At 53.7% G+C, this 137,865-nt stretch overlaps 8 protein-coding genes across 11 annotated transcripts; 1 reads left to right on the plus strand and 7 right to left on the minus strand.

Annotated features, from left to right (window-relative positions):
* Nucleotides 1–14,514: 14,514 nt before the first annotated feature.
* Nucleotides 14,515–15,998, minus strand: TCIM (transcriptional and immune response regulator). Its single transcript, XM_084221901.1, has one exon. It carries the CDS (start codon nt 15,960–15,962, stop codon nt 15,642–15,644), a length of 321 nt encoding a protein of 106 aa, XP_084078027.1. The 5' UTR covers nt 15,963–15,998; the 3' UTR covers nt 14,515–15,641.
* A 15,990-nt stretch (nt 15,999–31,988) lies between these two features.
* Nucleotides 31,989–39,910, minus strand: LOC311163086 (indoleamine 2,3-dioxygenase 2-like; the record flags this gene model as incomplete). The annotated part of the gene is made up of 10 exons (XM_084221792.1): nt 39,780–39,910; nt 38,719–38,814; nt 38,061–38,180; nt 37,737–37,855; nt 37,136–37,150; nt 36,244–36,343; nt 35,935–36,052; nt 35,787–35,838; nt 33,741–33,889; nt 31,989–32,338 (listed from the first exon to the last, which is right to left on the minus strand). Exons 1-10 carry the CDS (start codon nt 39,879–39,881, stop codon nt 31,989–31,991), a joined length of 1,221 nt encoding a protein of 406 aa, XP_084077918.1. The 5' UTR covers nt 39,882–39,910.
* A 433-nt stretch (nt 39,911–40,343) lies between these two features.
* On the minus strand, nt 40,344–51,436 carry LOC311163045 (disintegrin and metalloproteinase domain-containing protein 18-like; the record flags this gene model as incomplete). The annotated part of the gene is made up of 20 exons (XM_084221730.1): nt 40,344–41,496; nt 41,681–41,834; nt 42,273–42,390; nt 42,470–42,550; nt 42,867–43,050; nt 43,850–43,958; nt 44,963–45,161; nt 45,801–45,890; nt 46,807–46,993; nt 47,595–47,731; nt 47,907–47,988; nt 48,318–48,484; nt 49,086–49,157; nt 49,424–49,489; nt 49,668–49,860; nt 49,978–50,054; nt 50,192–50,270; nt 50,389–50,450; nt 50,689–50,757; nt 51,344–51,436. The coding sequence occupies 20 exons, from the start codon at nt 51,434–51,436 to the stop codon at nt 40,770–40,772; spliced, it is 2,946 nt and encodes a 981-aa protein (XP_084077856.1). The 3' UTR covers nt 40,344–40,769.
* Nucleotides 51,031–76,941, minus strand: LOC311163206 (disintegrin and metalloproteinase domain-containing protein 9-like). Its single transcript, XM_084221971.1, has 22 exons — nt 76,762–76,941; nt 69,107–69,204; nt 68,556–68,620; nt 67,443–67,521; nt 66,385–66,461; nt 65,526–65,715; nt 64,724–64,789; nt 64,227–64,298; nt 63,147–63,316; nt 61,763–61,844; nt 60,892–61,025; nt 60,534–60,705; nt 60,319–60,411; nt 59,381–59,576; nt 58,365–58,470; nt 57,763–57,952; nt 57,055–57,135; nt 56,477–56,582; nt 55,372–55,504; nt 54,782–54,884; nt 54,070–54,197; nt 51,031–53,055 (listed from the first exon to the last, which is right to left on the minus strand). The coding sequence occupies exons 1-22, from the start codon at nt 76,862–76,864 to the stop codon at nt 52,941–52,943; spliced, it is 2,559 nt and encodes an 852-aa protein (XP_084078097.1). The 5' UTR covers nt 76,865–76,941; the 3' UTR covers nt 51,031–52,940.
* A 1,341-nt stretch (nt 76,942–78,282) lies between these two features.
* On the plus strand, nt 78,283–79,460 carry TM2D2 (TM2 domain containing 2). Its single transcript, XM_084221671.1, has 4 exons — nt 78,283–78,516; nt 78,587–78,674; nt 78,753–78,868; nt 78,978–79,460. Exons 1-4 carry the CDS (start codon nt 78,329–78,331, stop codon nt 79,189–79,191), a joined length of 606 nt encoding a protein of 201 aa, XP_084077797.1. The 5' UTR covers nt 78,283–78,328; the 3' UTR covers nt 79,192–79,460.
* Nucleotides 79,461–79,656: 196 nt separating this feature from the next.
* On the minus strand, nt 79,657–93,877 carry PLEKHA2 (pleckstrin homology domain containing A2). Its single transcript, XM_084221704.1, has 12 exons — nt 93,773–93,877; nt 90,939–91,102; nt 90,527–90,583; nt 89,143–89,191; nt 88,914–89,011; nt 87,081–87,227; nt 85,222–85,356; nt 85,063–85,131; nt 84,877–84,947; nt 83,864–83,927; nt 82,940–83,017; nt 79,657–82,841 (listed from the first exon to the last, which is right to left on the minus strand). Exons 2-12 carry the CDS (start codon nt 91,077–91,079, stop codon nt 82,503–82,505), a joined length of 1,248 nt encoding a protein of 415 aa, XP_084077830.1. The 5' UTR covers nt 91,080–91,102; nt 93,773–93,877; the 3' UTR covers nt 79,657–82,502.
* Nucleotides 93,878–98,745: 4,868 nt separating this feature from the next.
* On the minus strand, nt 98,746–131,564 carry TACC1 (transforming acidic coiled-coil containing protein 1). Of its 4 annotated transcripts, XM_084221962.1 has the most exons (14): nt 125,956–126,092; nt 120,135–120,247; nt 113,853–114,846; nt 112,827–112,862; nt 111,077–111,137; nt 110,650–110,848; nt 108,678–108,733; nt 106,061–106,183; nt 105,312–105,388; nt 104,243–104,286; nt 103,984–104,144; nt 103,673–103,779; nt 101,856–101,976; nt 98,746–101,415 (listed from the first exon to the last, which is right to left on the minus strand). In XM_084221962.1, exons 1-14 carry the CDS (start codon nt 126,033–126,035, stop codon nt 101,347–101,349), a joined length of 2,241 nt encoding a protein of 746 aa, XP_084078088.1. In that variant the 5' UTR covers nt 126,036–126,092; the 3' UTR covers nt 98,746–101,346. The 4 variants fall into 4 exon arrangements, with proteins under 4 accessions (XP_084078088.1, XP_084078091.1, XP_084078090.1 ...); XM_084221965.1 differs by lacking the exons at nt 120,135–120,247; nt 125,956–126,092 and adding an exon at nt 131,509–131,564; XM_084221964.1 differs by lacking the exons at nt 120,135–120,247; nt 125,956–126,092 and adding an exon at nt 128,351–128,407.
* On the minus strand, nt 120,269–120,945 carry LOC311163202 (uncharacterized protein; the record flags this gene model as incomplete). The annotated part of the gene is made up of 1 exon (XM_084221967.1): nt 120,269–120,945. One exon carries the CDS (start codon nt 120,943–120,945, stop codon nt 120,424–120,426), a length of 522 nt encoding a protein of 173 aa, XP_084078093.1. The 3' UTR covers nt 120,269–120,423.
* Nucleotides 131,565–137,865: the final 6,301 nt, after the last annotated feature.

The following is a 137,865-nucleotide window of genomic DNA, read 5'->3' on the forward strand; positions in this document are numbered from 1 at the left end:
AAGAGCAGAAGTCAGGGAAATTTGCACCTCTTGTGGGACATTCTCTGGTGCACCCAAGCCCCCCCTCTTTGTGGGGAGACCAAGAGCTGCAGCAGGATCTGGCAGATTGGGTGTGGGGAGGGATTTCTGCATGGCTGGAACAAGCATGGCCACGAGCAGGACGGCTGCAGGGGAAGGAAGGGTGGTGGCCAGAGACAGTGCAGCCACAGGGACACCCTGCAGGAACGGGAGCTGCCCTTCCTCACGGCTTTGCTGATTAAGGAGCTCCTTTTCTTGGCACTCTGAGCTGGAATTAAAACATTGCTGGGAGAGAGACACTCAGGGGCAGGCGAACAGCTTGTTCCCAGCTGGCTCAGCACTTTCCTGTTTGCAATTCCACCTCTCAGAGCTCAAAAAATGCTCCCTGAAGGCAGCCGGGTGCTGGGCTGGCAGCCCCACACAGCCCTGGGCAGCCACAGCCCCTGGGGTGTTTGTGAGGTGAGAGATGAGAATCTGCCTCCATGCTCTCAGAAAGCTGATTTATTATTTTATGATATTATGTTATATTAAAGAATGCTATACTAAAGAAAGAGAAAGGATACAGACAGAATGTTTAACAAAAATGAATAACAAAAACTCATGACTGCTTCCAGAGTCCCGACACAGCTGGACAGTGACTGGTCATTAAGTCAAAATAATTCACAAGAAACCAATCAAACATGCACCTCCAATCTCCAGACCACACTCCAAAGCAGCCAAACACAGGAGAAGCAATCAGATAATTATTATTTAGATTTTTCTCTGAGGCTTCTCAGCTTCCCAGGAGAAGAAATCCTGGCGAAGGGATTTTTCAGAGAATATCACAGCGACTGCAGCAGGACAGGGGCATCTCCCTGTGCCTTGGGAAGGGCTCCAGCATGAATCCCAAGGGAGCAGCACTGAAACAGAGGCACCAGAAGGCTGTGCTGGCTTGGAAGCTCATTTTGGCTGCTGGGGGTTGTGGGGTCCTGGAGGCTTTGTCCCCTCTCCAGGGAAGAAAGGGGATTTTCAACCTGACCTCTGTTGGGAAAATTAACCCACAGACACCAGAGGTTTGTGTCCAAACAGGAGACAGAGGAGTCCTTTGCCTTTATTCCAATCAAGGCAGAGGCCATGGGGCATCCCCTGGGGTCTCTCCAATTTTTGGAGGATCCACCCTCCCTTTTTATCCCAATTTCCAGCCACATTTCCCTTCTCTCTTTCCCCATTCCTGAGGTACTTGAGAGGTTCAGACTCCCCAGAACACCTGATCCCAAAGATTCCCCTCTAATGTATAACCCTCCCTTTTCATTTTTAATTCTTACTGAATTTAGGGGGTTTTCCCCATTCCTGAGGTACTTGAGAGGCTCAGACTCCCCAGAACACCTGATCCCAAAGATTCCCCTCTAATGTATAACCCTCCTTTTAATTTTTAATCCTTACTGATTTTAGGGGTTTTTCTTCCCTATTGTCTCTTTCATCTCTCAATGTCTAATTTCATTTATCAGAAACCCTAAAGTTTATTTGTAACAGCAAATCTCTTTTTCCATTCATCCATCAGTGGAATCCTTCCCATTGTTCCTTTTCTCTCCCAGTGCTAGTTTTATCCCCCAGCAGCCCCACAGCTGGTTTGGAAAGACAAATCTGCTGTTCTTCTCACCTCCAAACTGGAGGAGCAGGGGGATGTGGCTGCCCCAGAGGGCCACCACTGCATGGTTTAAGATCCAGTGACTCTTTCTGGCTTCTCCCCAGCGGCAGAGCCCTCTGGCTGCTGGGGCCATGGGCTGCTCTTGCCTCTGGAGCAGGGACAGGCTCAGGTTGGTGATGGTTCACCCCACCCCCCCTGCCAGAAATGTTCTGCCTGGGAAATGGGCTGTGACTTAGCAGGCAACTTTCTAATCACTCCTCAAACTGAGATTTTTATCCCTGTAAATGCAACTAGGTCTCAGTGTCCCTGATTAGTTTCTTGTGACAAATTCCATCTGTCTGCCTGGGAACAACAAAGACCTAAAAAACCTGAGCACCAGCCATGCAGCCAACTGCTCTCATGCTGGGCTTTGTCATCACAGGAAATCACTTACAAAACAGGAAACTCTTCCTTGTTCCACTCAATTTCCTGGGACTATTTGCTGTGAAATGTCACCTTCTCAGATGAAGGAATGGGATTTATCACAATTAAGGGAGGCTTTGACATATCCCTTTAAGTGAATTAAGGGTGCTCTAATTCTGAATTTGCCCAGGGCTTTGTTGGTGCAGTGGGAGTCCTCAGAGCATCAGAAGCATGCACATTTTTGGGCAGTTTTTGGTGTGATTTTGCTGCTCCTGGCAGTGTGGGCTGCCAAGGTTGGTGCAGCACATTGACAAGGAGTGGCTCATTGTCAGAACGTTGGCCCTGAACATTCCTCAGGAATGCAGAGAGAGGACTCTAGTGCTGGGTTGTTGACTGACTGAGCTGTTTCCCATGTGTTTGGGATTTTGAGTCACAGTGCACCTGCGTCACTGCCCTCGTCAGTCACCGCTTTCCTGCTGGGAGATCTTGGCTGTTACACGAGACACAGAGGAGCTGAACCTGTGCAGGGGTTCCATGGCACAGGGGTTCTGTCTCACAGGGGTTCTGTGGCACACAGGTTCTGTCTCCCAGGGTTTCTGTCTCACACAGGGTCTGTGGCACACAGGTTTTGCTCCACAGGTGCTGCTGCAGTGATGGCAGGGCCCTGGCATGGTGAGGGGCAGGTGGAGGTGGGCTGCCAGCTGTGCTCCCCACCGTGGTCTCTCAGTCTCCTCCTGCCCTGGCCCTGCTGTCCCTGCTTCTCCACCTGCATTTCCCGTTCTGCAGCCAGAGCTGCACCTGGCCTTGGTCCCCTGTCTGGGTGTGGCAGCAGCGCTGGCATCTGGCTGGGTCTGCCTGATGCCTCCCAGACCCAGGTGCCAGTCTCAGGTTTCTGTGGTTGAGATGACTCCCAAGGTATTAGAAAGTCTTTTTTTCCCAGCCCTGTGACCAAAGAAGTCAAGATTGGTCAGTTCTGCTTCTCAAGGTTGTTTGTTTTCCCTTTTTTCCATTCTTTCTCTGCCCTGCTGAGATCTGTCCAGCAGGTCGGGTTGTGGCACAGGCCCTGCCCTTGGGGTGCTGTTGGCTTTTTACACTAAGAACTGCCTGTACTTTATTGACAATAATTTCCCAATCCCCATCACCTGTGTCAGACAGTCTGTCTCTGCTCTAAACCAACCCAGAAGTGTCACCATCCCAGCAGAAGGTGAAGGACAAGGAGAAGGAGAAGAAGGACAGGACACACCCAGATTCCTCCACCTTGCCTCTTGAACCCCCATTCTAAATCCCCAAAATTCTACTTTTTCACCCTGTGACAAATTCACTGTCATTTTCCTCAAACCCTTGTGGCTTGTAACTCCTCACACACAGTTGGGAATTGTTTCCATGGGCTAAAATCACAGGCACAGGTGTTTGTGACTCCGTGCCAAGGTCTCTGAGCCCCTGCCAGGGTCTGGAGTCCTCCAGGGCAGCCAGAGAGATGTCCTGGGTCCTGTCATGCCAGCACTGTCCCTGCTGTGTGTGCTGGAGCTGGGCATCAGTGCCAGCCTTGCCAGAGCTGGGTGGGCTCTGCCCATGGCTCCACCAGGGCTGAGGGTGTTCCTGAGTGCTGCTGCCCCAGCAAAGGGGGATCAGCACATGAAGCACCCCACAAAATGTTGTGTTGCATTTGCTGTTGCCATAGCACAACCTGGAACAGGGGGTGGAAGCTGGTGAGTCACTGGGGTGAAGCATTTGTCCCAAACCTCCTGCCTTGGAAAGTTTTTCACATTGTGAGAAACAGCTCCTCACTTTTCATAGTTTAGGGAGGTTTATTAAACATTGTCAAAAATACAACAGGAGACTGAATAAAGAAGAAAGGTTACAGCACTGGGAGCAAAAGATTTTCCCCACCATGTGCTCAGCCCCCTCCCCATGGAGGTTTTCCCTTTTTAACCCTTTAACCCCTCCCAAAGCTCTGTCCATCAGCCCCTTCTTTGCTGTCCAGGGGTGGAGATCTCTTCCTCAAACCCTGACTGGAGCTCAGGTGTTCCAGGGTGACAGCCAGCCCTGCCAGCTGTCCCTTGATAACCACACGAGGGGCACAACAGAACTATAAACCTATAAACTTCACCTATATCCATGAGATTTGGCTGTTAATTGTGAGAGTCACTCATGGCATTACTCATCTGTCACAGCATGGATGAACTTTACAGAGCCAACAGCCCTTGCTGGGAGTTACTGGGACCAGTTAGTGTGTCCAGGCTGCTCAAGCCCACCTTGCTCTGGTGTTATCTGTTTGGTGACATTTCATCAGAATTTTCAGCTGGTTTTGTTCCAACCTGAGCGGCTCTCCAGCCACAGGAGGGCGGCACCAGCACAAACTGCCAAAGTGCTGGTTACAGCCTGGCTTTGTTAGGAAAATAAAACAAAATCAGGAAGCAGATTAGCGTATATTGATGTGTATATTAGGAAATAAAAGACAAACCTTTAACAGGAAGGAAGGAGGGAACCCTCAAGCATCACCCAGCCCCACTGAGCCCTTGTGCAAATCCAGGGGGATTTATCCCTAAATTGTTTTTTAAATATCAAAAGGAGGTGAAGCCCCCATCAAGTGATCTAGCAGAAGCAACCTGTTTCCTCTAAGAGCTGGAGGGGGGGGCTAGAAATCCAGCAGGACTTTTGTTGCACTTTTCCAAGGTCTAAATGTGCTGCAACACACTTGGACAGTGACATAATGCACAATTCATTCACAAATCATTTACCATTTCAAATATCTCTTTTAAAAAGGTAAAGATTTAATTGGGTGGCTGTTTTGATTGTGTTTACAGTGGCTTGGAAAATAATTAAAAGAGAAAATGAGTGGAGAGGTCCCAGGGGCTGAGGTCCCCATGTCTGAGCAGTGGATCTCTCTGGGTACAGCTTTTGTGGGGTCAGGAGGCTCAAGGGTGCCTGGAACCACAGAGATGCCCCCAGGGGTGAGCTTAAAGCTCCTGCTCAATCTCCTGCTTCACTAAATAAGGGAAAAGTTACATAAATGATGTTGAAATGCAGAATTGCTGGCAATGCTGTCAGCACTGGGCTGATGTTTAACCTGAAAGCCGCTCAGGTGATGGGATTTGCCTGTCTGAGGGGTGTGTGAGGCTAAGGCCAGGCCAGGCCAGCCTCCCTGATGTTTTCTGCAGATAATTTCTTGGCCAGAGCTCAGTCTGCAGCCAGGTAAGAGGTTTCTTTGGTTGGTTGAAGTGAGATGTTTCTGGGAAAGGTCCCTGCGACCGCTCCAGGTTAAAGTAAGAATTGGCACACGGTGACAAGGGACAGCAACACCTGAGCTGGCCAAACCCTGAAAAAAGAGTCCAAAATGGAATTCTTTTATTAGCTTTCCCCTGGCACTGGCACCTGCAGACTTTTATCTGCAGCTGTGTGGGAAGACAAACCTAATTCCCCTAGGATGGGACTTTGAGGAATCAGACTGTGTTTGAAGGAGAAGGACCCAAACATGCTGACTAAAAACAGACTGCAGAGAGTAGTGCTGCACCAGACAGCGAGATTAGAGAACTTTGAGGAGCACTTGGTCTCAAACACTCCACAAAAGGATGATTTTTAAATGTTATAGCAGGGAAAACCTTCTCTACACAGGGAGCTGAGCCCCAGCTTCCACAAGGGTCTGATGCAATCCAGCATTGGGAAGTTGCTAAAATATATTGGGGCACTGCTTCAAGTTCAGGCTCTGACTGAGCTTTAATATCTTATAAAAATTAGGTTGCATGATTCAAAATGGAAGGGTTTCAAAGCTGAATTTCACTCAGTAAACAGCAGCCTCAGGTCATTGCTGAGCTTTGTGCCAAAGCACGCCAGGTTCTGTCAGGAGACTCTGAACCCTGCTCTGCCCCGTGATGGGTGTGTGGCTCTGGGCATCAGCTACAGGCAAAGAGCAAAAATTGTTCAGGAGGAGCTTCCTCATCTTCCTCAGCGGGGACTGGGGGTGGTGGGAGGTTTCCCCAGCTGTAGGAATGTGCTCTTTGTTGACAGAGTGACAAAACTGTCCTTTGTCCTCTTGAAAAGGAAAGAAGCTCAGAAGTTTCTCTCTTCAATTAGGTGAAAAAGGCATTTCATAGGTTTGGGGGACTGCACCTCAAACTTAAGGAGAGCTAATTGGACAGGAGCCAAAAATTCTTATCTGACCAATTTACTAGAAAAAGAAGAGAACCAACAAACAAATTGCTTTTGTGAGGTGTTTTACCAGGAGCAAGAGCCTCTTGCACCTGGTTTTTCTCTGCAAAGAGTTTTGTTATTTTGCCTTTTATTAAACTTTTTTTGTTTATAACACTGCAACAGAAGCCATCCTGCTGATTTTATGCCTTCTGAGGTAGCTGAGCTATCTCAGGTGAGAAATAGACCTCCAAGAGCTTGTGAGACCTGGCTGGAGGAGGCTCTTATTTCTCCCAGCCTGTCCAGGCTGCTGAGAATTAATGGGGCTCTTCCTCTTGCTCCATTACTGGGTATCCACCTGTGAAGCTGTAAAGGCTAGAACAGTAAATCTTACAATCAAATATTCAATTATACCTAATTTATTTGCTTCTGGCAAATGGTAAGCTCTGCAATCAAGTGTGTTAGGCTTTATGTCACAAGCTCTCCTGGGAGTCAGGGGATGAGCCTGGCAGTGCATTTTGGGGGGTTTGCTGAGCACAGGGACAGGCACCCCTGTAAATCTGGGGTGTGCCAGGCACAGAGACCCTGGAACAGCATGGGCTTGGCTGTGCCTGCTCCCTGACTTTGGGAAATGCCTCTCCATAACGTGTTTTTGCATGCTTTTATTGTGGCTAAAACATCCAGTGTTTAGGAAGGAGTTTATTGTTTGAATCAGGATAAACCCAGCATGTGTTTGGCAGCATAATATATGAAAGGTTTTTTTACTTCTGTACAAAATCCTTCAAGTCACCTGGAATTTTTCCATGGACTGCACTCTGCTCAAGGTTTCAATTTGCCTTAGAATTGTACATTTGTCCTTGTCCTCTCTGGCAGCCTGTGCTGCCTTCCTGCAAACTGGCTCAGAAAATGGTACCAGGGTGAGGGTGCAAATCAGAGCCTCCCAGAAAGTCTGGGGGAAGGAAGGGTCTGATGGCTCCCAAGCAGATTTCTAAATGAAAAATTGTGTCTTGTACTTTACTGTTCAGGAAGAGGGGGAGAAAAAAACCCTGTCTGGATTGGAATATTTTCAGCATTTGGGAAGGCAGGTGAATTTTAAACAGGTCCCAGCTGGAATACAGCCAGTCTGGGAAGCACAGTGTGGCAGTTCTCTCTTCCCTTTCCATTATGGCCCAGGCAGAAACAACACCAGGTGGAGAAAGTACTTTTAGTCAGATTTTCCCTAATTCCTTGAGGCATGAAAGCATCTCTACACTGCAAAGACCATGGAAATCCACTTTTTCACGTGCCTGAGTGTTTTAAAAACTGAATTTTCTGATGATGTGGAAGATCAGCAGCTTCCACACAGCCACCCCTGGGAATTCCTTCTCCTGCAGTGATGGGTCCCAGCCCCCAGGGCCAGTTCAGGAGGGTTTGGGGAGGATGACAGGGGGTTTTAGGCAGGGGGTTTTGCGATTTTCTGAGCCTTCTGATGTTGACATTCTTGTAACAAACCTTCTCACACACCTTCTGTAAATAACTGATTGTTTTGCATTCTTTTATGGAGGAGGAGAGATTTGATGGGCTGTTGGTTTGTGCAGTGTCGTGGGAGAGATGGCACTGTCACCAACCCACTGTCGCTTTTGGAAATCTATAAATGCTGGAGTCAGAAATTAAACTTCCCTTTTCTTCACCTTGAGAGCAGTGGTGTGTGTGTGAGAATCCCATCTCCACACCAGCCATGTCCTTTTCCTTGCTAACGAGGATTTCCCTCCTGCTGCCACCAGGAGTTTCGCAACTTCTGTGCGCTAACCTCTCTCCGGGCTGCCCGCGGTGTGCGGCCCCTTGGATTTTCATTCCATGCATCATTGATTTGACCATTTTTACTTTACACATTTTCCACCCAAGCAGGAATTACTCTACATCCCATATTCCAACCCCGGGGATGACTCAGTGATTGAGGGGCAGCGCTCAGCGCTGGGATCAGCGGGTTTTCCGCGGAGGAGGCTGCGGGGTGATGCCCCCGATGACTGCGCGGTGATTGTGCCGCTGATGCTCCCTTGGCGTGGGCGCTCCCAGGAGCCGCAGCCCCAGCTCTGATTCACTGCCCGGAGCCCTGAAGCAGAAAATGTCCCGGCTTCCCACGGCACAGCGTGCTCGGGCCGTGCTGATGGGAAAATTAACCCTCAAACACCAGAGGTTTGTGTCCAAACAGGAGACAGAGGAGTCCTTTGACTTCATTCCAATCAAGGCAGAGGCCATGGGGCATCCCCTGGGGTCTCTCTGATTTTTGGAGGATCCACCCTCCCTTCTTATCCCAATTTCCAGCCACATTTCCCTTCTCTCTTTCCCCATTCCTGAGGTACTTGAGAGGTTCAGACTCCCCAGAACACCTGATCCCAAAGATTCCCCTCTAATGCATAACCCTCCCTTTTCATTTTTAATTCTTATGGAATTTAGGGGTTTTTCCCCATTCCTGAGGTACTTGAGAGGCTCAGACTCCGCAGAACACCTCATCCCAAAGATTCCCCTCTAATGCATAACCCTCCCTTTTAATTCTTACTGAATTTAGGGGTTTTTCTTCCCCATTGTTTCTTTCATCTTTCAATGTCCAATTTCATTTATCAGCAACCCTAAAGTTTATTTGTAAAAGCAAATCTCTTTTTCCATTCATCAATCAGTGGAATCATTGCCATTATTTCTTTTATCTCTATTTATATCTGTTATCTGGTTTTATCTCCCAGCAGCCCCACAGCTTGTTTGGAAAGACAAATCCCCCATTCCTCTCAGTGCCATGGGCACCAATTCAGGGTGCAGCTTGCTGGGAATAAGGGGCTTTTTCAGGGTTGTGTATTAAGATTCTGGTCATGGCCCAGCTTTTGGTTTTTAGCAGAGATAAATGGCAACTGTGCCATCTCCTGTTGCCTGCAGTATTTTAGAGGCTTTTCTTCTCATAAATAGCCTTGTCTTGACGCTGGAGCATCATTTTGCTGCACGTGAGGCATTTGAGCTTTGAAACCCCAGCCCAGCACTTTTCTCTGAAAGCCACACCAACACATCCACAAATCTCACTCTTTACAGCTTGTCACTCACACTTAACCTGCTTTAGAGCAGAGGTTTCCCTCGGCAGCTGCAGATGAAATATGCTTCATCTGTGACTGTTTTCACAAGCACGAGGGGGGCACCCAGGGGCACCCAGGCTGTTGCTCTGGTGGCTCGCCAAGCAGAGCCTGTCCCTCTGGGTGCAGCAGGGCAGGAGCTCAGCTCAGCAGTTAATTTTTAACTTGCCTGTTGCCCCATGGTGTAAGGGAAGCTGCCAGGGAGGTGTTGCTGCTGACTGGAGCACCCTGTCCCCCCCACAAACACAAACACGGCTGGCCCAGCTCTGCTTTGGACTCTGCTCCTGCCCTGGGTGCTGGATTTCAGCAGGCACTGAAGGTCACAGAACTGCGTGTTCAGACACTGGGAACATCCTCATCTCCTCCTGGACACTCTGCTCAGGTTGAGCTGGGCTGCTGACTTGTTCCAACCCCACCTTTTCATGGACTTTCCTTGGAGAGATGAGGGGACAGAGGGTGGGACCTGTGTGTGGTCTGCTGGCACTGACACCCCCTTTGCTTTGCTCTGGGCTTTCTCTTTCCAGCACTGTAGCCCCACATTTCTCTTCAAAGAAAAGACCAAGGCACAATTCTTCCCAAGAATATCTCTGGGTTTCACATTCTCTGAACCTCAGAGAAAGGGAAAACACAATTCTTATCACTCACTGTGCCTGTGTTGTGCCAAAGCAGCATGCACTATGGAGATTGTTTCCCCACATTGATGGTGTTTTGTTTCCTTGGTGTGTGTCAGGACTGTCAGGGGACAGTCACGAGCTTCTGTGCAGTGGAGTGCTTGGCAGATTCAGTTTTAGCTATATAGAATAATATAGTGTAATAAAGTAATTAATTAGCCTTCTGATAAGATGGAGTCAGATGCATCATTCCCTCCCCTCGCTGGGATTGCCTGTAAATTCAATACAGCACCTTGAGTTGTTCCCCACCTTCCCCAGTCTGTTAAACCAGAGCTTCTGCCAAAAGTCTTCTCCTTAGCTTGTGTCCTGCCTTTCTGTGGCTTTCTCCTGGTGGGGAACCACCCGCACCCTCCCAGCACGGCTCGAAGCAGGACGTTAGAGCAGCTGGATAAAATTAGCTGTACAGCCGCGCGTTCCTCAGGATGCTGGGACAGGGGACACCCAGTACAGCCAGCCTGACTCACGGAGAAGAATTAATGGAAACGCCCGGCTCCTGCAGGGAGGAAATGCCTGGAGCAGCCTTTTCCTCTGTTTGTTGTGCGGGGGGCTGACAATGGCCCCGGGGCCGGCCCGGAGCGCGGCGTGCGCCCCGCAGGCGCCGGGACCGCGGCCCCGTGCGCGCAGGAAGGGCCGGCACCGCCCGGTGACCTGCCCGGTGACCTGTCCTCCCACTCCCTCCAACCCGAACTATCTCTGCTGTCCTGTCGGAGCCCAGGGCATCCCTCTGGCTGCCCTGGAGGGCTCCAGCTCCTGCCCAGGCGGCTCAGAGAGCTTGGCACACAGCCCCAGACCCCTGTTCCCTTAATCTTGACCCATGGAATAAAACATTACCAACCTCATATGAGGATTTACAAGCCACGAAAGTTTAGGTGGAATGATAGTGAATTCATCACAGGGTGAAAAATAGATTTTTGGGGTTCTTAATGGGGGTCCCAAGATGGAGGAATTTGGGCATTCCCTGTCCTTTCCCCTTCTTCTTCTACCTAGCCTTCATCTTCCGGGTGATGTTGGCACTTTTAGATTGGTTTAGAGTAGAAGCTCACTGTCTAACATCGGTGATAGGTATTGGGAATTCATGGTAAATACTCTACAGGTAGCTTTTAGTATAAAAAGATAACACATCCCTGAGGGTGTCAGTGTCTTACCTGCTGAACGGACCTCGGCAGCCAGAGAAAGAATTTTATAGATAAGAAACAATAAACAACCTTGAGAACGAGAATAGAAGAGTTCTGTCTCCTTCTTCGAGCACTGGGCTGGGAAAAGAGACTTTGTGACACATCTGAGCAGCAGAGATTCCGAGACTCCCACACCCCACAAATCTGAACTAATCTCTGGTGTCCCCATATGCAAGCACAGTTTCAACCAAAACATTAGACTGTGATTCTAAAAATAGAAGTTAAACCCTTCCTACCTGCCCAGGAGCTGCTAATTCTTGCATCTGAGTATAAAACCTCAGTCCCCTTAGTTTCAAAGGGTAACAGGAATTATCCAATGGTTTTAGGAGCCACTCATCTTGGTGCAAATCCCAGGGAAAGTCATGGACCTTTCCCTAGTCCTAAACACACTCATACTCTGAACCCCCCAATAACCCTCTCCACCCCTATCCTATTCCCACTTCCATCTGACAATCTCAAGAATACCCCAAACACCATCACAAGCACAGTCAAAACTTGCTTCCTAATCAGTTTAACTCCCATAACAATCTACATTTAGTCAGGAAAAGAAAGCCTGAGCTCCTTCTGAGAATGAAAATTCATTATAAACTCTGCAGACTGTGGTGGCACAGCCTGGGCACCCCTCCTGGAAGTGCCCTCCTGGCAGTGCCCTCCTATTCTGTGCTGTTTGTGGGTTTGGGGTTTTTTGGATTTATTTTCAGGTTTACTTTTGCAGCAGTTAGATGCTGTTGGGTTCAGTGTCTCCCCAAAAAGTGCCTTTTGCTGCAGCAGGTTAAGAAATGACAGAAATCTTGCGATAAAAATGGAGGTATTAATTCTTTCTAAAACAGTTCAGCTTGGTTTAGAGAGATGCCAGTGCTCAGACTGGCATTCAGGCTGCTTCATATTTGCACTGCAGTGTTGGTTTGGGGTATTGATTAACAGCCAGGTGCACTTGGGCAGAACAGACACCAGGCAGGGAGGTGTGCCTCATGCTGCCCTGTGAAGCTGTAGTGCAAGCAAGAGAGGTTCTTGTTGGGAAAGAGCTGCAGTCTGTACTAGTCAGTGCTGTGGCTGCAAGAAAATGGATTTACATTCTTTAAAAAAAGCATTTTCTTTTCCATTAGTATTCAGTCCTTGACTGTTTATACCACCAAACACCAAGGATGGGTTCAGCTGCTCTGAGCCATCCAGGGGCAGCCCTGGAGATGAGCAGAGGGCCCTGGGATGGTTGGACATTTGTACCTGAAACTCTCTTTGGCACATGAGAATTCATTGCAGGTTTTGTTGAGCCTTTTGAGTAAGGCACATTCCTGGAGCACAAACCTGCCAAAGCAGCAGACAGGCTCCAAGCAAGGAAAAGTGCCTTTTTTCACTGGAAACATCCAATAATCCAATAATCACATAACTTCTTGGTAAGTGGCCTTTATTTATCAGGGAGACAACTTGGGCTAATGATTTCAATGTAATGAGACAAGAGGGACTATAAAATCCCCAAGTCAGCAGATGTTATGAATCATGTTATGCAAATCTTGTGAACAGGACTGTCTGGGCAATCCCAGGACGTGCCAGCAGCAACCACTTCAGAGGGTGTGGATTTCAGTCTGCCACAAGCATGGCTTCTGCCAGATTTCCTTCCTCCTTTCAAGGAAAGGCTGGTGGCAAATGCTGCCCAGGTCATTGGTAGCACCAGGGAGCTGGGTTTGGTTTTGGGGGCTCAGAGAGTGACAAGGTTTTCCCAAATCCAGCACTGGCTGGGTTTGATTTTGGGGGCTCAGAGGGTGACAAGGCTCACCCCAATCCAGCATTGGCTGGGTTTGGTTTTGGGGGCTCAGAGAGGGACAAGGCTCTGCCAAATCCAGCATTGGATAGGTTTGGTTTTGAGGGCTCAGAGATTGACAAAGTTCTCCCAAATCCAGCATTGGCCCTGGCTGGGTTTGGTTTTGGGGGCTCAGAGAGTGACAGGGTTCTGCCAAATCCAACACTGGCACTGGCTGGGTTTGGTTTTGGGGGCTCAGAGATTGACAATGCTCTCCCCAATCCAGCACTGGGTTTGGTTTTGGGGGCTCAGAGAGTGACAAGTCTCTCCCCAATCCAGCACTGGGGGTGCATTGTGGACACCTCAGTGGCCCAGGGGAGCAGGGAGCAAAGCCCCAGCAGCAGGGCCAGGGAAGAGCAGAGGGTGAAGAGCTGATCTGGTCCCTCAGGGTGTTCCCAGAGCATCCTCAGGCTGGTTGGGTCCTGGCAGGTAACACACCCCAGAGGCAGGTGGGCCTGGGGGCTCCCTGCCTGCTGGCTTCTCCAAGAGGTTTGTCACAGGATGCTGCTCTGGGAGGAGCTGTGGCATCCCCAGGCTGGGTGGAGCAGGGCTGGGCTGTGAGCAGGCGCTGGATGGGCCTGTTTGGCCTTTTTTGGGGCAGTTTTTGTGGCTGTGGATGTGTCACCGATGGTGCAGCAGCTGCAGTGAGTGTGGGACACAGCTCTGGCTGAATGCTGGAAAACTGGCAACTCCTCTGCAGCAAACCTGCCCTGAGAGAGATTTTTCTGAGCAAGGACAGTTCTGAAAAGCCTTTGGAAGCTCTTTCAAACAGATTCATCCCAGACCAGTTTACTCTTTGGTCTTCCTGGGAGGGGAAATCACCGTGCATCCCTCTCCAGTTATAAATAATTATAATTGCCCATTCTATTAGGTGACTTAAAAGATTATTTCCAGTCTCCCTGACTTATTGGCAATTTGGAGTTCTTACTGTAGGCAAAAAAAAAAAAAAAAAAAAAAAAAAGTAGCTGGGCTATCACTCTTCCAAGCTGCTTTATCTTTGTTGCTCTAAGCAGAGTCATGGGAATGTTTTTATCTAAACCATCAGGTTATTAGAGGACAGACTTATAAATAACCAGTCTTTGCTATTTTTAAGTACTTTCAGCATCGTCTATCATGATAGTACAGCACAACCTGCAGAAAAACAGTCCAGCTCTGCTGCCAGAGCTTTGTAACTTACTGCTGTTTCTCTGGGGGATGAGGAGCCGAGCCCAGGCTCCTTCTCTGCTCTGCAGAAATGCCAAAGGCTGACGAGCTGTGCTGCCCACCCTGCTCCTGAAGCATCATTTCCTACACCTTTCTCTCCCCGATGCAGGAGATGTTATTCTGCTTTATTTCAGAGGGGAAACTGACACTGGAGTTGATTAGCAGTAAATTTGGCGAGGCCTTTCTGGGGAAATGACAGGGTTGCCATAGCAACCGTGGGCCAACCTGGTGCTGGCAGGTGGGATGGGGGAGCCAGGGGCTGCTCCACATCCTGAGAATGGGCTGCCAAAGCCATCTGTGGGGAATGAGGGAGAGGTGCAGATAGTCTGCTCCTAAACCAGGTCTCTATGAAAGGACAAAAAAAAGTCTAACCCCACCACTCCAGGAGAACTGAGCATTTCAGACAAGATAATTTAGATTTACTTCATAATTTATTAGTTTTCACATCACTGTATGCAATAAATTATAGCCAATATAATATTAACATTGTAATAAAATATTGCCACGAAGTAAGTACTCATCTAATAGTGGCTGTCACCTACACAGAGAAGAACTGTAGTTATTATATTTAGATTTTTAGTGTTAGTGGTAAGTGAACATAATATTAGGGAACTTCACAGTAAATTCAGGGAAATCTGTCATTATTATTGCTTCTGTGCAAACGACTTTTCCTGCACACATAGAGCTTGGCAAGGAAAGGCACAGCTGTGCAGAGTGTCTCTGGAGCATTCCTGGGCTGAACTCCCTGCTCCACACGCTGCCTTGGGGTGCAGAGTGACCCTGACCAGCAGCTGGGAGCTCTCAGAGCCCCCCACACCACAGCACCGGGGCTCTGAAGAGGCAAAGCACCTCGAGTCTGTGAGCACCAAGTCCATCAGGAGGTCCTGGGTGGGGGGGTTTCCCCCCAGCTCAGTCCTGTGGCTGCCCAGAGGAGCTCCCACACCTCCAGCTGGGAGCTGCTCTCTGTCTGTGAGCCTCCAGGCTGCTGTCCACAGCGATGGGCACTGATCCTGCTGGCCACACCAGTTCTGATGTGCCATGGGCACTGATCAGGCTGCTGGTCACACCAGTGTGCCATGGGCAGCAATGCTGCTGGTCACACCGGTGCTGCTGTGCCATGGGCACTGATCCTGCTGGCCACACCAGTTCTGATGTAGGCACTGATGTCCCATGGGCACTGATCCTGCTGGTCACACCAGTGCTGCTGTACCATGGGCACTGATCCTGCTGGCCACACCAGTTCTGATGTGCCATGGGCACTGATCCTGCTGGTCACACCAGTGCTGCTGGTCACACCTGTGTGCCATGGGCACTGATGCTGCTGGTGGCACTGATCAGGCTGCCTGCTGTCCACACCTGTGTGCCATGGGCACCGATGCTGCTGCCGCTGTTGGCTCGTGGTTTGCAGTGGGGCTGAAGCCCCGTGCGTGCATTCTCAGCTCCCCAAGCCCACGAGCATGCTGAGCGTGCTAGGAGCTCTCAAACAGTCCCCAAACGTTCTCCATTCCTGCTCCCTCCGCCAGCTCAGTGAACTTTGATGGAGTATTTCCGAAACGTCAGGAACTGCAGCAGTTTGTCTTTCCTCCTCTGCTTTAGTGCCATCAGCGCTCTCGTTTTTTCCTCCATGTCCTGGTCGGTGGCGAGGATTATCTTGGCTCTCTCCTCCGCCTTCTTGTCGCCGGAGTTTCTGAAGAGTTTCTGCAGGGACGCCTCGTTGATGCTCTCGAAGATGTTGGCCGCGGCTTTCTTGCGCAGCGCGGTGTCGAAGCGGTTCCCGTGCAGCGAGGGGCTCACCCGCAGGGACGTGGACATGGCTGCGGGGCTGGAGCTGGGCTTGGCTTTCATCGACCTGGGCTCGGCCCTGGGCGTGCTGTGCTGTGCCGTGCTGCCTCCAGGACTGGTATTTAAAGGCAGGCTGGAGGAAAAGCTGGAGGGCTCCGGTTACAGCGGTGAGATCACGATGATGTCAACACCCAACAGTCGCAGGCAAGTTTAACATTTGAGTTGCCAACTTTCCTGTCGTGCGGATGAGAGGAAAAGTCCTCTCTGCTTCTGCCACGGAAATGTTGGGGGTTTTTGACCCACCACAGAACAGGCTTCAAGCACGGCTGTGGGACTGAGCCAGCACAGCCCAAACTCCATCCTGCCCTTGCTGTGAGTGAAAAGCGCTGCGTGCACAATGTATCGTATCACAAACAAGTAAAACTCCGGGTGAGAACTGCTGCAATGCTAGCGAGAGGCTGGAGCCTGTGCAAACAGCCACGAACTTGGCTCTGTCTCCATTGCCAACACTGCAAACCTGCTCCTGCCTGGACATGGGCTCCTTTCTGCTGCTCCCCAGCAGATGCAACTCATCTTCAGGGCACACAGAGCTGCAGTTTCTGACTGACAATAAAATCCATAACATCCTCTGAGATGACTTCCCTGGGTGTTACACCCCCAGCTGCACATGGCAATGGTCTCAGGGGCAGCAAGAAAACTCAGTTTGCTGTCCTGCTCCTGCCTCCTGTGTCCTTTTGCTTAAATTTCACGCTCATTAGTACTGGAAAGAAAACTCACCTCTGCTCCAGAAGAGTCTGTGCTTTCCACACCACCCTTGGTCAATGACAAGCCCTTGGGCAGGGAGGACTCTCTCTTAGTCATAGGGGTCAGTTTGGCTCCTGTGAGGAGCGGGGAGCTGCACTCAATGACCCTTTGGGTCCCTTCTCACTGAGGGGCACTGTGCCCAGGGCACAGGGCTCTGCCCACCAGTGCTCCTGCTGGCCTCACACACCTGGACTGTGCTGAGCACCATCAAATCTGGCCCAGAATAGCTGTGGGTTCAAAAGTCACTTAAGGCCAGGAGCCAGAGATAAGTGTATTTTGGTTAATGTTTTAGGGCAGCCGGATGCTGCAGAGGCTCTGTTTGGTAAACTAGGAGTTTGTTTACTGTTGCTGCTGACCCTGTTACTCATCCTTGCTGGTAGGAGCAGCCTCTGTCCCCATCCCACTCAGACCAGGGGTTTCCCTTTCTTACCAGAGAGCTGCAGAAATTACCTCTGACCACGCTGAAGAACAGATCCAAGGAAACATCACCCGGATGCTTTTTATCCCACAATCCCTTTAAAACCTCAGCTCCTTTGGGAGGAGGGAGGGGGTATGTCTGAGCCACACAAGCAGTCAGCAGGAGCAGTGAAGAGCTGACCACACCTGAAGGCCCTGTGGAGATGTTTGTGCTGGCCCAGAATGGAGAAGGGGATTACCTGGGACTTGTTGGTCTCCAGGTGAACAGGTTTCTCCTGAGCTCCAGAATGACTGGCAAGCCCAGCTCCAGCCAGGCTCAGATCAGCTGGCCTGGACTTGCCAGGCTTCTGTCCTTAGGAGAGGGAGTGGCCTCATTTCAGTGTGGGGCCACTTTCCCTCCTGGGACTTGGGACTCACCCGTTGGTGCTGCTGGGCACATCCTGAAACAGCTCTGAGCCCTGCAGTGCCCATATCCTGCCAGGACCTGGGTTTCCCCAGTGCTGCCAGGACTTTGCTCTGGCATGAGCTCTCTCTGCACGTGCCATCGCTTCCTGTGGCTCTCTCATTGTGGGAGTTACTTTTTACAAGTCTTTCACCATTTCTTGTGTATGTGCTGGATGTTTTCCGTGTTTTGGCATGTAAAAAACAGCTTTGCAAATCCCTGGGATTCTTCTTCTCACCTTGCCACGGTCTTGCCAAATTGGTGAGCCCAATTCGTCAGCTGCTTGTTCAACATTTGCAGGGCTGATAAATCCACCCTGAAAATAGAACAGTTTTGGTGTGGCTGGATCTCTGCCCAGGAAAGATCTCATGGTTTATAGACTGTGCTAACATGAAATGTGATGGGGGAGCAGAAGGAAGCAGGGCCACATGTGCTGCCCAACCCTTCCTGCTCAGAGCTGCCCGAGCACTGGGGGTGAATCTGCCAAAAACACGTGCCTGGGTGAAGTGCTGAAAGTGCTTTGCTTCCCAGGACAGATAACACAGTGTCAAGGTACTTGGGGCAAAATTCAGTGCCAGAAGATCAGCCAAGATCTTGTGGGCTGAAGAAAACAAACCCTTTTTTTTATCCCCTGGTCAAAAACAAGAGCTGAGGCAGCTTCACGTGCGCCTTGTTTTCACCACTCCCACTGCACATGGAATCACTCTGCAGGTATTTGCAGAGATGTGGCTGACAGCATAAATTAGCAATATCCGTGGAAGATACAAGCTCAGAAAAGTATCTGCCATGGAAACCGAGACTAAAGCTGATGCTTAAGGAGTAAGACATCAAAAAGCTGCCAAGATCAAGCACGCGTTCCTTGTGAGCTCATCTCGCACAGAGCAGTAACAAATGTCTTTGCCCCTTCAAGCTTCTCTGCCCACTTTGTATAAATTTAGTTGTGCTTGGCTCTGACAGAGCGATGAAGCATGCCTCGTCTGTTTTTTTCCAGTAATTCTTGTTTATATGGGTGTTTTAATACTGCTTTGCCAGTAATGCCTAGGAGGAATTATTCATGTGTTGGATTGGAGAGCAACTTCAGAGAAGATGTGATTTCTATCATCGTTCTCCTGCTATTCTTGTGTAATTGCTTTGTGAGACGCGAACGCTCCATTTCACCCGTTAATGGGAGGATTAATTCCCATCCCCACCGTCTGCAGAGAGGCACAGCCACATCTCTAATTGTGCTCAGCTTCTCCCGGCGTGACGGGCTCGGGGTGCTCTGGGTGGGGGCGGTTCTGCTGCCAGGAAAGCCCCGGGGCTGGCCGGGGAGCTGGAGGGAGCCTGGGGCTGCCCGGGCTGCTGGGGCAGCCACAAACTCCTGCGGAGAGCTGGCTTTGCCTTCATGTAACCTCCAAAACCACTCCAAAGAAGGCAATCCGGGATGCCTGGCAGCTCCCTGGGGCATGTTTTGCATAGTTTTCCCTCCACTGGCTGCTGCCAAAGCCTGCATGGTTTGTAGCACCCATTTGGGGTCAGAGGATGCAGCAGCCCCCGTGAAGCATCCCTGCTGCCCAACCCTTCCCAGAAGCTGAAACTCAGAATATCCAGTGATACCTGTGAGATGTGACAGATAGGGATGATATAGATAGATATAGGTGGTATAGATAGATATAGATTATATAGATAGATATGGATGATATAGATAGATATAGATGATATAGATGATATAGATTATATAGATGATATAGATTATATAGATGATATAGATGATATAGATATAGGTATAGATATAGATATAGATAGATATAGATAGGTAGATGATATAGATAGATATAGATGATATAGATATAGATAAAGATGATATAGATATAGATGATATAGATATATATAGATGATATAGATATAAATGATATAGATAGATAGAGGTAGATATTTGCTTTGTCTTCAGGCCACTCAGTGAAAACCTAAGAATGGGAAATGTCCAGCAGCCTCCAGCCATCTCTGCTCTTGCCATCCGTCACCTGGCTTACATGATCTGGATTCTGGCTCCTCACAGCCTTCACAGCTGCCACCAGCCCTCCTCAGGAGCCAGAAATGCCACTGGGTGCTGGGAAAGGTTTTTGAGATGGAGTGCTCTGCAGACAGCTGTGGGATGGCTCTAAGGTCAAGGAGGAACTGGTTCATTGTGTGGCTCTTGGAATCCAAATTCCTGGGAGGTTGTCAGACACCCAGGTCGTGCAAATGGCAGTGCCTGCTCTGGCTCCAACCTGCCTACAGCCTCTCTCCACTGGGATTTGTGTGCCTCTGGGACTGCACCTGAGATTTCTGTTTGTTTGGCTGTTGCTTGGGTTTTTCTGTGGTTGTTCTTTCTTTAATAGAACATCTGGGAACACTTGTCCCAATCTCACGGCAGGACACCCTACCCTTTGCTCAGAAACCCCAAGAGTTTAACTTGGCCATCTGTGCTCCTTGTGACTCCTCCTGTGGTCCCCATGTCAGAGATATGGGACAGGGCAGGGACTTGTCCCCAGTTCAGAGGTACAGGAAGGAGGGGATGTTTGTCCCCAGGTCAGAGGTTCAGGATAAGGAGGTCTTTTAAGGGCACTTCTGTTGCAGTTCAGTCGCTGGGAAGCACAGACATGCCTCAGTCAATCCTCTCACAGCTCCCTGCCTGAAAACAGGAAAAACATACCGGTTTTCAGACAACAGAAGGCATGATGGCACAATTAAGCCAGTTAAATTCCATCAGAAAATATTTTAATAGGGGAAAAAATAAGGAGAATTTCTTTCTAAGTGAGGGGAATGCAGCCCCAGAATGTGCAGAGCAGCCCTGCCCTGCTCTGGGCCAGGGAACGGCTGGAGCTGGCTGAGCCAAGCATTGCTCTGTGCAGGGAGACCATATAAGAGTAAAGTCTGTGGTGTTACTGATAATGAATGTCTCCTCATTTCTCATAAATTCTCTGCTAAATGTACGATCACCAAGTTAATAATGCAGTGCAGGCCATGACGGATAGGCAGTTACAGTAAGTAAATCATGCCTGGTAAGAAACAGAAGAGAAACAGAAACTTCTGGCACTTTTACCAGGCAGGACCCCTTGGAAGAAGCCCTGAATGCAGCAAAGCAGAGCTGAGGACACATCTGGTGTGGATGCTGCAGTCCCACAGGGTCTGGGGAGGCAAGGGCTTGCTGTGTAAGGAAGCCACAGGTGATTCTCTTGGTGCTTGAGACTTCTGAAATCCATCTTGCAAAGAGAAACTCTGGCTGTGGTGCTCCCCACGTGTCGTGGGAGATGGTGTCTGAAATATGGTGCTGGGTTGCTATGCAGAGCATTGTCACAAAAAGAACAGCCCTGTCTGTGGGGATGCAGGGTGTGCAACGCCCAGGGGTGTGCAGCAGGGTAGGAATGGAAGTGGGAAAACTCTGTCAGGTGTCAGCAGGTTCCAGCAGGACCAACCCCCTGGGATGGCACAAGGACCATGGGATGGCACCAGGACCATGGGATGGCACCAGGACCATGGGATGGCACCAGGACCATGGGATGGCAACAGCACCGTGGGATGGCACCAGGACCATGGGATGGCACCAGTCCCTTAGGATGGCACCAGTCCCTTAGGATGGCACCAGCACCATGGGATGGCACCAGTCCCTTAGGATGGCACTAACCCTCTGGGATGGCACCAGCTCCCTGGGATGGCACCAGTCCCTTAGGATGGCACTAACCCCCTAGAATGGCACCAGTCCCCTAGGATGGCACCAACCCCCTGGGATGGCACCAGCCCTTCATGTCCTGCCATTCCCCCTGGAGCCAGGGAAAGCACTTGAATACCCTGACTTCAGCATCTTCCTGCCGCGCCAGGAATGAAAGTTTGGACTTTGGAGCACGAACAACCTTTTCTTTCTCTGCCCGGTTTCCTGTTTGATCTTCCTGAAGGTCCCGAGGAGCCGTGGCTGCAGAGGGGCGCAGGCAGCGCCGTCTCCAGCTGTCAGACGGTTCATTGTGTCTGCCGAGGGGACGGGCCCGCGGAAATCCTGCGGTGGGGCTGGCCCGGGGCTGGCGCGGGGCTGGCCCGGGTCATTGTCACAGCGCCCCGCACACGCTCGGCGCCGCAGCGCCCGCTCCTCGGGCTCTAATCTCTGCCCAGCCGCTTCCTCTGCCGCAGGAGAGGTGGCAGACAGGATGTGCCTTCGTGCCTTTGTGCTGCTCTGCCTTCTGCGGGTCTGCGGTGCCCCCCAAAGCCCCCGTGGCTATTGTAAATCAAGGGCGACTCCGACGAAGGGGAGAGAATGATGCGTCTGACTCCATGGGTATCAGAATGCTGATGAATTACTTTATTGTACTGTACTATGTACATTGCATCTAAACTGAATCTGCCCTGCACTCACTCTTGCTCACACTGCACAGAATCTCGTGACTGTCCCGACAGTCCCGACACACACACCTGGCCCTGACAGGCCAAGGGAACAAACCATCCTCACTGTGGATAAACAATCTCCATGTTGCATTCTGCTTTGGCACAGCAAGTGAGATAAGAATTGTGTTTTCCTCCTTCTCGTCTTGTCTCACAGCTTCTCTCTGTTCAGAGGGCATGTGAACCACACGTGGCTGCCGGATGGAGGGAGAGGGGTGGGTGCCGAGGGTGGGGCAGGATGGTGGCACTGGGGCAGGAGGGTGGCACTGGGGCAGGGTGGTGGCACTGGGGCAGGACGGTGGCACTGGGGCAGGAGGGTGGCACTGGGGCAGGATGGTGGCACTGGGGCAGGAGGGTGGCACTGGGGCAGCCCGGGGGGCTGGGGGTGTGTTAAGGGTGAGAAACAACTGCTCACTTTGAACATTTAAAGAGGTTTATGAAACTTTGACAAAAATACAGCAAAGGGCTGCATGAGGGAAAAGCTGCAGGGCTGGGAGCTGCCCCTCGTGCACACCACGGGGCTGGTTCATCTTCAAGGGGGATGCTCAGGCTTTTGTACCCCTGGGGGCTGCACCAGCCAGCCCTGGCCCTTCCAGAGTCTGTCAGGCAGCTCTGCTGTGCCATTTATCAGTGCAGACTGCTTTGGCACTGGATTGCAGGTCAGGTGTTGCCGTGCCCACCCCCTGAGCACCCCCAAGCTTTTCCATTCCCACCTGCCCCAGGTAAGGGACACCTGTGCAGCTCCTTTGTACCTGTCCTGGACAGCCCAGGCTGTCTGATGGGCACAACACAGGGGAAAGGGAACTGTGGGGAGAGCAGAGGGCATCTAAACCACAATAACATAACTGCACATCACTAAAGCTTTTCTTGATACTCACACAATGGTTATCTTTTAATTGTCAGAGCCAATCATCTCATTATCCATCTGTAACATTAAGGGTGGTCTGGGGTACCCAGGGAGGGCTGTGGCTGTGCAGAGGAAATCCCAGGCTAGGCAGGGGACACCAAAGGCTCAGGCTGGTGGCTCTGTCTGGGGCCAGGCACAAGGGAAGGCCTGGGTGACCTCTGTGCCATGTTTGAAAGCCTGCAAGCAGCCTGGGCTGGGAAACACTGGCTTCATGTTAAAAGAGCTGAGCCAGGTCCAAGGTCAGAGGGACAGGCTTGTTGAGCAGTGTTTAGTTTTCAGTTCCTTAATTCTGTGTCAAAGCAAAGGGGCATGGGGCAGAGGGAGCTCCTGACCTGGCTGTGTTTTGGAGGGGAATGGCTGAGGGTTGGGGATGTGTAGCTGAGTAACACTGGGAGAAGAATACCAGGAAGGGAAGGGAAGGAGGGGCAGAGCCAAGCTGCATCTGTGGAGATTTATCAGGGACTCAACGCCGTGCTGATCGTCTGGGAGATGAGCTTGGCACTGCAGAGTTATCAGCCTTAAAGCTCATTTCTCCACTAACAAAAGAGTTTCTGGGAGAGAACAGATGGTGTTTGGCTCCTACCACCCTCTCTGGTGGCCCAGCAACTTTGCTTTGTAGCTGCTAGAAAAGCAATTTCTGTGATCCCCTTCCCATCCCTGTGGCAGGGCTGAGCCACAGGGGCTCCTGGCTGCTTTGGGGGATTTTTGGGGCATTTTTTGCTGAGGCCCTGCTGCAGATCCTCCCCAGGTTCAGCCCCTGCTGCTCCAGGGCTGTCATTCAGCTTTGTGCCGAGTCTCTGGCTGTCCCCAAGGCCACTGCAGCTGTTAGGGCAGGGAAGTGAACTTCTGCCAGGGGTTGTTTTCCCCAGGAAGCTGCACACGTCAGCCCGGCTCAAAGAGCAGCAGCAGGGCTGTAAAGCCTATCTCTGGGACAGGCAAGGCTGGCAGCTCCAAGCACCGGAGCAGAGCTGTCTGCCACAGGGCTGAGCTGGGCAGAACTGGAGCAGGGAGGCTCCAAGAGCCCTGAATCATCTGTGGGGCACAGACCTGCTCAGGACAGCTCAGAGTGCTTCCCTGTGTGTGCTGCCACGGAGCAGCAGCAGCCTGCTGACAGCTCTCAGATGTGTTTAACTCTCCCAGCAATGCCTTCTAGATGTTTCCCCACAGTCACAGTCACGGTCTCAGTGAGTGATGCCTTGTTTACACGGGAGCCTTGTCTTTGTTCTCCAGATCTGCCCTTGACTGGCTGTCAGGTGTCAGTGTGCAGGGGCTTCAGGCTGTCTGCTGGGTTATTTATGCAGCAGTTCAGACAAAAATGAACGGGTTTAGAGCTGCCAGTAGATTTTAGTTCTGGGAGGGAGGGGAGGGAAGGCGAGGGGGTGATGCTGTGTGTGTAGCAAGCAGTGTAGTCCCTCTGGCAGGGTCTGGCTGAGCAGGAAATGCTGATGGTGAGCCTGGGCTCTGACAGCTCCCACTGTGGCTCTGAGCCCTCAGTGGTTCAGGGTCGAACCAGAAACCCAGCCAGCAGTTTGTGCTCTGGAGTCGTTGGCATCTGCCTGGGAGAAGCAAATCCTGTTTGACTTGGTGTCTGCCTCGTGGAGAGAATCTGCCCATCACAAGGCTCTGTGCGAGACCGAGGGAGGTTGCAGGGCCAGGGGACACATGGGGAGCCCCCACCACTCTGATGGGAACCAAAAAACGAAAAGAAAAGATGTGGTCTGTCAGTAAACAGTGCTGAGTGTGACGTCAGGTCACTGAGGCCGTGAGCTCATGTCCAGCAGCCTCTGTGCAGAAAGCTGAGTCAGTTCCGGCCACGATGAGCTCTGTGGAAGGAGCATTTTCCATTGCTGTTTAGGGAAATCTTACAGAGAAAGTAAACAGATATCTGACCCCAAAGCCCTGCTCCTCTGCAGGCCTCTGAGATCATGGCAGCAGCTGGGAAGGGGGTGCTGGTGCAGCAAAGGGGATCCTCACCCCTTGGGGCAGTGCAGGGTGCTCCTGGTGCTGTTTGGCAGGCACGTGGTGAACACCAAGCTGCTTGTTTGGCAGATTAATTGGGGAGGAGAAAGGAATAATAGCCTGGCCAAGTGCCCCAGGGCTGGTGGGATGGTGTCCTGACTCTCAGGGGTGGTGTCCTGATGTGCCCCATCTGCTCTGAGCTCTGTCCCACGTCCCCTCAGGCAAATAGTTTCCTTGGGGACTTCTCCCTCCCTCCACTCCCAGGGCTGTGGGGCTTCTCTCTGTTGAGGAAGTATCTTTGATCAGTAGAAATTCAACCAGGAAAATATTTTCCATTTGTGTCAGGATAAAAATGGCTCAAGCCAGGCGTGATTGATAGCTGAAAAAAAAAAAATGGGAGCAGCCCCCGTGCCGTTTCAGAAGGCTTCCCACTGTCCTTGCTTACAGTAAACACTGAATATATTTAGCTGCAGAGCCCAGCATGACACAGCCTCTTGCTGCAATAATAGCAGTGCCTGTCTCTTTTCCTTTTTTTTCCACTTTTCTAAGAAATGGGGTTGACTAGAGCTGCTAGGCTGCCGGGTAGTGATTGCCTCACTGGTTCACTGTGCCTCCTGGACACCAGGATCTGTGTTTGCCCTTGTTTACCCTGAGATAAACTCAGCAGAGAGTGGAGAAAGATGGGGATAGAAATGAGCAATGCTGGCACAGACCAGGAACACAGGGAGAGGTGCCCTTGTTTACCAGGGCTGGCACTGTGGGCTGTGCTGACTAACTTGGCAAACAGGCCCGTGGCACATCCACACCAGTGACGTGCCACCATGCAGCCACTGGTCAAACCTGACTGGGCACCCTGGGCAGCAGAGAAATGATGAGATCCTCATCAGGACCTGCCTGTGTCTTATTCCCACCCTTTGCCCCACATCAAGCTATTTTTATTCTGGTGCCAACGTTTGGGTGTCTGGTTTCTTTATTTACCAACAGCTGTAATAGTGCAATGTTTTGACCACAAACAGTGGCCAGACACCAAGGATTTTAAGGAAATTAAACCCCTTCCCAAAGGTCCCTCTGAGCATCCTTTATCTGATTATGAGGATTTTACCATCTCCCAGCCCCGTGTCACCCTTTTAGCAGCGGTGGCTTCTCAATCTGTTCCCCAATCTTTCTCCATAGTAGGTGTAATTTAGCAGCTCCTCTCTCCTCCCCCTTGCTGTAATTAGCACTTTTTGGCTTGAGTCACGGCCTGTAATCATATCAGGTGAGCCCTTCCCCAGGTGCAGATAAGCCTCTGCTTGTGCCAAGCTGCATGGGACACGGTGCTCCAGGCACAGCCTGAGCTCTGGGGCATGGGCAGCACAGACAGAAGGTGAAGGCAGTTCTTTTCTGTGCTCTCAGATCCCTCCCAATGGGAAATCACAAGGCAAACTTGGTGGTTAGTAATAAATTCCTTAGAGACCTGTGGTCGAGGTGTGCAGGACCAGAGCCTGAGCAGGTGAGAAGGAAGTGTCCCCCCAGCAGAGCCCTGGGACGGTCCCTGATCACAGGGCAGGTGTGGCAGCACTGGGGACTCGCTGCCTTTCCAAGGCACTGCGGCAGGGGAAGGTTTGGGATGCAGCATTTGCAGCCCAGCAGCCCCTGGGTGCCCCCAGGAATGCAGCAGGTCCAAAGCTCTGCTCCAGCAGCACAGGTGAGGCAGGAACTGGGGGAGCTGCTCTGAGATAAACTCGGCAGAGAGTGGAGAAAGATGGGGATAGAAACGAGCAATGCTGGCACCAGGAACACAGGGAGAGGAGCAGCAGCCGTGGCTCAGGCTGGAATTGGCTCCAGTGGGACCTTCACCATGGAACAGCAGCCTGGGGACCCTGAGATGGGGCTGCAAACTCCCAGACACTTTAGGGAGGTTGATCATGAATGAGTTTATGGCTTATGAGGGGTTTGTAAGGGAGCCAGGACCCAGATAATGGGGGATTTTAATTACTTGGATATTGATGGATATAATAAGTGTGCAGCAAACCACAAAGGGAAACCTATGGCTGGAGGGGAGAGTGAGATTGATCTATGCACAGCATGCTAAATCACTTAAATCATTCAGAGCCTCTTCTGGCCCCAGCTCCAGGAGCAGAGCCAAGTATGATAAATAAGGCTGGAATTGGGAAGTGTCTGGAATCCAAATGTTTGTATTCCTGTTCGATTTCAAATATTCATGGGACAAAAAGCAGCAAAGCACTTGGCTGGAGCTGCCTGGGGGCTGTGGGAATTCCAGTGGAGGGGGCTGGCAGCCCAGCAGCAGGAAAGGTGCTCAGGAACTTTTGCCCAGATTTGTCTCAGTGGTCACCTGGGTCACACCTGGGCATGGCAAGGAGGGACCCAGAGACCAAAGAGATTGGGAATGATGGAAAGTGTGAGCCACCAGTGTGGGTGGGATGACAGGCTGGGCATGGCCCAGGGAGCACAGGGAGCCTGGCAGGCAGGGCTGGTCCCAGGGCTGGTGAGGCTCTCTGAGCTTTGGTGCATGGAAGGTGTGCCCAGGTGAGGTCTCCTCCTGCCACCTTGGGCACACAGCCTGACCATCAGATATCATGGGGAAGAGCAAGGAGTCAGGAGTCAGGTGGACACTCCAGGTTGTGGCTGCTGGGCAGCTCTGAGTGGCAGCTCCACAATGGAAACATGTGCCTCAGTGCTGCAGGGACAGGGCTGGCTCCAGAGATAAGGGAGATTTCTGTGTGGGTGGCACTGATTTGGGTCTGGAGCTGCTGCTCTGGATGTGGATGAGGGCTGGGACATCTCTGCTGCTTTTCCCTGGCTGAAATACCATTAATTCTATTACCAAGCTGCAGAAATGGCCTCAACCCTGCCTGTTGCAGGGCTCAGGTTGTCTCAGCTGGGGTCTGACAGAGAGCAGCAGAGCCTGGACATGGCTGCTCCTGTGGCTGGACTCACCCCACACATTCTGGTCCTGCCAAAACAAACCCTTGAGGACAGAGCAGGTGGGCAGCCTGTGGCAGCACAGTTCCCACTGGTGGGATGCAGCATGGTTATCCTCAAACACCTTGTGCCATTTTTAGGCACAGGCATAAATTATTGAAATGCCACGTGCTCCCAGTCAGAATGCACCTGAGAGCTTAGATGTCTGTGTCTTGTGATCAGTGTTAGACAGAAATGTTTGAAAACAGAAAGGAATCAAAGCTCTCTTGGAGCAGCTGTCCCAGCCTGCCAGGAGAGCCCAGGAGAGGCTGTGCCTTACTGTGGCTCAGTGTTTGGTCCTTCCAGAGAGGCAGGATCCTCACTGAACTCCATTCCAAAGGAGCTGCAGCTGATTGTTTGTGAGCTGGCTGTGCCAGAGTGTTTGGGAACCACAGAGCCTGGGAGCACAGTGGGCTGACTCTGTCTCTGCAGGTTTTTTGGCACCTTCCTTGTCCACCAAAAGAAGGGCAGTGTGCTCTCCAGAGCAGGGAAACCCCTTGGCTCTCCAGAACCTTCTGACATGATCAGTGTGGGAATGTGTAAAAACAGAGGGGTTTGGGAAAGCTGCAAAAGGCCTCAGAGACAGCAGAGCTGTGATTGGAGCTAAGCAGAAAAAATATGTAAAATGTAGAAAAGCAAGGACAAACAGAACCATGGTCTGTGTATTAATGCTTGTCTAGAATAACTCCCCAAGCTGCAGGAAAGTTTATCTAGTGAGATATTGGGGAGTTCTGAGCTTCATAACGGAGCTCTGAGCATCGTGTTTGAAGGCTCACAAGCAGGTGTTGTATTTGAAATAAGCAAAAATTGTTTAACCAAAGGTAACTGTGCTTATAGTGGTTGGATGGAACCACTGTCAATATAGAATATATACTGTACAGATATAAATACTGTCAGTGTGCTTCTGCTTTGTGTGATTGGGCAAAAAACTTTTAAAGTGAGTTGTAACATTGAGTTCTTTGTCTGCTGCCTGGGATGTGAGCTGCTGGCATCTTCCCATTGTCATAACCATGGAATGAGAGTGATGCTGGAAAATAAAGCAGCTCAGGGAACGTTCCCAGCAGTCCTGTCCTGTTGGTGATTTGTACCCAGCCCCAGCTGGTGATAATCAGCCTCTCTGATTTCCCATCTCTGCTCTTCTCTTCTGAGGTGACACCAATCCTTGCTCCTGAGGGCCTGCTCCTGGTCTGGGTGGCACAGGGCAGCATGCCTGGGGAAGGGAGTTTGCAGAAGGAAGAAAATCCCCCTGCTGGGGGTCCCGTGGCCCTGCCTGGCACCAGCATTGCAGCTCCCAGCAGGGTTTGGGCATTTCCAGCAGAGCCCCCATCCCTGCAGGGCCAGCCTCCCTCCAGTCCTGGCTGCATTTCTCATTTAGATGGAGTGATTTTTCCCCTGGTCCAAGTTTGCTGTTTTCCTGAAATGGTCTGAAATGTAATAGGCCAAGACAATCATTGGGATGATATATTTCCTACATGAAATATGCAGCAGCTATTCAGAAATGAAGATCAAGTGGAAGGAGCGCTGCCAGGCAGAGATTTAAAGGTGCTGACACGTTCCTGTGGGTTGTTTACTGAAGTCATCTCCAAAGCCCCAGTTTTAGGGCTATATTCAAAAAAAAAGAGCACAAAATACAATTTAGCAAGAGTTTAATAATTCAAGCTACAGTGTGCTGAGCTTGTTTTTGCCCTTATGGGAACATCATCTCATTTCAAAGGACCTTGACTCTCTTCTGGTCGTGCAGAAGGGGCACTGCCAGGGCTATTTTTGCACTGATTGGGTGTGAATCCTGCCTCTGGTGCTGGTGCCAGCAAAACCTGGGGAGACAAAACAGAGCCATATGGCCCAATTTCCCTAAAGATGCAAATTCCAAGGAATCTGGGCGTGCTGACTTGCTAGAAAAGGGCAGCATAGGCACCTGGCATTATAAAAAAAGCTTTAGCACAGCTCTTGGCACAGGCTCTGCCCACTCAGCCCAGCTCAGTGGAGTGAGGTGAGACCATTCCTGCAGCCCTGGGCTGGGCAGGGACACTCAGGAGCAGCCACACCCAGCACAGGGGCTGCTCCAGGGTCTCAGTTCACCTGCAGAGGTGTCACAGGAGCCTCTCTATAGGGCTGGCCCTAGGCTGTGAGTCTATTCTATTCTATTCTATTCTATTCTATTCTATTCTATTCTATTCTATTCTATTCTATTCTATTCTATTCTATTCTATTCTATTCTATTCTATTCCATTCCATTCCATTCCATTCCATTCCATTCCATTCCATTCCATTCCATTCCATTCCATTCCATTCCATTCTCTATTCTGTGAGGATCAGGGCTTTGTCAGGAGTTTTTTCCCCATGCTGGCCCCTTGGGGAAGCCGTGTGTCCCCATGTCCCTACTACAGCACTGTGCTGTCACCGAGACTTTAAATGAAGCCCCTGTGACCCCCAGTGCTGCAGCTTTGCCCCTGTGACATCCTGAGCCCTTACTGAACCAGGAGGGCTGATGGATTTGGGGCATGGAGAGCAAGCCCTGTACCCCTGTACCCCTGTGCAGCCTCCTGGACACCCCGCATTTGTCCCAGCGCTTGGCTCCCTTCTCTCATCTCACTCCTCTCGGGAGTTTGGGGTTGAGCGGCTTCAGCATCACTCCCACGACGGGGAGTTGGTGTTTGTTGGACTCCCCGTGTGGAGTAATCCCGGTCCCTTTGCAGCTGTGGGGGGACAGGAGCCGTGTCCGGGTGCCAGCCGGGGTCACAGTGGCCCTTCGCTGTCCCCCGAGCCCCTCCGCCCGTGCCCACCTCCCATCCCCGGTGCCAAACGCGGCTTTCTGCCGCCACCTGGTGATGGACACGAAAGGGCTGTGACACCTCAGGGCCCGGCCTCACGGCTGGCTCGGCAATCGCTGCTTTATTCGGCCCTGTGACCCACGCGTGTCCATCCGAGCTGCGGCCCCCACGCCGGGGTGGAGCGGGGAACAAGCGGGGCTTGCAGGGGCACAGCTCCTCCCGGGGCCCGGGGATGATGGGCTGGTGTCAGCGCCACAGGAGGATCCTGTGCCCGTGCCAGGGGACTTTAGCTGCTCACAGCGACCCCCAGATGTGTCACAAAGTCTCTTTTCCCAGCCTGGCGCTCGAAAAAGGAGTCAGAGCTCTTCAGTTCTCGGTCTCAAGATTGTTTTTTGTGTCTTATCTATAAAATTTTTTCTCCTGTCCAGCCAAGGTCCGCTCAGCAGGACAGTCAGAGGCACTCTGCCTGCCCCTGGGGTGGTGTTATCTTTTTATACTAAAAGCTACGTGTACAATTTTTACAATTACTTTCCAATACCCATCACCTGTGTCAGAGAGTGAGCTTCTACTCTAAACCAATCCAAAAATGCCACCATCACAACAGAAGATGGAGACCAAGATGAAGGAGAAAGGCTGGACATGCCCAGAATCTTCCATCTTGCCCCCTGAACCCCCATTGTAAAAACCCCAAAAATCTATTTTTCACCCCATGATAAAGTCACTATCATTCTACTCAAACTGTCGTGGCTTGCAAATCTTCATATAAGGTTGGTAATTTTCTCCATGGGTCATCATAATCAAAACCACAGGGGTCTTGGGCTCTGTGCCAGGGTGTCTGAGCCCCTGGCCGGGGTTTGGGCAGTCCAGGACAGCCAGAGGGATGTCCTGAATTCCGACAGGGGAGGATGCTGAGCTCACAGCAGCAGCACTGCTCTCTGTCACCAGCCCTGAGCGTGTCCCTCGTGTCCCAGGTGTGCACAGGTGGGAAGGTGCTGCTGATGGGAGGTTTTGCATCTTGGCTTGTTGCAGATGGAGCCTCCTGTGCCCGCTTTGGGCAGCCCTCAGGGTGGGTCAAGTGTCACTGACCTATTTTCTGATAAATACCTTTCACTAGGATTTTCTCCTGAGAAGCTGAGAGGCCTCAGAAATGAAATGTAAACTCTCTGAGAGCTGTGGAATGTGGTCTGGAGATGGCTTACCAACAGGTGCATCTTTGATTGGTCTCATGTAGATTGTTTTTACCTGATGACCAACCACGGTCCAGCTATGTCGAGGCTCTGAGATTTTATTATCATTCTTTGCTAGCCTTCTGATGTCTCCTCTTTCTCTAGTATAGTTTTAGTATAGCCTTTTTAATATAATAGATATCATAAAATAACAAATCAGCCTTCTCAAACATGGAGTCAAGATTCTCATCACAAACACCGCCACAGTCAGGCACTGATCATCCCCTCCCTGGTGGTGTCCCTGATGCTCTTCAGGAAGCTGAAGATGTGCGACCCGCCCGTTCCTTTATCCTCCAGCGCCGACGGCGGCTTCCCCGCAGCGGGGCCGGCCCTGGCCTTGGCTTTGGCGGCCGCCACGGCGATGTACCTGGTGACGATGGTGATGTGGTAGGACCTGAACTCTGCCAGCGCCCACACGCAGCGGTTGAAGGCGGCGCGGAGCCGCGGGTCCCCCGAGGAGAGCACGAGGAGCCGCGGGGACGCCGCGCCGCGGATGCGCTCCACGAAGGCTCGGTGCGGAGGGGGCATGTACTGCCTCATCCTGCGCAGGAAGGCGGCTGCGAGACACCAGCAAAGGCAGGAATGAGTTGGGGGTGAGTGGATGAAAGAGCCCGAGTGTCTAGGAGAGAAGCTGGCACAGTTTGAGGGACCCCTGGCAGCCTGCACAGCCTCCTCTGCCCTGCCTCCAATTAAGTGAGAAAGAAAACCCATATTAGGTCAGTGCTCCATTAGGGCTGGTGCTAACCCTAAAAGGCAGGGTTTAGCTTGCTCCCAGCCTTTTGGTTTTTTGGGGGTTTTTTTTTGCTAATTTCTGGTAAATATTTCTGTTGTGGGCTGGACTAAAGCAGAGCTCCATGAATGGCCTCTCACTGGCAGGATGCCTGCATGCTCTGCTCCCTCATCTCTGGGCCCATAGAGAACCTCAGCAAAAAGCTGATATGCAAGGCACCAAATGCGTGCTTTTGTGAATTTATCATGGTGAGGAAGCACCTGCCAGAGGCACATTTATAGCCTTCCTCCCTGGAACTGGGCAGAGCCTGGTCCCAGCCAGGATGAGATGGGCACATGTCCTCCTGCCTGCCAGAGCTGGCACACTCATGGGAATCACTCTGGCTCATCTCTTCCCTGGCCCCTCATCTGCTTTGGAGAAGGAAAAGTGTCACTGAAAAATCCCTTCGCCAGGATTTCTTCTCCTGGGAAGATGAGAAGCTCAGAGAAAAATGAAAACAATAATTATCTGATTGCTTCTCCTGTGTTTTGCTGCTTTGGAATGTGGTCTGCAGATTGTTTATCCAACAGGTGGTTGTTTGATTGGTTTCATGTGGATTATTTTTACCTAATGACCAATCACCATCCAGCTGTGTCAGGAACGAGTTTTCATTATTACTCTTTGTAGCCTTCTGTCTGTATTCTTTCTGAATTCTTTAGTACAGTTATAGTCTAGCATTCTTGAATATAATATTGTGGTGGTGTTCTCAGGGGTCCCAGGATGAGGGAAGAGATGAGAATCTTGACTCCATGTTTCAGAAGGCTGAGTTATTATTTTATGATATATATTATATTAAAAGAAGATGATGTATTAAAACTATACTAAAGAATAGAAGAAAGGATTTCATCAGAAGGCTTGAAAGGAAAGGAATGGAGTGGTAATGAAATTTTATGACTGCTCACAGCCTCAACACAGGTGGCTGCCATTGGTCATCAAGTAAAAACAATTTCACATGCTGGGTAAACAATTCTCCAAATCCCATTCCAAAGCAGCAAAACGTGGAGAAGCTGAAGCTTCTCAGCTTCTCAGGAGAAAAGATCCTAAGGAAAGGATTTTTCATAAAATATGTCTTTGACATAATATAATATCATAAAATAGCAAATTAGCCGTCTAAGAACATGGAGTCTGATTCACTCATCTCTCCCCTCGTTGGGGTTGCTGCAAACTGGACAGAGAAGCTGGTGGCTCACCGCAGTCCTGGCGGTGGCAGATGCCCAGGAGCTCGTCGAAGGCGTGCAGGACCGTGCTCTGCGCCGCGCTGCCCCCCGAGAACGCCAGGGGCTCCGGGGACACCCCCTCGTAGATGAGCCCGTGGGCCATGGCAGGGTTGTCCTTCCAGCTGGGCAGGAGACAGACACAGCAGTCAGGGACAGGGGCCTGTGAGAAGGGACCTTGGGCTGGCAAGATTGAGCCCAGATCTGGCCCAGCCCATGGATCTCCTCCTCCAACGCAGCCGTGTCAGCCTCCCTCAAACAGGAGATAAACTTGGAAATCAGATTCTGTGCCAAATCAGATTCTGTGCCAAAGCACACCATGAGACCATGGGGTTAAGGAGAAATCCTTAATTTTTTGCTGGGCCCTGTCAGAAGGGACCTTGAGCTGGCAAGATTGAGCAAAACTTCCCTTGCCCAGCCCATGGATCTCCTCCTCCACTGCAGCCATGTCAGCCTTCCTCAAGCAGGAGATTAACTTGGAAGTCAGATTCTGTGCCAAAGCACACCATGAAGCCAGGGGGTAAGCAGAAATCCTTATTGTCCTTTGCCAGAAGAGCGTTCTCTGGGATCTCCACACCCTGTGGCATGGTGCTGGGACACATTGCCCTGCCTGGCTGCACCTCCTGCTCCAGCTCAGGAAGGTTTCTGCAAGCAGAGAGGGGTCACTTTTCTGGGCAGCAGTGGCACTTTACATCCATTCCTTGAATGTCAGTGGTCGTTTGGGGAAGCAGGTATCACCCAAACACTCCTTTGAGCCCCTGAAGTCTGGATTTTCCTTTGTTCTTGTTACTCAAGGTGATGTCTTTTTTAAAGGCATTTGAAAGAAAAATAGAGGCCAGGCCAGCCTGCCTCTATTTATCCCTGCAGATAACAAGGCAAGGATGGGATTTCCTCCCTCTGGCGCTGCTGGTCCTGGGCAGGTGGGGAGCCAGCACACCCTGAACTCACACCCTGTCAACCCCCTTTGTGCCGAAATGGAGAAGTGCTCACACCCAAATGGAGACAGGAGTTATGATTTCAGGGAGGTAAAGTGCCTGGCCCAAAAATATCTGTTGGCCTTTAGCAGAATGCACCATTCCATGAGGCTTTGGGTGCTGGCTGCAGTGCCTGTTGGGCTACAGGAACAGATTTTACACAAACTGCAGAGAAAATAGATTCATATCAAATACCAGAATATTTTTAGTTCTCCCAGGATTGTATTTATAGTAACCTCTACTAGTGGGAAGTTCTTAGAAGCAGAAGGGAATTTAAAAGGCATGTTTTCCCAAGCTGATGACCATCGAGACGAGGTCAGCTTGGATAAAAAATGAGAGAAAATTAATCACGATGCACGGAGCCTTTTACTTGGGAATGCTGAGATATGATGGAGAGAAATAAAAATAGAATCCCCCTGAGAAGCCTGGGACCTAGTGTCTGCAGATGCTGCAGCCCCACAGGGGTGCTGGGGGATGGTGAAGGCTCCGTGCTGGGCTCCTGGGCTGTGGTTCTGCCTTGCCCAAAGAGCATTTTCAGTATTTGGGGGGGGATTTTCTTGTTTTTGAACTGACAGAATTGTAACAGAGCAGCAGCAAGAGGATTGTTACAGATGTTTGTTTAACACGCAGTGGGAAGAGCCTCTTCTCAGCTTTGCAGCTTTGTGTGCACAGTGTGGAAGGAAAGAGAAATTCCTCTTCTCCTGTCAAAACTGTTCGGCCAAGAGCAGGAAAGATTCATTTGTGCACAATCCTGGCTGTTGGGGCTGTCAGGGCTGAGCTGAAGCGTGGGATGGAGAGAAGCTGGAGGGAGGCAGACCTCAGCCCTTGGCCACAGTCCATACCCAACTGATCCAGTGCCTAGGCATTGCTGAGGGACAGGATCACGATGCTCTGGGGAGCATCACTGCCAGCCACAATGCTGGTCCCTACCCTGCCCTGGGGAACTCCCTATCCCACCTGGGCTGCCCCTTCCCTGCACATCCCCAGCTCCCCCCAGCCCTGGGAGCTGCCAGCACAGCGGCTCTGAAGGGAAACAGGCCCCACTCACCCGGAGAGAAAGATCCGGATCACAGAGTAGAACACTTCTGGATCCACATAGTCTAGGAGGAAGTCAGTCAGATCAGCTCAGAGGTGATGGGCAGCTGCAGCAGAGGGTGTCATGAGCTGCAGCATGCCCAGGCACCAGCTGCTCTCACCGTGCATCCTCCTCAGTGCCTCCCTCATGGCCTCGATGGCCCCTGCCAGCTCCTCCAGGGCTCTGTGCAGGGACTCCTCATCCCCCTGCAGGGTGGCACCGAGGGCCTGGGTGATTGCCTGCGGGAGGAGGAGAGAGAGCACCAGGTCACCAAGGGGGAGGATGCCTGTGGACAGCGGCTCTGGACATTTGCTGCCACCCATGGCACTCTGCCCTTTCCCCAGCCCGGGTTCAGGGGGCAGGAACACCTTGTGGGTGCACCTCAGGTACCTGACAGTGCAGGTAAGACCCAACACAGGGCAGTGCCCACCTTAATGCCAGGCACAGCTGCCTTCTCAACGAGCAGGGTGACAAGGATGAAGCCCCGCAGGCTCTCTCCCCCAGGCAGTGTGATGATCGTGTCCAGGTTCCTGCACAAAAGGGCCAAGAGCAGGGATTAGGGGGTGGTGGCTCAGGATTTCCTTACACACTGTGGGACCCTTGGAACAAAACCATCCCAGACTCCAGAGCCTCTTATCTGCACCCCGTGCAGAGAGGAGCTGGCACAGAGTGAAAGGGGAGTGTGGTATTTTCAGGGTCCCCAGGACAAAGGAGGAATTGAGAATCTGACTCCATGTTCTTAGAAGGCTAATTTATTATTATATCATCTATATTATATTAAATAAAAGAATGCTACACTAAAACTATACTAAAGAATAAAGGAAGGATACTTACAGAAGGCTTAACAAAATACTAATTAAAATCTCATGACTGTCCAGAGTCCTGACACAGTTGGATGGTGATTGGTCATTAAGTAAAAACAATTAATATGAAACCAATCAAACATGCACCTGTTGGATAAACCATCTCCAACCACATTCCAAAGCAGCAAAACACAGGAGAAGCAATCAGATAATTATTGTTTTCATTTTTCTCTGAGCCTTCTCATCATCCCAGGAGAAGGAATCCTGGCAAAAGGATTTTTCCAGAAAATGTGACAGTGACAGGGGAGAAGGACTGCTCTGGTTTGGGGGCCCTGCCATCCTCCCCATGGCCAGTGGGTCTGTGCAGCCAGAGCAGCCCCTTTGCTGTTGTCACAGTGGCACTTGTGTGACAAGTACAACACATATCAAGAGAGGTTCAGCCCAAGCAGTGCTACAGAGCTGAGCCAATCCAAACAATAACCAACACCGTTAGAAAATAAATGAGCAGTAACTACTTACTCAATTTCCAGAGGCCTGAAGGCATTGCAGTTATTGGCCAACAAATGCATAAGAAAAGGGGAGAAAGAGAGAGAGATTATAAATTGTTCTAGTAACAATTGTTCTAGTAACCTTGGCTCTGCACAGGAGAGCTCTTCATCCACTTTCCCTCTTTTCCTCCCTCTGGGCATGGAGGGAGCTCGGTGACTTCAGTGTGTGTCTCGTGTGTGCAAAGTGCAAATCTGGGCAGAATCAGGGCAGGGAGACTTTGGGGAGACCTTGGGATCTGTGCTGGACACAGAAGGTGTTTTCCATTGCTCTCAGACTGTCTGCTGTGGAAAGTAGATTTAATACCCAGGAGAGGAATGACTTTTTTGTTTGATGGAGCTGAAATGGTCCCATGTCCTGCAGGGAATAGAGGAGGGGGCTGCTCCCAGAGACACCCACATCCCCAGAGAGTTCCTGTGTCCACACCCGTGGAGCTGAGCCCAGCAAAGGTGGGATTCAAGGGGCTTTGGCAGAGCAGGAGCAGTTTGGGAACAGTCTGTTCCCAACACCTGCTGATCACTGCTGCCCAGCCTCAGGAAGAACCACGCTCAGCCCACTGCCATTTGCTGTTTACCTGTTGGGGTCCTTCCTCCTCCAGTTGGCCAACACAAAGTCTGCATGGCTGAGGATGGGCGGGAGGCCCAGGGCCTGTGAGACCTCCCAGTAGGGGACAGCGAGGTTTTGGGGCAGGACCTGAGTGTCACAAAGCACAGGGGGAGGTGGGGATGTGGTCAGGCTGCGGGGAGGTGGCTGTCTGCAGGCAGCAGCCAGGCAGGAGGGGGCACGCTCCTGCTGCAGGCGCAGGAAAGGGGCTTTGCTCCCATGGGGCAAGTGCTAAGGGAGCAGCATCAGCTCCCAGAGCCCAGGAGCAGGAGGACCTGCTTTACCTTGCCTTTACCTGCACGGTGCCCTCCTCGCCCTCCTGCCAGACGTAGCCCATGGTGATGAAGCTGAGCACCAGGTGTGCCAAGTGCAGCTCCTCACGTCCTCGGAGCTGCTGGGGGCTCAGCTGCGGCATCTGCCAGGGAAACCCTTGGGAGCAAGGAGCAGAGCCAGCAATGCCAAGGCCCCTGTGGTGGAGGGGCTGCCCTGCCAGCTGGGGGGAACTCTCCTGGTGCTTCTCCCCTGCCTTTATGCCTCCCTTCCCACCCACTCTGCAGGATTTGCTCCTGCTGCACTGTTACTGGTTTGTGAGCAGGGACTGTAATCCATGGGGTTTTTCTCAAAAAGGAGTCCCTCCTCCTGGTGCTGGGATGCCCATGGGGCAGCTGATCCCAAAAGGGTCAAGCCTGACTGGAAGCTGACATCAGGGAGCATGGCTGGGATGAGACATGGTTCTTGTGACACCTAGAGGAGCCCTGCTCCAGCCCTTGCTGCCTGCTGAGCACTTGGATCTGCTGCGGGAGCTATTTCTGTGCCAAAGTGAAGACTTTGCTGTCGCCTGGTGTCAGTCCTGGCTCAGCACACCTCTGGGCTGCTTTGGCAGGTTTTACAGACACTGCTGTGTCAGACCAAGGTTTCAGAGAGCTCTGAGGGCAGGAAGGAGAAGGCCATACCTGGTGCACGCGTGAGCGGAGCTGATGGCTGGTGATCAGCTGGGGCAGCTCACGGGCAATGTCCATCCAGGGGCCGTAGGGCACCGGCAGCTCTGTCTTGGTGGAGAGAGGCAGAGGGAGCCTGTGAACAGGCCCAGGCTCCCAGCACCCACCCAGCCCCACACACCACTGCTGATGGCTTATGCCTGGCTCCCCTCCTGTAAGGTGAGTCTGTGTGGTCACAAATGAATGGATGGGGAACATGATCTGTCTGTCCCACCCTCTCCCACTGTGGAGCCAGATTGAAATATGGGTGTCCTCCAGCCAGCTCTCACAAGCTCTTGCAGGTCTACTTCACACCCAAGATAGCTCAGCTACCTTAGAAGGCATAAAATCAGCACGATGGCTTCTGTGGTAGAGTTGGAAACAAAAAGGTTTTAATAAAAGGCAAAATAACAAAACTCTTTACAGAGAAAAACCGAGCCAGGTGCAAGAGACCCTCTTGCCACTGGTAAAACACCTCACAAAAGCAATTTGTTCTTTCTTCTCTTCTTTTTCCAGTAAATTGCCCAAGGAAAACTTTTTGTTTTGGCTCTTGTCCAATTAGCTATCCTTAAGTTTGAAGTGAAGTCCCCCAAGTCCTATGAGATGCCTTTTCACCTCACTAAAGAGTAAAACTTCTAGGTTTATTTCTTTTTAAAAAAACAGAAGATAGTTTTGTCACTCCATCAACAAGAAACACATTCCTATAAGTGATAAATAGCCCCACTTTGGGCAAGGACACCTGCCCTTCTTGTGCCCCCAAAATCCTGCAGAGCCAAGGCCAGTGTGTAAATGGCAGAGCTCCTTCACCTCTCCTCTGTGCTGCTTGCTGCAGCTGCTTTCATCATTTTAAAGGGTAGGGGTTTGTCCTACCAAACTGCCTGTGCCAGAATAGCACCTGCCTTCCTCATAGTTCTTTGTAAAGTGCTACAGCAAAATGCTAAATCAAAGCTCCCCCAGCAGAAAGCTGCTCACCAGCCCCTCTATTTCCCTGTCTGCCTCCCGTGGCATGCAGATGGGGAGGCACAGCCAGCTCCTACCAGAGGATCGGGAAGCAGGAAGCCAAACTCCTCGGAGATGTGAAACCTGCTCAGTGCCAGAGGCAGCAGCGGGGGCTCCTCCGTGTCAGCGCTGCCCTCCATGGCTGCACCTGGCTGCCAGCACTGCTCTGGCCTGGCCACCCCGCTGGCAGAATGTGCTGAGCCAGCACCTTGGCCGGGGGGTCAGGCCTGGCTGCCCAATGGCCACAGGGTCTGAGCAAACACGGCTAAAGGTTGCTGATAAGGCTTTGTCTGGAGCAAACATCAAACCCTGTTCCTGTGGATGGGAAAGCCTTGGGCCACCTGTCTCTGGGGAAGCAGGGGCTGTGAGCTGACTCCCCCCAGGACTGCCCCAAAGGGCTGCCAGGCTCCCATGGGGTGGGAGGCTCTCAGGATCTCTGCTGGTCACAGTGACTCTGACATAGGTACAAGTCTCCTTTTCCCAGCCTGGCAGTCGAGGAAGGAGTCAGGATTCCTCTGGTCTCATTCTCAAGGTTGTTTATTATTTCTTATTTCTATCATTCTTTCTCTGACCTCCTGAGATCTGTCTGGCAGGTCAGGTTGAGGCACACTGACCACCCTGGGGTGGTGTTATGTCTTTATACTAAAACTATGTGTACTTTATTTACAATAACTTCCCAATACCTATCACCTATGTTAGACAGTGAGCTTCTACCTTAAACCAATCTAAAAGTGCCACCATCACAGCAGAAGAGGGAGGCCAAGAAGAAGAAAGGCTGGACATGCCCAGATTCCTCCATTTTTAGAGGCAGCCCTGCTGAACAGCCCCCAGCATCAGGCAGCTCCACAGCCCTCACAGGCGGGCAAATCCCAACCACCACTGTGTGCCCACAGAGAACAGGAGACAACATCACCCACTGTGGCCCCTGGGCCCCGAGAGCAGAGTTAACTCTGACAAAAAACATAAACTACACAAGCATAAAACCACAGGTCGCTGGCCGTGACAGCAGCTTTGCCCAAGAGCTTTAATTAGTGCCCGTGGTGCTGCCCCAGAGCTGGCTCTGCTGGTGGGTCCATGTCTGTCTTCAGCTCCAGCTCTGGCTCTGGCTCTGCGTCTGTCTGCCACTCTGGGGACAGCTCTGGGTCTGGCTCCTGATGTAGCTCCAGGTCTGGCTCCCATTTGAGCTCCAGGTCTTGATCCCGATTTATCTCCAGGTCTGGCTGCAGATTTAGCTTCAGGTCTGGCTGCAGATTTAGCTCCAGGTCTGGCTGCAGATTTAGCTCCAGGCCTGACTCCAGATGCAGCTTCAGACCTGGCTCCAGATGCAGCTTCAGACCTGGCTCCAGATGCAGCTTCAGACCTGGCTCCTGATGTAGCTCCAGGCCTGGCTCCAGATTCAGCTCCAGATCTGGCTCCAGATTTATCTCCAGGTCTGGCTCCCATTTCAGCTCCAGGTCTGGCTCCAGATTTAGCTCCAGGCCTGGCTTCTGTTTTACTTTCAGGTCTGGCTCCCTATTTAGCTCCAGGCCTGGCTCCTGATGTAGCTCCAGGCCTGGCTCCCATTTTACCTGCAGGCTTGGCTCCTGTTTTACCTTCAGGTCTGGCTCCCGATGTAGCTCCAGGCCTGGCTCCTGTTTGACCTTCAGGTCTGGCTCCCGATGTAGCTCCGGGTCTGGTTCCGGTTTCACCTCCAGGCCTGGCTCCAGATTTCGCTCCAGGTCTGGCTCCAGCTCCCGGCCCGTGTCCCAGCTGGTGCTGTGGGGGATCTGCAGTGGGGCCTTGGCCCTGACTTGGCTCTGCAGGTGCCTCTGCCTGAGGTCACCTCCGCCCAAGGGTCACCTCAGCCCCGGGCAGTGTCCTCATGTCCCCATGGGAATCACCTTATCCCTCCCCTCTGCAGGGATGCCCTCAGCCCTCTCACCCTTCCAGCCGCACTCACCCCTCGGTGCCCGGCGCCTGCTCCCCGTGGCGCTGGCCGGGCACCTGCTGCCGCCACAGGCCGAGCCCCAGGGCCGCCGTGAGGAACAGCAGGACCAGGCTGGAGCCCAGCACCAGCCAGGCCATCTCACCATCCTCCAGAGCTCGATGCAGGCCTGGAGGGAGACAGCCTGGATGGGCACAGGCACTGCCAGTCCTGCTGGGCACTGCCAGCCCTGCACAGGCACTGCCATCCCTACAAGGCACAGGCACTGCCAGCCCTGCAAGGCACAGGCACTGCCAGCCCAGCCTGTCCAGCCCAGCTGGGCACAGGCATTGCCAGCCCTGCCTGTCCAGCCCAGCTGGGCACAGGCACTGCCAGCTGGGCACAGGCACTGCCATCCCTACAAGGCACAGGCACTGCCAGCCCTGCAAGGCACAGGCACTGCCAGCCCTGCACAGGCACTGCCAGCCCTGCCTGTCCAGCCCAGCCGGGCACAGCCCCTGCCAGCCCTGCCTGTCCAGCCCAGCCCTGCACAGCCCTGGCCAGCCCTGCCTGTCCAGCCCAGCCTTGCACAGCCCTGCCCACGCCATCCCCACGCCGCCCCACTCACCGCCCTGTGTCAGCCGCAGGCTGCTCTCCCTGCTGCCGCCCCGGCGCGATCCCCTCCACTGGCAGTCGGGGGGCTGCCAGCCCAAGTTGCAGTGGCAGTTGCCCTGGTTGTTGCACACCTGCAGGGCCAGGGAGGGGTGCAGGTGTGCAGGGGGCTGGTACAGCCTGCCCCCCCAGCCCTGCAGCCCTGGGACTCACGCCGTGGCCGTGGCACTTGGTTTTGCTGTCACAGGTCTGTCGCAGCACCGAGAGTGGGTGGCACGTGTTGTTCATACACACCTGGGAAAAACCATGGCAGCTCCAGCCCAGCACTGCCTCACCCATACAGCGCTCAGCACATCAGGCTATGGCCCAAAGGAAAATGAAAACACACTATTTAAAAAGAAAAAAAAAAAAAAGACAAGCCACAGTTCTGCCCTGAGGCCAGGTCATTCTAGTGCTCACACCCCACCAAACCTTTAATGCAGTATTTGCAAGTTCTTACAGCGTTTTTAAATATCAAGCACACCGCTGCAAGGAACGAGTGTTTCTATGACCTTGTTAATATTTACAGTTTCTATTTGTCATTCCAGATGATTACAGAATATTTCCTTACCCTTCCAGAGCCACACTTTGTCCCTGGAGCAACCTGAAGGGGATCCAGCCAAATGGACACGTTCAGGTAGTTCAGAGTCACACAGATGTGATGCCTCACCCGGGCGTACATCACGGCGGTGGCAGGTGCTAAGAAGGGCTTGTGGGATGGGTATGTGCAGACTAACTTCCCACACCTGAGATCCCTGGAAAGACAATTTGCACAGGATGTGCATCAAACATACACAGACATGTGGGTCTGTTCTTCAGCACAGGCTACAGCCAACGTCTGAGGTCACCATTTGTGGTATTTGCAGGGGTCCCCAGGACAAGGTGAGAGATGAGTGAATCTGACTCCATGTTCTTAGAAGGCTAATTTATTATTTTATGATATTATTAGTTTATTATTTTAATAATTTATCAATTTGTTTATTAATTTATTATTTTATGATATTATTTTATGATATTATTTAGCATAGCATTAAAGAATACTATACTAAAGAATACAGAAAGGATACAAACAGAAGGCTGAACAAGAATGATAAAGAAAAAGTCGTGACTGACTCCTCAGAGTCTGACACAGCTGATGGTCATAGGTCATTATGTAAAAACAATTCACATGGAACCAAACAAACATGCACCTGTTGGTAAACAATCTCCAGCCACATTCCAAAGCAGCAAAACAGGGAGAAGCAAATGAGATAATATTGGGGGTTTTTTTGAGGCTTCTTATCTTCCCAGGAGAAGAAAATGTGGCAGTGACAGACACACACAGATAGTGCCTGATGAGCACTGGGACATTAAACAGCACAGTCTGCTGAGGAAACATCAGCAGGACTGGGAGGTCCAAGGGAGGGTCTGTGACACAAGGAGAGCCACCATACCGAGGAGAACACACAGAGAGGTATTACTGCTCCATAAACTGGAGTCTTGACACTTCTCTCGAGTGTCCAGCCCCAGTGAAACGTGGATTTTGGCAGAGGCAGTGCCCCCTGCCCAGCTTACCTCCAAACACAGCGCCGGTACTTGTGCGCAGGCTCGAACCCGCAGTGCCCGAACCTGTCCCGCTGCCCGTTCACCTCCTCGTAACACATCGTGGGAGCGTTCTTTGAGTCTGCAATTCAGCAGTAATGTGTTACTGGGATAGATGAGATGTGCAAATTCCTGCTGAGGCTACGGTAATCTCACCGAATGAAAATCCTGGCGTACCAAAGGAGGGTTCCAGGAAATTCCCTCTGATGAGATTACAGCACCAAAATCCTATCTTAGCCTGAATATTCGTCTCCAGAAATGTGGATTCCAGAGAATTATTCATCTGACCAAACCCCAGCAATATGCATTCGATATGCATCCTCAGTAAGATAAATATGTGTCTCCCAGAATGTATATTGCAGGAGATTTTCCTCTAACAAAGTGAATTATTTACCATTTTCGGGAAACTCTCAGCAAGAAAGGAAAAACTACATGAATATGCTAAAAAGATAAAATCAGCAATAAGAAAGCAAGAAACCCTTTCCAGCAATCCTCAGAGTTTGGAAATGTATAAAAAAGAGTTTGTGAAAGCTGTCTCTCCATGATGCACAGAGGAGAAGAGCCACAGTGGCCCCCCCTGTCTCACCTGATGCTGTTGGCCTGGTTCAGCACTGATCTCATCTTTGCTTGTGGCCTTTTTTATGACTGTATTTTAATTATTGAATAAATTCTCCTTATTAATCAAATTAGCTAATTCATTTATAACATTACCATTAAAAGGAACACAAAGAAACTTATTCTGGTATCTAATAACTTCATTTCTCATTATTTAATTAGAGAAAACATACCTATCCCTGCCCAAACCCTCAGCAGTCCTGAACCTCAGAAATCAGCAGGGGAAATTCTCTGATTGAGTTTGCCCACAGAAAATAATTTGCTTTTCGTTCTTTCCATTGTTATCTGTGAAGCACTGGAGGCAATTTGTTAACCAGAGCCAAACCAGAGCTTGAAATGTTTCCTAGAGCTGTGCCTTCTCCCCAGGTGCCCCACTCTCACCCGAGCTCGGTGCATTGAAGAGCACAGGTAGGTGATGCTGTGGCCAGCCCTGCCCCTGAGCAGTGCCATGCCACCAGCACAGCCCGTTACCTTGCCCGTAGAGCCGCTTGCACTGCAGGTCTGGGGACTGGCAGCGTCCGTGGTAGCAGTAGCCGGTGCCACGGCCGCACTCCTGCCCGTCCTGCACGTACAGGTCGGGCGGGCAGGCGGCGGAGGAGCCGCTGCAGAACTCGGGCAGGTCGCAACTGGCATCGGCCACCGGGCGGCACAGCGTGTTCCTCCACTTGAACTGGGGAGCAGGAGGAGCTCTGCAGCCTCCCATGTCTGCCAGCCTGGGCAGGAGGAGCCGCTGCAGCCCCCCATGTCTGCCAGCCTGGGCAGGAGGAGCTCTGCAGCCTCCCATGTCTGCCAGCCTGGGCAGGAGGAGCTCTGCAGCCCCTCTCACCCACCAGCCTGGGCAGGAGGAGCTCTGCAGCCCCTCTCACCCACCAGCCTGGGCAGGAGGGGCTCTGCAGCCCCCCATGTCTGCCAGCCTGGGCAGGAGGAGCTCTGCAGCCCCCCATGTCTGCCAGCCTGGGCAGGAGGAGCTCTGCAGCCCCTCTCACCTGCCAGCCTGGGCAGGAGGGGCTCTGCAGCCCCCCTCACCTACCAGCCTGGGCAGGAGGGGCTCTGCATCCCCCCTCACCTGCCAGCCCCTCTGCCCATGGCCTCAGGGTGCCTCCCCTTGAGGTGCTCAGGTGTGACATGTGTGTGACACTGCCTGGGACAGTCCCCAGGTAATATTCCTCCCAGGAGTTCCCAAGAGCTGAGAAGCCCAGCCTCAGGAACCTTTCCCATTGCACAGCAGGAAGTTTGGCTCTATCCCTCAGCATACCACTTCTCCAAAAATAAATAATGATTTTGTCATATTTATAAAAATGTGCCTTACCTGACAATTTCTACAACATAATCCAGAGGCACATCTTGCTCTTGGCCTCAGTCTACATGTTGGAGTGCAACACTTGTCCTTCTGGCATTCCTGTGGACACATGGCACACCCAAGTTATTTTATTTTGTTGTCCCCCCAGGCTTCTCCTCCTCTCCCCATATTACTTGAGCAATAGCCAGCAGAACAAACGGGCAAAGCTGCCACACAGAAACAATCTCCAACTCAACACAGCCCTCCCTGGGCTGCTCCTCATATGGGAATCCATAAAACCAGAAAGTTTTGGGAAAGCTGCAAAAGGCAGGCCTCAGAGACAGCAGAACTGTGATTAGAGCTAAGCAGGAGCCATAAAATAAGATAGCAGAAAAATTATGTAAGAAATAGAAAAGTAAGGACAAATAGAACCATGGTCTGTGTATTAATGCTTGTCCAGAATAACTCCCTGAGCTGCAGGAAAGTTTATCTAGTGAGATATTGGGGAGTTCTAAGCTTCATAATGGAGCTCTGTGCATTGTGTTTGAAGGCTCACAAGCAGGTGTTGTATTTGAAATAAGCAAAAATTGTTTTAACCAAAGGTAACTGTGCTTATAGTGGTTGGATGGAACCACTGTCAATATAGAATATATACTATACAGATATAAATACTGTCAGTGTGCTTCTGCTTTGTGTGATTGGGCAAAAAACTTTTAAAGTGAGTTGTAACATTGAGTTCTTTGTCTGCTGCCTGGGATGTGAGCTGCTGGCATCTTCCCATTGTCATAACCATGGAATGAGAGTGATGCTGGAAAATAAAACAGCTCAGGGAACGTTCCCAGCAGTCCTGTCCTGTTGGTGATTTGTACACAGCCCCCAGCTGGCAATACCCTGCTGAGCTGGGGCTCCTGATCCCAAGGGCTGGTGACTCCACAGGTACTGGGAGCACAAGGCAGGGCTGTGCCCACCTGGGCCGGCTGTGCCCACCTGGGCTGTGCCCACCTGGGCTGTGCCCACCCAGGCATGCTGTGCCCACCTGGGCCGTGCCGCAGTCGCACTGCTCGCCCGCCTCCACCACGCGGTTGCCGCAGACGGCGCCGTTCTGCCGGGACAGGCGGCTCAGCCGGGGGCTGCTGAAAAGGCATTCGCCCCTGCCCTGCTTCAGGAAGGTCTCAAAGTCCCTGATGCTGCAGTTACTGAAGGCTTTCGCCCCGCTGAGATGTCTAAAATAAAGCAATGATTGGGTTATAAGTTACACATTCAGCGCCCCTCTCTCTCTGTGAAGCTCTGGGCAAGTCAAGGGCTCGCCCAGACACTGGCACAGGGTCCAACAGCCCCTTGTGTCTATTAATTCACCTGATCTACAGCTCATCATTAACAGAGACTGAAAAACATCCTGAAGTACCTTCATTTCAGAGAGCAAAGGTCTCTTTTGTCAAATCAAGCACTAAATAGCTATTTAATGAATTCTTTTTTTTTCTTCTTAGAGGAATAAAGGCAGGTATTTCTTCACTGAAGTAATGGTATTGAAACAACTGAAATAACTGGTATTCAGGCATTGGAATTGCTGCCCAGGGAGGTGGTGGAGCCCGCACCCCTGGAGGTGTTTAAGAAATGACTGACGCAGCACTCAGCGCTCTGGTCCAGTTGACAAAGTGGTGATTGGTCAAAGGTTGGACTCCATGGTCCTGGAGGCCTTTTCCAGCCTGAGTGATTCCATTTTTGCAGTGGAATGACAGTGGTGGAGGACACTTCTGACAAGGGGACACCGTGCAGCCATCCCTGTCCCTCCCCTGGCGTGCCCCAGCCCCGCAGCAAACTCACAGGGCCTCGGGGCTCATGGTGCAGACTCGCCCGGGGCAGCTGCAGCCTCGGGGGCTGTCAGGGCTCATGCCCAGGCTGTGGCCCAGCACCTGTGCCAGGAGCACGGAGAAGGACTCCAGGGTGACGTTCCCGTGGTACTGGAGGGAGGAGAGAGGGGAGCTGCCGGAGCTGAGCGCTCCTTGCAGAGATCCCTGCTCCGCACACGGATCCTCCCACGTGCTCCATCCACCCCTGCCCCTGCTCCTGCTGCCCAGGCTGAGTTCACAGCCATGTGGGCTGCTGAGGGACAGGCAGAGGACAGGGGGACCATACCAGGGCCACGGTGGCAGCAGCATCTCTCTGACATGCCTTTCCTGGAGCTGCAGCACCCACGAGGGCTCCTTGCTGCCTGTACCTGGAACAGAGGGGGGGTCACTGCTGCTCCCAGGGACCCCCTCTGGCTGTGGTCAGTGGGGGACACTGGCTCTGTACAGCCCAAGTCCCCTTGGTGCCCCTGACTGGGGAGCTGGGGCAGGGTCTGGTGCCTGGGGCTGGCAGGGGATGGATGGCACCATGGCAGCTGCTGCATCGTAGGAGGAATGGCTTGGAAGAAATACTTTAAGAACATTAAGGATTTAGGAAACATGGATTTTTGAAAAAGCATTTTTTGTCAAAGTTTCAACTTACATTGGTTTGACTGATTGCTACCACGAAACCTTTAACACTAATGAACCTTTATCTTACCCTAAGAGAGAAGCAATGTTGTGTGCCTGTGGCTCCAGAGACAACAGTTTCCACTGTAAAAATCGCTGTAGAAGGTCATCTGTGTCCCCTGCTGTTGATATTTTATCCCCCTCTGCCCACAGCTCCAGGGAGGACAGCACAATGGTGACATTAAGGGGATTAAACATCTGAAAGTATAAGAGAGGAAACATCTGCTCTCACACCTTCCCTTCATGCAGAGTCACACAGTAAACACAGGGGAAAAGTAAATTGCTGCTGTGAGTGCCTCAGTGACATCTGTAGCCAAAAAGAATGAACACACCTAAAGAATAAAGAGATGCTGAGCCAAAGTCCAATAACTTCATAAGTGTTTTGGGGTTCATAAGGGGTTCATAACTTCATAAGGGGTTTTGGGAATAACTGCTCATTCCACAAGTGAAGCATAAGACCACCAGTGGAGTAAAGAACAGGACTGGAAGTTGGTTACAAGCACCTGAGAGTAAGCTGGTTAATTGCATCAGTGAGATCAGGGATCTGCTGGACAGAGAGGGAAGCAACCCAGGCGTTTGTCTGTACATCTGCACGAGACATGGCCATCACACAGGGAAAGATGTTCTTTTGTGGCAGACTGACATGTCCAGGGGAAAAACCTTTCTCAGGAAACATGGAATTTTTTGCATAACATCCTCCTAAACCTACAAGCAGCTAGGAAAGAGGTGGCCACGGCTAACATCAACATCCCCCTCATCCCCCATCTCACTGCAGTACAAACCAGACTTAAGAACTCACATTGTTGATTAAATTGAAGGCCTGGATTACATTCTGTGTCGCAGCATTCGGGTCTGATCCCATATAGTTGTACTGAAAAACAACCCAAGAGGACACAAAGGCAGACAAGGGGCTTACCAGGGTGAAGCATGTCAGTGTTGGAACACTGAAATGATTCCCAACACTGAGCCATGGAGACATGAGCTACAAATTCACATTCCTTATTTCCTACAAAATCCACAGCACATGCAACTTTTCAAAACAGAAAACAAATCCATGTCAAAGCTGGGAAATGTTTCCATTTCCATGCTCAGAGAAGTCAGGCAAAGAAAAGGAAAAAGTGGCTGGCATGGACTTACCAAAGCCTTGTCCAAAACCACGTATACTGTGAGGTATTTGGGAGACTGTGCAGCGGCCGAGAGGGGCTGAAAGAGAAAATGGGCCTCAAAGTACAGATCCTGCATTCTCTGGTTGCCTCACTGCTGCTGCTGGCTGTGCTTCTTCAAAGCTTGTGTCCAAGTGTGGCCAAAGCTTCCAGCAGAATCAGGTCCCTCCTCACAGGACAGGGAGAGCAGCAGCACTGCGAGAACAGGCACCACTCACCTTGTCATCCCTGGGGGCTCTGTCCAGCATGTGCCAGGCTGCCAGCCCACCCTGCCCTGCCTCGGGGGGGCTGTGGGCAGGGGGGGCTGGTGCCATCTGCTCCTCACCCACTCGGTACAGCACGTGCTGGAAGGCAGGGGAGTAGCCCAGGGGCTGGATCCCGTAGCTCACGTTCTCAAACTGCAGCAAACCCCTGCCAGGGCACCAGCACTGCCCACTTGCTCCTGGGCACTGGCACAGCTGTCCAGCTGTTTGTTCTGCAGGACAGGCTGCCAGGGAGGGCAGCACAGGGACAGGGCTGGGGCTTTACCTGAGCCCCGAGCAGGTGTTGAGGGTCACTGCCGAGCTGGGGAAGCCATCGATGTAGCCCCAGTAGTGGCAGCCTCCCTGTGACATGACAGAGGACAGGGAGCCCTTCCATGGCTGGGCAGGCCAGCCCTGTGCCCACCATCCCCTTACCCACCACCCAGACAGCTGGAGCAGCTGCCTCAGGCAGAAACAAACTCAAAGCAAGGCCAGGTTACCTCAGCGTGGGCAGAATCAGAGTGCAAAGATCCCTGCTCACTGGACACATAAGTCTGGAAATCATCAGATAAAAAGGCACTGCAAGAGAGAGGCACAAAGTGAGGTACTTAGAGCAGCATCCATCAAGCAGAGCTTCTCAAGCTTCTTGCAGGTCCTGCAGCCACTGTCAGCCAGGGCAGTGGCAGGGCCAACTCACTGCTGCTGCAGGTGGATGGTGTACAGCCTCCCCTCAATCCTCAGGGTGTAGGACACTGCCTCCTTGTGCAGACAGAAAAGCAGAGAAGGGAAGAAATGGGAACAGGGAGTTGGGAATAGCACAATCCAAGACCTGCTGTGAACAGCAAAGGGGGAGCACAGCGTGGGTGCAGCCACCACGGTGCTGGCAGCTCTGCTGCGGTGCCATTGTTACAGCTGCCACCACATCTGTACTCCCCCAGCCCTCCTCTCCAGCTGAGCCCTCCCTTCCCCCATCCTCCCGAGCCCCCCAGCACCGTGCCTGCTTCTGCCCCTCCACTCCTTTAGTGCTGGCCCCCAGCTGCTGCGGGATTGTGATCTGGGACCAAACCTGCCCACCCAGAGGGGACAGAGACCCCCATGGCTGAGCCCAGTGCTGGTGGGCGAGGGGCTCGGGGGGGCCCTGCCCAGCCTCGTGCAGCAGCTCCAGGAGCAGCAGGAGCAGCAGCGGGGGCATGGCACAAAGTGGCCCCATGGCCAGCCAGTAACTGCCCCGCAGTAACGGCCCCACAGCCCACCAGTAACTGCCCCCCAGCTAACAGCCCCACCAGTAACAGCCCCCCCTCCCCTTAAAGCAGAGGCTGAGGCAGAGATTTGTACAAAACTGGCTTCTTTATTGCTTGTTGGGGCTGTACAAAGGGGTTGGGAACAGCCCTTGGGCCAGAGAGCGGCACGGGGCCGGCTGCAGAGGGGGACACAGCTCCCGACCTGCCCGGGACAGGTATCCCTCCACTTTACAAAAGAAAGTCAGTAGTCATCTTCAGGATTCACCACCAAAAAACTGGAGCCGTTTCCTGTCCCTGGGATCGCTCCTCACACCACACGTCCCTGCACCTGTGGCTATTCCAACGGGCACGCCGGGAGTACAAAAACTCTTTGTCTAGTGAAGGCACCATGTTCAGCATAGTTTAGCTCACACACACAGTTAAGTACATCTCTCTGGATGACTTCATTCCCTGGATCCCCTCCTCTTTCCCCACCCTCTGACCAGGGCTGGAGATGGGCTGCATCCAGCTGCAGAGCTCACTGTGACAGACAGACAGACAGCCCGCTCAGGCAGAGCGGGACACAGCAACACAATTAGGAAGTAATTGATTATCTTGGAACAAAAAGGAGACCCCCACCAGTACAGTTGGTGAAATTCTAGGTGACATTTTACAGATTTTAATGGTGTTATAAATCTTAATCTAAGTTTATGGGGAACCACAGGAGTTCAAGTATTTTATTACTGCACACACTATATATATATTTAGGTAGGTATATACAGAGAAAAAGATTATTTTTTGGCAATATTAGGGGGATTTTACAGATTGAGCTGTGCTTGTGGCGAGCACAGAGCAAAACAGCCCAGCAGGCTCTTCAGCACTTATCTCACTTTTAGCAAGTTTGTGCAATAGAACCTCACTTTTAGCAAGTTGTGCAATAGATTTCTATTTGTGACCACAACATCCAGCTTCTACCCACGGCACCACAGGATCAGGATCTACAGCTCCCTCTCCTAGCACAGTGGATGCTGAGCACCTCTGCTCAGGAGGAGTTCCAAAATCCAGTCTAGCCCATGGTGCAGGAGCAGAGGGCAGCCTGCTCTGACACACAGTAGCCCAGAAGCATCCTGACTGACACTGCAAGGGCTTGGCTGTTAGAGCACGGGGTGCACCAGCCACCAGGCTCCCATTTCAAGTGCTCAGAGAAGCTCTGGTGGTCCAGGCAGAGACACTTCCCACTTCCCAGTGTTCTGCAGGGACTGCTGCTGTCTTTAGACCTGAATTAAAACCTAGCAGCAGCCCATTTTTTAAAACCAGAATATGGCCGTGTCTTCTCGTACCTTTATCTTCACTGCCCATCCATTATTAGTGGGAATTAGTACAGGAGTCTCGTTTAGCCACTCTCTAATTAAAAAGCATTAAACTCAGTGCTCCTATAGCACAGCTTAGTGTCAGTCAGCATGGAGTTAAGAATTTAAGTACATTATTATGCATCTATAAACATATATACATGCATAAACATGTTTAAAATATATCTCTCTTCCTGAAAATGTCCTCTGAGACCTCATTCTATTTATGCCATGAAGGTGTACATGGGAAACACTTTCCAGTCCATGCAGAGTAACTGGAAATTAACTGACAAATCTCCTTGCTTTGCAAACTGGGTTACTCCAATTCCTCACTGCACAGTCAGAGAGACAACAACAAATCAGACAATTTCCTTACCAGGGCTCGTGGCAGGAATGGGGAAACCCAAACCCACGTGCTGGATTTCAGGACTATTTCCCTGCAGGCTGCTGCACTCCTGCTGCCAGCCTGGCTGCAGCGGCAAAGCTTGGACAGAGCGAGGGACGGGCCGGGTGTTTCAGTCCCTGGAGCTTTGGTCGAGGTATTTATTGAGTGTAAAGTTCTACATTCCTGCTTGGGATCTGTCGTTTGCCCTGTCCCAGGCTGCAGAGGGAGGCTGCCGGCACTGCCACGGGATGCCAGGAGGGGAACTGCAATTTCAGCTGTCGCAGCCGCGGCAAAGCTACTTGGGAGGCAAAGGTGCCGGCCGGGAGGGGAAGTACTGTCCCTGAGGTAAACATTTCTGCTGTGCTGCCGGCGCTCCCTGAGGTACAACCTTCTGCTGGGGGGGTGGGGGCCTGCAGGGGACAGAGGAGGAGCAGTCAGTGCCACACACAGCCCACCCTGCCCCAGCCCGGCCTCGTTCCAAACATGCCACGCTCAGACTGTGCCTTCAATGGCCTGGAATCCTCTGGGAACCCCACCTGTTAAAACTCACCTTTAGTATTCACAGGGAACCCCCAACGAGGGGAGAGAATGATGCATCTGACTCCATCTTATCAGAAGGCTAATTAATTATTTTATTATACTATATTATTCTATACTGTATTACATTTCATCTCAACTGAATCTGCCAAGCACTCAACCCTGCTCACAATCTCATGCCTGTCAGCCCACAGTCCTGACACACACAGGCCAAGGAACCAAAACACCATCACTGTGGGTAAATAATCTCCATATTGCATTCTACTTTGGCACAAACACAGGCACAGCAAATGAGAAAAAAATATTCTTGGGAAGAATTGTGCCTTGCTTTTCTCTGTGATGAGAAATATGGCAACACTCACATTTTCTCCAAAATTCTCTGAAGAATTCTCTTTTGGAGAAAAGGGGCCCAAGAGCCCCCCCAACATGAGCTACATTAGGATGCTCCCACTCAGCCACTGGAACTTGCTGAGGCAAAGCACAGCACTGCATCTCACAAGCACAATTCAAAAGGAAGATGAAACATACAGGAAAACTTCCTGCTCAAAGTTAAGAGAAATGGATTTGCACTTTTGGCCATAGCATTCACAAATCAGCACAGTGACAGATTTGTGAGTGATTTGCTTTTAAACTGACTGTTTTAACAGGCCTTTCATCCACCTGCTGGGCTAATCTGCCCTCACAGCAGCGCTCTGAGCCTCGTTCATCACCACACAGCCGTGACGGCGCACGATGGATGCGCTGCCTTCCAGGGCAAAGTGAAGGAGAAACTTCTCCCAGTGAAAAGTCAGCCCCACTCACACACCACACACGATACAACACCCCAGGGCTCTCAGGAGTGACAAGAAATGCCATCAGTGCCCCTGCCAGGGGGGATTTGCACTGACCTGCTGGGCACCCTCGGCGGCTGCTGCACCGGGTACTGCGGTGGGGAGTAGTAGGGCTGGTGGAAAGCCTGCTGGGGGTGCTGGTTAACTGGGTAAGCTGGGACAGGAAAGGAGTTGGGATGCATATCCTACAAAGGAAACACAAAGAGAATGATTCCCTATGGGCAGTTGGTGAGCAAAATAATTACGTCAGGGAATTGAAATATTTGTGTCGCTAAATAAGAGACGTTCAGGAACATTTGTAAAGCAGCCTGGCAATGTCAGAGGTGCTCCTTCCTCTGAGAAACTCAGCAGGAAGAAGCAACAGCAGTCTGGGAACTGCTGGATTTTGAAAAACGCAGCAAGGCTGAGCACAACAGCACTTGGTTTGCTCGGGGAGCGTGCTCTGGCTGGCTGTGGCTTTCAGAGGACAACTGCTCTGACAAGGAGAGGGGCTCTCACATGGGCTGGGTATCTGTCATGAGGAAAAGGGAGCAGCAAAGCAGGCAAACCAAGCACGGCCTGGGACAACACTTAGACTGGGAAACTGAGGAGTCCCCCACAAAAGCCTTAGGAAAAAAATATTCTCTCTGCTTTTTATTGAGGAGAAGCACGATTTTCAGAAGTGAAGAAGTAACTTTAAAGCTTTTATTAGGGCAAAAGTTGGAGCAACTGCCTCCATCTCTTTACTTGAGAGTAACAAATAGAGAAAGGGAAAGTAGCTGATTCCTACCATGGGCACAGCTCTCGGAGGATAAGGCATGCCACGGGAGAAGCCTCTCTGCTGGGAGCCCCTGGGCTCAGTGTCTGGCCGAGGAGGAGGTGATTGAAGTGACCTGAAATCCAATGGATATGGGCTGTGTGAGCACATAACCCAGACACAATCCCTGTGCAGGCTGTGAATCCAGGCACTGTGAACCTGAGCTGGATTTATACTATCTTAGCACATATCAAGTGTGAGAAAGATAATAATTACCACAAACCTAACAAACAACAACAACCCTTTTTCTGTTCAAGACTCTGGCATCTTCCCTTTGCCCCTCTATAAAAAGATGGGACCCAAAAACAAACCCCTATCACCAATGCACAAGAACAAACATAACAGTAAAGAGAAAACTCTCTGCTCTCTCGATTTGGGATGGATTTATCTTTTCTGTCATTGCCAGAGGCAAACTGCATGTGCCATTGGATGCAGGGGCTTTCCCCTGACATCCTGGCACTGGGATACACCTCCACACTTTGGCATGGCTGCTGTAAACAAACATCCACGGATTTTGCCCTGTTCCAGGGCAGAGGAGAAGGCAGAACGGAGGAGGCACTCACGAGTGGCAGCGGGACATCAGCCTCCTGCAGCTCCTCTTCAGCCTGTCCCTCTTGGCAAAGGCCAGAGCAGCAGCCACGAGCAGGGGCAGCACCAGGAAGAAGAACACCAGCAGCCCATTGCGCAGGGAGGTGTCTTTGAGGGCACAAAACCACAGAGAAGAAATAAACCTTACAGCAGAGAAAATGAGCTAGGAATGGTTCTGTAACTGCTTTCCATTTCTCATAGAAAAAACCCCAAGAATCCAATAAGATAGATGCCCAAATAGATCCTTTCTGTTTATCTTTTAGAGCTGACACCCTGGGCTGCAGTAGCACATGAAATTAGGAGATCAATCCTCATTTTTCATGACTGTAATGTTTCATTACTAAAGATTTTATGAGAGAGGAAAACAGAGCTTCTGCCTTTTGGTCTGATGTTAAATCTACCTCTTCTCCAGCCACTGTTTGCTGTAGACAAAGAACTTGGGTTCTTCATTTTGACGTTTTTATATGCAGCAATTTCTCCCCTGCAGGCTGTACTAAAGCAGCCTTTCCCTTTTTCTGTGTGATGATTTGAGGGATCTGCCTGAGCTCCAGTGTGCTTCTCCAGCCTGTTATTGCACCAGAGTCCCTAGCCTTCCCAAACCCACACCAGCTTATGAAAAACAGTCTTCAAGATCATCCTTGCAGCCCACAGAAGTTACACCAATCCCATCTTTATATACTCCACATGGACACAGCAAGTTTTCTCCAGATTAGAGCTTGGCTCTGGCTTCCTATTTCACCTTCAAACCCTCAGTGAGCAAAGCAAGCTTCCAGCTCTGTCAGTTTGCTTTCTCTTGTGCAGGAACCACGCTTCCCTTCACTGGAGCTTCCCTTCCAAGCCTGGATACAGAGAAGTCCAAGAGGATCCTTGTTCTGAGGTGGCAGAAATCACCTGAACTAAAGCAGTCCAGATCCTTACAGATCCCTACCCCAGCATCTCGGGACAGAAGTGCAACACCTTGAGCAGAAAACTGCCAGAATTCTTTGCCAGTGAAACCCAGAGGTGTCTGGTGCATGCAGAGCCATGCACCAAAGTTCAGCAGGAGCACCCAGCCCCAGCCCAGCTCTCACAGCCACTTGCCATTGTAGGGAGGGCCACTGTCCACGCTGCCCCCGTAGCCTTTGGAGTCACAGAAAGGGGGGGCCCAGCCTGCTTCACAGTGGCAGTTCCTGTTGTTGTTGCACACCTGTATTCCAAAACACAAATACTCAGTCACCTCCATTTCTGTGCATTTCAATCTGCTTGCAGCAGCCACGGTCAGTTCTGTCCTTTGTGCTGCTCAGCCTGGAGACTTTTACCCAGTTACTCCATAGCCAATTCCAAACAGACCTTGGCCAGGCATCCCAAGATTTCACATGACTGAGCACACACAGCACTGTTCAGGAAGAGCTTCCAAGGATTAGCTATCCCAACAGCTCACACACCATGGCTTTTACTTGTTTGTTTTTTTCTTTGTGAGATGCAGAGTCAAATTTCATTAGCAATACTGGAATTGGGAATTCTTGCCTGGCAGAGAGTTGTGTCGAAGATTTTTTTTGACACTGCTACAGGTTCTCTTGCCTAGAGGCATTTTATAGAGAGTTTTACAGTTTGACAAAACAGAAAAATAAAGTTACTAGTCACAATTTGAGAACTTGCTGCCTCTCTTCCCTGCTTACCCCGTGCCCGTGGCACTGCTTCTCCACATCACAGTCGTAGTTCAGGACAGAGGCACTCACACACTGGAAGTGCCTGCAGATCTGGGGAGCAGAGATGCACACAGATGAGGGATGATGGCATTTCAGTGTCCCCTTCCCTGCCCAGATCCCTGCTCCTAGCCCACACCACGCTGTGCTTGCTGCCACAAAGCCACACACACTCTCACTGATAATTCCAAACTCTGCAGAAACTCTGTTCCACAAAAGGCCTCTCAGCATGGGGCTGAGCTGGCACTGGAGCCTTTTGTCTCCAGTCTGAATGTAAAGGAACAGCAATTAAATTGTGCCCAGTAAGGACATGTGGAATGCACATTCCTCTACTAGGGCTAAGCTTCTGCACTCTTTAGTTTAGTTGGATTTTAATTGAAAGTTGTCTTCGAGGCATTTGTGTGAGCCTGGCTCTTCCTGCTCATTGACAGAGCAAAGTTTGGCTCTCAATGAACTCAATTTCTTTCACTTCACCTACAAATGAAAGGCTCATTAAAGGTTTGATGCAGCACTGGGCAGTGGGGGAAATCAGTGGACTCATTTAGTTTCACATTAACTACATAACACATTATCCAAAAATAATGGTCAGAACTATTTATGAAACAGTGCAGCTGAAAATTTTATTCCCATGAATACCCCAATATTATTACATTAGGCTATCATTTTAAATTTTTTTATTACCTTTCCATCACCACACTTGGTACCTTCATTCACCATTCCTGGGTCTGGGACATCAGAGCCCAGCTGGAAATCCACCCCCCAGCATGTGGTGGGGGTGCCTCTGATGGGAGTTAGGATAATAGCAGGCTTGATTCCAAACACAGGCATGGCTTTCACATTTTCACACTGCAGCTTCCCACACATGGCATTCCTACAACAGCAACACGGGAATGCTGTAGTGACACTTGAATTTATTCTGAGAACCAGACTACCATGTGCTTGATACCATCTTTCCACTGGAAGATGCTACTTGCAAACAAAATTGAGGCAACTTGACAAATAAAACTGAACTGGGCTTCATTCCAGTGCTGCAAGAGTAGTTTATCCCTTCTTTCTGTAAGCTGCTGGAATCTCTACATTAAGGAAAACATGATGATTTGCTTCTCAGCCTCCCATATGTGAACATTTAGGGAATGCACAATCCTTGACAGGAGATGTGGAACACGCTCTCCTCAGCACAGCCCTGCATCCCTCTACAACATCCCAAACTGGCAGCACAGCACCCAAATACAGATTCCCAACCATGTATTTCAGAACTTCCCAATGCACTGGGCTCAACTCACCAGCTGGAACATTTCTTGTAGTCATGGCCATGGAAACCACAGTTGCCAAATCTGTCTCCCTTGGAATTCACTTCAGCAAAGCAAATGTTGTGGGCTGCTTTGGCTTCTGCAAACAACAGCCCATCCCCAGAGAGAGGAGCCACGTTACCCAGGCACAGAAACATCTCCCACAGGATCTCCTGTACCCAGAGCAACTACCCTGCCACACCAAGTATTTGCCATGCAGCAGCAAGCTTAGGAACTTGGTCAAAACCCTAAAGAGGTCACAATGCCAGAATCACAAGGTTCCAAGCTTAAAAACAGAGAAAAACAGTTACTCAACCAGAGTCAATTCTAGGATTTGATATTTCTTTACAGAGCTGTAGAGCAGAAACCCAACTGTACCAGAAATGATAAATGCAACAAAATTATGACTTGGATCCCCAGCACAAAACTAAGTGTAACACAGGAAGAATGCATGACCATGATGCTAAGCCATCACTACCACTGCTCCAAATGCTCTGCCAAAGCCAGCTGGTCTCTGTTAGTGACATGCAAATAAATATATTTTAAATAAACTTAGTGTATTTATAGGAATGTGCCCCCTGTTGACAGAGTGACAAAACTACCTTGTTTTTTTAAAAAGGAAATAAACCTAGAAGTTTTTCTCTTCAATGAGGTGAAAAGGCATCTCATAAGACTTAGGGGACTTCACTTCAAACTTAAGGATATCTAATTGGATAAGAGCCAAAAAGTTTTGCTTGGGCAATTCACTAGAAAAAGAAGAGAACAAAGAAACTAATTGCTTTTCTGAGATGCTTTACCAGGGGCAAGAGGACCTCTTGCACCTGGCTCGGTTTTTCTCTGTAAAGAGTTTTGATATTTTGCCTTTTACCCTGATGATTTTATGCCTTCTGAGGTAGCTGGGTGTGAAATAAACCTCCAAGAACTAACAACACCTGGCTGGAGGAAACCCATATTTCATGTATTCTTTAGTTACATCCCTTAGAAAGTCTGTCACCCTTGCCCTTCCTTACTGGAGCCAAAGATGTCCTGGCACTGAGCGTCGTAGTACTGGCACACGCCGTTGTAGCAGTAAGCCTCCTGGTTGTGGCAGGGGTGCCCGTTCTGCACCGTGAAGTCTGGCTGGCAGAACTGGGAGCTGCCATTGCAGTACTCTGGGAGGTCACACTCGTTGGAACTGGCACGACACTCCGTGCCTGCGGGGAGGAGCTGAGCAGAAAGGGGAGGGAAAACTGAGTCACAAAAGAGGAAGCTCAGAGCAGAGAGTGCTGCTGCACCTGAGCCATGATACACCCCAAAGCAGGGACTGAGCTGAATTCTGATCTGTGTGTCCTTGTGGGGCAGGTGTGAGAAACAACTGCTCACTTTGAGAAGTTAAAAAGGTTTGTTAAACCTTGATAAAAACACAGCAAAGGGCTGCATGAGGGAAAAGATGCAGGGCTGGGAGCTGTCCCTCGTGCACACCACAGGGCTGGTTCATCTTCAAGATGCCCCTGGGGGCTGCACCAGCCAGCCCTGGCCCTTCCAGAGTCTGTCAGGCAGCTCTGCTGTGCCATTTATCAGTGCAGACTGCTTTGGCACTGGATTGCAGGTCAGGTGTTGCCATGCCCACCCCCTGAGCACCCCCAAGCTTTTCCATTCCCACCTGCCCCAGGTAAGGGACACCTGTGCAGCTCCTTTGTACCTGTCCTGGACAGCCCAGGCTGTCTGATGGGCACAATACAGGGAAAAAGGGAACTGTGGGGGGAACAGAGGGCATCTAAACCACAATAACATAACTGCACATCACTAAAGCTTTTCTTGATATTCACACAACGGTTATCTTTTGTGAGAGCCAATCATCTCATTATCCATCTATAACACAGGACAACTCCCTCTCACAGATGCACTGACTGAAAAGAAGAGCCAACACTCCTTTTCTCAACTTCCTACCACCAGCACAGTCTCCTACCTGGCAGTTCTTGCAGCAGTCACCATAAGCACATACAGCACCAGATCGCAGCCTGCACGTTCCTGGCTCGCAGCACGGATCGCTCTCACATTCCTGAGGACACAAGGGCTGTGAATGTCACAAAATCTCCCCCTCTGTCACAAACAGTCCCCTTTGAAGGGGGGCAGAAGACTGCCCTGGCACTGCTGGGATAAGTTACACACACAGCTACCAACCTTTGGTGAGCCACAGTCACACTCCTCCCCAGCATCCACCAGCTTGTTCCCGCAGTATGGGACGCTGTAGGTCTCATCAGGCTTTGGGACATTGAGCAGGCAGCTCCCACCTTTGTTGAGTGTCAGCTTCTCAAAGTCTTCTGCACTGCAGCTGCTGAAGTTCCTTGATCCCCTGCAATGGAGAAAAGGAGCTGAGCTTTACACTAAACCAAGCAGAACAGGGATATTTGCATCCCTCATTACAAGCACAACAGGACTCTCAGCAAGGGGAATTTGAAGGTGAAAGCAATCCCTAAAAACAAAGCACATGGATGGGGCATTTTGAGCTTTGTTTGCCTTCTCTTGCTCAGCTACTTACGATGCTCCAGAGCTCATAATGCAGCTGCTTGCCCCACAGTGACAGACTCGTTCGTCATCATGGTTCATCCCCAGGTTGTGGCCGAGCTCGTGAGCCATGATGGAGGCAAACATCTGGATACTGATCCTTCCAAACTGCACAGGAGTGACACAGAAGGCAGTGTGTCAGAGCTTATCCTGACAAAGTCAGTGTTTGCTTCTGTGCCGAGGAGACCCTTTTGCCATTTGGCTCTACATTATCAGGATTCTCAGACCAACAGGATTTCCAAGCAAGTACATGGAATTTGCTCAGCAGTAAGAGCCCTCAGAGAAACCTCTCTGGGACACTACCCAATAACCTCCACTTCCCAGAGCAGCTGCAACATTAACACAAAAACCAGAACTCTCCACACCAGCCCAATTCTCCTGAAATGTGCAAATTCCAGCACTTCTGTCACTGGTCCAAAGAAGCCAGATTTCTGGGATTGAGTTATCTGAAACCAGCAGCTTGGTTTATTAAAGCTCTGCTGTTCCATATAAAACATGCAGTGAACCAGCACTGCTCAGGGAGGTCACAGCTGCAGTCAGACAGCACAGGACAGATTTGGGAACACCCATAGCTCCCACAAACTTTCAAGGCAGAGATGCTTAAAACAACACAGAGAAATCCTTTTGCATGAGTACTACACACTGAGCAGAGGAGAAGCTGAGCAAAAGACTACAGAGAAGTTGTGATCTAGATACCCTGGAAGTGTCAGAAATTGTTGGGGACAACATAAGAGCCCCACTAAGCCCCTTCAGCTTTGTTAGGAAAGACACTGTGCTTCCAGGAAGACTTTCAGAGTGCAAACTCTGACCTCAGTCACATTCAGAGATCACTGAAGAAATCTCACCACGTTAATGCCTCCTGCATGGCTCTTGGAGCACACTGTTCCCACATAGGCCATTCCAGCTGTGCCACCAAAACCCTTCTTCCTGCAGTCATGAAGAGAAAGGAAAGGCCATCATCTGTCTGTACAGACACACACAGAATCCCCAGCAGCACACCACTCCTGCCTGTGGGGCACAAATCCTGCTGCTCCAGCTTTCCCAGGGGAGCACTGCTACTGACTGCAAGCACAAATGGCACCAGTTAAGCTTCTGCTGTCTGCTCAAGATTCCTTTGCTCTGTTAATTTAAAACAAGTGTTTACAGAGAAAGTCAGCCTCTTCCATATCATCCCTCTGCATATAAGGAGCACTACAGCTCTGAGGTGATTCTGGTGGTTTTGGCTGCTGTGGGTGCCCAAGACAGAAAAGCCCAAATAAGAACAACCTGTCCTGGCCCTTCAGGCAGGCTCCAGACTTAGCAAGCAGTTCAGCTCTTAATGATTATCAGCTCATTAGTGATTTCAGCCCTTTAGCTTGCTAAGTGCCTTTGGCAGGGCTGGGAGAGAGAGGAGGAGAAGGCTATGTGAGGTTCCACAGAGATGTCTTTGTTGGAGTCTTCTGCCAAGGGTCTCAGGGACAGCTCTTCTGCTGAGCTGGGCAAAAGTAGGGGTTTTTATAGGGTACAGGAGTTTTGGAAACTCTCCAATGGTGAGGGGAAAGTGACTTATAGACTTACAGAGAGATAAGCAAGGGTCTGAAGGCAGAACAGGGGCTTCTCCAGTCACCATGACCAGGCATTTCCAGTCTTAGGCTGCTGACTGCCATGGGGGCACTGCAGGCCCTGTGCCTGCCACACAGCTGGGCTGAGCAGGCATGGACAGGAGGAACTTACTGGTGTCAGGAAAATTAACCCACAGACACCAGAGGTTTATGTCCAAACAGGAGACAGAGGACTCCTTTGACTTTACTCCAAACAAGGCAGAGCCCATGGGGCATCCCCTGGGGTCTCTCAGATTTTTGGAGAACGCAGCCTCCCTTTTTATCCCAATTTCCAGCCACATTTCCCTTCTCTCTTTCCCCATTCCTGAGGTAATTGAGAGGTTCAGACTTCCCAGAACACCTGATCCCAAAGATTCCCCTCTGATGTATAACCCTCCCTTACTGAATTTAGGGGTTTTTCCTCCCCGTTGTTTCTTTCATCTCTCAATGTCTAATTTCATTTATCAGCAACCCTGAAGTTTATTTGTAAAATCAAATATCTTTTTCCATTCACCAATCAGTGGAATCCTTCCCATTGTTCCTTTTCTCTCCCAGTGCTGGTTTTATCCCCCAGCAGCCCCACAGCTGGTGTGGAAACACAAATCCCCCGTTCCTCTCAGTGGGAGCAGAGGAAGGAGCTGGCACTCACAGGACAAACTGGGCGCTGTCGTGCCTCCTCCGCAGAACCAGGTTCTTCTCTCGCCACTGCACGAAGTTGGCCAGCACATCCCCAGCTCCCCCATCAGTGCTGATGATGTTCTCGTGCTTCCAGATCTCCAGCCCGACCAGCACAATGCGGATGTTCAGCATAACGTACATCTGGGGAGAAAAAGGAGCAGAAATATTCATTTATAGCTTCAGGCAAAAATAAGTGGCCTGGTGGCTTGGATTTGTGGGGTGCCCCCGTGGCAGGAGGAATGATGAATGTGACTCCATGTTTTAGAAGGTTAATTTATTATTTTATGATCTATATTAGATTAAAGAATGCTATACTAAACTATACTAATGAATAGAGAAAAGATGCAGACAGAAGGCTAAAAGATAATAATGAAAACTCGTGACTCTTTCCAGAGTCCTGATACAGCTTGGCTCTGATTGGCCATTAAATCAAAACAATTCACATGAAACCAATGAAACAATCTCCAACCACATTCCAAAGCAGCAAAACACAGGAGAAGCAAATCAGATAATATTGTTTTCCTTTTTCTCTGAGGCTTCTCAGCTTCCCAGGAGAAAATCCTGGGCAAAGGGATTTTTCAGAAAATGTAACAGTGACACTGGTGTTATAGATCTTATTGCAAGCATCCATCTTTTCTGTGTTTGAGGTTTTTTTCACAGCTAGTACACAACTGGAACCACTAGAATGCATTTTCCCTGTGATTCAGACCTTCATTAGCTACAGGATCAATGCTTCAATGCCACACTGGCTACATGGTAAGACAATACCAGACAAAAAGAAAATCTCAATCCTGACAAATATCATGTGAAATAGTGGAGTTCCAGACATGCTTTTTCTCTAACCTTTACACAGACACAAGAATTGCAATAATTGCAACAATCTCTCCTGTCACTCACTGGATGTAGCACAGGTTAAAAGAATTTCCTAAACAAATTCTCAAGGTGGATAAGTGCAGATGAATTTAGAGATGGAAAAGCACCAGAACAGACCCCAAGGTGGAGATTTCCAAAAGGCAGCAGGGCTGCAGCACACAGCATCCCTCATACTCACACTGTCGAGGAAGTTTGCTAGCTGCACCATATGTTCTCTTACTTCTGTTTCACTCTTCCCAAAATCTTCAAACTGCAAGACAAAGAAACTTAGCTTCACCAAGAGAAGAGACAGAGACAACAGTTAGAAAAAGGAACAGAACAATTTTGCCTGGCTCCAAATATCCAAGAAGATGCAAACCAATTGAGCAGCATCTTCACTGGTACTGCTCAGCAGCTCAGTATTCCAAAGACAACAGCAAAGGCAATTTTTACCACATGCTTTCCTGCCATTAGGAGATTCCTTGCTAACAGAACCTCTCCCTGTCTGATGGCTCACTTTTTTCTGAGGAAGATTGCATTGAATATTTATCATCCACTTCCAGGGTAGCATATTTGCACAACTTGGATAAATTGTCAAGTGTTTTTCAACAATCCATTTGGGACTAATGAAATCTGAGGGCTTTCCAGGCCCTCTCCTGAGGAGAAAGAAAAAGGAAAGCCACACAGAACTCCCACCTTTTCTTTATCCACAACTATGAACAGCTCCACATATCTTGTCTGGTGCAGGACAGCCCTCTTTCTCTAGGGGAAAAAAAAATGTTTTAGACAACTTCAGATTTATTAATTCAAGTGTAAACAAAAAACCCCCTCATGATATTGTCATATTTCACTTTCTACCACCAGTGGTTTGAGACACACCCAAAGCACACGGTGCCAAACCCAAGCAGTGGAATCCAAAGCAATGAGAGTTTCTGTGTTTTACACTAAAACTCAGCTGCACAAAGACTCCCCTGGCTTCAAAAGCAAGGGACCTCTGCACAGATTGCTTTGGAAACTCACCACACACTTTGATAAAGGGGCAGAAAGATTCTACCAGCAAATACCAATGACTTTACTGTGAAAAACAATATTTCTTCAATCTTCTTCCTGTACAGACAGTCCTTGAAGGACAAGGGGGACTTCCCACCAAACTGCTACTGTGATGGTGAGGAGGATGGAATAAACATGACAATATTCTCCTGGCTCCTGATGCAGCACTTTGTTAACAAGGCTCTCCATGAGGGTCATGCTCCTGCCCTCAGAAATCCCCCCAAAAAGCCCAGGAATATTCTAAACAGCTGCCCCACCCTCCCTGCCATGTGCAGAAGCAGGAGGAGACTGTGGCTGCTTTGGGGAAGAAACTGAGCTGTCCCTTAGTGCAAACCCCCCAAATCATAAACCTTTAGGTATGCACTAAGCCCCAGGAAATCTGATAAGCTGCTTCCACATTCTTAAATGAACTCACAAAACCCCTTGTGTGGGGCTGGGGAGGACTTACCCGCAGCAGCTGGGTCATACTGGGATGGAGCTCTCCCTCTGCATGTTCCCCTTCCTGGCCTTCTGTGGTCACTCCACACTCTGTGGGCTCTCTCTTCACGTTATCCAATCGATACAGAATGTGTTTAGAGCCAGAGGAGGGATCCATGGGCTCAATCCCATAGGTGACATTCCCTACTGTCACCAAACCCCTAAAATAAGGCAGTGTGTAAGAAATCTGGCACTGAGCACAAAGGACAGTTACCCAGAATTTTACTGGGTAACCAAAGCCTGCCTACACCTCAGCTCTTGTGAACCAGCACACTTCACAATTCTACATTTCCACCTTTCACTGAGCAGAGCCTTAAAAATGCAGGACAAATACCTCTGCAAGGCTCTGCAAAGCCCCAGGAGTTACATCACAGGTCTTAAGCAGAAATGCTTTAGTTCAAATACTCTATTGCCACTTTAGTGCCTGACATGGCCCTGCAAAAAAATCAATGGCCCACAATATATGGCAATTAGGCCAAAGTAGAAAACAATTCCATCAAACTCGAGGTGCAGAAGGTTTAGGGCCAATTTTGTGAAATTTGGACACTAGTGTTCAACATTCCATTTCTGCAATAGGTACAGTCATCATGACTATCTGTGCAAGTTAAAAAATAAGCCAAATATGCATCAAAACCAACTTACTGCATTCTGGTGATAAATTAATAACTTATCTGATGGTACTTCAAATATCTGTGAACTCCTTGAATAAAAGGACACCAAGGCAGCCCAGTGCAGCCAGTGACTCCCTGGCTGGCTGAAGCACAGTGAAAAGCAGCAGATCTGGGTTTTGGCAATGGGACAGCAGGGACACAAAGGAGGAATTGTGCTACCTGAGCCCTGAGCAGGTGCTGACAGCCACCAGGGAATCCAGGGTCCCCTCCACGAAGCCCTGATAGTGGCAGTGATCCTGGCAGGAAAACAAGGGTGCATTACACAGGTGTTTCAGGCATCCCTGCACAGCCAGGGCAACCTCTGAGCTGCCACTGAGCAGCAGTGACTACAACTCAAGAACACAAGATGGATTAAGTTCAATTTACCACAGCTGGATTTCTTGACTTGACCTAGGCTATCCCTCGCCTGCTCTGTCCTCCACCCTGCCTCAAATATTTCCAGGCCAGCCCCTCCCTCCTGATTTGGGCCAAATTACTCTTCAGTCTTCTGGCAGAAGGTTCTGGCTTGTCTGTCACCTCTCAGCAGGAGGAGGGACAGCACCTGCTGTGCCCCCCAGCCAGAGCTGTGCTGCACAGTGCAGCCCTGACACACGGGGGACTCCGGACATCCAAATTCTGGGAACCAGACAAGGGGAGCATGGGCAAATACACTGCATTTTCTCTGGCAAGGACATCTTCAGACATGGATATAGGGGTCTAGAGCACAGGTTCTGGCCCCTGTTGTTCAGCAAGGAATGCAGAAAACACAGAGAGCTTCTGCCAATTGTTCAGGGCCAGTGTGACTTCTGTGACCTAATGCTGAAAAAGCATTTTTCCTCTAACCAATCCCTTCTAACTAGGAAGCAAACAGTCATTTGACTCAGGTGCTCTGTATTTTCAAGAACAAGATCCTATGAATCATGTCTGACTAATACTTCCCTTTCAAAGGAACAACACTGATCCCTAAGAGTGAAGCCATTAGGAAATCTCTCTTGCATTTTCTATCACAATTGTAGAGAGGAGCAGCTTCCAATGAGACAGCAACCACCTCCAGAACAGAAAATACAGGTTTGTCACAGGGTTAGAGCCTCATGATTCTCTCCAGGAAGAGGGCAGTGGGTGCTGAAAGGGGCCCAGCAGAAAATACAACCATCCTTTTGGAATCCCCAACTCCCTCATCCCACAGATTCTCTGTTCCAGTCACCCTCAGTGAGGGTATGAATAGAAGGAAGTCATACCTGGACATCTGGATATTCCAATTGCAACTTTCCCTCCTTGTCATAGGTATAAACTGTGAAATCTTTGGGCAGCAGTTCTCTGCAATGACAGGGGACAAGGAACACAAAAGGAATTTCATGGAAGGGCTGTGACATTGGAACAGAGCAGTAAGATGGCCCTAATCAAAAGTGTGACAAAGAATTAAATTGAAATTAAATAAGGAAACATTAAAAAGGAAAATACTCTGAAATTAACAAAGAAATAGTATATTTTCACAGCAAAATTCAAGAGATCAGAATGGCAGAACTGCTAATGAAATCAAACAAACCACCTCACCTCAGAGAGCAGAAAAAGCAGCAAAACCCATTAAATTGTGCTAAAAACCTGTTTCCAAGCAGAAAAAAAAAAATTCTAGCCCTCAGTCTGCTGCAGATGCCTTCCCCCCCCAGTCTGAGGAGGAAGTGCATTGGAAAGTCTCCCACGACTAAGAGTGCTGCACCATCCTGGTCATTCCATTGATGTGGTGCTGCTGAATTCCCACATTTCTGAGGGTCAGGGCCTTGGCAAGGGGCAAGTGGAGCTCCCCAAGGGCTTGCACAGTTGTGTCTCTATCACAAGGGCAGTTTGGCCAGCAGTGGCCTGGTAAATGACCATGTGCTGGTACAGACAGACAGACAGAGTCTGTACCAGCTGGGAGGTGTCAGCATTCAGACCTTGGAGAGAGAGTCAGTTTCCTCATTTATTAGTGTCCTTGTGCTACTGAGGAGGAAAAACCGCAAAACTAAAACAATAAACAAGATCCAGACAAAAGGGAAAATATTTACTTGAAATACAGTTCAGCTTGTTTATTTTTAGCTGTGAATAGAGAGAGTTGTAGATTCCCTGGGTCTCCTCGGAGTAATCTGCAGCTTCCTGCTCTGAAGGGGGTTCCCCAGGGCTCCAGGAATCAAAAAACATCTCTGGCTGATGGCCAGGACACTGGGACTCAGTCTCTTTCCATTCTGCAGAGCTGGGGTGTACCTGCACTTCCCACACAGAACCCCAGGATTCAAAACTCATGTCCTACCTGCCAGCTTCTCATCTGGACACAGCAGTTTGGGTCATTTAATAATTTAAAGAAATTCAGCACTTACTTGTTCTTTTCTAGATGAATGGTGTATTCTTTTCCCTCAATCTCAACAGCATATGACACCTTGTCCTGAATATAAAGAAAGGTGCATTTTACTCATGTTAATGAATGAAACAATCTTTGAAACCAACAACAATGGATGAGCCTGAAATTTATTTTATAATTGTCCCTGCCCCAAGAGCTTAGCATCTCTTCCTGTGTGACTGGGGAAAAATCCCATGAAGGAAATGGTTTCAAAATAGAAATGTGGTTTTCTTATTCTGTCCTTCTAAAACTTCCAAGTCAGAGCCAGAAAAGGACAACACAGTTTTTTTTACTGAACATGATGCAAGTTTTACAGCCAGACCAAAAATCCACTGCAGCAACTTGTGACCTCTGGAGGAGGGAGGTACTCCTGTCCCTCAGCTGCCAGAGGGATGCTGAGGGACAGGATGCTCTCTGATGCTCTCTGCAAGGACAGACATTTCCAGGTGCATCCAGCAGCATCCCACAGGCATTTCAGGTCTGGTTTGGACTTTATTTGGAAGGGAAGATGTGTCTCAGACTGCCCAGTACCTGTGTGGAGGAGCTGTTGGAAGCCTCTCTTCGTTCTCTTCCCAATCTCTGTGGAGTTACAATTTCATAGGAAGTGAGCAGGGAAATCTCCTGGAAACCTGGAGAGCAGAACAGAAACACTGCCTAAAGAAACAAAGCAACCAAGAGGATGAAGCACAAGGAAGAAAACACTGCTTCAGGAAAAGTCCACACACAGAAGAGCACAGAGCAAGGCACACTCAGATTGCCTTGCAAGGGGCCAGAGAAAACAACACACAAACAGCAGAAGAGACACCAAATTTTCCAGAAAGTTTTGAATTGAAATCTTCCCATTCCAAACACTGTCTTACCAGCACCACCACTCTTCATCAGCAGAATCAGCTCTTAAGGCAGGTTTTAAGCACAGCAAAGGTCAAACCAGTGTCAAACCAAGTGTCCTGTGCTGCAAAGCTGCACAACTGCCCCGTGCAGCCTCTCTCAAGGAGCTCCAGCAGCTCCTGCTCTGCCCATGGCACAGCTCAGCCTCACACCCTGCCCTGCACAGCACAGCCAAACTCCTGCCCTGAGGCTGGTGCTCCTATTTATGCTTTTAAAGAGCTCTCAAGGGACTCATCAAAACAACTGAGGTGAGACAAATCCCTGCAACAAAGAAGCTGTCACAGATCCCTTTATATATTATTTGTATATGCAGCATCAGACAGATTCCCTGAACCAAACAAGTCCACAGTCCAAGCTCCCTTTATCAGTTTTTGCAAGCTGTTTTATATTAACTATGTAAACAACAATAAATTGTGCATGCAAATTACTTTTCCCATCAGTGGTGGCATCTGCTGGTGCCTGGCTCACAGCCACTCACCCAGGAAGCAGGAGGTTGGCCAAGCCAGATCAGGCAGCATCCAGAGAAATAGTTTTCCTGGCTCATGGCAAGGGAATCAATGAGCTCATCAAGAGGAGTCTGAGCTCCCCAGCAAAGGCAGGGGGAAGGGAACAGTCATCCTCAGTGTCTGTCTGCAAAAATCATCACCACGTTGGGGCAGGTGAGCGAGTGTTTGGTGTCCAAGACCCTCCAAAATCTCTCAAGGGGGACTGAGATGCTCCATCCTGTTAAAACCAGCCCCTCTGAGCACACCAAAACTCACACTCCATGACGAAAGGGCCTTTGGCTTTTTTAAGTTGCAGGACAGCACTGTGAGCTCAAAGCCTCCCTGAGAGGCCTGCTCCATCCTTTGGAAAATGGGCAGGTTTAAATGCCAGGGTTCCCCAAAAAGCACCAGGCTGCAGTGGCATTCAGGTTCCTTCAGATGCCTTCCCCTCCCCTTCCCATCCCTGGCAAGCTGACACACATCATCATCATCACCTTGGGAGCACTCAAAAAGGCATCCCAAGGGAAAAGCAAATCCCTTGCACACTCTTCCTGTCACTGGCTGGGGGCTGTGTACAAATCTCAAACGGGACAGGACTGCTGGGAATGTGCCTTGAGCTGTTTTATTTTCCAGCATCACTCTCATTCCATGGGTATGACAATGGGAAGATGCCAGCAGCTCACATCCCAGGCAGCAGACAAAGAACTCAATGTTACAACTCACTTTAAAAGTTTTTTGCCCAATCACACAAAGCAGAAGCACACTGACAGTATTTATATCTGTATAGTATATATTCTATACTGACAGTGGTTCCATCCAACCACTATAAGCACAGTTACCTTTGGTTAAACAATTTTTGCTTATTTCAAATACAACACCTGCTTGTGAGCCTTCAAACACAATGCACAGAGCTCCATTATGAAGCTCAGAACTCCCCAATATCTCACTAGATAAACTTTGCTGCAGCTTGGGGAGTTATTCTAGACAAGCATTAATGCACAGACCATGGTTCTGTTTGTCCTTGCTGTTCTACATTTTACATAATTTTTCTGCTGACCAATCTCATGGCTCCTGCTTAGCTCCAATCACAGCTCTGCTGTCTCTGAGGCCTTTTGCAGCTTTCCCAAAACTTTCTGATTTATGGATTCCCACACTTCCCACCACTATCCCAGAAGAACAAGCCATGAGATCACTGCCAGCTTCCCTCCTGTCACAGCACACGTGGCCAGGCAGGAGGCTCAGATGCACTGTGCTGTCCTGGTCTGCCACACAGCATTTCTGTCACCAGAGCCCAGGCACAGCCCCACTGCCTCTCAGGAGCTCACACAGGGCACAGACTGCAGCAGAACTTTCCTAGCTATTGTGTTTGTAGACAAAAGGTATTTGTCTACTATTAAAGTAGACATACTACAATACTACTAAAGTATTTGTCTACTATTAAAAAAGCAGAGATAAAATTCCTGAAAACAGCCCCTGACACAGAACACAGTGTCAGTACCTCCCTGGCCTGAAAACAAGGGAGGGAAGGGCTGCTTCCTTCCCTGGAATGAAGCACCAAAAGCACACACTGCAGCAATCACTTCTGTCCATTTGTCATTTCCCAGCACACGCTCCAGCCAGCCCCGAGCTCCTGCAGGGCGCTGCTCTGCCCTTGTCCCATCCCCAGCGCCCTTCCCACCCTCAGCACAGGGGTGGGAGGCTCTGCAGGCTCTCCAGGCACAGCTTGCACAAACAGCAGGGCACAGCCAGCCCTGGCAGGGCCTGGAACACACACGTTTATCCAAGAGCAGCTTGGACGCAGACAACAAGTTAGTGAATCATCACATGAAGCAGAACTGGGAGGGATTTCTGGGAAGAGTACAACTCCAAGAGGATCCTCTTAGAGCAACAGCACTAAAAGAGGCCAACTTTCAAGTCTCTGAATGCTCTGACAGTTCTCTCCCCACTTTCTGCCCTCCTTCCCATCCTTCAGCACCGCAGTTTGGGAGTGGTAGGGGTAGGAGTCTCCAGCAGGTATGTCCCTGGCACTGCCCCTCACTTCCCAAAGCAGCTGTTTCCATGCCAAGTGCCCTGGGCAGCATTTCACACATCACCAGCAACCCTCAGAGAGGGCACAGAGCCCATCAGAGACAGCACAGAAATCCAACCCAAGGGACAAGTGCAGCCAAGCAGAAAGCCAACCCCACTGCCACATTTCCTTCTGCAAAGGCCAGGTAGAGTTTGGAATCAATTTTTCAGCAAGTTACAGGACTCCTCATGGTCAGGTGCTTTCTGGCAGCTGCTGGAGCTGCACCACGTCACTGCTGGGGACAGGACATGCTGATGACCCATTTCCGTGCTGAGATTTTGTTTCTGATCAGAAGAACACAACTGCATCCATGACCATAGTTATCTCATCTCATTAAAGGCTGCCATTAATTAAGCATTGGAGACAAGTAGGAAGATGTGATTCATCTTCCCTTCCCCACCCCAAATCCACCAGAGGAATTCCATGCATGCTCCACGGCATGTGGGAGCTTGAAAACCAGGGGAACACATCACAGCCATAACCACTCTCCAGACACTGAGGGAACCTCTGGGGGCGTTCAGGTGTTCTGGGGGTGCCTGACAGGTAAGATCTGCACTCAGGAAAGGTCAGACTTCACCCCCTGTCTTGCTAGAGCTTGGCATGCCCATTGGCTCAGTTACAGAATCAGAGCACACAGCTACACCCACCTACTCACTCACACTTCCCCTCAATTACCATCCTTCCTGAGCTGTGACTCCTTCCCAAGGAAGGTCAAAGATACACTCTTCAACGGAAGAAAAAAAAATTAAACAGAGGAAAGTTCAGATTGTGGCCTGTTACACCACAAAACAAAATAATTTCATAAAAACAACTCATCAGCAAGTGAGCAGGTCAGCTGCTAATACCAGAACTCATTAAGTTAACTGTGGTTATCATCAATTGATTACAATTAATAGCTGAGGTCAGCTTCCACACTTTGGCAGGGGATTGCTCACCAGAAGTGCCAAAGGCATTACAGAGCCATCCAAGCCACCAGGACAGCTCCACATGGAGCATTCCTGACCCCAACAATCAGCTCCTTGTGCTCCAAGCTGCACTCTGAGCTCCAGAGCAGGGCAGCCATTCACCCCCTTCCCTCTAGCTCCACATCTTTAGATTTCCTGCTGTCATACTGGCCTCTCCCTTTCTGCAAATAAGGAGCATCAACACTCAGTATTTCCTTACACCCCTGCCTGTTCTGGCTCCACTCTCCAGTCAGATAAACCTATCCCAAAAGCCCCACAACAGGAGACAACAGCCCAATGAGCCCTCACACATGCTGTGTGTGTTTATGGATCTCCACAGGTTAAACTCCCCTTCAAAACAGACAGCACACATCTGATTCACCTGTCATTTAACCCACTCTGACACTCATTTCCTTTCCTGCCAACATGCTCCCACTCCCCATTTTTCACCCTCTCATACTTGTACAGAAATTATTTCCACCTCAGCAGAACACTTTGCACCATCCTTTCAAAGCCACTTATCTCTGACAGACACTTCTCTTGTGCTCAGATCACTGGGATTGCTATCCCAGTCTTTATGGAGCCTGAATCCCATCTGACTGGGAGGCACCAGCTGCCAGCTCAATCTGCATTCTCCAGATCCTATTTTCAGAATCATACAGGAGTTTGCCAAGCAGTGTCTGAGGAGAAACTTCCATGACCTGGCTTGCTTACACATGTCCTTCAAAACAAGAGAACCACTGCTGGTGGATTTCTCCAGGCAATGACACACCAGGAAAAGCATTTTTTTGGTGCACTTGACTTTTGCACTAAGGTCACAGCTGAAGTAGGATTTACTCTTTGGACTACTGCAAGCAAAAACCTCCTTCACTTTCACTATGCAAATATTATCCAAGTCCACTTAAAAATGTTTAGAGGTTTATAAAAAACACAAAGATAACAAGTCTTCTAAATGTAGGAATGTTTTCTGTGGAGCCAGCAGTTCCAGCTCCTCCCAAACCTCAAACACTAAAGAGTGTCTCAGTAGTGCTTCATCCTCAAAACACCTGGGAACATCTGGCCAGCTGTTCTTCTACAGGCACCACTCCTTGGGACTTTTCTTTCCACCTCTCCCTCCCCTGCTCTCAGTCTTCAGACCTGCTGGGTCTCTTGCTGTGCTGGTGCAGGAAGAGATGACCAATTATCATTCCTCTGTATGTATTGCTCACCTGGAATATTTGTATAACATTAAACCTGGCCAGAGCAGTTCATGAAGTTTCTTTTGGTATTTCACTGGGGATGTTGGATGTTGATCAGGTTACAGAGCTCTTCCACAGAAATATTTCCTAGAAAATTCTTACACCCCTTGCTGAAATCCAGACCTATGCTGTAAGTGTTTCCTGTCTAGACTCTCCCCATTCCTTCTGCCCTTCCTAAAGCCTAACTTGTCTGCAAGACAACAGCTCCCCTTGTTCTACAAAAAGGACTGTCACACGTGTCCTCTGCTGCTGTCACAACATGCTCTGCACCTCGGAGCCTTCTCCCAAGGAGCAGCAGGGTAAAGCTAAGCAGCAAAATGAACCCTCCTGGGGGTCACTGGCCCTGAGTCACTCCCTTCCACCAGGACAGCGTGCCCATGGACAGGGGCTGAGCACGCTGAGCCCACTCACTTCCTCCCCATCTTACCAGCTGTGAACGCCAGCTCTGCTGTCTCAGCTGACTCTGTGGGAAGCTTCTCTTTGGAGACATCACTGGCTTTACATCTGGCCACCAAAGGGAACTGTGAAATGCACATTCTCACCTTTTTTTTATATTTAGCTTGTGAAATAATAATGATCAAGACATGCAGAAACTGTAAAGTCATGATCCTAACTTTGTTTTCCCAAAAGCAAGGCATTACAAGAGGCAACATAAACTACACTGAAATGTCTTTCCTCTCTTTCCTTTTCACATGGAGGAAATAATCACAAACCCACTCTTTGCTGAATGATTGTCCCAGATTCGTTACAATATGGGTGAGGCAGTGCTGTATTTTCTGTGATCTGAACAAAAGAATTATCTTAACCAAACACCCCAGAAATTCAAACCCGAGCATTTAGACACTTCAAGAATTGTGGTCAAAGCTGGCTGGAACATCCTGGTGTGTGTATGACAGCAAGTAGCAAGAAAGAGATGGAGTAGCACAAAGCAGTCTCTGCCTGTGAATTATTTTGAATCCATATAATCAAATCTTGAAGGCTTCTATGGACACCAACAGGAGAGGAAAAGCCATACACACAAATCCCTTAAGGCTACACACCACTATGTGATTATGGTCATTCAGGAATTTTCAGATAATAGTTTCTGGTGACACTCCACTTCTGCCTTACATCCCTATGTGTGTCAAAAGCACTTACATTATAACCCAAGAGCTGGAGGTTTCTACCCTCTCCTTCATGCTCATACTCAGGCAAGGGAGGTTCATTATATTTCATGGAAGGTTGGGCATTAATAGCTGGGACAGAGAGTTCCAAAGGCAAAGAGGAACACTACCATCCACCACCAGGCACCAGTGTTTATTTCTTACAGGCAGGAACAAAAATCTTATTTCCTAGAACACCAAGCACCTGGCATCTGAGATGCTTAATTCCAGACACCACTCCTGGGCCTCCAGTCAGGCATCTCCCAATGGCTGCACCACCTCTCAAAGCTGACTTTCACCTCACACAGCTCACACACCCTCCAGCAACAACACAGCAAGTGAGAGGAAGAGATTCCAGCACAGAATCCCTCAGGGAGAGGCACACACCACATAAGCACTGTCCTCAGCAAGAAGCATCAGTATGAAATTGCATATTCCTCAGTTGGGAAGACCTGACTATAAAAACACGCATTAATGGCAAACACAAAAGTTTTACACAGTACATGTGTCCCTTCAGGAGGGGGAAACAACGACAGAGGAGACCTTTCTGCCTGTCATGTATGTACAGCCTTGAATCAGCACCATAAGAGCCCATCAACCAAATCATCTCAATTCACAAACAATCCCTAAGGACAGCACGGGACCAAGTCCTGAAGAGCCATGCAGAACGATGGCACTGAGTCCTGCTCTCCCTCCCTCCCTCCATGGGGCCAGCAGCCTGCATGCCTCTGCCCCATACCCGAGCTCCTGGACGGCCAAGGCCACTCACACTGACCGGGCAGCCCCGCATCCCCTGGGGCTTGGCTGGGGTGCAAGAGCCGGGCGCAGCTCCCGGGAGGATGGAGGAGCAAAGAGCCGCGGGACACCTGCGAGCCCGGGCAGGTGAGCCGGGACCCGAGGCCACCGCCGGGATCAGCTCCCCGTCTGGAGCTCCATGGGCCCGGCACCGGAGCCCCGCTGTCCCGGGATCAGCTCCCCGTCTGGAGCTCCATGGGCCCGGCACCGGAGCCCCGCTGTCCCGGGATCAGCTCCCCGTCTGGAGCTCCATGGGCCCGGCACCGGAGCCCAGCTGTCCCGCCAGGCCCTCCGCAGCATCCGTGAGCAGGAGCACGCTGGCACCGGCGATGCTGGGCAGGGCACAGGTGGCGCTGGCACCACAGCCCGGCCCGGAGGCACGGCCACCCCCGGGCACCGCCGCGGGGCACACGGGGCCAGCGGGCAGGACCCCGAGCTCTGGGGGGCTCTGCCCCACCGGAGCCCTGCGAGGGCAGGGGAGGGGAAGCGGCTGCCCCGGGGAGGGGTGACAAGGGGGGGCCCGACCCTCCGGAGGGGACGGGGAAGGGGGCACGGCGCTGTCCGGGAAAGGGAATGGGGCCGAGCGGGGTGCGGGCGGCAGGCCCGGCCCGGCCCCGCGCACTCACCCGCGGGCTGCCCGGGCGCGGCCGGCGGCGGCAGGAGAAAGATGAGGAAGAGGAGGCGACAGAGGCAGCTCCAGGCCGGGGCCATGACACCCCCTGCCCACATCGCCCCTCCCGTGGGGCGCTGGGTCCGGCCGGCGGCCCCGCGGCCTTATGGAGCCGGGCCGGGGCCTGCGCTGCGCCGCCCCGGGGCGGAGCCGTGTGCCCGACCGCCCGCCCCGGGCCCGACCGCCCGCCCCACGGCTCAGCACGGCCCGGCACCGCCCCGGAACCCAGCGGGGACCGGGGCATCGGCACTGACCGGGCATCGCCCCGGGACCCAGCACGGCCGCGGGCATCGGCACCGCCCCGGCACGGCCGGACAGGGAAGAGCCCCAGCCAAGAGCGCCGGGGTCCCGCCCGCAAAGGGAGCCGGTGGTGTCAGTGCAGACTGCGGCCACCACGGATCTGATGGCCTTCCCTGCCAAAAAGCTGCGCTGCACACTGGAAACAGAGAACTGTGGAATACCCTGAGCTGGAAATAATCGTCAAGTCCGACTCCTGGTGCTGCACAGACACCCCAGCACCCTTCCCTCGGGAGCCTGTTCAGTTCCCCACCAACCCTCTAGGGAAAGAACTTTTCATCATGTGTTGGAAGCACACACCATGTAAGCCCCTGGCTGGGCAATACCACAGATCCAGGTGAGCACGAGAAACTCCCCAAAATGAGAAGGCATCACAGGCTTTGCCCTCCTCTACAAGCACCAGGCATACTGCCCTGCTCCACCAATGGCCCGCGGACAACCTGCCAGGGCAACTCCGGAGCTCTGCATCATCCTCCAGAAAAACCAGGAACAAACACCTGACAAACCCATCGTACCAGGAGCAAGTAATGGAAAAGCGGAGTCAATTTACTGGGGAAAAGAGAACAAGTTCACCCGAACCTAGGCTGCCTCCCATTCCCACATGGCGGGGTGGCACTGGGGAGAGCCGCGCAGCACAACGGCCAGCTCGGACGGAATCAGTCACTGAGCCGCCGCGCTGCCCGTTACCGGCAACACAGACCCCTGAGAGCCCTTCTCCGGTGCTAAGGGTGTCCGCTCTTCGGGTGAGCGCGGCGGGCGCCCCCGAGGGAGGGATCCTGAGGTCCCCGAGTCCCGGCTGGGCCCTGTTCGAGCCCAATTTGAGCCGGTTCGGTCCTGGCCGGGCCCCGTTTGAGCCGGTTCGGCCCCGGGATTCGGTCCCGAGCGCCGCGCACGGCGGCGGGCGGCACGCGCCGCACCAGCGCCCCGCCCCTCGCCTTCGCCCATTGGCCGCCAGCCCCCCTCGACAGCCAATCAGCTCCTCGTCTGGCGCGCACTCCCTCTGCCACGCCCTTCGCTGCTGCTTCCGTAGCTTTTTCCGCTTCGCTCTGACCGGCTGCGAGCGGCGGGCGCCTATTGGCTGCAGGCGGCACGGCGGCGGGCGCCCATTGGCTGCGGGCGGCCAGCGGCGGGCGCCCATTGGCTGCGGGCGGCCGGGCAGTGCGGCGGCGGGCGCCCATTGGCTGCGGGCGGTGCGGCCCGAGGCCGAGCGGGGCGGCGGTGCCGCCATGGCGCCGCCCGTGGGGTACGCGCTGCTGTGCGGGCAGGCCGCGCTCCTGCTCGGGAACCTGCTGCTGCTGCACGGCCGCGGCCTCCCGGGCAACGACACCGAGCCCCGGGAGCTGCCGCCGGGGCCGCCCGCCGCCGCCTGGGCTTACAGCGATCCGCGGGCGCCGCTCGTCCTCTGCACCTACCTGTGAGCGCCGGGCCGGGCCGGGGGGGAGCGCGGCCTCCCGCCCGCCCTCACAGCCGCTCCTTCCCCGCAGCCCCGATGAGTTCGTGGAGTGCGAGGAGCCGGTGGACCACGGCGGGAACGCCACGGCACAGCAGGAGCTGGGCCACGGCTGCGTGAAGGTGAGGGCGGGGCGGGGGCGGCCCCGGTGCCGGCGGCCCCCGGGCCCCGGTGAGCGCTGAGCGCTGCCCCCGCCGCAGTTCGGCGGCCAGGCCCACGGCGAGGTGGATCACACGCGGGTGCAGTGCCGGGCGCTGGACGGCATCGAGTGCGCCGAGCCGCGGAGCTTCCTGCGGGGCAGCCGGCCCTGCGTCAAGTAGGAGAGTCCCTGTCCCCCGCAGCCACCGGACCGAGCCCCGCGGGAGCACGGCTGGTCCGGCGGGGAGCGCTGACGCTCGCTGACCCCGCCGCGTCTTCTCTCGCAGGTACACGGGACACTACTTCATCACCACTCTGCTCTACTCCTTCTTCCTGGGCTGCTTCGGAGTGGATCGCTTCTGCCTGGGCCACACCGGCACCGCCGTGGGGAAGCTGCTGACCCTGGGGGGCCTGGGCATCTGGTGGTTCGTGGATCTGATTCTGCTCATCACCGGGGGGCTGATGCCCAGTGATGGCAGCAACTGGTGCACGGTGTACTGAGGAGGGGCAGGGCTGGCCTCCCTGCAGCCCTGGGTGCCTCTGCCCGCTCCCAGCACCAGGCTGGCACAACGTGGACTTACAGAACTGTAACTCAGGGTGCACAGCGGTTACTCTTGATAATGACTCTGTACCAACAGTGGACACAAAGTTGTTCAGGATATATTTTGCTTGTTTAAAATAATCTGGCTTCCCACTGCAAATAGTGACAGCTTCAGAAATCAGAGCTTGCAAACACTGGGGGTCAAACAAACAAACAATAAAATCTGGAAGAAGCTGACTCCACGTACTTTGGGGATTAGTAGATGGCAGCCACACAGAGATGAAGACCATGGGGTCATGGGCCACCTGACATCTGGGAGCAGTCAGGGAGCTGGGAAAGGGCCAGAGGTGCCATGGGGCAGCTCTTGAGTGTGTGCCAGGCACCCCTCTGGCTCCAGCCCCAGCACAGGGCACCTGCAGCACCCAAAGCGTGCAAGAACCTCACACCGAAAGAGGAAGCCCCACCAGCTGCAGGTTAAAAACTTACCAAGCTGAATAAAATGGGAAAAGGAAGCTGCAGCACGTCCCAGGCCAGAGCCAGACACAATATCTGTGTATGCAAATGTCCAGTCATATTTGAGATAAAACAGCAAACACGTGCTCCCACTTTGGCAGCTTCAGCTGGGGGGGGCAGGGGGCAGCTTTGTCCTGAAAATGCCATTCCTCAGCAGAACAACAGGGCTGGAAAGTCCATGGAGAGGAAAAAGTTCTGCAGTGAGCCAGAAAGAAAAACAAAAAACAGTCCCATGCAAAAGCCCACTATCATTAACAGCCCCCCCACTGCCAGCTCACAGCAGGACCTTGGTCCAGCAGCTTTCCTCGTCCCCAAGAACATCTGGGACCTTGGTCCATAGGAGTTGTGATGTCCCTGCCCTCACCATGCACTGTTCCCTCCCATCCAGTGCCACCAGTGCTCCTGGGCTCTCCCCAGCTGCTGCACTCTGTCCCCCCACCCTGCTGGGGACAGCATTCAATCCCCACGGCAGCCCTTACCCAAAACAGTGCAAATGGACAGCTTGGGAAAGTAACTGGGATTTCCTTCTTTATTTAAAAACACGGGGGAGAAAGGGCATTGCAGCATGTACAGGCGAGGGGTGGGAGGCAGGGAGCCCCCACCCCAGGAGTCACGGAGCATTGCCCCAGCCCTAAGAGCACTTGGAAACATCTGGAACCACGTGGGAATAGCAAACCCCTTTCTCCCACCGCTCTGCCCCCCCACAAGGCACCCCGAATCTGCAGCACCCCCAGCAGAGCCCCACAGCACATGATTCAAGAGGGAGCAGCTCCGGGGGGATGCCAGGAGCAAATGCAGAGCTGAGGGGAAACCAGTTTGCTTTAAAATAACCACAAAGCTCCATCGAGGTCTGGCTGCACCCACCCAGCCTCTGGAACAGGAGGGAAATCCCTCCCTGCCAGCACCACCTGCCTTGTGGACGGCTCTGGAGCCCAGCTGAGCTCCACACTTGTTTGAACCTCACCTTCAGCCTCTCTGCTGTCCTGGGGATGCAGGAGGGTGGGAACCAGCAAGAGGAATGTTGCAATAGTGCTGGAGCCACTGGTAGTTTCTGCTTCTGGATAATTACCTTAATTGTGCAACAAGCTTCTGCTTTACCTTCCCAGGCCTGAGGAAACTGTGCAATTATCAAGCACCAGGAATACTCAGGAGTCTGTGGTTCCAAGGCCTTGCACAAAAGAACCATCATCCCTCTGCATTCCTTGCTCTTCAAAACTGAGCTCAGAACACTGCAACTCTCTGATGGATGGGCTTGCCAAACTACTAAAACATTCTTGAAACAGTGTTAGGAGCCAAACAGCAAGTCAGCCTAAAAAAATGAAAGTTTCAAACTCTAGTGCAAATAAAGCAAAAAGGAACAGAAAAAGGAACAGCAGGATCTAGGTAGCTACAATTAAATAATATTAACACTCGCCTCTGTACCGTTTGCATCGATTCCCACCCATTTTCATGGTGTCTGTGTCCTTCAGCACACAATCCCCTTTGAGACTCTCTTCCCCCTGAACTTGGGGGACCCCATTCCTGCCTCCCCCAGCGGCACAGAGGTACCTGTGCTGTCCCCATCCCGCAGCAGCCCCACAGGGACTGAGGCAGGAAAGTACAACTGGCATCACGTTAAGGTCAGTCAGGCTAATCAAGGCTCAGGCACAGCTGTCAAACAGCTGGAGGCTCCAAAAGGGCTGGGACAAACCAGATGTTCTGCTCCTGGGGAGCACACTGGGCTGAGCTTGCAGAGCAGAGGACGTGTCACAGCCAGGGAAGTGAAAGGGGAGCTGAGTTCTCACTCGGCACGCAGGGATTGCACACACTTGCAGGGTGAAGGTATCAGACAATCTCTGCCGAGGGAACACCTGGACTTTCTACACACTATTTATCACACCTACAGGAGCTCATTTGGTTATGGAAATGACAGTTCACATTGCTCTAGAAACTGCAGCTGCTCTCCATCTTGGGCAGGCAGTGGGTGAGTTGGCCGGACAAGTCTGCCCAGCTCCGTCAGGGCTGGTTTTCATTGCTTTTTACTAAAAGCCCTTCACCATCTGGCACAGCTACCTGTGCCCAGGTGTGAGTAGTGCAAAACCAACATCACACCTGAGGATGCCCCCACCTGGGAGCCACTGTCGCCCCAGCTGCCTGCCCTGGCTCATGCTCAGGAAGTACCAAAAGCCTTTGGAGGGGTTGAGCACCTGCCCAGGCTGGGTTCAACAAGAGCCACAGGTATAAAAAGACATCATTAAAAGCCAGCAGCTTGCTGATAAGCCCTTGTGTGGGCAGTGGGAAGATCCGGTCTCTGAGGGAATAAGTCACTGTAAGAGGAAGCTGCTGTGAGTCCCCTGCAAGCTGGTGGCTCCCAGCTCTGCCCTGGGGAATCCGAGCAGCAGAAAAGGGGAGAGAAACATTTTACAAACACAAGAAAGGCCGCACTCCCCCCATCATGCATTCAAAACCTCCTGCCACTTCCTCCAGCCCTGGGTTGTGGGGGAAACAATGCAATTGCAGAAGATGTCCCCTCGTCCAGGTCCCCAGCATCTCCTGCCCTGCACAGCGAGCGTCGACAGTGCCCAGAAGCACCTTCCAAAACATGGAACCACCGGGGCCAGGCCTGGGCAGGAGCAGCCAGGGACCCCCGCAGAGCAGGGCACCGGGACGCGGGTGCAGACAGATCCCCCGTCGCAGGGAAGGGCTGTGCTGGAAGGAAGGCGCCCCTTTGCGTGCCCCAAACCGCCCCGCAGCGAGCCCGGGGAGGCCGGGTGCCCGCTCAGACGTCGGAGGTCCGGATGCTTTCATCGTCCAGGTCGAAGGCGAACGGCTTCTCCTTGAGGGGCTGCGGCTCGGAGCGGTGCCGCAGGCGCGCACCGGGCCCGGCCTGGCGCTCCGTCAGCGCCGGCACGAACACCGAGTCCCTGAGCGGGGCTGGCAGCACCCCCAGCGCCGGCCGCTGCCCCTCGGCCTGCGGGACCGGCGTCCAGGGCTGCCAGGAGCTCGTGGAGGGCGCCCTGCACGAGGCTCGCCGCTCCTCCGCCGGCGGACGCGGCTGCGAGGCGCCCGAGGCGCCACCGGGCCTGGCCACGGAGGTGGATCTCATAAAGGACATCTCCTGCAGGGACAGGTTGGATAATCCGCTAAATAAATATCTTGCACGTCAGCATCATCTCTGTTTGGTACTAAATGTGAAATGGAAAGTCTGTCACCTACCCTGGGGCGGGTTTTCAGGGCCTGCACTGCTGCGGTGATGGCCCGGATCCAGCTGTGCATCTCCTCGGGGCTGTCTGCCTGCAAACACAGCAGCCCCAGTGTGTCAAGACCCAGGACATCCCTCTGGCTGTCCTGAGCAGCCAAGACCCCTGCCAGGGGGCTCAGGGACCCTGGCACAGAGCCCAAAACGCCTGTGGTTTTGATTATGACCCGTGGAGCAAGTTAGCAACCTTAGATGAAGATCTGCAAGCCACGACAAATTAAGTAGAATGATAGTGAATGTATAACGGGGTGAAAAAGTAGATTTTGGGGGTTTTAGAATGGGGATTCAGGGGGGCAAGATGGAGGGATCTGGGCATGTCCAGCTTTTCTTCTTGGCCTCCATCTTCTGCTGTGATGGTGGCACTTCTAGATTAGAGTAGAAGCTCACTGTCTAACATAGGTGATAGGTATTGGAAAGTAATTGTAAACAATGTATACATAGTTTTTAGTATAAAGAGATAACACCACCCTGGCGGCAGGCAGAGTGCCTCTGTCCTGCTGAACAGACCTCGGCAGGGCAGGAGAAAGAATTTTATAGATAAGATACAATAAACAACCTTGAGACCGAGAAATGAAGAGCCCTGACTCCTTCTCCAAGCACCAGGCTGGGAAAAGAGACTTTCCAACTTTTCTCATGGTCACTCTGACAAGGTGGAGACCCTGACACCAGTGAGGCTCAGCTGTCCTGGCATTGCCAAGGTTCACCTCTGCCTTCTCCCTGCCCCTGTTATAAATAATCCCAAGGGAGAAGAGAATCCCCCACAGTTCTCCCTCACACTCGTGTGTTACAGCCCCATCTGCTCGTGTTCACTGTGGGGAACAGCTCATTTCTTGAGAGCTGAACTTTCTGCCCCAAAAATTATCCTGGCCTCAGCTGCTCACCTGGATGTAAAAGGTCCTGGAGCTCGTTATGATTTCAAAAAGGTTGTCTCGCATCAGGAGGTCACTAGAAACAGTGAGAAAGAGACAGTCACACCCCAGCAGCCAGAAAAAAACCCTGTATTTATCTTCAGATCTGGAGTGTGCCAGGGAGGAACATAATGAAGGCAAGCCTTGGATCTCATGAGGATTTTGAGAAGACTCCAGATCCCCAGAGAACTTCAGCCAGAAACCCCCAGCTCTACCATCAGCCAACAAACCCCTGCCCTTCCCCACCATAATCCACTGCATTCCCAGTTTGATTTAAATATCAGCTTGCTATTACTAATTAGGACTAAGCACTTCAGAGATACATTAATACACAATATTTTTACTTTAGCTGAAGAGGATTGTTTTCTTAGGTGATTTTTCATTGCAAGCCTTTACATTACTTTGATTTTTATCAGTGTTTGCTGCAATAACTTGTTCCTGTAACGCTGCAGCCGCCTGGGCTAGTTTAAGGCAAACACCTCAAGAACTGCTTCCCACAAGTGTCACTGTCATATTTTCTGAAAAATCCCCTTTGCCAGGATTTCTCTCCTGGGAAGCTGAGAACCCTCAGAGAAAAAGGAAAACAATCATTATCTGATTTGCTTCTCCTGTGTTTTGCTGCTTTGGAATGTGGTTGGAGACTTTTTATCCAAAATGTGAATTGTTTTAACTTAATAACCAATCACACTCAGGCTGTGTTGGCAGTCTGGAAGGAGTCACGAGTTTTTCATTAACATCTTGTTAAGCCTTCTGTCTGTATCCCTTCTGTATTCTTTAGTATAGTTTTAGTATAGCATTCTTTAATATATCATAAAATAATAAATCAGCCTTCTAAGAACATGGAGTCAGATTCATTTCCTTCCTCCTCAAACAGGGGACCCTGAAAATGCCACAAAGGAGCAGCTGGAGCAGCCCAAGCTCCCTCTGGCTGCTCTGGCCTGAGCCAGCCTGGGGCCAGGGCAGGGAAACATGGGTGGGAGCATTACCCAGACTTGACCAGGCACTCGTGGGTCTTGCAAACATCTTTCAAGAGAATCGAACGCAAAGGCTCCTTGTCCTGCAGAGGTGAGAGGAGACAGTGCTGGGCTTGGCTGGCCCAGGGCACCCCCAGAGGAGGAGGAAGTGCCAGAGGGTGCCAGAGCCCTGCTCAGGGTCCTGAGGGAGCTGCTCACCTGCTCACACTTGTAGTAACTGATGGAAAACTCATCCAGAACAAAGTACCGCCGCTTCCAGCTCTTCCTCTGCAAAAGAGCAGGAGATTCAGTGCTCAGCCCTGCCACTCTGTGGAGGTCCTGCAGCCAGAGCAGCCCTGGCCCGTGCCCAGCACTCACCACGTTGCCCTGCTTGACGCAGAAGCCGCTCTTGAGCGGGGCTGGCCCGGCGGGGGGCTTGGTGGCCGAGGGGGGGATGTAGCTCTGCGAGCGCCGCAGCAGAGGGTGCGTGCCCACCTCGCTGCCCTCCCCGTCCTGCAGAGAGAGAGCACAGCCACCGTCAGCAGGGAGGCAGGACAGGACAGCCAGCTGCAGGGAAAAGCCACCTGAGGCTCGTGGAATTGCTGAACACGGGCAGGGAATGAGCCAGAGCCCAGAGCTGACATCCTCTCATTGTGTGCGGCTCCCTGGGCTGCTGCCCTGATGCTATTCCCCCTTTTGCAACCATGTGTTCAAAACAAGGAACCAGAAGGGCTGCAGAGAAGCAATTTGAGGGCTGAAGATAATCCCCCGCAGCAGGGGAGTTAACAGAGCCCACCTGCCTGGCTCATGCTGCTTGAAGAGGTGACTCAACTGCACCACTGAAGGAATGAGAAGAACAAGAACCACCAGACAAACACAAGTTGGAAAGGAATGCTGTAGAGAAGGCAATATACCATGGGAATAAATTGCTCAGAAAAGCCATTAAGTCTCTGATTCTCATTTTCAGAGCCAAGTTCTCCCAAAGACACTTGGATGTTTGGAGTTCAGGAAGGGAAGCTGTCCTTCCCAAGTGCAGTGCTCAGTGCTGCGAGCACAAAGGGGCTGTGGTCATGACCAGGCACCCAGCACCCAGCTCTGGCTCCCCTGAGCACATCCCAGTGCACCCCAAAGGCCAGCACCATCCCAGCAGCACCCTCCCTTCCCCCCAGCAGCGCAGAGGATGGCTGAGATGAAACATCTTCTGCACTCAGCTTCTCCCCCATCCCTCGGAGCCCTTCCTCCCTCGGCTGAGGTTTGAGCATTGCCATGGCAGCGGGGTGGCCCTGGCCACTGCCAGCCTTATATGGCCCCACAGCAGGGGACTGTGGTTTGGGTGAACCTGCCCGCCCAGCACCTTCCACAGCTGCTTCCGTGTCCCCAGGACGCACCAGCAGCTTTTTGTCTGCCCAGCCCCTCTGGAGAGCAGTGCAGCACCAGGATGGGGATGCCACCCACAGCCCGGGCCCGGGGCTGTGCCAGCTCTGCCGGGCATTGCACAGCTGGTGTCCAGAGCAGAGGTGAGGACGCTCCTGCAGCCGGGAGTGTCGCATGCCCCGGGGCTGGGGTGATGCTCCCAGCGTGGGACTCCCCTCTGCAGTCCTGGGGCACAGCCAGGAAACCACGGTCACGCCCAGGAAGCTGCAGCAGGGGAATGGCCATTTCACACGGGGGAAGCAGCAAGAGCACGGAAATATTCTGGCAGCTGATGCACGACCTCCAAAAAACCCCCCTGCACCCCACAGCCCTCCCTACACCTCTGCATCCTGCTGAACCCTGTGGTCAAGGCAGTGTTAAAAGCATCTGCCAGCAGAAACTGCTGCAATGATCTAATTCTCTATTTTTAGTGCTGCCACTGATAAGAGCTGAAGTGAGACCCAGAGCTGGACAAGTAACCAGACATGGGAGACACTGATGGCCACGTTCACACCCAGCTGTGAGCCACGGCAAGAGGTGCCCAGCAGCCCTGGGACAGTCCCTGTGGCGGGGGCACCAGACACAGGGCTCCTCTGCCCTGGGTACCTAAAGAGAATTTGCACCCAAGACACGTTGGCGGATGGTGATGGCCAGGAAGCCGAGCAGATTCATGACCTTCTCCTCCTCACACCCCCTCATCTCATCACACTTCAGAGTGAGAAAAAGCAGAAGTGTTCAGGGTGCTCAGAGCAGCCACTCATACCAGCAGAGGAAAGGGTTGGCAGGCAATCTGTTTCCAGAAACGAAAGTGCAAACCAGCTCACCTGGTTGATGGAGATGGGTGTGTGGACCACCACCCCCCCAACAATCTCAGTTTTGTAGGCCACCTGGGGCTTTCTCTCCTGGGCCTGGGGCACCACTGGAGGCTTTGTGATTTCTGTGGCCGGTGGGACGCTGCCACCCTTTGGCACCTGTGGGAGAAAGGAAGGGATGAGGGGCACAGGGTGATCATGCTGGGCACCCCCATCCCTTTAGAAAACAACTCCTGGCCAAGCACCCCATTTAGGGAGGGTGTGGAACCCCCTGGGCAGCAGGAGACACCCAGAGGAGAGATGAGAGGAGCTCAGTGATTAAGCATCCCTTCACAGGCGCCTGTGATTCGCCTCTGCAGCTCAGTGAGTTTGTGGGACAATTGCTGCTTTAATTGTCCCCGCTCCACTTACAGCCAGGCTTAATGAGGAGCTGGGGCTGGCTAATGAGGCTGAGCTGGGCACAGAGCTGGCTGTGCCCCCCATGAGCGGCCCCACACCCCTGGGCAGAGGCTGGGCTGCAGCAACACAGCTCCCAGCACTGCCATCCTCCCCTCTCCCTTCCCAGCTCCTTCCCTTGGCACCTAGCTCTGGGCAGAAAGGGCATTTTCCAAGTTTCCAAGCCCTGCTTCAGCTGCCCTGATGCCACCTCCTAGGAGCAGGGCAGAGCAGCAGCAGCAGCGCATCCCGGGAGCCCGGGCTTTCCCAGCCAGCCCGGGACAGCTCCTCCCCGAAGGGCTGGACGAGCCGGTTGGCCAGCTGGGACGCAGCCAGAGTGGGGAAGGGCTGGCCGAAATCAGGCCACGGAAAGCACCGCAGCTTCTTGCGGAAGCAGGAGATGCATCTCATTATTCTCCTGTCACCCCAGCTCCCAGCTCTGCCAGCCTGGCAGAATCCCCCTGCCCCAGAGGCAGCGAGCCTGGAGGACACTGCTGACAGTACACCCAGACACAGAGCCCAGGCAGGCTCTGGCTACAGCTCTGGAGATGGAGTGCGTGGCCAAGATCAGCTGGACCCAGAAAGAGAAGGCACGAGCCAGAGCAGTGTGCAGCTGCAGGTGCAAAGGTTGTCACACAATGTATTTGCAGAGAAAGAAAGAAAATACAAGCTAGGTCTGATCTTGCAGATGAGTTTCCCACAAAGACACACCATGGCACTCCAGGGATTTTAAAGAAAAAACCCATGGATAGACCCCAATCAAACTGTTTACATCACTTTTCCTTACATTTAGTTCACACACCAATAACAACACGCATCAGTGCATGACCTAATAAAACTCTGCTCACATTGTGCACTGGCCCTACTGCTCACTGCAGGGCAGCAGAAGCCCCCAGCCCTTTCCAGGGACCCCCATGCAGGCAGAAGCCATCCTGGAGCTCCCAGCCCAGGCCCTGGTGGTGCCCAGGAGGGAGCAGGGCACATCCTGTGCTGCCAGGAGCTGCCAGCCCCGCGGCGCCGGGTCAGTGCCCATCAGCTCACGGCCCCGTGAGCACAGCAGCACAGCACAGGAGATGGCAGATGAAGCCCTCTGGATGCAGGCACAGCCTGCCTGGCCGTACCCCACAGTGATTCGCTGCCTCATCACAAGAGCTGGCATTCCAGGCAGAATAAAAACGGAATAAATGAGTTACTGAAGCACAATAAAGCCACCCTTTGACAGCCACAGTGGGCCAGATCCCAGTCTGCAGGAGCAACGGGAGCAGGAGGGGATGTGGATGCTCTCACAGGACCTTCCTGTCCCCCACAGCTGGGCTGGGAGGGCGAAGGAAGAGACACAAATAAACCTCAACCATAAGGATCCCTGGGGATGGTGGAGGGAACAACTGAGAAGAGCATTAAGGAACCTACCGTGATCTTACTGGCCCTGTTCAGTGCCTCCACCCAGTCCTGCAGGTCCTTTTGGTCACTGGCTTGCAAGAAATAGCGCTGGGAGAGAGCGTTGATAACTGCCAGAGGAGGAAGGACAAGGAGAGAAGGATTCAGAAGGATTCATGGGGCAGGCAGCCCCACTGCAGCTTCCTGTGGGAGGCTGTCCCCCCACTGAGCCCACCAAGATCCCACTCACTCACTCACTCACCAAAGCAGAACGGAGTTTTAGGCTTCTGTTTTGGGGTGGCAATGCTAACCTGTGATGGAGCAAATCAGGGATATCAGAGATAACAGCACGTGCCAATGGTGGGCAGAAGAGCTGGAAATTTCCACCCAGCCACCCTGCTCCCTGCCTGGACCCCTGAGCAGGACCCCACACACATGAGGGCAGCTGGAGCTGCAGCACAGCTGTGCCAGCTGAAGGGAGCTGGCCCGTGTCAGAGCACATGCAGCACAGGGTGCTGGGTCCCAGGGGAAGGTCAGCACCGAGCCAGGACTTTCATCCCCTGCATCCCCTCAGGCGCTGGCTGAGCTGCACAGCAGAGCTTTCAAAGGACCTGAAAACGTCCATTCTCCTGGATTAACACAGTCACTCTCATCAGCAATTAAGAGAATTGAAGGAAAATAGTGGTGGTTTTTCCCTGAAGAGTAGGAATCATTTATATAAGAATAATATTCCTTGAGGCTCCACAAACAACATTCATGGAGTATTTATTCTGACAGTCCTCCTTCTTCAAAGCCAGTTCATAATGCTTTAAATATGTTTTCTCAAGCAAACCTCCATTTTTCTGGTGTATTTACTGTTGGTAGTTCCAGCCACTGACAGAACCCAACCCTGCAGTTTGTGACCAAATGCTGTCCTGCAGCAATTTTCATTTAAACTAAAACCTATGTAATTTGTGAGGCTCTTTCCAAAATGGGGAAGGCTCAGCCTCCCAGCATTGCTTCATCTGCGCTTAATTTATAAATCATGATTCAGCAGGAACAGGAAGATCTGTCCAAGGCTATATCCAGCTCCAGGATAAAGCAGCCACCAGCCCCCCACTCCCCCCCCAGCAGCTGAGGGGCCACTTGCAGGAGGAGGATGGTGGCAGCTCCACTCTCCACACACAGCCACAGCTCTGCCTTATTGCACTGCTCCTGCCTTCCCCAGGAGGCTGGATAACACCCCTGAGACACACAAGTGACTTTCCAGAAGGTCTCACCCTTCAGGGCACTGCCCTCTGAGCACAGGGGAGAGCTGCTGAAGCACTGCTCAGCCGATTGGCAGCTCCGTGCCCAGCTCACACCGACACCACGCTCCTGTCCCCACTCAGTCCTGGCCACCCCGTGTCCTTCCTCACAGCAGAGCAGTTCCTCTTCCTCCTGCAGCCCAGCCTTGCACCCTGTCCTGCTCCCAGCACCGGGATCTTTGTGCTGTGGGGTCCCTCCCTGCTCAGGCTCCATCCCAGGGAGATGGTCACGAGCTCAGGCAGGACCAGGAGCTGGCCTTGGGTGCTTCCAGGGCAAGCCATCTCCTCTCCTGGGAATGCCACAGGGATAAGGGGAAAACAGGGAGCATTCACCTTCCCTCTGCCCCACCCCAACATTACCTTGGAGATATAGGTCAGCTGCAGAGATCCGACAGCACCTGCTCCGATGGCCAGGTTCTGCAACACACAGGAGGAGCAGTGGGAGGTAAATGACAGGGAGAAGGTGGCAGGGGCAATCCAGCCTGTCATTTGTGCCCTTGGGGTCAGGCAGCAGCTGCCATCCTCAGCCACTTCCCTGTCCTGCACCTGCTCCAGCCCAGACCCCTCAGCAGTGGGACCAGCCCTGCTGTGCTCCTTGGGACAGTCCTGGGAGCCACAGGGGTCACAGAAGGGCTGGAGCCTGGTCATGAGAGACACTGACACAGCAGGCAGGGTCCTGGGGAGACCTGGAGGAGATGCCTGCTCCAGGGAGGTGGGATGTGCCCACAGACTCACTGCCAGCTTTACGGCCACGCCTGGCACACGTGCCCACCTGAGGATTGTCCATGTACCACAGGAGGTGGTTGGCCTGGGTGTCCAGGATGAAATACCTCCGCAGAAACTTGCCACAGGTCTCATTTTCCTCGATGTCCAGGAAGCCGCAGATACGGTTCTGTCGGTCCAGGTACGGCATGCCGGGCTCCTTCTGGCATCACCCTGTGATGAGAGGGGGCAGGCAGGGGCAGGTGGGTGCTCTGCTCCCCAGGGAGCTGCCCCCACATCCGTGGCACCCAACCTGTCCCAGGTGTTCCAGGATGCCAGCACAGCCGAGCTCTCTGGAGGGAGGTGGGAGGAACAACATCCATCCCACCACTTCCAGCCCCCAGAGCCACCAAACCCCACGAGCGAGGACAGAGTAACCACAAAGGATCTGCCACCAGATCCCTGAGAACCGTGGTGAAAGCAGCGTGCTGGAGAGAGCCTGAGCACGCTCCCAGGAAACGGGGAACAATCTGCAACTCCAGCAGAAAATCCGTGCAGCCAGGATGTCGAGTCAGCAGGGAAAACAATGACCCATCCCAGCAGGGCCACGCTGTGTCCCCAGCTCTGCCACGGGCATGGACCCTCCCCAGCACTGCCCCCCAGCCAGGAGGGATCCTTCAAGGCCCCTGGGCTGCTGTGGGAGCACTTCCAGCTCTGGATGGGGAGCAGAACCAGCACCAAGGGGGCTGGGGGGGCAGGAGGTGTCCCCCTGTCCCCAGGGCACAGGGTGGAGGGCAGGGATGAGAGCAGCCGTTACCCAAAGGATGTGAGTGAACCCAGTGTGGTTTGTCTGGCAGGAGAGTGGTGATCACGCAGGTGCCAGAAGCAGAGCTACACAAATAAAAGAACTCATGCAGAAAAGGAGGAAATACTATTTTTGAGCTGCAGTGGAGTGGGGCCCGGGGAGGTGAGGGTTGTGCAAGAGCTGGGGTGCAGCTGCAAAGGTAGAGGAGGCAGAAAACAAGACAACTTGCTGCTACACCAACATTTCAGAGATGGGTATCTTGGGTCATGGGGACCATGCTGCTGCAGGAGGAGAGATTGTTTTAGACCAACAGTGCCCTGGCACAAGGGTTTCTGTGGGCACTTCACTGCATCTTTGTGGGGTTATTTTCGTGGAGGGGAAGCACATGGAAAGCCAATCCCCAGGTACCTTCAACCATACCAGCACGTTCAGACCAAACCTCATAGACCCTTCCTCCTGCTGACAACAAAGGTCTAGAGATTTCTGCTTAGGAGATGGATGAGGAAGGAGCAGAAGGTGCCACAGGCAGCACAGAGATGAGCCCCCAGCCCCATGGGACACCTCTTGGGGTATCCATGTCCCCCCACCACCATCCTTCATTACAATGGGCTCATCTGGGAGAGCACAAACCAGCTCATGCCTTCTGTGCACACTGACCTCAGGCTGCACTTGGAGATGCCCAAACCTCTGGGCAGAGAAGATTGGGATGGCCCCACACTCTGCACCAAGTCAGCCAGGCTCCTGTCCCCTCACATCCCACTGCCCACAGAACACAAATGGTCTCTCTTTGGAGCCACCAAGAACTGCGCTTTTCCATAAGAAAATGATAAAAGTAGCATCTCCAGCTGTGCTAATGTGGGGCACCCTGCTCAGGAAATATAGGGGGGCCAGAAAATGCTCAATTTCCTAGTGAAGTGTATCAGAGACTTCCAGGACTCTTTCCTACCTCTGAAGAAACAGACACCCCTCTCCTGACTCAGTGAATGACAAGGCAATCAATTGGGCTACAGAAGATTTACAGCACAATGTAAATTGTGCTGCCTGAGCCAAAGGGAAGTGCTCCCCAGGAAGAGGCAGGAGGTGCAGGGCACTGTCCGTGCAGCACCCAGGGGTGGCTCAGAGGCCTCGTGTGCAGACACCCAGCCAGACTTTCCAGGAAGCACCTCAGGATGCCCTGCACCGTCACGGCTGCCTGTGCCCTGCTCTGTCCCAGCACAGCTACGGCCACAGGAGCAAGCCGGGAGCGCTGCAGCACAAAAACCCGAGGCGATGGGAGACCCGGCACTTGGAGCATCACAGCTGTGCTGCCGGGAGGCACCTCCCTGCAAGCACCCATCGCACCTGTGGGCAGCCACAGCGTCCTCCTCCTCCTCCTCTGTCCCACCTGTCCGCCCGAGCTGCGCTGGTGCCACCTGGGGTGCGGGATGAGCCTCCCTCCGTTCCAGGAGGACCGGGACCTGCCCGGTGCCCCGCAGCGGCTGCGGCAGCATTTCCTCTCACCTGCGGTTGCAGAGGAGCTCCCGGAGCCCACGCTGCGCCGTCTGTCCCGACCCACGAGACAGACGGGGTAGGCAGCGCCCAGCAACTCGCTCCTACTAATTGCACGTCTTTGCCTTAATGAAACTATCCGCCTGTCGGGAGGAGGCTGGATACAGCTCTTCATCTGCCACAAAGAGTCGGAGAACACACAGAGTAGCTGCAAACCCCTGATCCCCGCCACACGTTTGCCTCCAACCCCACAGACGTTCGGCGAGGACGGTGCCTGCAGCATTTCCGGAGCTCCCACGGGGCAGAGCCCCCCTCGCTGCCTCCCCTGCCCCCACCGAGCCGTCCAGCAGAAGCCGCTCGCACCGGGAGGGCTCCGCTGCAGCCCCGGCACGGATGATCCAGCTGCAGGAAGCGTTGTCTCCGCCAGGGACAGGGGGACCGGCCCTGGGGCCGCCTCCCCAGCGGCCCCCGGAGCCGCGGGGCACGGACGCCTCCAGCCCGGGAGGCTCTGGGGAGGACGGGGACGGGAGGACAGCGAGGGCTCCCAGCCCGGCCCGCGGGGTCTCTCGAGGCGGCTCGGCGGCCACGCGTGTCCCCGCAGCGGCACTTACCCCGCGGCGTCCCTGGGCTGCGCGCCCCGGGCGGGCGGGGGGCGGCGGGGCCGGGGCTGCGGGCGCTGCGCACGCCGGGCAGCGCTGCGAGGAGGACGGACGGACAGACGGACGGACGGGTGGCGGAGGGGGTGTGCCCCTGGCTCCGCCGTCGCTTCTTTCCGGGTTAATTACGTCTGTCATTAGCAAACCCGGCCCCGGATGTGAGTGCGGGGCGGCTCCGCGGGGCGGGGGGTCGGTGTCCGTCTCTCCGTCCCATCGCCGTCTGTCCGCCTCCCTCCCGCGCACCTGCCGCGGCCGCGGGGGCTCGGCCGGCGGGAGGGGTAGGGGCAGCCCGGTGCGCTCCCAGTGCCAGCCTATTGCGGGTCCTCTGCGTCCCCCGGGCTCGGGGCCTTCCCGGTGAATCCCCCCGGACCCGGCACAAAACCACTCGGTCGGTGCTTGAGGCTGGCACTGAGAGAGATGAGCCGCCCATGTCGCGATTCCTGCAAGAGCATCTCTTGGGGAAGCTGCTTCTGGAGTGAGCTCAGGGTGGATTTGGGAGCAGGAAACACCCGCTGCCTCCCCCGTGCCGCCCCGGGGAAGCCCCACTTTCTTTCCGAAACTCCATCTGGCCCCGATGCACTTTCTCCCGACGCGGGTGAAACCGATCCTGGTGCTGCCGCCGCCGAGGGCGCGCAGGGATCTCGCTCAGACACCCGCAGCCCCTGGGCCACGCCAGCCGCTCCCTCCCACCTCTGCCTGCTCCCGGCATCCCGGAGGTCCCGAGCCCTGCCCCTCTCCCCATCCCTCCCTTTGCAAAGACTAAACTGTTCCACGGAGGATTTGCACACCGAGGCTCCTCCCGCAGCCCTTGTGACCCGCCGGAGCCCGGGGCAGCGCTGGGTTCCGGGCTCGGTCACACGGCAGCGACTCACAGCGCTGCTCTCCCTTCGTTCCGAGAGCCTGGCAGCTCTCCCAGACTTTCCAACGCGTTTTTCTGCTGTGACCTGTGCGGGGATGCAAGCCCCTGGCGCTCACTGAGATGCCCCATCAGCAGAGGAAGGGGCATGATGATGCCCGGGGCAGGGCACATTTCTGCCCCAGGACCTTTGGAGATTCCCGCAGCAGCCAGAGCCCTGTGCAGAACGCCCTTCGGGGAAGGAGCGGGATCCACAGCAGGCCGGGAATGCTTTCCAGATGCTCCCCTCCAGCGGCAGCCACCCTCTAGGCATGTGTTGACCTTCACAAGACTGTGTCCATGTTCTGCGGGACTTCTGATCCCCTCACCCTCCGGCACTCACCGAGGTCTCTGCTCCAACAACATCCTCCAGCTGTGAGTTCCACAGCTGGATCCGCACGTGCTGAATTACTTCTTTTCTTCTATTCAAACTTGCTCTTTTCAGTTTCAGTACCTGTTCCCCTTTTCCTCGTGTGCTGACTGGAGCAGAGTCCAGCAGACAGCTGCTGTTTGCTGCTCGCCCTGCACTACAGTTCTTGCAGTCAAATTCTCATGGTGCCAGCCATCCTTCAGTCCCTTCATCATTCCCCTTTCTGTTCTCCTCATTCCGTTCACTCACTTTTACCATTCTCCCTGAGGAAAGCAAGCCTCACCGACTACTCCTGGGGTCTTCCTAGCAGAGCTTTGAGCTGTGGGACCGCCTGCAGCCCCAGACCACAGAGCAGCCTCACATCTCCCCCTGTCTCTCTCCACAGCCGAGCCCCAGGATGCAGAGAGCAGCCCAAAAGCGCCTCTGTTGGACCAGCGGGGAGGGAATCTGCCTAGCAAAGCCCTCCGGGGTGGCACCAGAAGCCAAACCGGTTCCATTCCGCGCTTTCTCTCGCGGGTTGGGTTTCCCTGGCAAGGAGAGGCTGCGGACGCGGTTCTCAGCGGCAGCGTTTATTGGACTGGCGGCGCTGGGACCCTTCCCACGGAGCATCCCCGCCCGTCCCTAGGCTAGAGCAGCGAGCAGCGGGTCCGGCCGCTCAGAGCCGGCCCAGCAGCAGCGTCCCGGCCAGCGCCGTGGCCAGCAGGCCGGCGGGGGGTGGCGGGGTGCTCCCCCCGCCGTTCCGGGAGCCCCGAGCCGGCCCGTTGCAGTCGTCGCTGAAGCAGCAGCGCACGGTGGCCCCGCCGGAGCCGCCGCGGCGCGCCTGGTCGCAGAAGGACTTGTAGGAGCAGGATTTAATGATGCTGTCTGCAAGGAAAGGCAGAGGGTCAGGCACTCCCGGGAACCCGGGTTTCACGGGCACGGGGAGGAAGAGCCCCTCGGTGCGGCACAGTGCGCACGGGGGCGGAATTAAAGCATCTCTCTCCTCCGCACAGGTAGAAGCCATCTCCTGCTCCGCCTCAGGTCCCTCCCCGTGATTCTCCTCCCCCTCTGGTCCCCTCCAGACCCTCTGGTCCTCCTCCCCGTCCCCCTGGAGCCCCCAGGCCCCCCAGCCAAGGCTCTCACTGGGCGCAGTGATGGTGGAGCAGGCATCGGCGTACTGGGGGCAGCTGTGGGATCCCTGCTGGTTGCAGTCGTTCTCGTTGGATGCCACACATTTGTGGCATTTCAGAGCTCTGCCTGGGTGAAGATGAGGAGAAGGAGTGAGAGTGACAGCAATGCACCATCCCAGAGCCCCCAGAGCCCCGACAGTCACACACTGGTGACCCCAGCCCAGGGACTGGGGGGTCACAGGTGAGGGTTGGCACCAGACAGAGTCGAGCCATGAGCAGGTGCTGCCATGGCATGCAGCAGGATGCAGGATGGGGCCTCACCTGTCCACAAAAATCAATGCAAAACTCCTCCAAGTGACTCAAAATGATGAGAGCTAAACCTGGCAGGTGAGCTCTGCCGAGTCCTTGCCCTGCAAAGATTCCCTGAGAGCCCTGGAATTCCTTTTACAGTAAAAATAGGTAGGCATAATATTTAAAAACCATCCTAGATCCTTGTCTTCTTGTGCCAGATTTCATTTTAATAAGTATTTTGGGGGGAAGAAGGAAGAGCACCTCCCACATTCTACCCTGTACTCAGGAGGGTCACCCCGAGGGACTGCCTGGGGACAAGCAGGGTGACAGGCAGATGCAGGAGGGACAAACCATCTCCAGCTTGTCCTTTAAGGAGCCCCACAGGCAGGTTAGACAGCAGCCAGATCCTCTCTGCTGTGCGCCAGAGCCGACAGCGGTGCAAGAGCTGCGTGACCCCTCAAAGCATGCACACACCCCAGAAAAACCCGGACCTGAAGATCCTGCTCCTGCCTGAAATGATAAATCCTGGATTTTGATGGGGCTGGATAAGGCAGCGCTGGGGCTGGAGGTGGAACTCGGCTCGGCCTCGCTGACAGAGCAGAGCCCTCTCGTGGCTGTGTTCTGTCACTGTGATATTTTTTGAAAAATCTTCTTTGCCCAGGATTTTTCTCCTGAGAAGCCTCAGGAAAGAAATGTAAACAATAATTGTCTGATTGTTTGGAACGTGGTCTGGAGCTTGCTCACCAACAGCTGCATCTTTGGTTCCGTGGGAATTGTTTTAATTTAATGACCAATCCCAGTCCAGCTGTGTCAGACTGAGTCTGTCACAAGTTTTTATCATCATTCTTTTCTAGCCTTCTGATGTATCCTTTCTCTTTCTTTAATATAGTTTTAGTATATTATTTCATATCATTTCATATCATTTCATATTATAGAATTTCATATGATCTATGATATGATATGATTAACATATCATAAAATAATAAATCAGCCTTCTGAGAACATGGAGTCAATTCTCATCTCTCACCTCGTCCTGGGGACCTCACAACACAAGTGTTCACCTTGCCTTGGTCCAAAGACCCTGAAACAGCCCAGAGCTGCCCCAATTTCGTGGCATCGCTCTGAGCAGTGCAGCCACCCCCCGTATTTGTGACTATGCCTTGGAGGAACCAAGTTTTAGCAGGCAAACAGAGCTCCAGCCAGGAGAAGCTGCAGGGTTTAGGCTCAGGAGCTCCAGCAGAGGCTCTGTGCTCCCTGCTGGGCACAGCATGCCCAGGCTCTGTGCCAGTGGCACAGGGAGCTTCTCTCGGTGCCACTCAGAGGACAAAGCCACCCTCCCTCCCCAAAACATCATTTTCCTGCAGGGGTGGGAACAGCCAGGGACAGGGCAGCAGGTACAGTGATTCACCCCACCTTGTGCTGCCCAGAGCCAAGGGACACTTACTTCCTCCAGCCAGGGACGTGACCAGGGCCAGGGCCAGCAGGGTCCTCATGGCAGGCATCCTCAGCAGTGTGCAGGGTGGGGTGTGGAGCTGCTCTTTTGTCTTAAGGTCTTACAGCTAATCTGCTTGGGTGAGTGCATCGGGGGCTGGGCTAATGCCCTCTAAGCTGGGGGGACAGGACACAGCTCCCCAAGGACATGGGCTGGGTGGTGGCACCACACTGGGGCCATGGATGGGCTGGGATCTGCTCCATACCCTGTATGGAAACCACCTCTGGACACAGAACCTTGTGGTGGCTTTCAAAGGTCTTGATCAAGCCCAGCTGCTCCATCAGAGAACAGCCCCTTCCTTGTCACGAGTAGTTGGGGAAAACCCCTCCAGATTTTCCAACCCACCAAAGGAGAAGTGCAAGAGAACAACTGAAAACCTCTACAGGGCTGGGAGAGCCCAGTGGAACCATCCCTGCATCCCCCAGCCTCCAGCAGGATTTAGCCAAGGCCACAGAGGGCTGTCAGGGTCAGTGCAGGGATTAGGGCAAGGATTCTCCTGCCTGGCATCCTGCTGCTGCCTCAGCTCTTCCTGCTGCCTGAGCTCACTGCCATGGCTTAGGAGCACCACAGTGTGCAGGGAGCCACAGGGCCAGAAATGCCACCCCAGCTCTGAATTTCAGGAACAGATGATAACTGTGCTTATTTGAAACCAAATAATAATCATGTAAACCACATTAATAAGGACAAGGCAGAACATGGCCCATGCTGGTAAAGCCAACTCCTCCCAAAACTCTTCACCAACCTCACAAACACCAAGCAAGCTTTCAAGAGTGATAAACACAGTTTTTACTCAGGCAATGAAACATGGAAAAAAATATATTAGTAATCATTATAATAATCTCATTTGTGTGAGTATAACTCTTACAAATATTTACCTGACATATAAAAGGGAAATTATCATACATATAAAACCAATGTTGATGGCAGTTACACACATGGCTGGAAGCAGAGGGGTAGGAGCCAATGCAGAGGAAGTTCCTGCCTGGGGGAGGCCACGCTGGAGGGACAGGGAGGAGATCAGTAGTTGGGGGTTACTGGTTGGCACTCGGTTACAGACAGATCTGCTGGCAAACACACACTGCAAACAGCAACACGGCAGCAGGGGCAGGGCCTGCTGCTGCCAAAAGGGCTTTTAAATCTACTGCAAGGAACAGAGGACAAACACACAGCCAGCTGGGACACCCCACACAGGGACCTGCCCTTCCCTGTGCCAGTCATGGGGATGCCAACCCATCACCTCGAGGTGCAGCCACCCTGCCCGCTGGCAAGCACCCCTTCTGTTTCATGTCACCACAGCCATTCTGCAGGGATTTACCTATATCTGGCACTATAACCATATTATAGTTAATAAATCATTCCTTAGGAATCTTCTTGGCCCAGGCTGGGGTGCACAGGACGGGCACAGGAGGCGGAGGTGGCACCGGGGACAGGAGGGCTGGAGGGCTGTGTCCCATGGGTCACCAGAGTGCAGCCCTGCTCTGCAGACAGCCCACAGTGACTGCTGGGTCAGGTCAGGGCGCTGGGGAAGTGGTGAAATCTAAACTTCTGCAATGATCCTGCAGCTCCAAGGGCCAGAGCCACACCCCAGGGAGAGACTGACCTCACCTTGAGCCAGGACAGGATCCCAGCCCTGAGCAAAGCAGGAGGCTGAGGGCTGCCACTGTCCCCACCTGGGCTCCAGCAGCCCCCACCACAGCCTGGGTGCTGCTGCAGGCAGGGCAGTGCCCCAGGGCCCCAGGCAGAGACCAGCCCTGGAGCAGCCTGTCACCAGCTCTGAGGGGTTATGCAATGCTGCACACTCTGCTTCCTCAAGAGAAAAAGCCAACTGGCCCAGAAATCTCAGGCTCTCAGGGGTTTGCTTTACCTGCACAGACTCCCAAAGGGGAACAGAAATAGTCCCTGTTGATCATAGGATTGAAGGTTTTTCACCAGCCCAGGAGGGGACATGTGGGGAGGGCAAGGGGGTTAAAAAGAAAGGGGAAAATAGGGTTTTTCTTTTCTGTCAACTGTGCAAAGGGTGAATATCCAGCACAAGCAACAGGTGCACTGCTTTGAGTGGTGTCAGCCACTGGTTTCTGTGACCAGTCTGTCACTGGGATAACTGGGGGCATGGAGAACAAGCTGTGTGCTAGGGCAGGCTGCTGACACCTTTACTTAAGTGTAGAATAAACTCTCTCTATATTATATAACTAATAAAATATAATCAAGTGTATGGCTCTGGCTTAAAGAGGTGTTTGCTCTGCATGCTCGACACAGGGAATTAGAAAATAGAAGGAAAAGAGCTCAATTCTGTTACAAAAAGGTAGCAGCAAAAAGGTTTGTGAAAGTGTTCAACAGGCTGGGCAGGAAACAGTCCTAACTGCAAATATTTCCCTTATTTCACACCTATCCATTCAAGGCAGAGAATCCTCCACCACTGCAGCTACTGCAGTACCCACGAGGCACATCAGGGTTCAGCTCCTTCCTCCTGCAGCCTCTGAAAGGGAGCCCTGATCTCACCATGGCACAGGGAGTGACAGACACGGCCCTGGCTGACATGAGGTGGTCACAGGGAGGATGATGGGCAGTCCCAGCTCACCAGAACCAGCATCTCCCCTGCTTCTCAAACACCTCTTGGTGCAGAAACCTCCTGCCTCCCCTGACCCAGCCTCTCCCTGGAGAGGACTGAAGGTTCTGCAGGCTGTGTGACTGCTCAGTGCTCTGGGGGGAACAGGTGGTGCCTTGTGTCCTGCCTGACTGGAAGGAGTGAGCAGAGAGCCCGAGTGCCCATAAATGCTCATAAAGTGCACGAATGCAGAGATGTCAGCTCCCTTCCTCTGAGCTGGCACAGCCAGGGACAGGGAGAGGCTGTGCTGTGCTTCACCCACAAACCAGAGACCAGCCATCCCCGTGCCAGGTGCCCTTCCCCGGTGCAAGAGCCAGCAGGTCACCCCCTGCCATCACCCACGTCCCAGGGCAGCACCCACCAGTGGCTGGACCTGTTCTGCTGAGCACATGAGGACAATCAGTGACAGAGAGTGCAGTGGGGACACAACCAGACCCAGCCCAACCAAGGGGGACAGAGCCCAGGCTGTCACCTCCCACCTGAGAGGTGGCATTGGTGCAGAGGGACGGGGCAGCACGCCCTGGGAGGGACACACAGGCCCAGGCTGAGCACAGGATTCCCAGGCTGCCTGCAGGGATCCCAGCCTGGAGCTGTGGGAAGCAGACAGGGACAGTGAGGGGAGCTGCCCTGCTCAGGAGCCACAGTCTGGCAGCCAAGGGGCAGCTGGACAGGTGAGCTTTCCTGCAGGGACTCCAGGGTAAGGCAAGGTGCTCGACGTCACGAGAAAAGCAGCCAAGTGCAGAGTGCTGGGCGAGGGGGGCTGAGGCTCAGTCTGACTTTCCCAGTTTGGCTATCAGCTCGTCGCAGATCTTGGTCAGCTCCTCAATCTCCTGGTTCTGGAAGAAAAGCAGATCATGGGGACCTCTGTGGTGGCACAGGTGGGGAATAACACCAGGGCCCATCTGGCATCAAGCATGCATGGGAAAGGGCAGCCAGCTTCTGTCTGTGCCCCTGCAGCAGCTCCTCTGTGCATCCAGGCACTGCTGTGCTCACCCCTCCTCATCCCAGTCAGACCTTGGTGCTGCAGAGATCTGCAGCAAGCCAGCCCCAGCCTACACTGCTGCAAACAGGCACACATAAGCCAGCAGTGCCCATTCTGCCCCAAAAAAATCCAAACCACCCTCACAAAATACGAAAAAAAAACCCCAAAAAATCCCAAAAACCAAACAGCTTCTGGACCAAAAATCTTGAGGACGCCTCTGGCATCAACAGGATGCTCAGGGCAGCAGCAGGAACTGCAGGCAGGGCTGCAGAGAGGCAGGGGCAGGTGTGTTACCTTCTGCTGCAGGGTTCTCTCCAGGGACTCCACCTTCATCTGCTCCTTGCGCAGCCCCGCGTGCAGCGCCGCGCTCTCCGCCTTGGCCTTGGTGCGCACCTGGGCGATCTCCTCGTTGGCCCTGGGGCACAGAGGGGGCACAGCTCAGGGGCAGGCAGGGGCACCACTGCTGCGTTGTGATTTCAGGGTTTGCCTCAGAACCTCGGCTCCCTCCCCTGATAATTCCCTGCCAGGTGTGTCAGTCACCTCTCCATTCCCCTCCCAGCACTGTCTGTCAGTCCTGGCATTCCAGAAGTGATTGGCAGGTTCAAAGGATGCCCTCTACCCCCGGGGGCACTGGGCCATCCAGGTGTCCTCTGTCCCTTGAGCCCTCCCCTCCTGTCCCTGGCTGGTGGCTCCCTGCCCCTTCCCTGCCCTCTCCCGGGGTTAAAGGAGCAGCAGCCACGGGCTCAGGAGTTCTGCTGGAGCTGCTGTGGGTTCAGAGGCTGTGGGCCAGAATAAAGCTCTGGATCCAAACCCTCCAGCAGAACCCACTCCTTTCCTTCCCCATCGCCCCAAAGCTTCTCCACAGAGGGAACCCTGAGGAGCGGCCCCTGCACGGGAGGAAGCTCCATCCCAGCCCCAGCAGAGCTCCTGCACGCCTGGACTGGTGCCCACGTGCCCAGGGCAGCACCCAGCCAGCCCAAAGTGTCCCTGGGGTGAAACACCACCCAGCCATGGCCAAAAGTGTCCCTGGGGTGAAACACCACCCAGCCATGGCCAAAAGTGTCCCTGGGGTGAAACACCACCCAGCCATGGCCAAAAGTGTCCCTGGGGTGAAACACCACCCAGCCATGGCCAAAAGTGTCCCTGGGGTGAAACACCACCCAGCCATGGCCAAAAGTGTCCCTGGAGTGAAAGACCACAGTTTGGTTCAGCACCAAGCACAAGCTCAGGCACATCCCATCCCCAATATTGGTAAATTCCAATACACCACGGTGTGGATGCTGTGGCACAGAGAAACAGCCAAGCATTCCTCACAGTGGCTTGAGAGAATTTTTGGGCAGTTGTAAGGATGTGATAACTTGTGAAGTATAAACAATCTGCAGGTGGTGGTTTTCTCCTTGGTCTCTCAGTTCTTCTCACAAGGATGGTGTGTGAGGAAGATGGTTTTGTTAGTTAGGAAGAACTTTGTTAGTCAGGAAGATGTTTTGTTAGCCAATCAAACAGAATCTATTGTGTCACTCCATAAAAACCACGTGGCTCTCTTGAATAAAACCTTCTTTGCTCTTTCTACCATCCTGCCTCTCGCCTGTTCCTGTGTCATTCTCAACACAACAGCAACATCACACTGCCTGGCTCTGCTCCCCTGGGTACCACAGAGGGGGTTTGCCCCTGTGGGACCTGGGTGAAACTGGGTTAATTCAGCTCCTCCAGCTCCTGTATGAAACTCTGCTCTTTCAGGGCCAAGCTAAACCTCCCCACCACCCAGCTCACTCGGGGTTACACGTGCTGCTGAGCTCCTGCTCATCAGCTGAGCCCCAGGGCTGCACCCCCCCCTCGTGGACCACAAACATGAGCTCTCTGAAAGATGGGAACTTGGTTAAGTGGCCATAAATAGACTGTGAACCTCAGGTTCTCCATTAAAAAATAAATAAGCAGAGATCAGAGAGTGCATTCAGGGATTTGCTCTGCCTTACTCAGAGACACTTGAGCCTGAGGCTGTAAAATGCAGCTTTTCACATCATTCAGCTCCTGCCTTCCAGCCTCTGGAAAGCAAATGAAGCTGCTTCCCTACAAGGTCTTGCAGCACCCAGCAATCTCATGCATGACCTTACTTGTCTAATTTTTCTTCTGCGTGGACTTTCAGGGCCTGATACCGCTGCTCCTCCTGCTTGACACGGGTCAGATAATCTTGAGCACATTTCTTCAGAGCTTCTTCGTTCTGGAAAAGAAAGTACATCCATCTGCATTGGGGCTGGGCTCTGACAGGATGATAGATACTGTTCTGAGTGTACCAAAAAAGGTTTTAAAAAAGCCCAACTTCTGCTTTACACTCAGCAGAATAGAAACAGGGAGTGTGACTGCCCAGGAACCCTGTGGCCAGGGACCAGAGCTGCAGGGAGAAAGGGCAAACCAAGGTAAGGACCTTCTTAAATCCTTCCAGGACTCCCTTCAGGTTTTCATATCTCCTGAACAGATCCGACAGGGACCTCTCCACCGAGTTCAGGTCTGCCAGAGCCTGGTCCTTCTCCATTGTGAGCTGCTGCAGGTTCTTCTGAGATGTCATGTTTGTCCTCTGCTCATCCTCTGGGATGGAGAACAAACAGGGACACAGTGACTGAGTGGGGACAGCCGTGACAGCCAGCTCCCTGCCCTGCACACCTGGCCAGGTGACAGCACCTTACCTATCATCTGGGCAATGGTCTTCTCATACTCAGCCACGATTTTCCTGGAAGGAAGAGAAAAAACAAACAGGTGAGAGGCCACTGCTTTTGGGGACAGGCACCTCCAGCTGTGCTGGCAGCAATCTGCCCCACGGGAGGCCCTGCTGGCCCTGCCACCACTGCACCCCCACAGGAACACGGGCACAGGGCCCAGATGTTGGGGCTGCACCCCAGATGTTGGGGCTGCACCACCTGTCAGTGCTGCTTCAGACCAAAACCCTCCTCTGCCACTGGGACTGGCACAACTCACGGGATTTTATTTCTTTTTAATTTATTTCTATTTTATTTCTATTTTATTGCAGCAAAGGAACGAGCAGGAAACAGCACCAGCAGTAAGAGAACACTGATGTTGAGTTTGTGAAGTCCCCAGGATGAAGGAGGAATTGAGAATCTGACTCCATGTTCTCAGAAGGCTGAGATATTCTATTCTATTCTATTCTATTCTATTCTATTCTATTCTATTCTATTCTATTCTATTCATTTTCCTATTCATTTTTCCTATTCTATTCTATTCTATTCTATTCTATTCTATTCTATTCTATTCTATTCTATTCTATTCTATTCTATTCCATTCCATTCCATTCCATTCCATTCCACTCCACTCTATTCTACTAAACTAAAACTATGCTAAAGAAAGAGAAAGGATACAGACAGTTTAACAAGAATGAACAATAAAAACTCGTGAATGACCCCTCAGAGTCTGACACAGCTGTCTGTGATTGGTCATTAATTAAAAACAATTCACATGGAACCAATCAAACATGCACCTGTTGGTAAATAATGTCCAAGCCACATTCCAAAGCAGCAAAGCACAAGAGAAGCAATCAGCTAATTATTGTTTTCATTCCTCTCTGAGGCTTCTCAGCTTCCCAGGAGAAGAAATCCTGGCGAAGGGATTTTTCAGAAGATGTGACAATGACACCCTGACACAGCACCAGCACTAAGAGAAGTCTCTGCCAAGCCTGGTGAGGCTGCCCTGTGCCACCCCTCATGCCCCCTCAGCCTCCTCCTGCCCAGGGACAGCTCCTACCTCATCTCCAGCACTTCCTGCCGGCTCTCCTCGTATTTCTTCTTCCACTCGTTGGCCTCGATCTCCTTGGTGATGATCTGGGTGGCAGCAGACACAGGACCCTGGGGACGTGCTCTGAGGGGCTTCCCCTCTCTGTCCCACACAGGGGATCAGATCCCCCCTCCTGGGCAGAGCAGAGCTGCCCCTGCTGCCCTGGGGTGAGCTCCAGCGAGGGGCAGGGACAGGGGACAGGGCTGTCACCTCTCTGATGAGTGAGGGGCAGCCCAGGGGACAGGGACAGGGCTGTCACCTCTGAGAGGCAGCTTAGGGAACAGGGACATCTCCCAGGAGCAGCCCAGGGGACAGGGACACGAGGGGCAGCCCCAGGGGACAGGGACAGGGCTGTCACCTCTGAGAGGCAGCTTAGGGAACAGGGACATCTCCCAGGAGCAGCCCAGGGGACAGGGACACGAGGGGCAGCCCCAGGGGACAGGGACAGGGCTGTCACCTCTCTGATGAATGAGGGGCAGCCCCAGGGGACAGGGACAGGGCTGTTACCTCTGAGAGGAGCCCCAGGGGACAGGGACACAAGGGGCAGCCCCAGGGGACAGGGACAGGGATGTCACCTCTCTGATGAATGAGGGACAGCCCAGGGGACAGGGACACAAGGGGCAGCCCCAGGGGACAGGGACAGGGCTGTCACCTCTGAGAGGAGCCCCAAGGGACAGGGACACGAGGGGCAGCCCAGGGGACAGGGACAGGGCTGTTACCTCCTCTCTGATGAGGGTGAGCACAGCTGCCTTCTCGGACTCACTGAGGCAGATGCCAGCCAGGGGACTCTCGCTCCTGCTCACGTTGGGGCACTTGTCCATGGAGCACAGCCCGGGATTGTCCTGGGGGAATCACCCAGCTGGGATGTTGGGGGGGCTCTGCACTTCCCTTTCTGCACACACAGAGCCCAGAGCCTGCACCTGACTCCTGGCAGAGATGCTGTGAGCTGCCAGGACCTTCCCTTGCCAGGAGCAGGCCATGACAGCCATGAGCTGCCCCAGGGAGGCAATATCCCAACAGGGAGACCGAGGCACATCCAACTTCCCTTATCCCATGGTGGTTTAAAAACAGCCCCATCCTGAAGGGTCTCTGCTGACTGGGAGCCACAGGAGGGGTGGTCTGCAAGGGTCTGGGTCTGTCTCCAGCCCCTCCCCGTCTCTGGGGACAGCAGCTGACCTGCTCAGATTGCTGCTGGCAGCTGCAGGGACATTTCCTGGGCCTTGCTGCTCACCCAAATGCCCAAGGAAGCTGTGGGGGAAAGCAGACTTCACCCCTCTGCAGAGCAGGGGTCCAAGGGACAGAGCACCCATCCCTGGTGCTCCAGGAGAGCTCTGAAATAGGAGATGCTCACACAGAGATCCTGGCACCCTCCTGGTGCCACTCTGGGTGCCTCTACAAGGCCTGGGCTGGTTGTACCCCCACTGTCCCCTGCCTTCCTTTCCCAAAGCCCTGCTCCTGTGCCCTCCTGTGCACCAGTGCTGCAGCCACAGGGACAAACTGGGGACAAGGCTCAGCCCCAGGTGCTGGCACTGCCTGCCCCTCCCTTCACCACCCAGAGCAGTGACAGCCGTGCAGCATCTCCCTGAGAAGGGGCTGCCATAAATAGAGCAGTGCTGGGAGGAAGGAGGCAGCCTGCTCCTCAGGGTTGGAAATCAGAGCACTGGAGCACTTCTCCCCTCCCCTCTCCTCTCCCTGGTGCTTCAGCTGCTCAACTCGAGCTCCCCGAGCCCTGCACAGCTCTGCTGTGCCCATGGCAGAGGTGGGAGCCACCCCTGGGGCAGGTTTGGGGCCAGGCACCCCAGCACTGAGCAGGTTCAGCCTCCCACAGCATCTCCCAAGAGCAGCTGCACACCTGAGCTCCTGCAGGTACCTCTGGGCTGCCAGCAGCCTGCACACCTGAGCTCCTGCAGGTACCTCTGGGCTGCCAGCAGCCTGCACACCTGAGCTCCTGCAGGTACCTCTGGGCTGACAGCAGCCTGCCTGCAGTACCAGAGCCTGCCCAGGCTCCCCTGGGCACCAAATGAAAGCTCACTTTGCCCTTGTGGGGCTCAGCAGAGCTAAATCTGTCTCACAGGGGTTGCTTGTGCTGATGTTGCTAATCTCACTGTCATCTGCTTGTCACCTCAAGCAGCTTTGGCCAGGGGCTGGCACAGGGTGTCCCTTGGGGCTCCTCGGGCCATGCCAGGGCTGTCCCAGCACGGTGGGGCTGCTGCTGGGCTGCCAGGGGCACTGTGGCTGCAGAGCAGGGCTTCACCTCTGCTGTCAGAGGGTCCTGAGGGTCCCTGAGGGTCCCTGAGGGTCCCTTCTAGAAGGCACCAGCACCAAGGGGCCACCAGAGCCAGCCCTGGACACTCCATGTGAGACACAGCCCGTGCTGGCAGCTCGTCCCCTCCCCACAGTCTCCTCTACCCTCCCTGTCCTTCAGCCACCCCCCAGGGCAGCCCTGGCTCTGCACTGCTCCTGTCCATCCCCAGCACTGCTGCTGTCTGTCCCCAGCACTGCTGCTGTCTGTCCCCAGCACTGCTCCTGTCCGTCCCCAGCACTGCTCCTGTCCCTGTCTGTCCCCAGCACTGCTCCTGTCTGTCCCCAGCACTGCTCCTGTCCCCAGAACTGCTCCTGTCCCTGTCTGTCCCCAGCACTGCTCCTGTCTGTCCCCAGCACTGCTGCTGTCTGTCCCCAGCACTGCTCCTGTCCCTGTCTGTCCCCAGCACTGCTCCTGCCTGTCCCCAGCACTGCTCCTGTCCCCAGCACTGCTCCCTCCTTGTCCCCAGCACTGCTCCTGTCCATCCCCAGCATTGCTCCCTCCTTGTCCCCAGCACTGCTCCTGTCCCCAGCACTGCTCCTGTCCCTCCTCAGCACTGCTCCTGTCTGTCCCCAGCACTGCTCCTGCCTGTCCCCAGCACTGCTCCTGTCCGTCCCCAGCACTGCTCCTGTCCCCAGAACTGCTCCTGCCTGTCCCCAGCACTGCTCCTGCCTGTCCCCAGCACTGCTCCTGCCTGTCCCCAGCACTGCTCCTGTCCATCCCAGCACTGCTCCTGTCCGTCCCCAGCACTGCTCCTGTCCCCAGCACTGCTCCTGTCCATCCCAGCACTGCTCCTGTCCGTCCCAGCACTGCTCCTGTCCATCCCAGCACTGCTCCTCCCTGTCCCCTCCCTCCCTCCCTCCCTGCCTGCCTCCCCCTCCCCGCGCCCACCCAGGAGGGATCCATCTCTGCCAGGCTCCTCCAGGCCTGCTGGGAAATCTCTGCTATTTTTATCAAGTCCCTGCGTGGGCTCGTCAAGAATTTTACCTCCCAAAGAAACTCATTTCAGAAAGGAGAAAGCGAGAGGCACTCACAGGGAAGATGCCAGGCCCTCCCTTTTCCATCTGCTTGCAGGTCTCCTTTTCAAAACCTAAAGACAATGAAACACAGCCTTTAGTGGATTTGGAAACAGCACCGTGGGCACACACAGATTCTCTGAGACACAGGAGGGTCCTCTGAGCCTCCCCATCCCCTGAGCTTCCCCTCCCAAAGGCACCTTTGCCCCCAGCTCCTGCCCTTGCTGGAATCATTTTGGTTGGAAAAGCTCTCAAAGACAGTGGAGTACCCAGCACTGCCGAGGTCACCGTTAAACCCTGTCCCCAGGTGCCACAAGGTGCACCCTGCCAGCCTTCCAGCACTCCTGGAGTGGAAACCAACACTCCCCTCTGCTGGCAGTTCAGCCTGTGCCCCTGTCCCCAGGCTGGGACCACCATGAGGTGGCAGTTCAGCCTGTGCCCCTGTCCCCAGGCTGGGACCACCATGAGGTGGCAGTTCAGCCTGTGCCCAGGTCCCCAGGGCTCAGGGGGAGGAGAAGGCTCAGGATGTCCTGCAGTTCAGCAGGGTGCTGGGACAGAGCACCAGCACCCCTCATCCCTGGTGCTCCAGGTGTCCAGGAGAGCTCTGAAATAGGAGATGCTCACACAGAGATCCTGGCACCCTCCTGGTGCCACTCTGGGTGCCTCTACAAGGCCTGGGGTGGTTGTACCCCCAGTGTCCCCTGCCTTCCTTTCCCAAAGCCCTGCTCCTGTGCCTCCTGTGCCTCCTGCAGCCACAGGGACAAACTGGGGACAAGGCTCAGCCCCAGGTGCTGGCACCAGCACCAGCCCATGCCAGCCAGCCCCAACACCCTCCAAAGGACCTGCCACATGGCCCCTGCTGCTCCTAACAGCAGAGAGGAGATAAAAAACATCCCCCTCATCTGCAAGGTGTGGGACACCCCGAGCTGGGGACACCCTGCTCACAGGAGGGACACCCCGACCTGCAGGCAGGTGCTGCCTCACCTGAGGGGTAATTGATGGGCCACACTCACTCACTCACACAACTGCAGCCACGATTCTTGTGCTACCCAGGCAGAGAACAGCGTGTTTAGACAGCTCAGCTTGGAGAGGAAGGAGGCAATGTAACACTGCACACTTCCCATGCTTCCCTCCATTTATCCCAGTGCCAGCAGCTGCACCCACAGCTCGCCCCCCATCCCTGCAGACAGCACCAAGCCCCTGCACCTGCCTGGCCCTCTGAGAGCAGCAGCAATAAATAAACACTCCAGCCTCTCCCCTGTCAGATTTTCCTCCCCTGAGGACAAAGGACCATTCTCCATGGAGCTGGCAGCCCAGCACAGCCATCAGGAGAAATGATTAATGGGCTCCTGCAAAGGGGAGGCTGCAACCCCCCCGTGGGGATTTCTCCTGCTTGCACCTAGGACTTGGCTATTGATTAAATGTCATGTTGCCTGGCTTTTAATTATTTTGTAATGGCTTGGTCAGAGAGGCTAATTACGTGGGAAACTGACGGCAGAATTCCACCAGGAGCAATAATTGGGTCTGTGTGGGCATTATTGAGATCTCCATCAAGCACTGCCCTGGGCCAGGACACCAGGTCCTGGCAGCTCTGCTGCAGGCACAGGCTCTAAGCAGGGACCCTGCACCAGGAGCCAGGGCAGGATGCTCTGAATGGAGAGGACAATTGCTCTGCTCAGCTGAGAGCACTGCTGGCAGGGGGGCACTGCCAGGGAGCACCACGGGGAGGGAACCTCGTGCCTGAGCCACATCCCACTGCAGCATCGTGGGGAGAGTGCTCTGTACCCAAAGTCTAAATAAACACATCGTTTTCTACCCTGGAAACAGTGCAGGGAAGCAATGGGAGGTTCCATGGGAACCTGCAGCAGCCTTGAGCCCTGTCAGTGTAAATAAACTCTGATGAGGCTGCAGCACCAATTCCTTGCCAGAGGCTCCCTGGGGGCAGTCACAGCACACTCCCAGAGATGAAGGCAAGCAGGGTGTTCCTCACCTGCCTCTGGTCTGTGCTTCCCTGAGGACACAGGCACGTTGGAGCACTCAAAGTACTCCAGGTCATCTTCTGCCTCGGCCTTCTTGTCCAGCCCCGCTGGTTTCTGCGTGGAGGTGGTGGAGGCCAACTTCTCCTCATCAGTGGCACGCCCATCCCTGTTTGTGATGTCTGGGATTTCTGAGATCAACACTCCTTCATCCTGCAGGACCAAAACACGCAGTTAAACAAGATCTGCAGGGATCAGCCCACCAGGTGAGCTGCTGGATACTGCACGGAAAGCATGGAAGGCTTCAAATCCACGGGTGAGCTGCTCCTCCCTCCCTTCCCATCAGGAACTGCCCACAGGGAAGATGCCAGCCTCAAGCTCAGCCAGCCCAGCTCTGCCCAGCCCCCTGTGCCCAGCACCCTGGGGTGACTCCCCACCTACCTGAGCGCTGATGTCCAGGACCAGGGGCTGCGCCTCGTGCTGCTTCACCTTGCAGCCGCTCCTGCAGGAGAGAGGAGCAGCAGCTGAGGGGGGTTCAGGGGCAGGGAGGGGGATGTGGGGTGCGTGCCAGACAGCCCAAGCAGGGGGAGGCAGTCCCAGCACCAGCGTTGCACCCACCACGTGCCAGCAGCCCCACTCACCAGTGAACACCGAGGCAGAGCAACTTCTGGGAGGAACAGAAGGAACAGGCAAACAAAAGACACGACTACACAGGAGTTGGGTTTGTCTGTGAGGTGTTTATTCCTGAGGAAGGTAAGGAGCAGAGCAAGGGCCCCAAGAGGCTGATGGCAAGAGAGGCACTGCCAAGGAGCTGGCACAGAAGGATCTCCCTGGCCCTGCGTGTCCGGCGCCACGGCACCCCAGGCTTGGTGCAAGTCGACTTTCTGCAGGAAGAATCGTGTCCAGGCTGTCTCATGCCCTGTCCCTGCAGCTGGAAGTTTGTCTGGGACTTCTCCACAGCATCCACATCTCCCAGGTGAGTCAGGCCAGCACGGCCAGGGCAAGGTGCTGTGCCTCAAACAAACGCTTCACCCGGCGCAAACGCTGCCCCGAGGAGAGGAGCCCCTCAGGTGGGAAGTTTAGCCCAAGGAGGTCTTGCAGGTGGTCTCCTCACCCTTCAGGGAGGAGGCTGGAACTTCAGGGAGGAGGATGTCCCTGGAACTTCATCCCATCTTCCTGAAGACACCCATCCAGAGGCCATCTGTGCAGGGCTGCAGGCACGGCCGCATCCCCACGCACCAGCGCAGGCACAGCCCCGGTGGGAACGTGGGTGGGACAGCACGAGCTCTTCTCCTGCATCTCAACCCCTCACACTCCACACTCAGGGACCTCCCAGCCTCGTGGCCATGTCTGACCCCCCAGGAGACGCTTGCTGAGCTGGAACAGCTCGTGTGACAGCCACTGCAAGGACCTGCAGGGGAGGGATCCCAGCCTCCAGCCACAGGCAAAGGCTCGAGCAGGACTGCAGGGAGCTGCTCCCAGGTTCTGGAGCTGCCCCAGCCTCTGGCAGGGTCCAGCCCCCCCAGCCCAGCCCACACAAGCGCAGCAGAGCACGAGGAGCGACGTGGGGCGGCACACGGAGCTGTCTCTGCACGCTGCCATGCACACCTGGCTCACACCGAAGAATTGCTCTGCACTGGTTTTCTCCCTCATGCCCTGCCACGAGCGAGACAAACTTGTCGTGCCCTCACCCTCCTCTTTTCTGCACCTTCTCCTGGGCCAGGGTTATCCCATCACCTGGCAGCTGCTTTGAGCTCCCCCCCCAGCACCAATAAAACAGCTCTGGATTGCACAAAAACCTGCTGCCCCTCCATGAGCTGAAGGTTTTGAGCACTTGGCCACCATCAGGAGACGCTGCAAGGCGGCATGCTGCAAGGACAAGCACAGGCATGTGCCTCCAGTGCAGCTCAGTTCAGTTCAGCTCAGCTCAGCTCAGTTCAGCTCAGCTCAGTTCAGCTCAGCTCAGCTCAGCTCAGCTCAGTTCAGCTCAGCTCAGCTCCTCTCCCTCACTGCCAGGCACTCACCAGGCCAGGCCACCCTGGGGATCCCGCCACACCAACCAGACAGCAGAGAGCACAAGTCAAAGGGCAGAAGGAGCCAGCATGCCATGGAGACAGTGGGGCAGCACACACCCAGAGAGAGGACAAGAACAGCAAAGGAAAAGAAAAGGAATACAGGAGAGAGTACTTACAACAGAAAACAGAGAAATTTCACTTGCTCAGTAGTCCTGATGCACCAAAGCACGGACAGGGAGAGAGACAGACAGATGGAGAGAAGAAGAGTGTGTGAAAAGACCTGAGGAAGAGTGTGTGAAAAGACCTGGATGTTAACTCTGCTCTGAGAAGCACAGTGAGCTGCCTAGCTCAGTCTCTGGGCACACACACACGCGGGACACTCTGATCCTGCCTCGCAGGGTGAGATCCACACACCAACCTCACTGCCAGGGCAATTCCCTGCTGCCTGGGCTGCTCCAAGGGGACAGAGAGAGAGCAGAGAATTCCCTGCTGCTTCCCCTCCCCACAGGCTCTGCTCACCCACAGCCACACATGGGAACATCAGCTCTTAAAAATTTTTTATCTACTCTCTGTAAAGGATTTCCTGGACAAAGCCATCCAACACAGCCTGATTTTTCCCTGTGAGGTTTTCTCTTTCACTGTTAAAACCCACTACCTAATTTTCTCACTGGAGAATCCGACAGAAGAGTGAGAGACTGCCTGTCCAACCTGTTCTCTGACATAAAACAGAAACTTGGTGGCAGCTCACAAAATGTCTCAGCTACATTTGACCAACCACAGCTCCTGCACATCCCTGCACAAGTCCAGCAAGCACATCAGCTCCAGCCTCCCCTGCAGGTTTCCTCTGACACCACATCTACACCCTGAGCCACCAGCTGGACCCCCAAGGGGTTTGCAAAGAGGTGATCCTGCCAGCAGGTCCCAATCCAGCCTTCCCTTGGGACTCAGGGCACTGGCACTGCTCCAGAACATCTGTCCCTCTGCTCCCACAGTGGCACTGACAGGCACAGGAGGATAAAAGCAGCCACCAGCAGAGCCTGAGGTGCACAGCTGGACCTGGGGCTGACTCAGGAGGCACCAGGGCAGGAGCACTGCCACCACCATCATCACCATCATCACCATCACCACCACCAGTGCAGCTCTGCCTGCCCAGGGGGAGCACGGGGGGGCTGCAGCCCCAGCTCTGACACACTGGCACTCACGTTATCAGGCGTGACTTGGCCTTCTTGGGGGAGTCTCTGCCTTTCAGGGCATCGTCCTGCATCTCCAGAGTCTGAGATTCCAGGATTTCATTGAGGCTGTTGTCTGCAGTGGAGCAAGAGTCAGCATCGCTGCTGGCAAGCGTCTTGGTGGGCTTGAATGGATCCAGGGAGTCAAAGTTATTGGGGTCAAACTGGTAAGAGCCCTTGGGGAGAACTGGTGAATTTTGCAGTGCTGAGCTGCCACTGAGAGAGCCGAGGCTGGGGCTGTCCCAGCCCGTGGGACCCAGCTGGGAGGAGCCCCGGGGTGGCTCTGTGGTTCCCCTCTCTGCATCCTCAGCTGCTCTCTTGGGGGACTCTCTGTGTCTCTTCGGGGTCAGCTTGCTGGCTGGGATCCTGCTGCCCCTCCTGGGTGAAGCTGGCTTGGCCTCCACACTCTCCCTGGCCTCTGCAGAATCAGCCCCAGGTTTCAGGAGCTGCCCTGGGGCCTCCAGAGCTGGGTCCCCCCCCAGCTCACTGGGGTGGGGGAGGCGTTGAGGGGCTGCTGGGGCAGAGCTCTGCAGCTGGCAGGGCCCTGCCACAGAGGGGCTCACACTCCTGTCACGCTGCTCGGGGTCAAGCTGGGCATCTTCTGTGGCTTCATCTGTTTTCCTCCCCAGTGAAGGTGTTCTTCCTTTGCTGAGCTGCTCCTGGCCCAGGGCATCAGCCCTGAGCTCCAGCAGCCCTGTGCCAGTGTCCCCTCCTGGCATGGCCCGCTGGCAGGTGGCTGTGCCCACATGGGGCACTGCTTCCACAGCAGAGTGCCCAGGGTCAGCCTGGCAGCCCAGCCCGGCCAAGGGCTGCATCAGGGGTGACTTGTCAGAGTCAGTTTCCCCTTTAGCATCCAAACTGGCTTTAGGGGCTCCAATCTCTGGTTGAGCCTCATCTTTGGGGTGCTTCCCAGGCGAGCTGTCCCAGTGGGCTTCCCCTACCAGCAGGTCAGCATGGCCACCTGGCTCTGGAAAGATAAAAGGAGATGGTTAAACCCTGACCTGCAGTGCACTCCCCTCCAGAGGGCTTTCTGTTCCCTCCTCACAGCTGCTCCAGGGTCAGATTTTATGGGGGAACCACTGACTCACAGCTCAGCTTCCCTCCTGCCACACGACAGGGAGCCACTGCTGGCTTGGGCAGAGTTAAAAATCAGTGAGAAGAGTTCAGGGATGCACAGCACGAGGCAACACCAACAAAATGCAAACCAGCAGCCCCCGGGGAGAAGGGGAATGGGAAGGTGTGCTCAGTGAAGGGGCAGAATCTGGCTGCAGGAGGGATGTGGGGCTGCAGGGCTGGACACTCCTGCCTGCAGCAGGCAGGGGAAGCTGCCCCACACCAGCTCCTCTCCACCTGCAGAAACCCTGCTGTAGTCACACCAGGCTCTCCACACTGCTGCCAGCCTCTCCTGATGACAAATCCTGATCCATGACTTAATCACCATTACTCCAATCCTTTCCCCTCAATCCTTTTACTGTTTAATCTTTTCTTTGACATCAAGGGATGGAAAAGATCCTTTATCTACTGGGGCACCCAGAGCCAGGCTCCTAGTGCAGATGTGCCAAGGCACAAGAGGAAAACATCTGGTGGGAAAATATCCCATCCCTGAGCACCCAGGAGAGCTTTTTCCTATCACCAGGCATTTGCAACCAGCTCATGTGTGCTGGTAACAGAGCGAGTCGCAGGCTGGCAGAGGAACAGGGAATCAGGCAAATATCTGGTCCCAGGACTGAACCAGGACGTGGAGCCAACAATCCTGACTCAGTTGATGGCTCGTGGTTAGCATAATTGATCCCCAGGATGCTAAAAGCCATGAAAATGAATCATGAGGGTCTGTGTCCTCCCTGAGACTGCAAAAATGCTTCCCCTGACTGCAAAAAAAAAGCTCCCTCCAAGTAGACATTGCCTCGATGCCCCAGAAAATGCATCAGTAAACACAAATCCAGTGGATGAGTACTTGGAGTGCAGCCAGGAAACAGTCTGAGGCAGAGCCTGGCAGGCCTTCCCATCATTAGGAACCAGGAAAACCTCCTTAACAGACCCCAAAGAAAACTTTATTACACTTGCTGCGCTGCTCAGCTGTTTGAAGCCTTCCTGAGACAGCCCTGAATAGAAGAACAGACTTCAAAGTCAGGGCAAAAGGACTATTTAAGCGCATTTTGTGTTCCCAGCAGAAGGTTTGGCAGCCGCTGTTCTCACAGACATGAGCCCATCCTGGTTTCTAACCCAAGCAATGAGTAATTACTCCTTGAATAACAAGCAGCCAGCACACAAACTGCCTCTCCGTGCTGTGGTGTCTCCAGGGTGGGGAGGAAAGGAGCGTGTGGCCACAGCTCAGAATGGTTTTCCCACAAAAAGCAGAAGCAGCAGCCAGCTAGGTTCTGCAGTTTTGTGATTCCCTCCTTTTCTGCACCCAGGAGTGCTCAGCCCCTCCCGTGGCCAGTCTGAGAGCTGAGGAACTGGGCTGCACTGGGAGGCAGGAGGCACAGGCTCAGGTGCTGCTTTTGGAAATCCTTTGCAGCAGAAATGTCCCTCCTGTGAGCTCAGGGGGGGTTTCCCCTAGTTCCTCCCACTCTACCTTTCTTCTTCCTGCAGGAACAATTCCACAGGATGCAGAAAGCAGAAGCCCCTTCCTTGGGGGCTCTCTGCCCGAACCCCCACACTGCCCAGCCCTGGCAACACCTCAGTGCAGCCCTGGCTGTCCCCAGGGAGCCCTCCCCAAGCCCAGCATGCTGCCTGCAGCTCTCCCTGCTCCTCCTGAGTGCTCCCCCAGCCCCAGCCCCAGCCCCAGGCAGTCACGTTGTGAGCAGCCCTGCTGGCTCCGCACGTCCTCCCTCGGCTCGTGGCTCCTGCCAGGGAAACCAGCTTGTCCCCCCCACTCCTGCAGCTGTCCCCCAGCCCTCTCACTGCTCAAATCCTCCTTCTGAGCCAAATCTGTGCTGAGCAGCCCAGGAGAAGGCGTGCTGGCAGCCATGGACCACACACAGCTCTGCCCCTTCCAGAGCATCCCAGCAGATGCCTCACTGCAGCATCCCGGAGAGGTGACCCTGAGGTGGCCCATCCTGTGGTATTCACATTGTTTGGAAAAATCCCTTTGCTCAGGATTTTTCTCCTGGGAAGCTGAGAAGCCTCAGAAAAAAAAAAAAAAGAAAAGAAAACAATAATTATCTGATTTGCTTCTCCTGTGTTTTACTCCTTTAGAATGTGTTTAGAGATTTGTTTACAAGCAAGTGGTTGTATCATTAAATTTCTAGTGTGAGTATTTTGACTCAATGGCCAATCTGTGCCAAGCTGTGATGAGAGTCACGAGTTTTCATTACTGTCTTTTTAACCTTCTGTCTGTATTCTTTAGTATAATATTCTTTAATAATAGTTTAGTACAATAATTCTTTAATATAGGATCGTAAAATAATAAATTAGCCTTCTAAAAACATGGAGTCAGATTGATGATTCCTTCCTTTGTCTAAGGGAAACCCAAACACAATCCTGTCCCACCTCTGGCACCCTGCAGCAGGGAACAGTCCCAGCAGGGACAGTATCAGAGCATGGCACACACGGTGACCCCAGGCTCTGTCCCAAACACAGCACAGGGCACGCTGGATCTCACCCACACCCGCTGACCTGGCTGTGCTCAGGCTGCAAACCTGCTCTGCACCCAGGTGAGCACCTGCAGGGGATGCTACAAAGTGAAAACTGAGATTTTTTACTTTCTAAAGAAAACCAGGCAGGACAGTCTGGCACCACAGTAACAGACACATTGTGCCTCTGCACTGTAATTGCTTTGCTTGTCTTCCTCGGGCTGAAATTAAACACAAACACCGACTTAAACAGCTTTCCAACATGCCATCCCCTCAAACCAACCAGGAGCACTTGGCAGGGCTGCCAGGCAAAGGCTCAGAGCCCTTTCCATCCCACAGGCAGCAATCCCTGCCAGAACAGCCCCTCCTCTCTCGGGGCCCTGCACTCAGCTGTGAGTCACACACTTCCCCGTCTCAGCACAGGATATCTGCCCCACACACCCAGCTCAGCCCTACATCACCCAGCTCTGCTTTCTGTTGGTGTTTAACAGCCGTTGATCTATTTTTAAACCCATTCTGTTAAGAATTAGCATCAGAGGGAGGATGCTGCTAACGCACCGGAAAACACGTGCCCTGCATCAGGGCAACAGCAGCTCCCAGCACTGATGGCTCTACATTTGCTGCTCCTGCTCATTTCCTTGTGCAAAATATCTGCTGGCAGATGACTGGAGATAACTCGAGCAAGAATGGGATAGAATTAATCCCACCACCACAAGAAACTGAGTGATTCTGGCTGGGCACAAACCCTCACTGCAGCCCCTCCAGGGCAGAACTTTTGTCCCCAAGGAGAGGGTTTAACACACCAGGTCACCTCCTGGCTGTGCACGGAGCAGCCAGCCCTGGAGTCACAGCTTGTGTCATCCCTCACTCTATTTATTCCCAAGGCAGGGTGAGACTGCAGCTCCACAGCAGGCAGTGCCTGCTCCTCGCTGTGCCTCAAGGCCAGGGGTGCAGCGCCTGCCCCCAGGTGCAGCCCTGGCACTGCCCCCTCACAGCCCAGCAGCCATTTCAGGGATTGCCTCCCTCCCAAGATGAGTCTGGCTTTGCAGAACGCAAAGATGAGGCCTTAACACTGCTGGTGTGACAGCCCAGGGTGCCTCTGCACGCTGCAAACCCACCCACAGCCAGACAATCCCTTCTCTCCACCATTCCAGACCAACTGAACAGACCCAGCCAGAGACAGGGGCAGGGAAGGGCTGGAGCCGAGTGTGGTGGCACCACAGTTTGGCTCTGCTGGCCCCAACATGCCACTCTCTGCCAGCCAGCACAGAAAAACAGCTTTTGCTGGAGATCATGCCCCCGTCTCCAGAACACTGGGAGCTTTGTGTGCAGGAGCAGATACTCCCTCACTGCTGAGCAGGAGCTGCTCATCCCAGGACAAGGGGCACAGGCACACAGGGGAACAGCGACAGCCTGGAGTCTGAAGCAATGTGCTTCCCTGAGCTGTGCCAGAAATGATCCTCCTACCTGCTAGGAAAGCCTTTCTCTCTCCCCCCCTTCCCAGGCATTATCCCCAAAGTAAAGATGCCCAAACCCTTCTTAAAAGGATTATTCCAAGAGCTGTGATTATTGGAAGCACGAACAGAGCACTCCCTCCATCCCAGCAGACAAACAGGAGTTCTCCACAGGGATGGATGAGCACCCAGGTCCATCCCCCAAAGGAGATGGAGAGCCACAGCATCCTGTGCCTGCACAGAAGGACCCAAGCCCATGTGCTCTGAAAGCTGCCCCACAAAAAGTTCCCAGCTGCTGCTGTGAGCATTGAAGGAAAGCACAACGCTGCACATCACACACAGGGTCTGCAGCAGTGAGAGGGCAGGGAATGCTCAGGATGGCCTGTCCAGGACTGCCTGAGCCACCACAAACTGCCCTGTGCCTCGGAGAGGCTCCTGCAGAGCACCCTGGCACTGCCCAGCTACCCTGCCCTGCCCTGATAACCCCCCATGGGCTGCTGCAGCAGTGCCAGAGCTTCAAAGCTTCCTCCCAGCAGCAAAAAAAAAACAGAGATAAACACCAAAATCAGCCACGGACACCAGCACAAACCCCTGAAGAGGAGGGAATGGAGACAGTGGGGAGCTGCTCCTCAGAAGGCCGTGGGCTAATGGGGAGGAGCAGCAGTGTGGGACATAGGGATAAACCTGCAAAACAGCTCAGCACCCACCAGCAAAGGAAACCCCACACAATTAGAGCAGCTCCCCTGCAATTTCTCAAAAAATGGGGTTTAGCAGCATTGAGCCCTTGCATCTTTAGCAGCAGCTACTCAGTGAGGACACCTGGCACCAAACTCCAAGGAAAAATGGCCTGTGCAGTGAAATCCCTTCCACTGAGCAGACCTGGCATCTTGCCACTCCTGTGCAGGAGCCAGGGCTGAGTGACACATGAGCAAGGTCCCACCGGCCAGCAGCAGTCAGGGCAGCCCCCAGGCTGCAGAGGAAGTGTCAGAGGAACGTTTAACTGATACAGTAATTCAACAGCACCCCTGGACTGCTCCCAGTGAGCCCATCACAGCTCTCTGTGGGGCACCCAGCCCAACCCCGGCATTTGAACTGTCCAGGCCATTAACCACCAAAAGTGTGCCAGGCATTACTCAAAGTCAGAGAATTTCACTCCTTGACCCCACCCTGCCTTTGTGCCAGTGGACCAAGAGCAGAAGGTGCACTCTTTAGAGCTGGCTCTTTACCTGGGCTCCTGGCCTCAGACTCTGGCGATCCCGGGGGCTCGCAGAACTCCTTGAGAGGCGAGCAGGCTGGTGTTTCTGCTTCAGGGGTCTCAAAATTATCAGTGGAGTCCGAGCTGCCGAGGGGGGGGAAAAGAGTGAGGAATTACTGCTTTCAAGGCTACCTCTGAAATCCTCCACAGCGCCTACACGTCCAGCCAGGCCCCGGGCTGGCCGCGGGCATCCGGGGCGGCCACTCGCTCCTGTCCAGCGGGACATGCTAGCAAACGGAAAAGGGAGAGCAGGTGAAACATCATCGCCAGCAGCGCCCTGTGCACCCCAGCCCTGCGGGAGGCTCCCTGCCAGGTCCTTCCCGGGCTGAGCACACAGCACGGGCCTCCAAGGACGCGCAGCCCCGCAGCAGCATCCCCCCCCTGCCGCGGAGAGCGAGCCCGGCTGCTCCGGCATCCTCCGGGGAGCGGCTCCCGGCGCCCCAGCCCCCGGCGCGGCGCGGTGCGGTGCGGGATCCCCGGCAGCCAGGCAGCGAGCGGGGAGGGGATGGGGACAGGGCCGGGGAGGACGCGCCCGCAGCCCCGCATGGGTGCGGGCGCCGCGGGAGGGCGGGCAGCGAAGGGAAGGGGCCGCGGGTGACTTGCCTGAAGCCGAGGGCCGAGCCCCCCGCCGGCGGGTCCCGCTCCTCGTCCTCCTCATCATCCTCCTCGGCAGCACCGGCCCCGCCGTCCCCCTCCTCGGGGCTGCCCCCGCCCCGCACCGCCGACCAGGTCCAGCGGGCCCACTGCACCGGCGAGAGGATCTGCCAGGCGCTGAACGCCATCGGCCCCGCTCCGTGCCCGCTCCGTGCCCGCCGCGCTCACTGCGGCCGCGCCGCCGCCCCCATCGCGCCCCGCTCCGCTCGGGCCGCCCGCCCCCGCACCGCGCCACCGGCGGCGGGGAGCGCCCGCCCCGGGGAGGGGCCGAGCCCGCGCCCCCCCGCCGCCTCCCGGAGCCCCCGCCGCGGGGATGCGCTCGGGGATGGCCGCGGGGCTCCCCGGCCCGCCGCCCCTCCCGGCCGGGGGGGACAACCGCTGCTTTTTCCTTCTATGCGAGCTCCCAAATTCTCCAATTTCTGCCCAAAGGCGCGGCCGGGGCGCGTCGCTGTCACCGCTCGCCACGCCCTGCCTGCCCCCCCGCCACAGGGAGCCCCCGCGTGAGAGGGCAGGGAACTGTGAAACCAGATCCCCGGCAGTCCGTCCCACATCGGTTTGGCTGCACCTGTGCTGACACGGATTCTTTCCACTCTGGACGTGCCCGAGAAGTCCCCACGCGGGCGGGGAAGTGCCCCCCCCAGGGATCCTCACTCCCCCCGGGAAGATTCGGTTCCCCCAAGGAAGGGGGTTCCCCAGAGCTGAGGAGCCAAACACAGCGGGCAGGGGCAGAGGGGAGGGAAACACCTGTCCTTTCCACTTTCCAAGGAAATACCGGCCCCAACCGCCCTGGCTGATGCTATATCCTTCCGTGGCAGCAAGTTTATTTATTTATTTATTAAACTATTGTTGTTTAAAAATAACAGCCAGCAGTTCCCACAGAAATCAACCTTGCTGGCCTCCCTCAGGAACTTTCCCTCAGGAACTTTTTCCCCCAACGAGGGCTCCCACTCCCAAATTCATCACCTCCCACACGCTTGCTAGAGAGAGCAGGATAACATTTCTGACACCGTGCCGCAGCACTGGGAGCAATGTCCAGGGCTCTGCAGCAGATCTGTCCCGGGCAGTGACATTTGGCAGCTCCCTGGAGCCCTGACTGGTTTACCCTGGTCCCAGGGATGCCTTGGGAGGGGCAGACAACTGTCCTGCTGTGAAACAAGCCCGGCCCACTGCAGAGAACGCTGCTGGCCCTCGCTGACCACACCAAGGGCTCCCAAGGCAGGCTGAGCCCACGGCTTCCCCGTGAGTCATCAGGCAGCTCTGGGGGTTGGGAATGCCTCTGCATGGACACAGAGCACAGCAGACCTGTCCATCTGGTCGGGCTGCCTCTGACACCAGCCTCTGTGGAAGCTTCAAAGGGCTCAGTACTCAGGGTTGAGCATCTCAAATAACCTCCCTGCAGGGATCCTTTCTCCAGGCCTCCCCCTCTTGGTGTCCTTATTAGGTATATGTGCCATTCCTGTGTGCTCTTGAAAAGAGTCTCTTACCCCTCTCCACAATACTTCTAAGCTTCCCCAAAGACTTCTCTGGGTGAACCAAAGCTGAGGTGCTGCCAGTTCCCAGCACAGGTCAGTGACAGGAGAGGCACTGGGGACACCTTTGCCCCTGCACCACGTTGGTCCCCACATCCCCAGGGGGACAAGGGACCCTGCACACTGCCCTGCTGCTCTAGAGGACACGGAGCAAGAGGGGACTACGTGACTCTTACTGAAGCTTAGCCAAAAACCACGAGTCTGAAGCAAAACCATGAGTCTGAAGCAGAAGCTCCACATCCTGTTGCCCATGGCTGCCGTGAGCAGAGCACAGCCCACTTCCCCCAGCAGAGCTGATTTCTGCAGATGAATTTTACATCAGATCCTCAGCGTGAGCCGCGCTGCAGCAACACGCTGCAGCCTGACCTCATCCTGCTCCTGCCTCTGCTTCCCCTTGCCACCTCCCTGAACCCAAGGAGCAGCTGAGGAGCTCGGCAGGGACCTCACAGGGGATGGAGAAGGAGAGTGCAGCAGGAGCAGCAGCACTGGCACAGCAGCAGCAGCAGGGATGAGCCACCGCTGCTGCAGAGGGAAGGAGCTGTGTGTGACCTGCTGGCTGAGGGAACTGGGGCACACGAGAGCAGGGAAGCATCAGGAGCTGTCCTTGTGCAGGCAGTGCACACACTGCATCCAGCCAGGAACCCCAATCCCACCCAGCACCCCGGGAAGGAGCCGGCAGGAACAGGATCAGCAGGACTGAACCACGCTGGCTGCAGAGCCCTGGGGCAGGAAGATACCAGAGCAGCGCAGGGGCAGAGCCTGCTTCCACCTGCTGTTCCCGAGGAGCAATTAAGAAAATGCCTCTGGTGGCATTTTCCAGCTTGGCACCTGACCCAGCCTGCAAATCACCACCAAGGAGATAACCTGACTTTGTCAGTCACACCGGAGGCTCTGCCTGCCAAACGCTGCTTGGCACAGTCAGCAAACACATCTCTGCAGAGCAGGGAGGATGCTGACCTGGTTAAAAACACCTGCCAGCAGTTTCCATGCTGGCAGAGAGCTGCAGCCCACGCAGGCAGCAGCTGGACAGGCTGTCCTTGGCACTGCTGTCCCCTCCCTCACTGCTGTCACTGTGCCCAGCCCTGCACACAGGGACAGGGATGTGCAGCCCACTGACACCTCTGTGCTGAGCTGCCTAAAACCCCACCCACGCTTCTCACACTTTCCAGGAGGGATACTCCCCTTCTGCACAGAGGACAGGTGGAGCCCCAAAGATTTTGGAACTAGAAGAGCCCTGTCATCACAGGAGCTGCAAAAAGAAGCAAAACCTTGCTCAGCTTTTCACCTTTATCCTTGCAGGAAGCCAGCTGCATCCAGGGATAGCAGCCCTCATCCAGATGGACCTTCCCTTCACACTGGGGATGAACTTCCTGCTGGCAGCAAAACCACAGCGTGCACAATTCCTCTCAGTGTCCCCACACCTCGGTTCCCGGGAAGGGCACCGGGAATAACGCTGAGGAACAGGTACCACACAGCACACCTGGTTTGGAGCTGCAGTGCCCCAGGCCACAGGAAGGAGTGCACCTGGAATTTCCCTTCTCAGCCCTTTCATTAGGCAGAAGAACACCTATTTCTGGCTTCGAAGCTTTTCTGGGCACGGCACAGCAGCCAGAGCTGACATTTCTAGCTCAGAAACAGATCTTTTGTGGGTTTCATTTCTCTGTTCCTCTGCAGTGGAGCACCAGGGCCCGGCCCCCTGCAGGCAACGCCAGGTTGGGGCACAAGGACAGCAGGAGAAGGTGGCGACAACCCAGAGATCAGCACGGGCAAAAACCACAAATCCATATTTCACTGCTGTGTAAATCTCCCCCACAGCTTGCAACAAGCACCTTATCCACATAGCGCTCATCTCCTGCAGGAGAGGAGGTCCGAGGCGTTTCAGGAGCATTTTTCCCGTTGCCGCATTTTATTCCAACCTATTCTATCCATCAGGGATCAGCATCTCCTGCCTGCGGCAGCACCTGGAGCATCCCGGGCGTTCCCCAGGCGCGGGAGCATCCCGGAGCATCCCGGGGTATCCGCAGGTGTGCCAGCCCCCCGGAGCACGTCCCGGGCACAGCGGCAGCCCCGGGAGCCCGGCGGGCTCTGCTCTCGCTAGAGGGCTCCCCAGGATGGATTTCCGAGCGCCGCCGAGCTCTCCGGGCCCTTTTGCTTCTCCTGACCCCGGCAGAATCCCAGCCTGGACACCTCTGGGCACAGCCCGGACCGAGCAGAACGACAGACACCCAGTGCCCTGGAAATCAAGGCGGACAAAACCAAGCTGCTTCCATCTCGGGCTCTGCCATGTGTGTCTGCCTGGGTGTCACCGGCTGTGGCATCACCCCCCGAGCTCCAAAGCCCGGCCCAGCGTGGGACAGCTCTGCCGAGCAGCTCAGCTCCCCCGGGATCCTCCCCGGCCTGGGATGTGACAGTTCCCATTGCCACACATTCCATCAAAAGAGCGCTACAGAAATAGAAATAAAGGACACAACTGTCACACACCAGCCTGGACACCAGCAGCCAGCCCCGGGCTCCAGCTGCCTTTCCCCAGCAGACTGCCAGCAAATGGATAAATACAGACATTTGTGGCTGCACTGAAAAGGACCGATGGGATAATGAATGCTCTGCTATTCCTGCATTTTAAAAATGCCAAGCACAGCTTAATCTCGCTGATGCACTCGTGTGGGTGCGAGCTCATTTCAAAAGGAACAGGCTCCAGCCCCATTTCCACACTGATGCTGGATGAACACAAGCAGCTGCCTTCACCGTGCAGCTTATTGACTCCCCCTCCAGCTCCTTTGCTCCCTTTGCTAAAAATATCTGTGCTATGTGGCAGGAATGCTTTTATCAGGTGTTTGTCAGGCCTTAGATCCCTGAGTTTAGCCCAGAAATGCAGGCAGCACCCTAACCCATAACCCGGGAGACCAGCAGGAATGGGGACGGCAAAGAGCGAGGACAACAGCCAGGACAGGGAGGGAGACCAGGAAGATGGTAAAGGGTGGGAGGAACAAAACAAAGTTTGCTCAAGGTGGAGCAAACAGGTGGGAAGGAGAAACAGCCGAGTCCAACGAGGCAGAAAGGAGCAGCTCCAGCCACTCAGGGAACACTGGGATGCCTTTTCCACCTGAAAACACCTCTAATGTCTAGGTAGGAGATACTGCAGGAACCAAAAGCAGGAGCGGGCAGTCACAAGGGCAGAACGCGCTTGTTTTCCTTGTCTGAGCCCGCTGTTTGCAAACACACAGCCTGGCAGGGTCCCCGCTTAAAGAAAACACCTCTGTTCCCAGCAATGTTTTGGTTGATTCACAGATAAGATGTTTCCACTTTTCCTTTTGATCCCAGCGCCCGAGCAGCTGGTGGGGAGCAGCTCCAGCTCTGCCCAGCCTGCAGACCCCCACAGCTCCCACCCGGGGCTCCAGAGGCAGCCCAGCCTCCCTCCTGGGCCGAGCTGACACCAGGGATGGGGGATCCGGAGCGAATTGTGCTGGGGGAGGAGGGCAGAGCCACACAGGGAAAGGAACTAAAGGAGAATTAAACCTCACTCTCCGGTTCGCCGGAGCGACCCGGAGCGGTGGCAAGGGGGGAACGGGACCCACCCGCACCGCGAGCCGCCCCTTCCCCCCCACTCACCGGCGCGGCGGGGCCCGGGGCTCCCGGGGGGCTCGGGGGTCCCGGGGGGCTCGGGGGTCCCGGCTCTGCGCCGCCCCCATGGCCGGGCTCGCTGCCGCCTCTCCGCCGGTCCCGGCGCGTCCCTCCCCGCGGGAGGGAGGGAGAGAGGGAGAGAGGAGGGAGGGAGAGAGAGGAGAGGGAGGGCGGGGGCTCGGCGGGGCTCAGGGGGGACTGGGGGGGCTCGCACCGGCGGGAGTTGTTGTTGGTTGTTTGCTTTAATACACATACTAGTAAAGAAATGTTATTCCTATTCCCATATCTTTGCCTGAGAGCCCCTTGATTCTAATAATTCAGAGGGAGGGGGGGTTACGTTCTCCATTCCAAGAGAAAGTTTGAAAAGTAAAAGTAAAGAAATGTTATTCCTATTCCCATATCTTTGCCTGAGAGCTCCTTGATTTTGCTATTCTAATAATTCAGAGGGAGGGGGGTTTACGTTCTCCATTCCAAGAGAAACTTTTTTGGGGCTGGCACAGTGTCACCCTGATTTTTGAAGATTTTTTGAAGATTTTCTAAGCCTTCTGATGTTTATGTTTTTGTAACGAATTTTCCAACGTGCTTTGTGTAAATAAATTATTGTTTTGCATTCTTTTATAGAAGAAGAGAAATTTGATGAACTGTTGGTTTGTCCAGTGTCATTGGAGAGGTGGCACTGTCACCCTCCAATCCACTGCCAATCCACTTTTGGAAATCTATAAATGTTGGAGTCAGAAGAATAAAAGTCTCTTTTACTTTAGAAAAAGCAGCAAGTTCAGGTCGTGTTGTTTAGTGTCCTATAGTGACAGCACGGGGCAGTGACTGTGGGAATAAGAGATGTGTTGGGAAGGATCAAAGTTTGACAGGAAAGTCTCACAGACATGGGTGCTTAGCAGAAAGATTTTTAAATGTGGAGTCTGATGAAGGAATAGAGTTGGAAGCAAGTTTTGATAGAGAAGAAAAGAATTTCTGAGCCAGTCTCACTGGGTAACCAAGGAGGCAAAGGGTGTGTGAGTTAGAAGGGGTTTTATGGCTTAGAGCAAAGGATAAACCCACCCCAAACAAGAAGATGTTTTTACCAAACAGGAAGGGAGCACAGGGCAAACAAGTCAGCAAATGTGGCAAGTGGAAAAAAGGTCTCAGAATTTTCCAAGAACACTGAAAAACAACTTCTGGCTGAAACTGTGATGTACTGACTGTTAGTGATTGGAGAACAGTAACATGAATATGGTAATTACAGTAGCTATGATAGACTATAGGTAAAAGTTAAGGTATAGATGGGTTCTACTGCATTAAGATGCTCAGCAAAGAAAAGTATATAATGCAATGGAACCAAAATTAAAGGGTCTCCAGGCCTGCCTGCAGCTGGAGCTGACAGCTGTGGGCACAGCTCTGCCACCCACGACCCTGGGCTGCTGTGACATCCTGGATACAATAAACTGCATTTTGTATACAATAAACTGCATTTTGTATACAATAAATTGCATTTTGTATACAATAAATTGCATTTTGAAGAGCCCTGGAGTCCCACATCTCTCATTCAAGCTTGGAAGATGCACAGATTCACTTGGGTTGGAAAAAGCCCCCCCAAAATCCCAACATTAACCCAGCACTGCCGAGGCTGCCCATGCCCCCTGTCCCCAGGTGTCACATCTACAGCTCTGTTAAATCCTTTCCAAAATGGTGAGTTCCCCACAGCCTGTGCCAGGGCTGGACGACTCTTTCCATGAAGAAATTCTCACCTGCTCATTTACCCACTCTCAGCAGCCACCAGCACAGCCTCTCCTGCTGCACATTCAACGAGAACCTGGGGTCTGAGCCCCTTGTCCAGGGCTGATTTTTGTCAAGAAGCCCTGACAAAGTGCTGGTGTAATTTCTCCCCTGAGGACAGCCTCCTCCCAAATCTCCTTGCAGGGAAAGCCAAACAGCCAGGGGCAGCCAGACCCCTCCATGGGAGGAAGATTTAAGGCCACACTTTAAAAGCTCAGAGGTGACCCTGCTAAGGAAATGCGCTGGTTGGAGTAATTTTAATTAAAGTGCTTGAGAATGCATCCATTTCTGACAACACTCAAGCCTTTTTACTTCTGAGAAACTGAAAACTGGAATATTGATCTCTTTTTTCCCCCTGTCAGTCGAGTGTTCTGGCTGGAGCTGCAGCGTTTCTTGGCAAGAAAAGCATCAACGCCCTTGAAAGCTCTCACCTTTATAAAATAAAAATAAAAACACAAAATATGCCAACCAAACTGTCCTTGGATGAAAAAATGCCCTGCCAGGCACAACTGCTTATGATGGTGCCCTGAGGCATGCCCACCCACGGGGGGCTCCCACAACAGCCCGACCCCCCCAGAGCCCTGAGATGCCCCCAGGTAGGGGCTGGTGTTACCTGAGCTGCCGGCGAGCTGGGGACAACTCAGGGACAACTCGGAGGCTGCTGCCGGTCACCAGGCTGGCCCCAGGGCTGAGTCAGGTGACAGCCATGTGGGACGTGGCATGGGGCCCTGCCAGCTGCAGGAGGCCAGATAATCCCTGGCAGCACTGCAGGCACACCCTGCACCCCGCCGAGCAGCCTGGGCACTGCTGGCACCTGCACCGCTGCTGGCACCTGCACCGCTGCTGGCACCTGCACCACCTGTCCGGGGATGCTGCAGCCTCCTGGCACTGCCCCAGGACCACCTGGCTGAAGGAAAACCCATCAGGAAATGGCTCTGAGCGTGGCCCAGGGACAGCTCTGCTCCAAACCCAGCCCCAGCCTGGCAGCTCCCACTGGGTCCTGCTGCAGCTCCTCTGCTGTTCCCTTCTGGGGAAACTGGCCGTGCTGCAGCTGCAGGGGTCTCAGGCCCTGAGGGGTTGTGGCAGCAGGTGAAGAAGGTGAGGAGATGACTTTTGCAGCCCTTGGAGGGGGTTTTGGGCTGCTCTGCCCTCCTGCATGGGTTATGAAGGCCAAACACTGCCTGTGATGTGCTGTGTGGGTGTCACTGGGTGCCTCCTCCCCTGGAGCTGAGGACAAGCTCTGCCTCTGCTCATCCCTGCTGGGGGAATGTGTGATGAAGAGTGAGGAGCTGTTTCTCAGATCTGGGAGGGGATGTGCAGTCCCCATCTCTGCTGGGGAAATGGGCAGGAGTGAGCTCTGGGTTACAGCTGGATAATGAGATGATTGGCTCTCACAATTAAAAATAACTAATGTCTGAATATCAGGAAAAGCTTTAGTGATGTACAGTTATGTTATTGTGGTTTAGATGCCCTCTGCTCTCCCCACAGTTCCCTTTCCCCCTGTATTGTGCCCATCAGACAGCCTGGGCTGTCCAGGACAGGTACAAAGGAGCTGCACAGGTGTCCCTTACCTGGGGCAGGTGGGAATGGAAAAGCTTGGGGGTGCTCAGGGGGTGGGCATGGCAACACCTGACCTGCAATCCAGTGCCAAAGCAGTCTGCACTGATAAATGGCACAGCAGAGCTGCCTGACAGACTCTGGAAGGGCCAGGGCTGGCTGGTGCAGCCCCCAGGGGTACAAAAGCCTGAGCATCCACCTTGAAGATGAACCAGCCCCGTGGTGTGCACGAGGGGCAGCTCCCAGCCCTGCAGCTTTTCCCTCATGCAGCCCTTTGCTGTATTTTTGTCAAGGTTTCATAAACCTTTTTAAATGTTCAGAGTGAGCAGTTGTTTCTGACATCTGGGAGTGGATGAGCAGTCCCTGCAGAGCATCCTCCTGTGGAGGCAGCGTGCCCAGGGGCCAGGCAGAATTCCCAGGGCTTGGCCCTTCCATTCCTGTGCCTTTGATTTCAAAGGAATTTCCTCCAGCCATTTCTGAGCAGTGCATTTGGAAGTGCTGCCCTGCCCGGCTGGGCCAGGCTGGGACACACACATCCCCATCTGTGGGACAGGAGCTGCCAGGCCCTGCCTGCACTCTAGGCTGGCATGCTGCATCCAGACACGAATCCCAGAAATGAAAAAATGCTTCCACGAGGCTTTGCTGAGCTGAGCACTGCTCCCCAGCGGCAGGAATTCAGCATCTCTGTAAAAGTCGGAGCAGGGATCTAAACTGGAGGGGTGAATCTGACCAGGAGCCAAGGTTAAAAACCAGCATTAAAAGATCCGGGCAGGGTCAGATTTTGGCCAGGATGCCAAGCAGGCCGGGGACAGGGAGGGGGGACACGCCAGCACTGTGGCTCCACGCTCGGCAATTTCGGCCACAGTCCCCACCCTCCTTGGCAGGATCCCACCCTGTGAGGAGTAAACACCATGGGATTGCTGGGAAACTGCTGGCTTTCCGGGCAGACCCTGCAGGGAAACTCGGAGGGGGAAGGCACCAAAATTAAGTGACAATTATGTAGCACACCAGCACAGAAAACCAGTTTCCAAATCCAAGAACCCCGAGGGCGCGGGGTGACGTCCTTCCCCACGCTCCCCAGAGTTCCCTCAACCTGACAAACTAGCAGGAAAAAACCTGATTAAGCTTTTCCCAGCCCCTCAGGACAGCAGGAAGGATCAGTGTCACCCTCTGTGAGCCCCAGCCTTAGAGAAGTCTCAGGGGCTGCTCAGACCCCCAGGAGTCCCAGAGCAGCCCCCAGTCCCACCTGGGAGGTGAGCAGAGCTGCAGGAAGGGCACTGCCAAGTGTGACAGGACCTTGAACAGCCACAGCACCCTGCCCAGAGAGCTGCCACTGCAGGTGCCACAGGGCTGGCTGCCACACGGAGCAGCCAGATGTGCCCCAGATGTGAGCTCCTACTCTTTGGCAGCAGAACTCAGCTCAGGTGGGGCTCCTGCACCCCGAGGAGCGCTGGAACTGGCCAGCAGGAGGGCTGTGGTCTGCCAGGGGCAGCTGGTAATTATTATTCCATGGAAATTTCCATGGGCCTGGGAAAGAGGCAGCCAAGCCCTTGTGCTGCCTGGGGCAGAGGTCTGCAGAGGTTTCCAGGGTCTGGGACTAAGAGCCCGCTCTGTCACATGGATGTTGTGTTAAATCCTTCTTGGAGCCTTCCATCTGAAGGCCACCAGCTCCAAACCGGCCTGGAGTTGGCAGCACCAGGCTCCGAGGAGCACCTGGGCATACCTGGGCACCCGAGCTGTGCCCGGCAGAGCAGCAGCACAGCGCCTCGGGGCGGGAGCGCTGTTCCTGAGCCCTCTCCCCTCTCCCCGGCGCTGGCCCGGAGCTCTGGTGGCATCTCCCGAAGGTCCCGAGGGAGGGCAGGCGGCGTGAGCAGCGTGCCAGCGCACATCGCACACATCATCCCGTCTGGCTTCGGCAGCGCCTCCTTAGCAACCCAAACAGAGCCACAACAGCGCCCTGGCGGCAGATCTCCCCTCTCTGGAGGAGTGCCCGGCGTGGCCACACGGCCCGGCAGGTGCCGGTGCCCCCGCTCCGCCCGGGGAAGCGCCGTGACAGCCGCTCCCAGCAGGGCAGGGCGGCAGCTTGTGCTGTCCAAGGTTTCTTCCAGAGTTTGCTGGTGGAGCCGGGGGCTGCTCTGCACCTCGGTCCCTGCTCTCCTCCTCCCTCCAGCTCTGGGTGAGCGTCCCAGCCCTCAGCTCCCTTCTCCTTCCTACCTTTGCAGCTGCAGACTTGTCCCAAGCTCTGTCACTCTCTGCTACCTGTCCGGGGGCTCCTTGGACAGCCGCTGGCGTAGCAGCTGCCTGGGAAGGAGCAGGGAGGAAGGAAGGGGATGGACGGGGTGGGGAGGGCCGGGCGGAGGGTGTCTCTGCGCCCTGTAGCCGGGGGGGAAGGAAGGAGGACGTTTTGTAATATTTGGCGAGCGCTCGCAGGGGCAGAGCGAGGGAAGCGGGGGCGCGCACGGCGCTGGGAGAGCCGCGCACCGGCCGCCGCTGCCCCGGTACCGGCGCCTGGCGGGTGAACGCCTGGAGCTCATGCCGGGGCCCCACTACTGGTGTCATGCCGTAAAAATGCGCTCTCGGCTGGAATTTGGCAGCCTAGCCCCTGACGGGGTGGGAACCTCTCCGCTTTCAGAGGGAGAGGGAGCTGGGGCTGCAGGGAGAGGTGATGGGGAGCTGTTCTGAGCTGTGCGAGGCTGGGGAAGGAGGTCTGGGGACCGTGGATGTGCCCGCGGATTGGAGGGACAGATGGAGCCACGCAGCTCCCCAGAGCAGCGGGGCAGCGCCCGGAGCACAGGGGACAGCACGAGGTTTGTCTGGGGACACATTTTGGAGCAGAGGAGCTGTGAGGGTGCCAAGGTTTTGTTCTGGGGGCTCTGAGGTGTTGCTCTGTTGAGCATCTCCGCAGCTTCTCGTCCCCATTCAGCTCCCGCTCCCCCTTGGGGCAGGTCCCCCCCGCCCCCTTTCCGCATCACCCCCCAGTTTGCCTGAGCCCAAACTTCAGCCTGGTCCCCGAGCATCCCTCCGGGCAGGGCTCAGCCCGCGACCCGCACACGGAAATCAGCTCAAGCCTTTCCGTTGAATCCCCCCGGCCTCACCCCGAAGGGTTCGTGCCAGAGGTGCCAGCCTGGTGCGGGCTGCGAGCGGGGGCTGGCAGCGACCCCCGGCCCCTCCCGACCCCCGGCAGCCGCCCGCTCCTGCAGAGGGAGCGCAAGGAGCGGGAATGAGCCACGGGCTCCGCGCAGCCATTTCGTCCTCGGGAAGCGTCAGCAGGGGTGTTGCTTCCCAAAGAGAAGAGAAAACTCAGATGGGAAACTCCCCCTCGCAAACCAGTTGTGCCGTCTGTTCCCGCAGTGCCCTGCCCGGAATTCCCTTCCCAAACCCCCAGCACCCACGGCATCCGTGCAGGGGGATGAACCTGCCCTCTCCACTCCCAAAAATCAGGGCAGCGGGTGGAAAGGACCCTGCCGCACCTTCCGTGGACGAGCAGGGTGGGGAGTGGCAGCCCGGGAGCCCCAATTACTGCTGCCTTGCCGGGTCGCTCCCTGTCTGCTCGCCCTTCCCACCCGTCTCTTTCTCTCTTTTTCTCTCTCCGATGCCTCGAGCAGGAGGCAGAGGATCCACCTTGCTGGGGTGGCTGCTGTGTCCCACCTGTCCCAGCACCCACGGGAGCCAGGCTGGGCTCTCTGTGCTGCCCCACAGACGCCCCCCAGCCCGTGTTCCCCCCAGGTTTGGGGCAGGAGAGCATTCCCAGCTGCTGCAGCCTCACAGGTTGCTGTGGCACTTGCCTGCTCGTCTCATGGCTGGCCCCAGTCTAGCCTTCAGCTCCCATCTCCCAAGTGGCTCTTTCTCTCCAGCTGGAACTTCCTGTTGGCTCTCATTTTCATTCTTTACCTCTTCAGCAGTGCAGAAAATTGGCACTTAATGTGCCCTGTGAGGCTGTGTGGTAGCAGCTTAATTGACCCTGGTTGCATCACCCTGGCCACAGCTCGGTCAGCGAGCTCAGCCTTGGGCCACGTTCATTTCCCACCTCCCCCTTTGTTTTCCTGCTGGTGTTTGGCTCCAGGTGAGGGTCACAGAGGAGCCCAGGCTGCCCAGAAAGCTGCAGGAGTCCCTCCAGGGTTCCCACCCAGGGAAATCTGCCTTCCTGCAGCTCTCCATCCTCTTCTCCTCCCTCATCCTTGTGCTTTCCCCAGCTGGTCAGCAGGTTGCTCCAAACCCTGCACATCCCAGCGCCCCACCTTTGATGAGGCGTGTGTCTGCAGCTCTGGGAGCTTCCCCAAGCACTGCACATCAGTCAGAAACCTGAGCTGCTGCTTGCAGCCCTGACCTTGCCAGTTGTTTTCCAAGAGCTGGTCCCAGGCATCTGGCCTTGGGTGAAGGGATTGCAGAGTGTGTCAGTCCGAGCCAGAGCAGTGGGGACCAAGTGGCACACTGACCAAAAAGCCTGTGATAAAACCAGACCTGTAGCAATCACCCAGATGTGGTCTCAGCTTAGCTCCAGTTCCCTTATTGCATCCTTTGGGGCAGAGACTGCTGCAGGAAGAGCTGAAATAATTGGTATTCAGAGCATCGTAAAACTCCACGTGAGGCTGACACTCCAGGCAGGACTGCATTATGGCAGATGTCTAGCAGGGGAATAAGATTTTCCAGGTGAATGAAGGAAATGCACGTAGCCATTGTTTTGGGGTGTTCCTGAGTGCTGCTGAGCAGAAGTGGCTGCTGTCATGGGAGAGTGGAGCGCTGCCACCAAGGCTGTGCCCAGCTGCTGCTCTGGCGCTCAGCCAGCAGGACCCTCCTCACCCCAGCGGGCTCTGGGGGACAGCAGGGCCACACCAGCAGCAGCAGGTCCTGCAGATGTCCCTGCAGGCCCCCGTGGAATTCCCTGGGCTCGGGTGCAGGTTCCCAGGGCAGGGCTAAGGCAGCACCTCGGAGGCTGCGTGCCTGGGATGCTCTGTTAACGAGGAGGGTTTCCTCCGATTGAATATCTCACCACTCAATTTGTGCTGGGCCATGGAGTCCTTCCAGCACTTGGAATACAATGAGTTAGTATCTGCTGCTCTGGGGTTTGCATCCTGGCCAGCTGGGAGCACGCTGGGACCAGGCTCCAGCACAAAGAACAATGGGAAGGCTCAGCAAGGGGCTCCAGGGGCGAGACCCAGCCTCGGTGACAGCGCTGCTCCTGGGGCTGCTCCCAGCTCTCTGATTCTGCACCAGCAGAGGATCACAGCCTCCAGACCCTGCTTTTAACTCTGCAGCTCGTCCCCTCGCTCGTCCTTCCTGCTCTTTCAGGCGGTGGGCTCTGCCTGCCAAATGGGATGCTGGGGAAGGCGCTGCTGCCTGGATGGGCTCCAGCTGCAACGCAACTAATCCATTTTTATAGCTGGGAGCAGGTGTCTCGTGTGTGGCCAGCAGCTCCTCTAAAGACCACTCTTTTTATTTGGCCACAAGCACTGGAGGGGTCCAGAGGCACTGGCCACCACTCGGTGCCCTCCAGCTCCAGAAATGCCCTGTGGGGCCACAGTTCTGCTGCATCAGCCCAGCCTCACCCAGGAGAGCAGGGAGGGCTCTGGGTGGCTGTTGGCATCCCTGGCCAGGGTCACAGGACCTGCACCTGACTCCAGGGCCTCAGAGCCACAGTGTGTTGCCCTGATTTTTTAAGATTTTCTAAGCCTTCTGATGTTGACATTCTTGTAATGAAATTTCTCACACACTTTCTGTAAATAACTCATTGTTTTGCATTCTTTTATGGAGGAGGAGAAATTTGATGGGCTGCTGGTTGTCCAGTGTCATTGGAGAGATGTCACCCTGCAATCCACTGTCACTTTTGGAAATCTATAAATGTCGGAGTCAGAAATTTAAAAACTCTCTTTTTACCTTGGAAAGAGCAGCGTTTCCACATTGTGTTATTTCATGTCTTATAGTGACAACAGTGACCAGTCCTGGGGCTGTGCAGCCCCACCCAGGGCTTCATGGACTGACCTGCATGTGCCTAAAATGAAGAACACAGCCTTGGGGACGTGGAGAAATTCCTTTTTGCTTGTGCTTTCCCCCTTTCCTGTGGCTGGGAAGAGCCAGTACCTGTGGGGAGGAAAGGAAAAGAAAAGAATCTACTGTTGGAGCCGGAGATAGGAAAGGCCAAAGGGTTTGTTTTCCATCCTCAGACCTCAGCAATGCAGCAAGTGGAGCTCAGTCAAGAAACCCCATCCAAACCCACAGCTCTGGGCAAACAAAGCCTCAAAGGGCCCTCTGTCCTTTCCCATCCCATTCCCGCTCTGGAAGGGAGAAGTGACCCAGGGCTGCAGGACTGGGACGCTCAGCCCAGCCACAGCAGGACTGAGGCACAGCCCCCTCCCCAAAGGAGCCCCTGGAGGGGCTGCAGCCACAGGTCCTGCTGAGGGGAGCAGGTCCTGGAGGGCTCAGAGACCCCAGGAAAGGGCCAGGGCCCCAGCCCAGGAGCTTCATTTCAGCAGCTAACAACGAGCCTGGACTCCTTGGCCCTGCTGAGACAAAGAGCCATTGCTGAATTCAGCTGCCCTGGGTATTTTTTTCCCTCTTCGATGAATCACCTGCTAAAAATATTATAAATCGAGTCGCTGGCCAGACCTTTCACTTCTCTGGAAGCAAAAATATTTATTTTACTCAGGCCGTGCCTGTGTTTTAGCAGAACTTTATGATCAATTTTGGAGGAATGTGCCATGCTGTATATTCAAATTACAACTTTTTTTGGCTCGCAGCGTAAGTTTAAAATGTCTTGTTTAAGACACAACTGTCAAGCTGCCAGAAAAATGCGTTTTCAGCTGTTTTCCTCCCAAAAGCAGCAGTTTTGCTCTGTTGATGGTTATTGTCAACCCAGGTGTGTGCCTGTTCCAGGGCTTGGTGATCGAGGGGTGCAGGCTGGACTGGCTTAGACTGGGAGCTCCATGGAAAAACCAGCACTCAGTTCCCAGCACCACCACAAATTCAGGTCCCAGGGAGCTCTGGAGCTGCCAGGCTGGTGGGGGCAGATCCATTCCCATTGCGTTTTTGGGAACTGGGGTGGGACCTTCTCCTGGCCAGGCTCCAGGTGGGTGCAAACCTGATGCAGATGGTCAGACAGGCGCCAGCACAATGAGATCCTCGGGGAGAGGATCATCACAGGGCCCCCAGGAGCCAAAGGAGCTTTGTCCTGGGAGCACCTCCCTCCTCCTGAGGAGCCTGGAGCCAGGCTCTGTGCCCCTGGCCACCGAGACCCCGCCAGGACCACGCACCACCAGCTCCTGTTGCTCTTGCTCCCGTGCCAGGCACACCTTCCCCATAAACCCTCATTTGAATTTAGGAAGGAAATGAGGGAAATTTCTTTTTCTTGCTTTAGGGCAGAGAGAATAATGGGGTTTTTATTCCCCAGTAATTAAGTTGAATTTTTTTTTTGGTGGGTTTAATTTACACCCCTTTCCAGCCTCCCCTGCAAAGTGGGAACGTGGCTGTGGGTGGGCAGGGAATATCAACCTTGCTGGGCACCGGGACCAGGTGTGTGTCAGGGCATCCCTGGGGGCCCAGAACCAGCACTTGGGATCCTCTTCACGCTGTGCCCACCACTTCTCCCAGCTCTGCCAGCCCCCTGGCACCTGCTTCGTGCTGCTGCTTCCCTGGAGCATTCAGAGGGATGAGCTGGATGCCGTCAGCCGCCCCGTGAGGAGCAGGGCAGGGCGGTGCAGCCCGGCCCCGGAGCAGCCTCTGCTCTGCCCCCGCGGCGGTTTCCCGTGCCGGATGTCGCAGCCACATGGCAGCACAGCCCATGTGGGAGCTCTCAGCCCACCTGGCACATCCCCCGAGGAGCTGGGCTGGTCTCGTGGGGCACCAAGGGGTTCCTGCCTCCCAGGCGAAGCAGGGATCGGGCGCAGGAGCATCCTCAGCCCGACACCGGCAGAGCAGGGCACTGCACTGCCAGACTGCAAAAACAAGCTCACGGAGATATTCACACCCACATGACATTCCCAGCTAGCAGGGAATGGTGTCTCCATCACGGATTTGAAGTGCATAAATACCTGAGGCCAAAAGCTGCTGCAGCTGCTGTAGGGGAAGGCCCTGGGAGGACAGGAGGGGTGCCCTGGCTGCCCTGCACCCTCCTGGCCCTCCCTGGCTGCAGGGCACATGGCAGAGGAGAGGGAAGCCAAGCCAAGCCCAAATGAGAGCCTGTTGTGCCTGCTCTGTGCTCCTGGGCTGCAGAGGGGGAGCAGCACCCCCTGCCCCAAGCCAGCCCCATCACAGGGCATGCAAAACCCACAGCAGCACCTGCTGACCCCTTTCTTCTTCTAATCCTGTCCAAGGGGATGATAGGAATTCAGACAACTTAAAATCCACCATCTTGTTCTACAAGTCACAATATTAAATCTAGTTTCAATATCAGCAGCGAGTTTCCTTGGAAATGGTGAAGAAAACAGCAGCATTAATTAAAGGCACAGCCTTTTGTGTTCATTCCTCACTAGCTGTCTTTTTTCCACTCTCCTCTTGTATATTTGATCTGTTCAAAGCTGAGGAAATGTTACCCACAGCTTTACAATAGCAACGATTTCCAGTGCCTGCTTAGTCACT

The sequence above is a fragment of the Fringilla coelebs genome, assembly GCF_963513975.1.
Source record: "Fringilla coelebs genome assembly, chromosome: 26".
Classification (NCBI taxonomy): domain Eukaryota; kingdom Metazoa; phylum Chordata; class Aves; order Passeriformes; family Fringillidae; genus Fringilla; species Fringilla coelebs.

Excerpts from the sequence above, each read along its gene's own strand:
- TCIM (XM_084221901.1), bottom strand. The coding sequence starts at position 15,962 with ATGAAAGCCAAGCCCAGCTCCAGCCCCGCAGCCATGTCCACGTCCCTG.
- LOC311163206 (XM_084221971.1), bottom strand. The coding sequence starts at position 76,864 with ATGTGGGCAGGGGGTGTCATGGCCCCGGCCTGGAGCTGCCTCTGTCGC. Across the intron at positions 56,583-57,054 it reads AGCAGTGCCACGGGCACGGG|GTGTGCAACAACAACAGGAA; the intron begins GTAAGCAGGGAA and ends TTTGGAATACAG. Across the intron at positions 53,056-54,069 it reads CCGCCGAGGGTGCCCAGCAG|GCCCCCACCCCCCCAGCAGA; the intron begins GTCAGTGCAAAT and ends TGTCCCCTGCAG.
- TM2D2 (XM_084221671.1), top strand. The coding sequence starts at position 78,329 with ATGGCGCCGCCCGTGGGGTACGCGCTGCTGTGCGGGCAGGCCGCGCTC. Across the intron at positions 78,675-78,752 it reads TGGGCCACGGCTGCGTGAAG|TTCGGCGGCCAGGCCCACGG; the intron begins GTGAGGGCGGGG and ends CCCCCGCCGCAG. Across the intron at positions 78,869-78,977 it reads GGCAGCCGGCCCTGCGTCAA|GTACACGGGACACTACTTCA; the intron begins GTAGGAGAGTCC and ends CTTCTCTCGCAG.
- PLEKHA2 (XM_084221704.1), bottom strand. The coding sequence starts at position 91,079 with ATGCCGTACCTGGACCGACAGAACCGTATCTGCGGCTTCCTGGACATC. Across the intron at positions 83,928-84,876 it reads GAGTGCCTGGTCAAGTCTGG|TGACCTCCTGATGCGAGACA; the intron begins GTAATGCTCCCA and ends CACTGTTTCTAG. Across the intron at positions 83,018-83,863 it reads CCAGGACCTTTTACATCCAG|GCAGACAGCCCCGAGGAGAT; the intron begins GTGAGCAGCTGA and ends CTGTGTTTGCAG.
- TACC1 (XM_084221962.1), bottom strand. The coding sequence starts at position 126,035 with ATGGGGGCGGCGCAGAGCCGGGACCCCCGAGCCCCCCGGGACCCCCGA. Across the intron at positions 108,734-110,649 it reads GAAGCACAGACCAGAGGCAG|GTTTTGAAAAGGAGACCTGC; the intron begins GTGAGGAACACC and ends CATTGTCTTTAG. Across the intron at positions 103,780-103,983 it reads TCCTGGAAGGATTTAAGAAG|AACGAAGAAGCTCTGAAGAA; the intron begins GTCCTTACCTTG and ends TTTCTTTTCCAG.